This window comes from Puma concolor, chromosome B1 (genome assembly GCF_028749965.1).
Source record: "Puma concolor isolate L17-30 chromosome B1, mPumCon1.1.hap2, whole genome shotgun sequence".
NCBI lineage: Eukaryota > Metazoa > Chordata > Mammalia > Carnivora > Felidae > Puma > Puma concolor.
Genome location: NC_141670.1, coordinates 130,678,150 through 130,822,328, shown reverse-complemented (window position 1 = coordinate 130,822,328; position 144,179 = coordinate 130,678,150). Strand labels below are relative to the sequence as shown.

At 34.2% G+C, this 144,179-nt stretch overlaps 2 pseudogenes; one reads left to right on the top strand and one right to left on the bottom strand.

The window, feature by feature from the left end:
* Positions 1 to 79,643: 79,643 nt before the first annotated feature.
* Positions 79,644 to 142,557, bottom strand: LOC112858775 (protein SET-like; annotated as a pseudogene).
* Positions 133,417 to 133,545, top strand: LOC112859100 (U4 spliceosomal RNA; annotated as a pseudogene).
* Positions 142,558 to 144,179: the final 1,622 nt, after the last annotated feature.

Below are 144,179 nucleotides of genomic sequence, written 5' to 3'. Positions count from 1 at the left end.
CTTTTCAAGTGAATTTATTTAATTTGTAGTCTTATATTTTCCTGAAGAATCACTATTTAATATTGTGACTCTCCTTAGAGTAAATGAGATAAAACTCTTTCTCAGCATTTGCTCATTTAAATTTATCTCAAGGAGAAGAGAGATAGAGTCTGCAGGTTCTTGTCAACAGTCAGTTGAGCTTGTTGACGTGTTTGTGTTTGAAGTGCACCTAAATTCTGTGACTGACTTGCATGTTGTAAGTTTATACCTATTATATGTTAAACTTGACATATTTAATGGAAATAACTGAGGTGATCCCAGAAGTGAGTAGCTTTCATTCTTTGAGGTTAATTTATAAAATGAGAAATATCTGAACCAATGCATTTTGGCCACACTCTTCTATACCAAAACATGTGAATTGTCTCAGAACTCATAAAATATAAAACTTAATATAGAGTTTTTTTCTGGACTTGAAAAATACAAAATTTTCTCTCTCATCTCTTCTTCTTGTTACAAAGTTTGAATTCAAAGTTTGAATTTGCTTACATTAAGGAGCAAGTTTGAATTCAAAGTATGAATCCGCTTACATTAAGGAGCAAGTTACCCTAAGAAAAAAGAGAAAGAAGAATTCAAATGCTCCCACTACCCAACCACCACAACACAAAAATATAAATAATTCCTCTTAAAATTCATTCACTTGAATGGACCACAATTCAGTTCCAGGCAAAGACTGCCTAGCAATGCAAAAGATAAGCATAAAGTATTCATTTCCTAATTCAATATTTTGTTATATATAGTTTTTCTTTTTATTATTAATAAGAAAATCATTGTAGTACTCTGACAATTACTAGGTCCTTGCAAACAGTCATACTGACAATTTAATTAAATGTTTTATAAACTGTTTGGGTTCACAAATAGGATTATTTTCCACATGTTATAAGAAAGGTTTGGCACATAATGCTCATGGACAATAAAATGACTTTGATGACTAATTTCCTTTGCTACTACCAGACTGGAAAATTTCCCATAAATTTTGTGTTCCTCTGTTTGTGACAACCATCTGCTTAGCCTTCACACCATTTTGTGTTTCAGCCAGGATGAAATTAAAATTGACAGAAGTATCCACTTTAAAAAAAAGTAACGCAGATAATTGGTGAGTGGAATGTAGTGTACAACATTGCTTTGTATCCAGCACCTTCATTCTAACAGTGTTCTGAATTCAAACATTTCGAGAATTACTGAGGAAAACTGGTTTATAAAGGAGTGTTTAAATATAATGAAATCGAATGTTGAGCATATATAAATATTTATTTCATTAAGTTAAAAGGTTAGCAATTTAATTTAAATCTTTATTTATAAAGCATTCCTTTGGGTTGAGGAAAGCAAGATTGGCCCTCATATTTATTTACTCCTTAGTTACAGGCATAATATTGTGAAATGATATTATAATTTAATGATAAATAAATTGTGAACTACACAAGACTGGCAGAAAAAGAGCCATGTAAGTCAATGGAACAGAATAGAAAACCCAGAAATGAACCCACAACTATATGGTCAATTTATCTTCAACAAAGCAGGAAAGAGTATCCAACAGGAAAAAGACAGTGTCTTCAACAAACAGTGTTGAGAAAACTGGACAACAACATACCAAAGAATGAAACTGAACCGCTTTCATACACCACACACAAAAATAAAGTCAAAGTGAATTAAAGACCTAAATGTGAGACAGGAAACCATAAAAATCCTAGAAGAGAGCAAGGCAGTAACCCCTTTGACATTGGGCATAGCGACTTCTTACTAGATATGTCTCCTAAGGCAAGGGAAACAACAGGAAAAATAAACTATTGGGATTTCATCAGAATAAGAAGCTTCTGTACAGTGAAGAAAACAATAAAAAAAATATAAAAGCCAACCTATGGAATGGGAGAAGATATCTGCAAATGTCATAATGGATAACAGGTTAGTATCCAAACTATATAAAGAAGTTATAAAACTCATCACCCCAGAAATGAAAAATCCAATTTAAAATGGACAGAAGACACGAATAGATATTTTTTCCAAAGAGGACAAACAGATGCCCCACAGACACATGAAAAGATGCCCAACATCACTGATCATCAGGGAAATACAAATCAAAACTACAATGAAATGTCACTTCACACCTGTCAGAATGGCTAAAGTCAACAAAAAAAGAAACAACAGGTGTTGGCAGGGATGTGGAGAAAGGGGAACCTCACACTGTTGGTGTGAATGCAAACTGGTGCAGCCACTCCAGAAAACAGTATGGAGGTTCCTCAAAAAGTTAAAAATAGAACTACTCAGCAATTGCACTACTAGGTATTTACTCAGAAAATACAAAATCACTAATTCAAAGGGATACATGGACCTCAATGTTTGTAGCAGCAATACCTACAATAGCCAAATTACGCAAAGAGCCAAAATGTCCATTCACTAATGAATGGATAAAGAAGATGTGGTATATATATATATATATATATATATATATATATATATATATATATATATATATATAATGGGATATTAGTCATAAAAAGAATGAAATCTTGACATTTGCAATACAATGGATGGATCTAGAGAGTATCATGCTAAGCGAATAAGTCAGTCAGAGAAAAACAAATAGCGTATGATTTCACTCATATGTGGAATGTAAGAAACAAAACAAATGAGCTTAGGGAAAAAAAAAGAAGAGAAAAGGAGGCAAACCAAGAAATAGGTTCTTTTAACCACAGAGAACAAACTGGTGGTTACCAGACGGGAAGTGGGTAGGAGGATGGATGAAATAGGTGATGGGGAGTAAGGAGTGCAGTTGTTGTGATGAGCATTGGGTGTTGTATGAAAGTGTTGAATCACTAAATTGTACACCTGAAACTAACATTACACTCTATGTTAGCTAACTGAAATTTAATTAAAAACTTTAAAAAAGGTTTAAATATCTGAATAGATTGCAGCTTTAGTTCATGATCTTAGGAAAAACTGTGAGCTTATCAGTTTGTTATCATAAGGGAGGAAAACAGCAAGAGAATGACAATGTGTACGCCACTAATAACATGTTATATCAAACCATTTGAAGATAGAAGAAACATATTCTATGAAGTCCATTGGAACATATTCAAGTAGAATTGAAATTGATTGTATCAATCACTAAAATGAAATTTATTTTTTTCCCTTTCTAGTCATCTGGTTTTAATGTAGGTAATGAAAGACACACAAAACAAGATTAGTCTTAACTCTGGCACCATTATTTAAAGAAAGAGGCAATACTCACCTAAGATCAGGCATTGAATATAGCTGTCACCTTTTTTTGTTTTTTTAGACTGCTTAAGTAATTCTCTCAACTACCATTAAATAGGAAATTTTCTTTACTTTTATTGATATAAAACTACATCCCCCCAAAATCCCACATAATAATTGATAAGAGTAGGACCCATTAAAACCAGAGACTTTATATACGAGGGGCAGCAACCTCTAAATTTAGTGAAAATAAGTTATTTTATTGTTTGTGATCAAAACAAAAAAAAATAACTGGGTCAGAGGATTTAACTGAGATTTGACTCTTTATGGCAGTTACATGGAAAATTATGTGACAGAATTTTTTTCTCTTCAGTAAAAGCAATCTGCAATTATCCATTTACATTTTATTCTCTGAAAATGTCTAGTTTTGGGTAGGGGCAGGTGAGCTTTCATTTTAAATATTTTTCTTAGCCATAGTAATATTAAACACTCTCACACACACACACACACACACACACACACACACACACACATTACCACTTCTGGTAGTTGGTGGACCAACAGCCCTGACTATCAATAAATATAATTAAATTTTTAAATCAAATATGGATAACACTAAAAATATTAATTGAACTTATTTTTTAGAGAAGTTTAGGCTTATAGAAAATTGAGCAGATAACACATAATTTTCCTTTATATCTTCCCTGTTCCTCCTACCATAAGTTTCCCTTATTATTAATATCTTGCGTTAGTGTGGTACATATGTTCCTATTGGCGAAATAACACTGATACATTATTATTATTATTATTATTATCTAAAGTCCATATTTTAACTTGGGTTCACTGTGTGTTGTACACTGTATGTTTTTTTTTTAAGTTTGTTTTGAGTAAGAGAGAGAAAGCATGCATGAGAGCACATAAAGAGGGAAAGAGAGAATTCCAAGCAGGCTCCTTGCTGTCAGCTAGGCGCCTGATGAAGGGCTCAGTCTCATGAACCATGAGATCATGACCTCAGCTGAGATCAAGAATGAGTTTCTTAACTGACTGACCCAACCAGGCACCCCTGTGTGTTCACAGATATATGATGACATGTATCTATCATGACAGTGTCATACAGAAAAGACTTATTATTTTGAACATCCCCTGTGTTCCTCCTTTTCATCCTCACTCTTCTCCCTGAAACCCTGGAAGCTGCTATTGTTTTTCACTGTCTCTATAATTTTGCCTTTTTTAGACTGTCATATAGTTGGAATCATACAGCATGTAGTCTCTTCAGATTCATGTCTTTCACTAAGCAACATACATTTAAGGTTACTCCATGTCTTTTTGTGGCTTTATAGCACATATCTTATTTATACTGAATAATATTCCACTGTATGGATGTATCATAGTTTATCCATTCACATTTTGAAGGACATCTTGGTGACTTGCATTTTTTGACAATTATGAAGAAAGCTGCTATACACAGTCTTGTTCATATTTTCATGTGTACATAAATTTTCAACTCATTTGAGTACATGAAGCATGATTACTGTATCATATAGTAATATTATGATTCGCTTTGTAAGAAACTGCCAAGTTATCTTCCAAAGTTGTGGTACGTGTTTGCATCCCACCGCCAATGAAGAATTCCTATTGCTGTACATCCTCACCATCATTTGGCATTGTCTGGTAGTTTGTTTGTTTGTTTGTTTGTTTTCAATTTTAGCTGTTTTAATAGGTATGTAGTGGCCCCATTACTGTTTTAATTTGTAATTCTCTAATGTCATATGATGATGAGCACCTTCTAAGTTTACTTGCTATTGTTTATCTCCTGAGCAATGTGTCTGTTCATATATTTAACTATTAAGTTTATTTATTTATTTTGAGACAGAGAGAGAAAGAGAGTAGGAGGGAGTCAGGGAGGGGCAGAGAGAGCAGGACATAGAAACTCCCAAGCAGGGCTCAGTCTCACAAACCATGAGATCATGACCTAAGCCAAAATAGTCAGACACTTAACTGACTAAGCCACCTATATGCCCCTATCTATTTTTAATTGGATTTTTTTTTTATTGTTGAGTTTTAAATACTTTTTTATATATATCATATATATATACATATATGTATATATATACATATATGTATATATATATGATATGTATTTAGCAGATATCTGTTTTATAAATATTTTCTCCTAGTTTGTGGCTTGTCTTTTCATTTTCTTAACAGTATCTCATACATAATATAAGATCATGTTGACATGTTGACATGTTGACATGACAATAGAATGGTAACATTCTATTCAGCTATATTTTTACTGAATTTCCCCCTGCTTTGTCTATCTATTACTAGTATAGAGGGGTGTTGAAGTCTTCATTTCTGATAATAGATTAGTCTGTTTCTCTTTGCAGTTCTATTAGGTTTTGTGTCACATGTATTGAAAATCTATTTTCAGACATATAGGATTTTTATAGACATTAAGGATTTTTAGGTTTTCTTGGAGAATGAACCCCTTAATCATTTTATAATACATTTTTTATTCCTGATTATCTTCCTTCTTTGTTGGACAAGTATGCTTTGTCTGAAATTAATAAAGCTACTCCTACTTTCTTTTTATTTGTGTCACAATGATATATCTTTCTCTATTCCTTTATTTGTTTTTATTTATTTAAATTTGCATCCAAGTTAGTTAGTGTATAGTGCAATAATGATTTCAGGAGTAGATTCCAATGATTCATCCCCTATGTATAACACCCAGGGCTCATCCCAACAAATGTCTTCCTTAATGCCGCTTACCTATTTAACCCCTCCACCCACCCACAACCCCTCCAGTAAACTTTGCTCTCTGTATTTAAGAGTCACTTAGGTTTTGTCCCCTTCCTTGTTTTTATATTATTTTTTCCTTCCTTCCCTTATGTTCATCTTAAATTACTTAAATTCCTCATATGAGTGAAGTCATATGATATTTGTCTTTCTCTGACTAATTTCACTTAGCATAATACCGTTGAGTTCTATCCACGTAGTTGCAAACGGCAAGATTTCATTCTTTTTGATTGCCGAGTAATTCTCCATTGTATATATATACCGCATCTTTTTCCATTCATTCATCCCTTTATTTTTAATCTACATGTATATTTATATTGATTCTAGGTTTTCTAGACAAAATAGTGTTTAGTTTTTTTTATTTATTCACTTTCTCTCTTTTGATTGGTATATTAAATCATTTACATTTATTGTTATTACCGATACATTTAGATTAATAGCCATAGTATTTGTAACTATTTTCTATTAGTGTCCCATGTTCTTTTTTCTTTTTTTGTTTTCCACTCTTTTTCTACCTTGTGTGATTTTAACTGAGTACTTTATACAGTTCCATTTTCTCTCTTAACATATGAATTATACTCATTTTTAAATATTTTGGGTGTCTCAATCACTTGTGCCTCCAACTTCAGCTCAGGTCATGATCTCACGGTTCTCAAGTGGGAGCTCCATATCGTGCTCACTGTTGTCAGCCTTTCAGCACAGAGTTGGCCTAAGATCTTCTGTCCCCTCTCTCTCTGCCCCTCTTTGCACTCTCCCCAAAATAAATAATTATTAAAAAATAAATAAGCAAATGTATGTTTTATTGGGATTGTCCAGAGTTTGCAATACACATTTACAACTATATAAGTTAACATTCAAATGGTACTACACTATTTCATGGATAACACCAATACATTTTAATGGATTATCCCCAATTCCTACTTCCTGTTTCTTAAAGCATTTCCATCATTTTATTTCATTTATCTATAAGCTATATCACATAATACATTGTTATTATTTTGAACAATTATCAAGTAGAGAAATTAAGAAAAAGAAAAATAAGTGTTTATTTCATCTTCATTTATCCCTTTTCTAATGTTCTTCTCTTTATGTAGATTTGAGTTGCTACATTATTTTCCCTCTCTCTATAGAACTTTCAACCTTTCTTGCAAGTCATGTATGCTGGTGAAAACTTCCCTCAGTTTTCGTTTTCTGAGAAGTTCTTTACTTTTCCTTCATTTTTTAATAATATTTTCACTGGATACAGAATTCTAGGTTGGTGGGTTTTTTTTCTTTCAATGATTTAAACAATTCACTGCATCTTTTTCTAGATTTACTGGTTTGTAAAGAGAAGTCCAACATAATTCTTACCCTTGTCCTTTGTTCCTCTGTAGATCAGGAGTCCCTGAACCTTCTACCCCATCTCCCCACCCAATCATGACCTCTTTCGAGATTTTTTTGTTGTCTTTCATTTTCTGAAGTTTGAATACAGTATGCCAGTTTTATATTTGTGTTGGAATTTAACTTGCTTGGGTTTTTCTGATATTCCTATGTCTGTGCTTTGATGTCTGGCATTAATTTGAGGGACTTCTCAGTCATTATTTCTTCAAATATTTCTTTTCCTCTTTGTTTTTTCTTATCTTCTTTATTTTCATATTACATCTTTTGTAATTTCCCACAGTTCTTAGATATGTCTTTTTTTTTTTCTTTTCCATTCTTTTTTTTTTTTTCTTTTTAAATTAAAGCTTGGAAATTTTCTATTAGCATATGCAAAAGCTCACTGATTCTTTCCTCATCTGTGTCAAGTCCACTGATTGGCCCATCAAGATATTCTCCATTACTGTTACAGAGTTTGTAATATCTAGCATTTCCTTATGCTACTTTCTTAGAGTTTCCATAGCTCTGCTTACATTACTTGTCTGTTCCTGCATGTTTTCTGTTTTTTCCATTGAACCTCTTAGTGTATTAATCATAGTTATTTCACCTTCCCTATCTTGCAATTCCAAACTTCTGTTATTTGCAAGTCTGGTCCTCTTGTTTGCTTTGTTGTTTAGACTGTCTTTTCTCTTTTTGTTTAGCATGTCTTAAAATTCTTTGTTGAAAGGGACATTATATACTGGGTAATAGGAACTAAGACAAATAGGCCTTTAGTGTGAGGCTTTAGTTTTATCTTATAGGAGATATGTTGAGTTTATTGTCTTAACCATATGTATCTAATCTTTCAGTTTTCTCTAGTGTCCTTGTTTTTTGTCTCCCCTGTGTTATTCATGTTTCCTTACCAAATTATTCTTAAATGGAATCTAAAATTTTCAGCTTTTTAATCTGTAATTTTCTGTTATTTTACAGGAGTCCTTTAGATGTGATCATAAGTTATGGCGAGGAGGAGACATTATGATATAATTCTATGACTAGGTCTAGGAATTTTACTGGGTTTGTGTCCCAGAGCTATAATTTTCACAAATGCTTCTCAGATTTTATTCCCTCTCAAGGGAGATAGGAAGGTAAAAATGTGCTGAAATTAGGTGTTTCCTAACACCTTAGGTGGGTCTAGCTCTGGCATCTGGCAAAGAAACTTCCTTTTGGGGAGGGAGGAGAGCAAAATTCTCTGGATGTTTTTCAAATGATTACTTGTCCCCTGAGCTTACATCAAATGGTTATTTTCCCACTCCCCTGCTTTTGAAAGGACAAGAGTACTTTTTTTCTTATTTTCACCATGGTGAAGACTACTAGTGTTGACTCCTAGAGATAAAACTCACAAAAATGTGTGGTCCCCCTAAGACTGGGCACCCAGGAGTTTCTAACTTTCAAGCTAGTCCACATTCAAACTCCAGAGGCCTCTGTTCCTGATAAGCTATGATTCTGTGAGGACATCGGTGTCTTCAATTCTCTGATGTACCTAAAAAGAGTTGTTGACTTTCTGTGTGTTCAGATATTTTCTCATTATAAGGTTTGGAATAACAACTTCTTTTTTTTATTTTTTTAACATTTATTTATTTTTGAGGGACAGAGAGAGACAGAGCACAAGCAGGGGACAGGCAGAGAGAGAAGGAGAAACCAAACCTGAAGGAGGCTCCAGGCTCTGAGTTGTCAGCATAGACCACAACATGGGGACCAAACTCGTGGACAGTGAGATAATGACCTGAACCAAAGTTGGATGTTTAACTGACTGAGCCACCCAGGTGTCCCTGGAGTCACAACTTCTAAGCTCTTTACATATCAGATCAAAAGCTGGAAGCCTAGATAGCAGTTGAAACAATCTATCAATGTCTTACCAAGTTAATTAGTAAAATAGGAATATAAATATATATGAAAAGTTGTGAAAATTGCTTTTAAATTAAAAAATCATATAGGGTGCCTTAGTGGCTCAGTTGGTTGAGCAGCCAACTGAGGTCATGGTTTCAAAGTTCGGAAGATCAAGCCCCACTGTCAGTGCAGAGCCTGTTTTGGATTTCCTCTGTCTCTGCCTCCTCCCTGCTTATTCTCTCTCTCTCTCTCTCAAAATGAATAAGTAAACATTTTTGAAAGGCATAAACATTGATTGTAATAGTAGCAGAGAAAAATCAAACAGAAAATTAAATGGAACAAAAATTACTGACCGGCTTTCTAAAAGAAACAATGAAAGTCAGAAAGTAGTGGCATGATATTTTACCCTAAACTGACAAATATCCTTTGTAAGGTTGAGGTGAAAAAAGACATTTGCCAAAAGCAAAAATAGAGATTTTATTACAAATGAATTGCTACCAAAGGAAATTTTTAAGTAAGTAGTGGGCAGAAGAAAATAATATTGAAGGAAAATTCTGAGATGCAAAAATAATAAAGAACATAGAATGCTATACTATTAATGAATAAATCTAGAGATATCTATAAAAACAATATAATTGACTCTTCTGTGGGTCTCAAAAATAAAGAAATAACCTACATAATAAAACCAGTATAAAATGTTGAGGTGTGTGTTTGACATTAAGGTTCTTGTGTTAAGGGACATTAGTAAGGATATTGACTAATTTTAGATTTTGATAACCTAAAATTAATTATAGAATATCTAATACAACTACAAAGATTACAAATACAATGTACAGCATTCTAATTAGTAAAAAATATAGATTAAAAATTACTCTGGGGGTGCCTTGCTTGCTCAGTCAGTTAAGTGTCTGACTTGGTTTCCAGTCATGATGTTACAGTTCGTGAATTCATGCCCTCCATCGGGCTTGGTGCCCACAGCTAAGAGCATGGAGCCTGCTTTGGACTGTATTTGCCTCTCTGTCTGCCCTCCCCTGCTTGCCCACCCTCTCAAAAATAAACATAAAAAATTACTCTGACAATCAAAAGGAGGATATTGCTATGGTGGCTGGACATAGAACTATGTTGAAACAACTGTTGGTAGACTGCACAGTGGTGCAGCCACTCTGGAGAACATTATGAAGGTTCCACAAAAAGTCAAAAATAGAACTACCCTATGATCCAGCAATTGAACTTCTAGGTATTTGCCTAAAGGATAAAAAATACAGATTCAAAGGGGTACATGTATCCTGATGTTTACAGCAGCATTATGAACAATACCCAAAATATGGAGAGAGCCCAAATTTCCACCAACTGATGAATGGATAAAGAAGAAGTAGTGTGTGTGTATGTGTGTGTGTGTGTGTGTGTGTCCGCGTGCGCACAATGGAATATTACTCAACCATCAAAAGGAATGAAATCTTGCCATCTGTAACCACACGAATGGATCTAGAGTGTATATTGTTAAGTGAAATAAGTCAGGCAGAGAAAGACAAATACCATATGATTTCATTCATAATGTGGAATTTAACAAAGCATGAACATATGGGAGGGGGAAAAATGAGAGAAAGAGGGAAACAAACCGAAAGAGACACTTAATGATAGGGAACAAACTATTAAAGATAGAGGGTTAATGGAGGGAGTGGGTGGGAAATGAGCTACATGGGTGATGGGTATTAAGGAGGGCATTTGTCATGATGAGCACTGGGTATTGTATGTAAGTTATGAATGACTGAATTCTATTCCTAAAACCAATGTTGCATTGTATGTTAACTAACTAGAATTTAAATATTATTTGAAAAGAAATAAAATAGAAATATGTTGCATTAGAAGATGTAAGCTAAGAATGTAAAATAATAAAATGAAGTATATCAGTGATTGCAATGAATCTACATAAACCATTTTTTTAAAAGCCAGGCTATGGTTTATTTATAGAACACTCATAAAGTTTGGATCAAACTTCATGCACACAGAAATATTGAGTAAAAGGAAAAAAATGATGAATAAAGAAATAAAAGACAAAAACTCAAGCAAATAATAAAAACTAACTTTAAAAAGAAAATTAGTTATAGTATTTTGTGATATTTTGTATATATCCATGTGCAGTTGTAAAGTACTGAGAGAGATGTCTGTGCTAGAGATGCATATTGGGGAGTTGTTTGCGAACAGACAATATTTAAAGTTTTAAGACTTAAGACACCAAAGAGTGAATTTTATAAGAAGAAAAGACAATCAAGATTGAATGCCAGAAACCGCCAACTTTAAGATGTCAGTATGATGAGGAAGAAGCAGTAAAGTAGATTAAGAACAAGTCACCAACGTGAAAGGAAGAAAACCAGGCAATGAATCCTCAAACAAAGGGATCTTAAAAATATGGAACTTTTCCCCTGATAAATAAGGGGTCCACCATACCAAGTGCCTCAACCTATAGGTCCCGCACAGGAGAGATGAGCAACCAAAATGCCTGGCTTTGGAAATAAACAGGAATTATACGAACTGTAGGAAACAGAGAACCTGCTCTTAAAAGGCTCACACACAAATTCACTTGCACTGGACCCTTGGACAGAAATACCAGTTTGAAATCACTTAGACTATATGTGAAGGAGACCCACTTATTAAACTTAAAACGTCTATCAGAAAGGCAAGAAATCCTTTAGGTTCTCTCTGAGGCAGAGACACTCACTCTAGCTTCTAATACTGGCAATGGTGGGAGCCATTTGGAACTCTACCTCTAACCTGTTAGCACTTGAGAGTGTACCCACTGAATGCCTTGCCTACACCCCTACTATAGCTTTGTGTCATAGTTGGGTCAAGCAAGATCCCCAATTTATACTTGTACTACAACTGCATGTCACACCCAGGTCAGGCAAGAGCTTTGTTTCACAGTGTGAACTTCAACAAGGAGAAAGAAAATACATATAAACAAACAAACAAATAAATAAACAGAAGTTACAGCACTGAAGAACACAATAAATTAATTGACAAATACACTAGAGGGGTCCAACAGAACACTGGATGAAGCAGAAGAACAGATTGGTGAAGTGGAACACAAAAATGGAATGCACACAGATTGACAAAAAAAAAACATTAAAAAATAAAGTATTTTAAGGGAACTTTAGGACAACATCACATATAATAACATTCACATTATAGGGGTCCCAGAAGGAGAAGAGGGAGAGAAGACTAGAAAGCTTATTTGAAGAATTAATGGCTAAAAATTTCCCTAATCTGGTGAATAAAACAGGCATCTATGTTCAGGAACCCCAGAGAGTGCGAAATAAGAAGAATTCAAGGAGAGCTACAGCAAGACATATTAAAATTAAAATGGTAAAAATTAGGGGCACTTGAGTGGCTCAGTCAGTTAAGTGTCCAACTTTGGCTAAGGTCATATCTCAAGGTTCACAAGTTCAAGCCTTGCATCAAGTTTTGTCCTGATAGCTTAGAACCTGGAACCTGTTTCAGATTCTGTGTCTCCCTTTCTCTCTCTGACCCTCCCCCACTCACGCTCTGTCTCTCTAAAAAATAAATATTTTCTAAAAATTAAATAGTAAAAATTAAAGATAAAGAAAGAATCTTAAAAGCAGCAAGGGAAGAAAAATTTGTTACATACAAGGGCAACCCCATAAAACTATCAGCTAATTTTTCAGCAAAAAAAATTTGCAGGCTAAAATGGAGTAGCATGACATATTCAATGTGTTGAAAAGAAGAAACTTCCAAGCAAGAATTATCTTGCAATATTATGATTCAGATTGAAACAGAGATTAAGGATTTTTCAGATAAGCAAATCTTAAAGGAGTTCATTGCCACTAAATTAGCCTTACAAAAAATGTTAAAAAGACTTCTCTAAGCTGAAAAGTAGTGCACAGATAAATGATTTTACAAAAGTAAAAATCTCAACTGAAAAAGTAAATATATAGTAAAGATAGTAGATCAATCATTTATAAAGCAAATATGAAGGTTAAGAGACAAAAGCAGTAAAATACCTAAAACTACAATAATTAATGGATCCATAAAAAACATGCAAAATGTGACATCAAAACATAAAATTGGAGGAGGAGTAGTAAAAATATAAGTTTGAAAAGTTTTCAAATTTAACTTACTATCAACTTAAAACCAATGTTTTATATGCAAATCTCATAATAACCACAAAGCAAAAACAAAAACAAATGAGAAAGGAATTCAAATATAACAATAAAGACATTCATGAACCTACAAGGGAAAGAGAAAAAGAAGAAAGAAACAGAAACTACAAAAAAAAAAACCAGAAAATAATTATCAAAATGATAATCAGTATGTACCTATCAATAATTACTTTAAATATACATGCACTATATTCTTCAATCAAAAGACATAAAGTGACTGAGTAAAAGTTTCAAAAAGGATCCATCTATATATCCCCTATAACAGACTTACTAAGAATTAAAGACACACACAGACCAAAAGTAAAGAGATAGAAAAAGATATTCCATGCAAATGGAAACAGAAAGAAAGTTGGTGTAGCTATACTCAGACCAGACAAAAGAGACATTGAAGCAGACTGTAATAAAAGACAAAGAAGGGAATTACATAACAATAAAGAGTTCACCCACTAAGGATACATAATATTTATAAATATATATGCACCCAATTTAGAAGAACCAAATGTGTAATGCAAATACTAACGAGCCTAAAGAGAGAAATTGACAGGAATATGATAATAGCAGGGGACTTTAACAGCCAACTTAAAGCATTGGATCCAGACAAAATCAAGAGGATACATCATCCTTAAATGACACATTAGACCAGATGGACTTAATAAATATAAAGAGAACACTCCATCAAAAAAAAAAAATAGCCTATACATTCTTCTCAAGGACACATGGGACATTATCCAGGATAGATTATATGTTAGCCCACAAAACAAGTCTCAGTAAATTCAAGATGACTGAAATCATAGCAAGAATCTTTTCTGACTATAGTGCTATGAGAGTAGAAATCAGTCACAGGAAGAAAACTGGGGGAAAAAAAACAACAACACAAAAATGTGGGAATTAAAGAACATGCTACTGAACACCAGTGGGTCATCAAAGAAACCAAGGGACAAATCTTAGATAGAAATAAAAACAGAAATATGACATATCAAATTTATGGAATATAACATAAATGATCCTAAGAAGGAAGTTGATAGCAATACAGGCCTACCTCGAGAAACAAGAGAAATCTCAAATTAACAATTTAACTTTACACTTAAAGAACTAGAAAAACAAAAAGCCCAAATTTAGTAGAAACAATAAAAATCAGAGCACAAATAAATTAAATAGAGATTTAAAAGACAATAGAAAACATCAATGAAACTAAGAGTTGATTCCTTGAAAAGATAAACAAAATTGATACAGCAGGAACCATTCTATTAGGGAGGTTGAATCAGTAAGGCAAAAATTCCCAACAAACAAAAGTCCAGAATCAGATGACTTCACTGGTGAATTCTCCAAACATTCAAAGATTTAATAACTATCCTTCTGTAGCTCTTCTAAAAAACAGAAAAGTAGAAAATGTTTCCAAACTCATTATATGAGGCCAACATTACCTTAATACCAAAACCAGGCAAACATTCCACAAAAAAATATTTATAGGCCAATATTCTTGATGAATATAACTGCAAAAATCCTCAATAAAATATTGGCAAACCAAATTCAACAACACATTGAGAAGATCATACACCATGATCAACTGGGATTATTCCAGGGATCCAAAGGATAGTTCAATATCCACAAATCAATCAATGCAATATACCACATTAACAAAATTAAAAATAAAAGTCATATAATCATCTCAATAGTTGTTGAAAATACATTTGACAAAAGTCAGCATTTATAGTAAAAACTTTCAAGGGGCACCTGGATGGCTCAGTCGGATAAGTGTCTGACTTCCACTCAGGTCATGATCTCACAGTTCATGAGTTTGAGCCCTGCATTAGGCTCCGTGCTGACACCTGAGAGCCTGAAGCCTGCTTCGGTTTCTGTGTCTCCCAGTCTTTCCCTGTCCCTCCCCCATTTACATTCTCTCTCTCTCTCTCTCTCTCTCCTCTCTCTCTCTCTCTCTCTCTTTCAAAAATAAATAAACATTAAAAACTTTCAACAAAGTGGGTACAGAGAAACTATACCTCAACATAATAAAGGCCATATATGAAAAACCCACAATCATCATCCTTAATGGTGAAAAACTAAAAGTTCTTCCTTTAAGATCCAGGAACAAGGCAATGATGCCCACTTTTGCCACTTTTATTCAACATAGTATTGGAAGTCCTAACTGCAACAGTTATACAAGAAAAATAAATAAAATGCAACCAAATCAGAAAGGAAGAAGTAAACCTGTCTCTATCTGCAGATGACATGATACTATATATAGAAAATCCTGAAATCCACACACACACAAAAAAAAAAAAAAACCTGTTAGAACTAATAAACAAATTCAGTAAAGTTGCAGGAAACAGCCAATATACAGATATTTGTGGCATCCCTATATAGTAATAAAGAGCTACCATAAAAAGTAATTAATAAAACAATATCATTTGCAATTACATAAAACATATTAAAATACATAGTAACAAATTTAACTCAGGAGGTGAAAGACCTGTACTCTGAAAACTGTAACACACTGATGAAAGAAACTGAAGACACAAATAAATAGAAATATATTCAGTGCTAATGTTTTGGAAGAATTCATATTATTAAAATATCCATACTACCCAAAGCAATATATGGATTCAGTGCACCCTCTATCACTTTCCAGTGACATTTTTCACAAAACTAGGGCAAATTATTCGAAAATTTGTATGGAATCACAAATGATTCTGAATAACCAAAGCAATCATGAGGAAGAAAAACAAAGTTGGAGGTATCACACTTACTGATTTCAAACTATACTACAAAGCTACAGTAATGAAAAGAGCATGGTATTGGTTTAAAAACAGACACATACTCAATGGAACAGAATAGCGACGCCAGAAATAAATCCACTCATATATGGATAATTAATTTGTAACAAAGAAACCAAGAACACACAATACAGAAATGATATATATATCTTCAATAAATGGTGGGAAAACTAGATAGTTGCATGCAAAAGAATGAAACTAGAACTCTATCTTACACTATACTCAATAATTTGCCCAAAACTGATTAAATATTTGAATGTAATACCTGAAACCATAAAAATTCCTAATAGAAAATACAGGCAAGAAGCCTTGACATTGATCTTAGTGATGTATTTGTGCATCTGATGTCAATGGCAAGGGTAATAGGAGCAAAAATAAATAAATGGAACCATATCAAATTAAAAAAAAAATTCTTCACAGCAAGAGAAACCATCATTAAAACAAAAAGACAGCCCACTGATAATGAGAAGGTATTTGCAAATCATATATCTAGTAAGGGGTTATACAAAATATGTAAAGAACTTGTACAACTCAACAATAAAAAAAAAAAAAAAAACACAAGCAAGCTGATTAAAACGGCAGAATATGGAGTATGGAAAATAGTATAGAGATTCCTCAAAAAGTTAAAAATAAAACTACACTATGATCCAGCAATTTCACTACGAAATATTTATCCAAAGAATACAAAAATACTAATTCAAAGAGATAGACATATCCTGATGATTATAGCAGCAATATCTACAATAGCCAAATTATGGAAACAGCCCAAGTGTCCATCATTGTTGAATGGATACAGAAGATGTGGTATATATTTTAAATGGAATATTCCTTAGCCATAGAAATGAATGAAATCTTGCCATTTGCAACAACATGGACAGAGCTGAAGAATACTATGATAAATGAAATCAGTCAAAGAAAGACAAATGCCATATGATTTCACTCATGTGAAATTTAAGAGACGAACAAATGAGTAAAGGGGAAAAAAGAGAAAGGGAAGCAAAGCAAGGAACAGATTCTTAACTATAAAAAACAAACTGACAGTTACCAGTGGGGAGGTGGGTGGCAGAATGGGTTAAATAGGTGATGGGGATTAAGGAGTACAGTTGTGCTGAGCTGAGTACTGAATTACTATAAGTGTTGAATTACTATATTGTACACCTGAAACTATTATTACACTGTTTGTTAACTAACTGGGATTTAAATAAAAACTTTAAAAACAAAACAAAAGGGCAGTGTATATAATAGACACTTTTTCCAAAGAAGACATAGAGATGGCCAACAGGCACATGAAAAGATGTTCAACATCACTAAGTATTAGAAAAATATAAATTAGGGGCGCCTGGGTGGCGCAGTCGGTTAAGCGTCCGACTTCAGCCAGGTCACGATCTCGCGGTCCGTGAGTTCGAGCCCCGCGTCGGGCTCTGGGCTGATGGCTCGGAGCCTGGAGCCTGTTTCCGATTCTGTGTCTCCCTCTCTCTCTGCCCCTCCCCCGTTCATGCTCTGTCTCTCTCTGTCCCAAAAATAAATAAACATTGAAAAAAAAATTTTTTAAAAAGAAAAATATAAATTAAATTTAAAATGAGATATCACCACATACTCATATCTATTAGAATTGCCATTATCAATAAGACGAGAAATAATAAATGTGAGAGAATGTGAGGAAAAGGGAATCCTCACACATTGTTGGTGGAAATATAAATTGGTGTAACTAATTGGTGTATAAATTGGTGTAACTATAACAAAAAACATGGCTATTCGTAAAAAAAAAAAAAAAAAAAAAAAAAAAAAGAATAGATCTACCAAGGGTGCTTGGATGGCTCAGTTGGTTACCATCTGACTCTTGATTTTGGCTCAGGACATGAATCTCAGTCATCAGATCGAACCCCACATAGGGCTCTGTGCTGGGCATGAAGCCTGCTTAAGATTCTTTCTGTCTCCCACGTTCCTCCCCTCCCTTTTGCTCTCTCTCTCTTGCTCTCTCTCTCTCTCAAACAACAACAACAAAAATCTACTATATGATCCAGCAATTCAACTTCTTGGTATTTATCTACAGATTATGAAAACACTAATTTGAAATATATATATAGCCCTATTTTCATTGCAGCATGATTTTTAATACCCAAAATACGGAAACAGCCTACATGCACATTGATAAATGAATTGAATGGATAAAAAGGATGTGGTTTACATATACAATGGAATACTCCTCAGTCATAAAGAAAAGTGAAATCTTCCTATTTGTGACAATATGGATGAAACTTAAGGAGATTACGCTAGGTGAAATAGGCAGAAAGAGAAAAATATTTATCATATAATTACACTCATGTGGAATCTAAACAAACAAACAAATAAACAAATATAAAAACAAACTCATAGATGCAGAGAACAAATTGATGGTTAGCAGAAAAGAATAGGATTGAGATGTGGGCAAAATGGGTGCAGGGGGTCAACTGAATGTTTATGTTTGGTAACTAGACTATGTGATCATTTTGGTGATCATTTTGTACTGTATATAGATGTTGAATTATAATGAAGTATACCTAAACTTAAAATTATATATACACACCAATTTTACCTCAAAAACTCAATGCCAATTACTTTTTGAAAGCACAAATATAAAATTATAGAAACTGATGAGCAATAGTGCTCAAATTCAAAGCATAAATGATAAAATTTGGCACTATTTAAATATCTTTCTTAACCCAGTATAAGTACACATTATCATTTCAATATATAATGTGATTAGGTGAGAGAAATTTCAAAAAAGGGAGGAGGTAAATTTAAAAAATCTCTTCAATAAGAACTGAGGACAATTTCATTATATATAAAATCTAAGATACTGAAGTAGATATTTTCCATGGCTCCTTTCATAACTAAAGTTCTATGAGTTTTTTTCAAAATGTGGTTCTGAGTGGCTCTTCCATATTATGAAAACGATCACTTTACAAAGCACACTTTATGGATAAAAAAGCTGGTTATAATTAGGTAGAAGGAAAGACTCTATAAAGTTTCTTTATAAAAAGGGGCATTTAACCAACCCAATGAACTATGGTTCTGCTGATTTTTTTGCAGTAGGGTAATTTTAATGCATACTGGAAAAGGTCACAATTAAATGTTTGATCTCCTTAACTCAATGTTAATTTCTGTAAATTCAGAACAAGCCAGAAAATGGAATATTCTTTCTCTGTACTTTGTATGTTAACCAGAACTACTAGAATTTCATTGAGGAATTATAAGTATCTCAGAAATTCTTTCCAGGTAGTACAATTTTAGTGAATAAATAGATCAAATCTATTTCCTCTTCTTGCTGACAAGAGTTGTTAGCAGAATTTGCACTGAATGAACATTATTGCTATGCTATCTGGAATTAGTACAATTTCTAGGAAGCTCTAAAAATTCTGGGCAGCATGTATGAATCTAAGGATAATTTTAATTTCTTATTGTTGGTGAACTCTTGCTCAGCTTTTTCTATAATCTCTAATCTATAAATTACCAAGTCCAAATGATTAGATAAAGGGAAATTGGGTATTTCTTTTAGTACCTCTGTTATATTGGAATTTCTTCTCCACTAATATTGATTTATACCCAAAATATGGAAGATTTAGGCATCCTCATGAGAATCATAAATGAACATACATTCTAAATTCAAACTGTATATCATTGTTATTTAAATATCAAATGATTCCAAGACAGAATATGTACTTAGTGATTATTTATTCATCACTGAATTATACCAAAATATTTTTGATACAGCATTTTTATTATTGATTTAAATTCCATTTTAGTTAAATATGCATCTGAGTATAAGTGGATATTAGAACACTTGTAGTTCATACATTTCAATATATTATTTTTTATTGCATTTGTCACCAAAAATGACTGAGAGAAAGAGTTGTGTGTGTATGTGTGTGTGTGTGTGTCTATATGTGTATGTGAGTCTGTGAATAAATATATATGAATAAGAGAATAAAAGATTAGACCTATGGCATAGCAGTCATAGGTTTCTCCATGATATGGCATTAATAGAATATTAATTTTTAATGCAGGACACTTATTATTTCTATGCAGCCTCCTTAAAAATATAATTAACATTTACATTTTAAAAATGCATAGGAATGATTTATTTACTTTAAAAATTAGTTTTTTGTGTGCGTGCTAATGAATTCTGTTTTCCTCCTATAATGGTTGGAACAGTATGTTGATATACCAGGGTATGGTATGTCATGGGGGTCAATGTACCATTTTCAAGGTAGCATGATCAATACCATGCTCCTGGTCACTTAGACAAAAGTTCTTGGATTCAGATTTTGGGTGCTACACAGTGCCACATAGAATTCAGAAGAATTCAGAACGTCTGGATGTTTTAAGGAAGGAGTGTATGATGGAAAGTGGAGACCACTGTTTATTAGGAAGATGTATAATCTCTGAGGACAGAGAATGTGAAGTTGCAAAAGGAGTTCAGCTGTATTCACTTCACAAAAGCAAAATAAATGTTAAGATATATATATCGTGAGAGCCATGTTTAAGCCAATGCTTAAATTTGGGGCGCCTGGGTGGCGCAGTCGGTTAAGCGTCCGACTTCAGCCAGGTCACGATCTCGCGGTCCGTGGGTTCGAGCCCCGTGTCAGGCTCTGGGCTGATGGCTCAGAGCCTGGAGCCTGTTTCCGATTCTGTGTCTCCCTCTCTCTCTGCCCCTCCCCCGTTCATGCTCTGTCTCTCTCTGTCCCAAAAATAAATAAAAGTTGAAAAAAAAAATAAATGCTTAAATTTAATGTTTAAATTAAGATTTATTTAATATAAAAACTAAGAAAATAATTGGCTTAATCACTCCACCATGTACACCAGCACAGACTATACTTTGAATAAGTATTTTGATCTTGGTCTGAGCCCTTGTTAACATAAAGTGATAGCTAAAAGATTTACTCTTTTTTGGGTTATTTCTATGGGTTCAACTTAGATGTTATGTTCTACTATCAATACCTGTGATAACATGACTGATAATTAAGGCAGTGATACATTTCTAAATAAATTTGTTAGCACAATAATTAAAACAGAAAAAAAATAAATTCTTAATGTTGGGCCATATCCAACAGTTAATAAGCAATCCTGCTTTTGGCCAGGATAGGCTAATAGAAACCATGTTATCCTTACCAATAAAAACCTGGACAAAATAGGTAAGACAATAGTTTTCAAATTTGGGGTAACAGACATTAATTTATGAAAGAACAAAAACATATGAGGTAAGTCATACTTTGTTGTCTAGAGAGAGTTTCCAGGCAGCAGTATAGAAAAGAAAAACCGAAACAGATTTTCACAATCTAAGTGAAGAAACAGAGGTCAGAGTTGGGGAGGCCAAGGCAGGTAAAATGTGGAGGGCAGAGTACTGAAGAGGAAAGAGGAAAAGAGCTGAATGAACACACACACAAACAAACACATACACACACACACACACACACACACACACACACACACACTCACAACACAACACACATATTCAAGAACTTCAGAGGTTCTCCCTCAAGTCTTTAGCTGAATGTTGAACAGTGATATTTTGTGGAAAATTTCTCACATGTAATTGTTAAAGCCAATAAGTAACTTTCTAACTTAAGAAACAAGAAAGCAAAGAAAGGCAAATTAAGACCAAAATAAGTAGAAGTGAATTATAAAGATAAGAGTAAGAATTATTAAAAGAGACAACACAGGAGCACCTGGGTGGCTCAGTTGGTTGAGTGTCTGACTCCTGATTTTGGCTCAGGTCATGATTTCACAGTTCGTGAGTTCGAGCCCCTCATTGTGCTCTGTGCTGACAGTGCAGAGCCTTCTTGGGATTTTCTCTCTCTCTCTTACCTTCCTGCACACTCTGTCTCAAAATAAATAAATAAACTAAAAATAAGGGAGAGTGACAAGACAAAAATAAGAAAAAATGAATGTGAGCAACATTATTTCTTAAAATGATCATAATGATAGTTCTCTAGCCACACTGACTAAAAAAAAGAGAGAGGAGAGAAGATAAAACTTACCAAATAATGAGAATAAGAGATAGGACATCAAAAATCAGTCTACATTATTAAAGGCTACATTATTAAAGGCTTAAAGTCAAAAATGTAGATGAAATAGACATTCATTACCAAAGCACTTAGAAGAAGTGACATAAACTGAATAGCTTCATATCTACTAAAGAAATTGGATTTGTAGTTCAACATTTTCTTTGAAGAAAATGCCAACTCCCGATGTTTTCACTATGAACTTATTCAAAATTTACTGAAGAAATATTATCAATTCTGCACATAACTTTATTTTGTGAGGGTCAAAATTCCCTAAAATTAAACTAGGAAAAGAAATTCCAAGAGAACTGTAGATCATCAGTATGTCTCATAAAAACAGACACAAAAATTCTTGACAAAATTTTAATAAGTTATATTTAACAACATAAAAAAAGATTAAGACCTCAAAGCCACGTGATATATTTCCCCCAGGAAGGCAAAAGTTGACATAACATTTGAAAATCAATATAATTCATCGTATTATATATCTTTAAAAGTTTGATTATCCTAACCAGTGCAATGGGGAGAGGGAGAGGCAGCTGGCAAAATGCAATTAGATGGCAAAGGAAGAAGTACCAGCGCTTTATGCACAAAATCCAGAAATAGGATTGTCTATGGAGGAAATCCTAAAGAACCAGAAAAAAAATTCTAGTAGGGTACAAAGCCAACATATAACAATTGATTCTATTTATTGTTAGTAGTCATGAGCAACTGGAAATAATTTTTTAAGTAATATTAACAATAGAATTAAAGACATAATATATTAAAAATACATTCGATAAAATAAGTCTAATAAGTTGAAAACTGCAATATATTCCTGAGAAAAATTAATGAAGCTCTAAATAAATGGAAAAATACACTTTTCCCATTGTTTGGAATACTCATATTTCCTTAAAATGTTAATTCTCTTTGTAATGCTCTAAGATTCAACACAATCCCTATAAAACTCTTAGCAGGCTATACTGTAGGCATTGATGAGTCCATTCTACAGTTTACATGGAAATGTAAAGGACTAAAATTAGCCAAAATAATTTTGAAAAAAAACTGAAGAACTTATGCTATATGATATCAAAATTTACTACAAATCTGCAGCAAAGAAGATTGTATGATATTGGCATTTAAAAAGACACCTAGATGAGTAGGAAAGAATAGTGTCATGAAATTGGCCTATACAGATGTTGTCATTGACTTTTGTCAAAGATGCCAGGCAAAGCAGTGAAATAGACAATATTTTTCAAAAAATAATTCTGAAACAATTGGATGGCCATATGCACAAATAAATAAATGAGTAAATAAATAAACACATGTATACGTGCTTAAATAAAAGAACATCTGCTATTTCCTCACATTATTTATGAAAGTTAAATCAAAATGGATCATTGACGTAAATATTAAAGCTAAAACTCTCTTGAGGAAAAATGTTAACTAAGGAGTTTTAAAATAGCACACATAAAACATTGAAAAAGGTACTCAATGAAAGACAGAAAAGCATGAGGAGCAGATTGAAAAGAGCCTGTGGTATAAATGAAGGAGATTTATGACTAATCTTAGAATGTGTGCCGGGGGTAGGGATCTGCAAGAGAGTTATCTAGGCACAAAAGTGCTAAGGGCAATATTTCTGTACCCCTCCCTTAGGCCCCAGACTAGTTGGATGCTTGCAGGAGCCAGCGCTAACTTTTCCCATTTACCTTGCTAGCACCATGTGCCCTGCTCAGAATTGCCCTGCAGACCCACTCCATCAACCAGCCCACTTCACCAGGCCTCCTGCCAAAGTGGCTCTTGCTCCATTACACTCAGCAGGCAGCCCAAGCCAGGACATGTGCCACTCCAAAGTAACTCTTGCCCTGATGAGGTGGGCAGAGAGAGCAAGCCCCATCCTTTAAGGTGCCTACAGTTGTGGTAGAGAGGCTAATTACAGACAGCTAGGCTGAGTGCCAGCACCACCCACCAGGGAACCTGCTGTGGCCATAGCCAGGCCTCTCAATACAACCAAACCCAGGGACCAAACCCTGCCCAGTGCACCCACAGCAGGCAAATCAGGTCACTGCATCTGGCTGCACACAATTGTAGCTCAGTCACAACAGGAAGGCACACAAAGCCCACACAGGGGACACTTCTGGAGCACTTGGTTCTGGTGGCTGGGGTGTTTGCCCTATAGGACACCACAGGACCTCTTTTGCATAAGGCTACTACTTTCAAGATAAGATGATGCACCTGACATAACTAATACATAGAAACAAACACAGAAAATTAGATAAATGAGCACACAAAGGATATACCTCAGAGGAAAGAATAAGACAAAATAAAAGTAAAAGAGCTAAATGAAATGGAGATAGGCAATATACCTTATAAAGTATTCAAAGTTATAATCATAAAGTTACTTGTTGGGCTTGAAGAAAGGGGATAAACTCAGTGAGGACATAAACAAAAGATATAAAATATAAAAAAGAACCTTTGAGAATTGAAGAATACAACATCTGAAATGAAAATACACTAAAGGAATCTACAACAGACTATAGGCTGCAGAAAAATAGATCAGTGATCTGGAAGACAGGGTAATAGAAAGCCATCAAGCTGAACAGAAAGATGAAAAAAAGAAGAATAAAAATAATAGATTAGTGGAACTCTCTGACATCATCAACATGAATAACATTTATATTATAGATCTCCCAAAAGACAAAGAAAGGGAGAAAGCAGAAGAAAACTTATTTGAAAAAGTAATAGCTGAAAACTTCCCTAATTTAAGGAAGAGGTATCCAGGAATTACAGAGAGCCCCAAAAAAGATGAACCCACAGAAGTCTAGACTAAGACAATATAATAATTAAAATGACAGGGGCGCCTGGGTGGCGCAGTCGGTTAAGCGTCCGACTTCAGCCAGGTCACGATCTCGCGGTCCGTGAGTTCGAGCCCCGCGTCGGGCTCTGGGCTGATGGCTCAGGGCCTGGAGCCTGTTTCCGATTCTGTGTCTCCCTCTCTCTCTGCCCCTCCCCCGTTCATGCTCTGTCTCTCTCTGTCCCAAAAATAAATAAACGTTGAAAAAAAAAAAATTAAAAAAAAAAAAAAATTAAAATGACAAAAAGTAATGATAAACAGAAAATCTTAAAAGCAACAAGTGAAAATAAAACAGTTACATACAAATGAAACCCCATAAGGTTCTTAGCTGATTTTTCAGCAGAAATTGTAATCCAAAATGGAGTAGCATGATGTTTTCAAAGTGCTGAAACAAACAAACAAACAAACAAACAGATAAACAAGAAAAAACCCTATAACAAAGAATAATCTACCCTGTAAGGTTATTGTTCAGAATTGAAGGAGAAACAGTTTATCAGACAATAAAGTGAAGGGAATTCATCACCATTAAACCATTTTTTCAAGAAATGTTAAAAGGAATTCATTAAGTGGAAAGGAAAGGCAATAAATTATGAAAAGCAAAAATTGTGCAGGCAAAAGCAAAATATACTAGAGGTAGGAGATTAAAGTGTAGAAGTTAAAACACAAAAGTAGTAAAATCAATTATATCTATAAAAATTAGTCAAGCGATACACACATATACAAAAAAAGATGTAAAATATAACATATCCATAAAGTGAGGAGAAGAAGTAAAAATTTAGTGCTTTTAGGATGTGTTTGAACTTAAGCAACCATTAACCTCTAGACTACTATACACATTAGTAACCATATATGCTACTATGCATAGGATATTTATTACGAACCCAACAGTAATAACAAATCAAAACCTGTAATAGGTAAGAGAAAGGAATCCAAGCATAATACTACAGAAAGCTGTGAAACCACAAGGGGAGAGAGTTGGAAAACAAGTAAAGAACAGGAAAAAACCTACAAAAACAACTCCATAAAACAATTCATGTATTGACAATAATTACATACCTATCAATAATTACTTTAAATATAACCGGATTAAATGCTCCAGTGAAGGGGCGCCTGGGTGGCTCAGTTGGTTAAACGTCCGACTTCAGCTCAGGTCATGATCTCACGGTCGTGAGTTCGAGCCCGGCGTTGGGCTCTGGGCTGATGATGGCCCAGAGCCTGGAGCCTGCTTCCGATTCTGTGTCTCCCTCTCTCTCTGACCCTCCCCCGTCCATGCTCTGCCTCTCTCTGTCTCAAAAATAAAAATAAACGTTAAAAAAAAAAAAGTTAAAAAAAAAAGTGCTCCAGTGAAAAACATAGGATGACTGAATAGATAAAAAGTAAAATCAATCTATATGTTGCCTACCAGAGACTCACTTCAGACCTAAAGACACATGCAGACTGAAAGTAAAGGGATGTAAAATGATATTCAAGGCAAATGAAACATAAATAAATAAATAAATAAATAAATAAATAAATAAATAAATAAATATTTTTTTTAAAAAAGTCCAGGATAGCAATACTCGTATCAGACAAAATGGACTTTAAAACAAGCACTGTTAGGGGCGCCTGGGTGGCGCAGTCAGTTAAGCGTCCGACTTCAGCCAGGTCACGATCTCGCGGTCCGTGAGTTCGAGCCCCGCGTCAGGCTCTGGGCTGATGGCTCGGAGCCTGGAGCCTGTTTCCGATTCTGTGTCTCCCTCTCTCTCTGACCCTCCCCCGTTCATGCTCTGTCTCTCTCTGTCCCAAAAAAAAATAAATAAACGTTGAAAAAAAAAATAAATAAAAAACAAGCACTGTTAGAAGAGACAAAGAAAGGCATTACACAATGATAAAGGGATCAATCTAACCAGAAAGTATAACAATTGCAAATATCTGTGCACTTAATATTGGAGCATATAACTCATAAAGCAAATATTAACATAAAGAAGAAATAAAGAGAAAATGGACAGTAATGCAGTCATGGTAGGGAACTTTAATACCCCCACTTAAATCAATGGATAGATCATCCACACAGAAAACTAACAATAAACAGTGACTTTGAACAACCCAGTAGACCAAATGGATCTAACATATACAGATATATAGAACATTCCATTCACAAACAGCAGAATACACATTTTTTTAATCAAATTCACATTAAATTTTTCCAGAACACATCACATGTTAGAATGCAAAATAAGTGTTCATAAATTTAAAAGATTAAAATAATGGCAAGCATATTTTCTGACCACAAAAGTAGGAAATTAGAAATCAATTACAAGTAAAAAAAAATAGAAGAAACTCAAACAGAGGGAAGCTAAAAAAAAAAAAAAAAAAAAAAAAAAAACACATGCTACTAAACAACCAATGGGTCAATGAAGAAACCAAGGGGAATTTTTTTAAATACATGGAGATAAGGGGCACCTGGGTGGCTCAGTCGGTTGGGGGTCTGACTTCAGCTCAGGTCATGATTTCATAGTTTGTGAGTCAAGCCCCAAATCGGGCTCTGTGAGGACACCTCAAAGCCTGGAGCCTACTTCAGATTCTGTCTCTCCCTCTCTCTCTACCTTTCCCCCACTGTGCACTCTCTCTCTCTCTCTCTCTCTCTCAACAATAAATAAACATTTAAAAATACATAGAGACAAATGAAAGTGAAAAGAGAGTAGCTCATAATCTTTAAGATGCAGTAAAAGCAGTTCTAAGAGGGAACTTTAGGGGCATCTGGCAGGCTCAGTTGGTTAAGGATCTGACTTCAGTTCAGGTCATGATCTCACAGTCTGTGAGTTTAAGCCCCGCATCAGGCCCTGTGCTGACAGCTCAGAGCCTGGAGCCTGCTTTGGATTCTGTGTCTCCCTCTCTCTCTGCCCCTCCCCCGCTCATGTTCTGTCTCTCTCACTCTCAAAAATGAATAAATGTTAAAAAAAAAATTAAAAAAGAGGGAACTTTATAGCAGTACAACTCTGCCTCAAGAAACAGGAAATGTCTCAAATAAACAACCTAAACTTACACCTAAAGAAACTAGAAAAAAAAATTAGCTCAAAGCTAGTAAAAAGAAGGAAATGTTAAAGATTAAAGCAGAAATAAATGGACATGTAAAAAATTTTTAAAAATCAATAAAAGCATGAGCTTGCTGCCTGAAAAGATGAACAAAATTTGTAAATCTTTAACCAGACTTATCAAGAAACAAAAGAGAGAAGTCAAATAAATATAATCAGAAATGAAAGCAAAAAAAATATCACAGGAATATAAGAAAATTTATAAAAAAGTCCAATTTAACCACTAGGAAGAAATGGATAAGTTTCTAGAAACATACAATCTTTGAAAACTAATTCACATAGAAATAGAACATTTGAACAGATTGGCTACTAGTAACAAAGTCGAATCGGTAATCAAAAAACTCCCAACAAACAAAAGTCCAGGACCAGATGGATTCACAGGTGAATTCTCCTAAATATTTAAATAAGAATGAATACCTGTACATCTCAAATTATTCCAAAAAGTAGAAGTGGAAGGAAAACTTCCCAATTCATTCTTTGAGGTCAGTGTTACCTTGATACCAAAACCAGACAAAGATACCACAAAACATAAAACTACAAGCCAATATCTCTGACAAGCAAAAATCCTTAAAATATTGGCAAACCAAATTCAATAATGCATTAAAAGAAAAATTCACCATTATCAACTGGTATTTATTACAAGCATGCAAGAGAGTTTCAATATTTCAAATCAATCAGTGTGATACATTACATTAAAAAAAGGAAAGTATAAAAACCATATGATCATCTCAATAGATGCATAAAAAGTATTTGACAACACACAACATCAGCTCATGATAAAAATTCTTAACAAAGTGGGCTTAAAGCGAACATACCTCAACATAAAGAAGGCCATATATAAAAACCCACAGCTAATATCATCCTTACTGGGGAAAGACTGAGACATTTTCCTTTAAGATCAGGAACAAGTCAGGGATGTCCACAGTCATCACTTTTATTCAACAGAATAGTGAGAGTCCAAGCCATAGCAATCAGACAAGAAAAAGAAATAAAAGTTGTCCAAATCTGCAAGAAAGAAGTAAAACTTTATTTCCAGATGATATGAAACTATACATAGAAAACTCAAAGACTCCACCCTAAAACTGCTAGAACTGATATACAAATTCAATAAAGTTGCAGATTACAATATCAGTCTACAGAAATCTGTAGCATTTCTTTACACCAATACTGAAGCAGCAAAAAGAGAAATTAAGAGATCAATCACATTTACAACTGCACCAAAATGAATAAGATACCTAGGAATAAACCTAACTAAAGATGTGAAAGACCTGTACTCTGAAAACTAGAAAACATTGATGAAAGAAGTTAATGATGACTCAAAGAAATGGAAAAATATTGCATGCTCATGGACTAGAATAACAAATATCATTAAAATGTCTATACTACCCAAAGCAACCTACATATTTAATGCAGTCCCTATCAAAATACCACCACCATTTTTCACAAATCTGGAAAAAACAATCCTAAAATTTGTATGGAATCACACACACACACACACACACACACACACACACACACACACACAAATCTTAACAGTTAAAGCACCTTGAAGAAGAAAAGTAAAGTTGGAAGCATCAAAATTCTGAACTGAAAGCTATATTACAAAGCTGTAGTAATTAAGACAGTATGGTACTCGCATAACACCAGACTAATTTATCAATGGAACAGAATAAAAATGCCAAAAATAATCCCATGACTATATGGTGAATTAATCTTCAACAGAACTGGAATTAATATCCAATGGCAAATAGTCTCTTCAACAAATGATGTTGGGAAAACTGGACAGCAACATGCAGAAAAATGAAACTGAACCACTTTCTTACACCATACATACAAAAAAAATCAAAATAGATTAAATACCTAAATGTGAGATAGGAAACCATAAAAATTCTAGAAGAGAACACAGGCAGTAGCCCCTTTTACATTGGCCATAGCAACTTCTTACTAGAGATATCCCCCAAGGCAAGGGAATCAAAAGCAAAAATGAACTATTGGGATTTCATCAACATAAAAATTTCTGTACAGTGAAAGAAACAATCAACAAAACTAAAAGCCAACCTATGAAATTGGAGATATTTGCAAATGACATATCTGATCAAGGGTTAGTATCCAAACTATATAAGACTTTATCAAACTCCACACCCAAAAACAATACAGTTAAAAAATGGGAAGAAGACATGAATAGACCCTTTTCCAAAGAAGACATTCAGATGGCTAACAGACACATGAAAAGCAGCTCAACATCACTCATCATAAGGGAAATACAAATCAAAACTACAATGAGATATGACAAGTGTGACACTTGTCATAATGGCTAAAATTAACAACTCAGGAAACAACAGATGTTTACAAAGATGCAGAGAAAGGGGAACCCTCTTGCACTGTTGGTGGGAATGCAAACTGGTGCAGTCACTCTGGAGCACAGTATGGAAGTTTGTCAAAAAGTTAAAAATAGCTCCAGCAGTTGCACTATTAGGCATTTACCCAAAGAAGACAAAAACACTAATTCAAAATGATACACGCATTTTGTTGATAGCAGCATTATTTACAATAGACAAATTATGGAAACAGCTTAAGTATGCATCAACTGTTGAATGGATAAAGAAGATGTGGTATATATATGCAATAGAATATTGCTCAGGCATAAAAATGAATGAAATCTTGCCATTTGCAACAACATGGATAGAGCTAGAGAGTATTATGCTTAGTGAAATAAGTCAGTCAGAGAAAAAAAATACTATGTGATTTCACAAATGTGCAATTTAATAAACAAAACAAATGAACACAGAGGGGGAGAAACAGTGAGTCAAAACAAGAAAGACTTTTAACTATAGAGAACATACTAATGGTTACCAGAGGGGAAGTGGGTGGGAAGATGGGTTAACCAGGTGATGGGGATTGAGGAGTGCACTTGTGATGAGTACCGGATGTTGCATGGAAGTGCTGAATCACTACATTGTAAACCTGAAAGTAATATACTGTATGTTAACTAACTGGAATTTAAATAAAAACTTAAAAATTAAGCTGAAACTGTAAAAAAAAGTATAATCTTGATGAAAGAAATTAAAAATGACACAGATAAATGGACAAACATACAATGTTCATGGATGGAAATAATTAATATTGTTACAATGTCCATCCTACCCAAAATAATCTAAAGACTTAATACAACACCTATCAAAATGTCAATAGTGTTTTTAACAAAACTACAACAAATAATCCTAAAATTTGTATGAAACCCCAAAAGACTTTGAATAGCCAAAGATTTTGAAAAAGAAAAAAAAAGCTGAGGTATCACAATCCCAGATTCAAGATATACTACAAAGCTCAGTAACCAAAACAGTATGCTACTGACACAAAAATAGACACAAAGATCAATCTAAAAGATAGAGACCCCAGAAATTAACCCATGCCTATACAGTCAATTAGCTTATGACCAAAAATGGAATAAAATACAATGGAAAAAATACAGTCTTTTCGTTGATGTTACTGGGAAAACTGGACAGCTACTTGCGAAAGAATGAAACTGAACCACTTTCTTACACCATACACCAAATTAAACTAAAAATAGATTAAAGACCTGCATGTGAGACCTGAAACTATAAAACACATAAAAGACAACATAGGCAGTGATCTCTAGAACATCAACCTCAGCAATATATTTATGGATATGACTCTTTAGGCAAGGGAAGCAAAAGCAAAATAAACTGTTGGGACTACACCAAAGTAAAATGCTTTTGCACAATAAGGGAAAACATCAAAAAATAAAAAGCTAACCTAGTGAATCAGAGAAGGTATTTCTAAATGATATATTTCATGAGGGTTAATATCAAAAATATATAAAGAACTTACACAACTCAACACCAAAGAAACAAACATTCAGATTAAAAACTGGGTAGAGGACTTCGACAGTCATTTTTACAGATGTGAACATACTTATGAAAAGATGTCCAACTTCACTAATCATCAGGGAAATTCAAATCAAAACCATAGTGAGACATCACTTCACACTAGTCAGAATAGTTAGTATCAAAAAGACAAGAAATAATAATTGTTAGTCAAGATGTGAAGAAAAGGGAACCACTGTGTATTGTTCACAGGAATATATATTGGTGCAACCACTTTGGAAAATAGTATGGAGTGCCCTCAATAAATTAAAATAGAAATACCATATGATCCAATAATTGTATTTACACAAAGAGAAGGAAAACATTAATTTGAAAAGGTTTATGCACTCCAATGTTTATTACAGCATTACTTACAACAGCCAAGATATGGAAGCAACCCAAGTGTCTACTGATAGATGAATGGATAAAGAGGAAGTGGTATGTATACAATGAAATAATACTCAGCAATAAAAAGAATGATATCTTGCCATTTGCAAAAATATGGGTGTAGCTAGAGGATATCTTACTAAGTGAAATAAGTCAAAAGAGAAAGACAAACACCGTATGATTTCACTTATATGTGAAATCTAAAAGTCAAAACAAACAAGCCAAAAAGCAGAATCTCAAGTACAGAGAAAAAAACTGGTGGTTGCCAGAGGGGAGGTTGGTGGCATGATGGGTGAAATAGATGTAGGGGATTAAGAAGTACAAGCTTCTAGTTATATAAATAAATCATGGAAATGAAAAGTACAGCATAGGGAAAACAGTCAATAATATTGTGGTAACATTGCATGGCAACAGATGGTGACTACACTTACTATGGTGAGTACTTAGCAATGTATAGAATTGCTGAAATCAATATGTTGTACACCTGAAACTAATATAACATTGCATGTCAATTATACTTTAATATAAAAAAAAACAGGTGGAAGCAAAAAGTCAAAAAAGAAAGAGTTCAAAAAAAGCATTAAAAAAAAAGAATCACTAAATTAAACTTCACAAAATTTAAAAACTTTACTCCTAAGATTTTATAAAGAAAATAAAAAGACCAACTAAAGACTGCATAAAATATTATCTTATACTAACAAAGAACTTGTGTATAGGATATATTAATAATTTTTATAATCTTTATATAAATCTATATGTAAAAAATAACATAAAATAAAATAATACATGGGTTCAATAGACCCTTCACCAAAGAAGATATATTGATGACAATAACTATATAAAAAGAAGCTAAATATCATTAGTTGCTGTGACTTTTTAAAATTAGTATTTGTTAATGAGAGCCCACAGAGTGTTGGATGGCGAGACTTGTTTCAACAAAAGACCAGAGAGAATTGAAATACAAACATTTACCACTCACAAGTCCTGGAGAAATTACACAGCATGACCACACAGGGAAGTCAAGGCAGTGTGCAGGCAGAAAGTGTGCCACAAGCTGGGGCACCTGCCTATATTAGGGACCATAGGTAGCATACCTTGGGGCTCTTGGACTAAAGTGGTCCCACTCCACATGGGTCTTATCTAAGGGAAAGGCCCTAGGTGGCAGAGGAGACTGTTTACCACAAGGGCCTGTTAAGTAGATCATGTTGGGAACCTACATTTACTTGTGACTCTATGGAATGACATCTAGTGCACATAGTTGCATGAGAAGCTACTGTCATTGCCAGGATCCTGCTGGCCTCTTGACAGAATAAGTGGATGCTGAGACAGCAATACCATGAAGTAGCTTAACTAAACTCTCAACATTAGTTTTTAGGAAAATGCAAATTAAATATTATTTTATACCCACTGGAATGGCTAAACTAAAAAGACTGATCATTCAAAGTGTTGGTAATAATGTGGAGTATCTATTACTCTCATCCTTCCCTCCTGGTGCGAATGTGAAATTGTACAACCACTATGGCATTTTCTGAAAAAGTTAAACATATACTCAAGATGTATTTCAGTTATTCCACTCCTGAGTATTTACCCAAGATAAATAAACACATATATCCTACAAGTATTTGTTCATGAGTGTTCACAGCAACATTGTTTGTAACAGTGTAAAAACTGGAAACACCACAAAATTTTATCATAGGAGAATGGAAAAATAAATGTGTCAAATTCATGTAATAGAATACTTTTCAGAAATAACAACAATTGAAATATGCAACATGGACTAATATAAAAATAATTATTCTGTGTGAAAAAGTCAAACAAAATTAAGTACGTGTTGTTTGATTCTTTTTATATATAATTTGAGAATATGTAAATTAATCTTTGGTGACAGAAAGTGTACCAGTGATTGCTGAGGTTGGAGGGGATGGATCAAAGGAAGGGGCTTGACCTTGATGGTGGAAATGTTAATTATAATTGTTATGATATGAAATACATTTCTTTATATACAATAAATATTTTATAGTTATATAATTATGCATATTATTATATATGTTATATAATATATATTGTACATAAAGAAATGTATTTCATATCATCACAATGTAAACACCAAACTGCAAACTTTAAATAGTTTCATTTTATTGTACTATAATTATACTTCAATAAAGCTGTAAATATAAGAAGGTACTAATAACACAATCTCATATTAACTGGTAAAAAGTTTTAAACCACTGCTTTTCTCAATCTAATACTAGCCTAAAAAAGATAATTAAGCAAATTAAAATGAAAGATGAACCCAAGGTAGCAGGTAGACTCTCCAGATATATCTATTTGCTCCCTGCCTTAGATTGATATAAAATATTATTATAATCCCTATTTCATAATGTAGACAACAGAGGCCAAAAGAGCCAAGTAACTGGCTTCAGTCATTCATTCAATTCTACATAAGTAGAGATTGAAGGTAAGACTTTAACCCATTTTCATTCATGCCCATGAGGTACACTTTTCAAAAACCATATCCCCAGTGACATCAAAATATCATATTATCAAACTAACATATCATATGCAAAAGTATAAAACATTAAGCCATTTTTGAATAAATATGCAAATAATAGTAACCAAAAAAACCCAAAAAACAAAAATCAATTCACAACTCTGATGTATGGAATGACACTTCCATCTGTTCTTTTAAAGTTTCAATAAGAAAAAGAAGTCATTTGTTGGATTCAATAAAGATATTCCCATTTAATAAAGGGAAGGTCTCTTTTATTAGGTAATATTTTCATAACAAGGCACAGAGAACACAACAAGGAGTATCTTACACTAAGTAGTCCAGGTAAAGGCAGTCACAGTTATGAAAAAAAGTAAGACAGAGATGAATACTTGCATGGCATATTCTAGGCACAAGGAGGCTGGTGTGATCAGAATGAATAAAGTGGAGAATAGGAGTTGTAAAGCGGTAGGTTGTGAAGTCTGAAAGAGAGAAGATCATAAAAAGTTTGGTAAAGAATTTGGATTTTTATATAAAAATAAATGCAATTTGCATTCAAAGAATCTCTGGTCTAAATGTCACTAGAAAATAAATGTCACTAGAAACATGACTAACATTAAAAGACAACTAATAGTTGCTTAAATGGAGCAATGAGCTATCTTCCTGAGATGTAACTCCTGAGACTGTTCTGCTCATGTCTTAACTACCTCCTATTCCCAATACGTTATCCTTCAAATTGATTGATGGTAGAAAATGATATGGGTTTTCATCTTCTGACTATAATAATAATAATTATTATTTAGTAGGAGATGATACTTGAAATTCCAAGGGGGCATATATTAATTAGCAGGATTAGAGATTTAAGCTCTTGATCACAAATGACAACACATGCCATTTGGAGAGATGTACACTTCTGTTTAAAAAGCTTTGTGTAGTAAACCAAATTTACTTAATGTCTTCATTAATAATAGTTACAAGGTTACTGAAGCAAAGAGTATCAGATAGTTTGCTAAAAGGGACAGGTGGAAGCAACTTGAGAATGATATAGAGGTACATGAATAGGAACTCATGAATCTTTAAAAACTTAATGCATACTTGTTACTATATATGTGAAACTAATGGATAACTTAATGAATTGGTTTTTTTTTAGTATATTCGAAATTACTAGCAAATTTGCTCATGTAATTCTAGGGTGACTAACCCTCTTAGCTTGCCTGTGACTGTCCTGATTTTATCACTGAAATATAGCGTTCTGGGAAACACTTCAGGGCCAACAGGAATGGCTGATCACCCCATTTCTAGTAATACTAAAGTGTATGTGCTATACATGGCTATGAATCATCTTTTTCAATTTTGTTCAAATAGTGTGCGTTACAAAATAATACGTAACCTATCAGTAGTATATAGTGAATGAATGACACTGGGACCCCCACCAATTAAAATATTTGAAATAAATGCTCCCTTTAAAGTCTCCTGTATGTTGCCTGCCACTTTCCCATCTTCCAGCCTTGCTCTGAGGTTATTGCTTTGATGAAACACATAATTGCCTTTCTGCTTTATTTTTAGTTTTACCGTAAATTTTAGTATACTCAAACACTATCTTATTTGAATTATCACTGTTTTTGCAACTTTATATTAATGGTGTCATAATGTGTATATTTTTTCTGGCACATGTTTTTATTATTTAACATTATATTAAAGAATGTCATTCATTTTTACCATGTGACCACCCATGAAACATGTTTATTTATTATCATCAGTGCACAAAAGCAATATGAAAATAACTAGTGCTACTATAAGACTTCTTATCTTCCAGAAACTGTTCTAAATTCTTTGCATATACAAATTAATTCATTTCTACAAGAACTGTAATTGCTGGAAATTCTCATTATCAATATTTTACGTATGAGCAAACTGAAATATAGAGAAGTGAAATAATTATAGAAAAATTGGTAGGATACCTGGGTTTCAAATCTATGAATTCTGACTCCAGAGGGCTCATTCTTAGTCACTAAAATAAGACATCACATTTTACTGTATAAATATGTGATAGATATATCCATTATATTATCATTGGATGTTTGGGTGCTTTTCACAATTTTTTTTCCTCCAATTACAAACAATAACTTTGTGAACATTCTTGTAACAGGTCTCCTCATTCAGACAAGTAAGATAAAGTATATTCCAAGAGTCACAAACTATACATGTTCTCAAATATGTCTGTATTTCAACCAAAACCAAATAAAAATGTTTCTTATCCCATATCTTTAACAACCTACTCTGTAGTCACGCATTTTAAGATTTTTGCCAAATTAGTTTTTGGCTCAATTTGCATTTCCAGATTACAAATGAGATTGAGCATATTTTAATTTTATTCATCAATTATGTGTAAGTAAAATTCTTACTTGGCCCCTAGATATTTTTCCACTTGTTTTCATTTTACTGATTTTTAAAAACTTTAAAAATAATTTTAAATAACATAAAACCATATATTTTTGTTTCATCTGTTACATTTTATGTTTTATATACATGTCATATTTCACATAATATATAAGTATATATGTTCTTGTTATATGTGTTGCAAAAACACCTTTCAGTTTTCCCGCATTTTCATTTCATAGATTTATGATAATGCAATTTAGTAACTTTCCAATATTGCCCTTTCTTTAAATCTCATTTAAGAAGTCTTTTCCCAAACTATACTCATATTTGAGTCTTTAATCCTTCTAGAATTAAGTTTTTAATTTTGGTAAGAGAAGACCATTAAATTTCTTTGTTTTGTCCCCATATGGATAATAGTTTTTTCAACAGTGCTATGGATCATTGTTGCCTGTTGTGTCATATATTATATTTTCATAAATGTGTGGATTTCTTGGATCTATTTGTCTAAATAGACATCAACACCAATTTCTTTTCTACAGTTTTACGTGATAGAACAAGACTCTACCCAATGTTCAATTTTTTTTTCTTAGTTAAGCACTTGCAGAAATGTGAGGATAGAAAGAACTCTCTGAGTAGGAAGGCATGGCAGCAGTGATTGAAGGAGGCAGGTGGGGAGACCCAGTATACACTGGGTCAACTGGCTCAGAAATTAAGAGCTGACTGCAAATGGTAAGGGTGACAAAATTAGATTTGAACAGTAATAGGTGGTGTTTATCATAATGAAATAATAATAAACCAGTAATGAAAGATACTAAACCTTAAATATTTTAAACCTCCTCAGAGGCTCTTTTCTTATATGTTGATTATTAATCATGATGCCTAATTTTCAAAATACATGCCCCTTGAGGAAGCTCTGAAATAAGGTTCTCTTCTTCATAACTCTTAAAAATTTCATGTGGTTTATTCTTTGAGATTAATTTTGGTACTTATTTGGCATTTTTTGAATCATTATAAAGAGTTGAAAACTTAGTGTGAAAAAGCTGTTTGGTTGTTGTAACTAGCCATGCTTTTAATTCTCAACTATATATTTCTATAAACTAAACTTGTAACCATTACTACTTGGTAAAACAATTGCATGGGGCCCTCTTTCCACTCCTGACATGTTTGGATGATATTATGACAGAAATGAGTAAAAAATTTATGTCATAATTTATGTCCTGATCACTGCCATCTTTCACACTTTCATCATTCTTCATGGGTAGGTCTTTCTAACTAGTCCAGATTGCTTATGATCTGATTACAATCAAATTTGTGAGTAAGATAAAGTATTCTCTCTTAGTTCTTAAACATTAAAATCTGAAGCTCATAACTCTTAGATTATTTTCCCATATCCTGTAATCTTCAGGTTTGTAATTAAATGCTTTACTAATATATTGCACAATAGTAGACTCCTCTGGTAATCTAAATAAATAGGAGCTTCAGGAAATGGCTCAAACTCTCTGATTTATGTTGAAAGCAAAAGTCAAATTTGTTGTGATATTTCTTTGACTTTTACCTCAATGTGGAAGTAAATAAAGAGTTTCAAAAATAAAATAATAATTTGCTACAATTTTATTGTAATACAAATGAATGTAGAAAATTTCTAAGTGTATGATTATATAAAATTAAATGCCTGTTTTTTAATAAAATGCTACTTTATAAATTATACGTTTATAAATTTTGGATGAAGTGTTAAGAGTGCCTACAATTCCAAGAAGAAGAATGCTTTTGTAACCTCAATTATTTTATAGACTTTTTTTCTAGCTTTACCAGGAAAATATACTTGTTCTGAGAAGTAAAACTGCTAAAGAGAAAATATCATGTTTCAGTTAATTTTCAATTATTATTTTACTCTAATCAAAATGTTAGACTTCAGGGGCACCTGGGTGGCTCAGTTGGTTGAGCATCTGACTTTGACTGAGGTCATGATCTCACAGTTCATGGGTTCAAGCCCCACATCCAGCTTTGTGCTAATAGTTTGGAGCCTTTAATTTGTCATTAAAAGTATAAATACAGATAATAAATGGTTTTAAGATGACTACAAAGGAACAATTTCTATGGAAGATGGTTTATTCTAGATGTGAAATAACTTATGTGATGCTGGAAAGAAATAAAAACAGCTAAGAACATCTTTGTTTGAATTGTTTTATTATTTTCGTTAGGATTTTCTAGAGTACTTAATAGTATTACAAGGATTAATTTTTCCATTTCTAAAATTGACCTTAGCTGATACGAATATTTAACATACACATATATCTGTCTCTTGTGGAAAACATCTTGCAACCTTGCATAAATGAACCGAGTTCAATACAGTTTGATTATTACACAAACTAGCCCAAAGTCTTCTCTATTGGCTGAAATGTACTCACAGCTATAGGAATCACTTATGAATGGCAAATTGGCAACTGCAAGATTAAACTATTGTGCTAATCTCTGTTTTTAATTTTTTTTTTAGTTTATGTATTTTGAGAGAGAGAGCACATAAGAGACAGTGGGGGACGGGCAGAGAGAGAAGGAGACACAATCCCAAGCAAGTTCCACACTGTCAGCACAGAGCTCAATGCAGGGCTCAATCCCACAAACAGTGAGATCATGACCTAAGCTGAAACCAAGAGTCAGATGTTTAACCAACTGAGCCACCCAGGCAAGCCATGCAATTTTGTTTTGCATATTCCTTGGATGATGATGGTGATAATTAATGGGAATGAAAAAAAAAAGTCTATGACACACTCAGAACCTAAATAACACAAGTATTTCAGATATTAAGTGTACCTGATATTATTTATTTTTTACAATAATTCTACTTAAGATACTATCTGGATTCTGCACGTGAGAACTATGGGATCATTAAATGACATAATGTAAAGAAAGTATATGTGCTTTCAGATTTCCTCTTGCCTGTAGGGTCTCCTTAGGAAACGAATACCTACTCTTTATTAAATAACCACTAATTACCAACTGTGTTTTATATATTATTATAATCATTTTATAAACAAGATATGAGGCTCAGTGGAATAAATTATTAATTGGTTAGTAACACAGTTAAGAACTGGCATAAACAAGTTTGAAACTGAGATCAGTCTGTCTTTAGAATACAACATATAATCCATTCTGACATCAGAACAATCAAGATATACTATCTTGAAAACATAATGTCACAGGGAGAGGCATGTGGGTAGCTCAGTGTGTTAAGTATCTGACTTGATTTCAGCTCAGGTCATCATCTCACAGTCATGAGATGGAGCCCAACTTTGGCTCTGTGTTGGGCAGGGAGCCTACTTAATAGTCTCTCTCCCTCTCCCTCTATCCATTCCTCTCTCTCTCTCTCTCTCTCTCTCTCAAAAAAAATAATTCACAGGGAAAAGTAAAAGGCATATGAAAACAAACAAGCAAAAAAGGCTTATTTATTTTCTACATAGAGAAGACAGGGTAATGAAAAACACCCAAGCTAAATACCAAATAAGCAAACAAACAAATAAATAATGATGATAGGTTAAAGGATCTCTGGGAGAACATCAAGTATAGTAACATTCACATAACAGAAGGAGAAGAGAGAAGGGGTCAGAAAACTTATATGAAGAAATAATAGTTGAGTAAATTGTTAATCCTGGGAAGGAAATAAATATCCAGATTCAAATAGTATAAAAAGCCTCAAACAAGATAACTCCAAGGAGGTCCACATCAAGCCACATAATTAAAATGCAAAAGTAGTGATAAAGAATCTTAAAAGCAGCCAGAGAAAAGAAAATAGTTACATACATGAAAATCTCATAAAACTGTCAGCTGACTTTTCAGCAGAAACTTTACAGACCAGAGAAAGTGGCATGATATATTCAAAGTGCTGAAAGAAAAAATAAATAAATAAATAAATAACCTGTAGCAAAAAATATTCTACCCAGCAAGGTTGTCATTCAGAATTGAAGGAGAGGTAGTTTCCCAGACAAATAGAACTTAAAGGAACTCATAATCACTGTCTTACAAGAAATATTAAAGAAACTTCTTTAAGTGGAAAAAAAAGGCTATAATTAGAAATAAGAAAATTAACAAAGGAATAAATTTCATGACTAAAAGCAAGCATATAGTAAAAGTAGTAGAGCAATCACTTATAAAACTAGTATGAAGGTTAGAAGACAAAAGTTGTAAAATCAATTATATCTAAAAAATTAGTTAAGGGGACTCACACAATTTTTAAAAATGTAAAAATATGACAACATATCCATAAAACATGGGGGGAGGAGCATAATAATAAAGTTCTGTAGAATGTGTTCGAACTTAAGTGACCATCAACTTAATATAGACTGCTATATACTTAGGATGTTATATACGAACCCTACGGTAACCACAAATCCAATAATAGATACACAAAAAAATCATAGACAGGAGGCCAAGCATAACACTAGAGAAAATAAATAACAAAGAAAGAGAGCAAAAGGAAGATTAAAAGAGAGCAAAAGAGATTAAAGGAAGAGAAAAAACCATGAATCGAACCAGAAAACACTTAACAAAATGGCAAATAGTAAATACCTACCAATAATTACTTCAAATTTAAGTGGCCTAAATGCAGCAATCAAAAGATAGTGTTGAGAAATAGATTTAAAGAAAACAAAACAAAAACCTAAGATTCATACTTATGCTACTTACAAGAGACTCACTTCAGACCTAAAGACACATACAGACTGAAAATTAAGGGATGGAAAAAGATATTTCATGCAAGGGAACCAAAAAAAAAAAAAAAAAAGGCAAGAAAGTAATACTTATATCAGACAAAATAGATATTTAAAACAAAGACTAGGGGCTCCTGGGTAGCTCAGTTGGTTAAGTGTTCGACTCTTGATTTGGGCTCGGGTCATGATCTCACAGTTCGTGAGTTTGAGCCCTACACCGGGCTCTGTGCAGACAGTGGAGAGCCTGCTTGGGATTCCCTCTCTGTCTCTGCCTCTCTCTCTCTCTGCCCCTCCTACCTCTCTCTCTCTCTCTCTCAAAATAAATTAATAAACTTAAAGAAATACTTTAAAATGAAAAAAAAAACAACAAAATATACATACATACATGAGTAAAACAAAAACTATAGAGGGGAAAAAAGGCATTACATAATGATAAAAGGATCAATCTAACCAGAGAATGAGAGAATATAACAATTGTAAATATCTATGTACTCAATATTGGAGCATCTAAATACATAAAGGAAATATTAACAGACATAAAGGGAGAAATGGACAGTAATACAACCATAGTAGGGAACTTTAGCCAACCGCTTACATCAATGGATAGATGATCCACACAGAAAACCAACAAGAGTGGCTGTGAACAAAACATTAGAACAGATGGACTAAACAGATGTACAGAACATCCCATCCAAAGCCAGTAGAACACACGTTCTTTTTAAGAGCACATGGAACATTCTCCAGGAGAGATCACATGTTAGGCCAGAAACAAATCTCCATGAATTTAAGAAGTTTGAAGTCATATTAAGCATCGTTTCTGACCACAACAGCATGAAAATAGAAATTAATCACAAAAAAGGTGGAAATAACACAAAAAGAGGACGTGAAACAATATACTACTAAACAACTAATGGGTCAATGAAGACATCAAGGAGGAAATAAAAAAAATACTTGGAGACAAATGAAAGTGAGAACCCAATGATTCAAAATCATTGGAATGCAACAAAAGCAGCTCTAAGAGGGAAGTTTATAGTGATATGGGCCTACATCAAGAAACCAAAAGAATATCAAGTAAACAATCTTACACTTAAAGAAACTAGAAAAAGAAAAAAAACAAACTAAAAGAAATCCCAAAGCTAATAGAAGGAAAGAAATAATAAAGATACAAACAGGAATAAATGAAATAAAGACTTAAAAGATCAGCGAAACCAAGATCTGGTTCTTTCAAAAAATAAATAAAATTCATAAAAGTTTAGCTAGACTAGTCAAAAAAAAAGAGAACTTCAAATAAAATCAGAAATAAAAGAGAACTGACTACTGACACCACAGAAATACAAATGTTTATGAGATTACTACGAAAAGTTATATGCCAAAAATTAGACAACTTAGAAGAAATGAATAAATTCCTACAAATATACAACCTTCCAAAACTGAATCAGGATGAATTAGAAAAGCTAAACAGACCAACTGCTAGTAATAAAATGGAATTGGTAATCAAAAACGTGCCAATAAACAAGTCTGGGAACAGATGGATTCACAGGTGAATTCTACTAAATATTTTTTTAATTTAAATTTTTTTCATTTATTTATTTTTGAGAGACAGAGCACAAGTGGGGGAGGAGCAGAGAGAGAGGAGACACAGAACCCAAAGGAGGCTCCAGGTTCCGAGCTGTCAGGACAGAGCCCGACGCGGGGCTTGAATCCACGAATCATAAGATTATGACCTGAGCCGAAGTCAGACGCTTAACCAACTGAACCACCCAGGCACCCCAATGCTACCAAATATTTAAGGAAGAATTAATACCTATTCTTCTCAAACAACTCCAGAAAATAGAAGAGGAAGGAAAATTTCCAAAGTCATTCTATGAGGTCAGCATTACCCTGATGCAAAAACCAAAGACACAAAAGAAGGAAGGAAGGAAGGAAGGAAGGAAGGAAGGAAGGAAGGAAGGAAGGAAGAAAGAGAAAGAAAGAAAGAAAGAAAGAAAGAAAGAAAGAAAGAAAGAAAGAAAGAAAGAAAGAAAGAAAGAAAGAGAAAAAATGCCAAAGGTCAATAGGCCTAATACATAGATGCAAAAATCCTCAACAAAATATTAACAAACAAAATCAACAATACTTTATTTATTTTTTATTTTTTTTTAATGTTTTTATTTGTTTTTGAAGGAGAAAGAGAGACAGAGCATGAGCGGGGGAGGAACAGAGAGAGAGGGAGACAGAATTTGAAGCAGGCTCCAGGCTCTAAGCTGTCAGCACAGAGCCCGATGCGAGGCTCGAACTCACGAACTATGAGATCATGACCTGAGCTGAAGTCGGACGCTTAACCGACTGAGCCACTCAGGTGCCCCTCAACAATACTTTAAAAGAATCATTCACCACAACCAAGTGGGATTTATTCCAGGGTTCAAGGAAGGTTAAATATCCACAAATCTATCAACATGATACATTGCATTTATAAAAGGAAGGATAAAAAATATATGATAATGTCAAAAAATGTAGAAACAGCATTTGATGGAGGAGTTAAGTTGGCAGAGAAATAGGGGGACTGGGATTCCCCCTCATCCCTCACACACAGCTGTATTGAGGTCAGAACACTTGGAACACCCAGGAATACAGTCTGCAGAGCAACAAAACAATCTCCACAGGTAGACAGATACAGCTTGGTGGGACAGAGGTGCGTGTTTCGGAAATGGGAGAGATAAAACATGTGGCATAGGCACATGTTTGTGGAGAAACAAAAGGGAGAGAAAGAGAGGCTATGGAAGTGTGGTATTATATTTGGACAAGAGACAAACCTTTCTAGACCATGGATTGGGGAATGAAAATATGAGCACCAGTTTCTACTTTGCAAACGACCTTAGGAGATAAAGATCAGAGTTTTCAGGGGTGCACAACTTTCTCCTGACCAGAGATGCTTCAATGTGCACATGCCTGGGGTGGGGAGGGGAGCCAGCTCTGGGGCCCGGTAGGGATCTCAGGGACACAGTGAGAGACAATAGTTCCTTCCTTCTAATACTGTGGGGAAAGGTTTATTACTTCCCCACCCCAAGGACAAAAGGCACCAGCCAGAGCCAGGTCAGTGGGGAGGAGTGGTGCCACCCAACAAAAGGTCCTTGTCGTGCAGGATCCTTTAAAACATCAGGTTTTGAATCCCAGTCAAGCAGGTAGGAGGCATGAGAGACTGTGGAGCATGACAGGCTGACCTCCTGCACTACTCGGTGAGGTCTACCTGAACAGCATGGTTTGAGACACCTGGTCCCAGGGAGGAAAGATTGCGGTGTCACCATTTTTCTCCCTAACACAAACAGGGTGGGACTTCAGGGAGCAGGACAGCAGCCCTCAGTGGAGGCAGGACCTGCTTACACCAAACCCTACCCCTCAATGCCTGGCAACTGCTTATCCACTGGAGTAAAATTGACACTGATCCAACCAGAGGGCCTCTCCTCCAGACCAGCACAGCCACCACCCGTCCCAGGTACCAACAGACAACTGTCCTGATGTTTTGTATGTTAGCCTGCTTTTTTTTTTTTCCTCTTCTCCTTTCTTTCCCTTTGTTGTTTCCCTTCTTTTTCTTTTACCCTCCTCTTTCTTTTCTTTCCTTAGGAATCAGGCTCATAGTTTCTGATTTGATTTTTGGTCAATTCTTAGTGTGTGTGTAAATATATGTATATATTTACACACACACATATATAGATATACACATATTTTTTTTTCTGTTCTCATTTATTGTTTGTTTAATCAGGCATTTTTATTCTATTCCTTTTACACCTTTTTGGTATTTCCTTATTCTTTATTTTCCTCTCTCTCTTCTCTCTCTCTCTCTCTCTCTCTCTGTCTGTCTCTAGATCAAGCCTATTAATTTCCTTGATGTGTCTGTGTGTGTGTGTGGTTTTTGTGTGTGTGTGTCCCTTTCATTTCCCTCTTCATAAGGGATAAGGTACCCCCCCTTTTTTCCTTTATTCCAGGGTTACTTCAATGAACAAATCAAAGGACACCTGGTGAAAGGTCCAAATAGTCCACCACTACGAGCAGTGGGATAGAACAGCCAAAGACACAACAACAGAGTGCATGCAATATACTCCAAAAACACTTCCTGAAGTGCCAGGCCCTGGCAGTGTATGACCCTTTTTTACTACAGTAGCACTCACAGGTGCAGGACACATCTATTAAAACATGTAAAAGACAGAGACCTAACCAAAAAGACAAAATGGAAGAATTCTCCTCAAAAGAAATTCCAGGAAAAAATGATATCCAGAGAATAGTTCAAAACAGACATAAACAATATATCTGAACAAGAATTTCAAATATTAGTCTTAAGACTAATGGCAGGGATTGAAAAAAGCATAGAAGACAGCAGAGAATCTACTTCTACAGAGATCAAAGACCTAAGAAATAGTCTCAATGAATTAAGAAATGCCGTAATGAGATGCAAAAAAACCACTGACGGCAAAGATGGGAGATGCAGAGGAGAGAAGAGGTGAAATAAAAGATAAAATTATGGAAAGTGATGAAGCTGAAAAAAGGGAAAAGAAATTACTAGCCCACCAGGGAGAACTAGAGACCTAAGTGATAAAGATCAGAGTTTTCAAGGGTGCACAACTTTCTTTCTTCAGAAGAAGAGAGAAAGAAAGGGGTGGCAAGTTTATCTGAACAACTTATAGCTGAGAACTTCCCTAAATTGGGGAAGGAAACAGACATCCAAGTCCAGAAGGTGCAGAGAACTCCTTTCAAAGTGAACAAAAACAGGTCAACACCATGACATATCATAGTGAAACTGGCAAAATACAAAGATAAAGAGAGAATTCTGAAAGCAGCTAGGGACAAATGGGACTTAACCTCCAAGGGTAGACACATAAGGGTAGTAGCTGACCTGCCCACTGAAAGTTGACAGTCCAGAGGGAGTGGCAGGAATATTCAATGTGCTGAACAGGAAAATATGCAGCCAAGAATTCTTTATCCAGCAAGGCTGTCATTCAGAATAGGAGAGATAAGGACTTACTCGGACAAAAAAACCTTAAGGAATCCATGACCATTAAACCCTTTGGGATGCAGCAAAGGCAGTCCCTAAGAGGAAAATATATTGCAATTCAGGCCTATATCAAGAAGCAAGAAAGGTCCCAAATACAGAACCTAACCTCACACTTAAAGGAACTAGAGAGGGGCGCCTGGGTGGCGCAGTCGGTTAAGCGTCCGACTTCAGCCAAGTCACGATCTCGCGCTCCGTGAGTTCGAGCCCCGCGTCAGGCTCTGGGCTGATGGCTCAGAGTCTGGAGCCTGTTTCCGATTCTGTGTCTCCCTCTCTCTCTGCCCCTCCCCCGTTCATGCTCTGTCTCTCTCTGTCCCAAAAATAAATAAACGTTGAAAAAAAAATTTTTTTTAATTAAAAAAAAACAAAAGGAACTAGAGAGACAGTAGCAGAGAAAGCCCAAAGCCAGTAGAAAAAGAAAAATAATAAAGATTAGAGCAGAAATAAATAATATGTAATTAAAAAAAACTAGAACACATCAGTGAATCTAAGAGGTGCTTTTTTTAAAGAATAAACAAGACTGCCTAGCCAGACTTATCAAAATGAAGAGAGGACCCAAATAGATGAAGTCACAAATGAGAGGAGAGATCACAACCAACACCCGAGCAATACAATTATTAGAGAAAAATATGAAAAATATATGGCAGCAAACTGGACAATTTGGAATAAATGAGCCAATTCCTAGATACCCACATACTCCTAAAACTCAAAAGGGAAGAAATAGAAAATTTGAACAGACCCATCACCAGCAAAGAAATTAAACCAGTTATCTAAAATCTCCCCAAAAAATAAGAGTCCTGGGTCAGATTATTACCCAGAGGAATTCTATCAGATATTTAAAGTAGGGTTAATACCTAGTCTTCTCAAGCTGTTCCAAAAAATAGAAGGAAAACTTCCAGACTCATTTTATGAAGCCAGCATTACCTTGATTCCCAAACCAGATAAAGACCCCACTAAAAAAGGAGAATTACAGGACAATATCCCTGATGAACATGGATGCAAAAATTCCCAACAAGATACTAGCAAATCAAATGTATATTAAAAGAGTTATTCACCATGATCAAGAGGGATTCATTCCTGGGCTGTAGGGCTGGTTCAATATTTGCGAATCAATCAATGTGATACATCACATTAATAGAAGAAAGGATAAGAATCGTATGATCCTGTCAATAGATGCAGAAAAAGCATTTGATAAAATAACATCCTTTCTTTGAAAACCCTCAAGAAAATGGATAGAAGGAACATACCTTGGGGAACCTGAGTAGCTCAGTCAGTTGAGCATCTGACTTCAGCTCAGGTCATGATCTCTCGGCTTTTGGGTTCAAGCCCTGCATCGGATTCTGTGCTGACAGCTCAGAGCCTGGAGTCTGCTTTGGATTCTGTGTGTGTACCTCTCTCTGCCCCTCCTATGATCACTCTCTCTCTCTCCCTCAAAAATTAATAAACATTAAAAAAATTTAGAAGGAACATACATTAATATTATAAAAGCTATATATGAAAGGCCCACTGCTATATCATCCTCAATGGGGAAAAACTAAGACCTTTTCCCCTGAGATCAGGAACATGACAGGGATGTCCACTCTCATCACTGTTGTTTAACATAGTGTTGAATTCAGACAACAAAATGAAATAAAAGGCATCCAAATTGGCAAAGAAGAAGTCAAGCAATCACTTCTCTCAGATGACATGATATTATACATGGAAAACCCGAATGACTCCACCAACTGCTAAAACAGATACATGAATTCAGAAAAGCAGAATATAAAATCAATGTACAGAAATTGGTTGCATTTCTACACACAAATAATGAAACAACAGAAAGAGAAATCAAGGAACTGATCCTATTTACAATTGCAGCAAGCTCCATGAAATACCTAGGAATAAACCTAACTAAAAAGGTAAAAGATCTGTATACTGAAAACTATAGAAAGTTTATGAAAGAAATTGAAGACAAAAAGAAATGGAAACATCCTATGCTCATAGATTGGAAGAAAAAATATTGTTAAAATGTCAATACTACCCAAAGCAATCTACACATTTAATGCAATCCCAATCAAAATAGCACTAGCATTCTTCACAGAGCTGGAACAAACAACCTTAACATTTGTATGGAATCACAAAAGACAGTGAATAACCAAAGTAATGTTGGAAAAGAAACCAAAGCTGGAGTCTTCATTGTACTGGACTTTAGCCTGTATTACAAAGCTGTAATCATCAAGACAGTATGATATTGGCACAGAAACAGACACATAGACCAATGGAATAAAATAGAGAACCCAGAAATGGACCCACAAATATATGGCCAACTACTCTTCAACAAAGTAGGAACAAATATCCAATGGAAAAAAAAAACAGTCTCTTTAGCAAATGGTGCTGGGAAAACTGGACAGCAACATATAGAAGAATGAACCTGGACCATTTTCTTACACCATACACAAACATAAATTCAAAATGGATGAAAGACCTACATGTGAGACAGGAAACCATCAAATCCTCGAGGAGAAAGCAGGAAAAAACCCCTTTGACTTCGGTGACAACAGCTTTTAATTGATATGTCTCCAAAGGCAAGGGAAATAAAAGCAAAAATGAATTATTGGGAACTCTTCAAGATAAAAAGTTTCTGCACAGCAAAGGAAACAATTGACAAAACTAAAAGACAACTGATAGAATGTGAAAAATATTTCCAAATGTCATATTGGATAGAGGGTTAGTATCCAAAATCTATAAATAATTTACCAAATCAACATCCAAAAAAACAAATAATCCAGTGAAGAAATGAGCAGAAGACATGAATAGACACTTCACCAAAGAAGACATCCAGATGGCAAACAGACACATGAAAAGATGCTCAACATCACTCATCATCAGATAAATACAAATCAAAACCACATTAAGATACCACCTCACACTGGTCAGAGTGGCTAAAATTAACAACTCAGGAAACATCAGATATTAGTGAGGATATGGAGAAAAATAACCCCTTATTCCCTGTTGGTGGGAATGCAAACTGGTGCAGCCACTCTGGAAAAGAATATGGAGGGTCCTAAAAAAAAATTAAAAGTAGTGACCCTGTGACCCATCAATAACACTACTAGGAATTTACCCAAGGATACAGAAGTGCTGATTCATAGGGGCACATGTACCTCAATGTTTATAGCAGTGCTCTCAACAATAGCCAAATTATGGAAAGAATCTAAATGTCCATTAACTGAATAATGGATGGATGGATGAAGATGTGGGTGTGTGCATGTGTGTGTGTGTGTGTGTGTGTGTGTGTGTATACATACATACATACATATATATATGTATATATATATATATATACATATATATATGTATATATATACACACATATATATAATGGAATACTACTTGGCAATGAAAAAGAATGAGATCTTGCCATTTGCAACAATGTGGAAGGAATTGGAGGGTATTATGCTAAGTGAAATAAGTCAGAGAAATACAGATATCATATGTTTTCACTCATATGATGAATTTGAGAAACTTAATAGAAGACCATAGGGGAAGGGAAGGAAATATATGTTGCAAACAGAGAGTCAAACCATAAGAGACTCTTAAATACAGAGAACACAATGGGGTTTGATGGGGGTTGGGAGTTAGGGAAGGTGGGGAAAGTGGGTGATGTACATTAAGGAAGGCACTTGGAATGAGCACTGGGTGTTGTATGTAAGTGAGGAATCACTAGAATCTACTCCTGAAGACAAGACTACACTGTATGTTAGCTAACTTGACAGTAAATTAAAAAAAATCAAATAGATATAGATCTGAATTTTGTAAATAGTTTGGTTGTATCAAATAAAGTTTTATATCATACTGTTATATGAAGGCTTTAAATGGTTTTAGAAGAAATGAAATAAACTATCATTATTTTTATATTGCAATAAAAAGAAAGAAAAAGCATTTCACAAAGTTTAACATCTGTTCATGATAACCCTAAACAAACTGGGTATAGAGGGAACAAATCTCAACACAATAAAGGCTACATATAAAAATTCCCCAGCTAATATCATACTCAATGATGAAAAACTGGGAGCCTTCACGAACTAGATAAGGATGTCCACTTTCACCACTTTTATTTAACATGGCACAGCATGTACTAGGCATGGCAATCAGACAAGAAAAAGAAATAAAAGGCATCAAAAATGGTAAGGAATATGTAAAACTGTTTCTATTTTTAGCTGACATGATGAAATATATAGAAAGCCATAAAGATTCCACCAAAAAAGTGCTACAAATCATAAATTAATTTGTTAAATTTGTAGGATACAAAATGAATGTCTAGTAATCTGTTGCAACTTCCATACACAAATAGCAAAGTAGTGGAAAGAGAAATTAAGAAAATAATCTCATTTACAACTTCACTAAAAAGAATAAATATAGGAGTGAAAGACCTATACTCTGAAAACTATATAACATTGATAAAAAAATTGAAGATGACACAAACAATGGAAAGATATACTATGTTAATGGATTATAAATAATTAATATTTTTAAATTTATTTACTACCCAAAGAAATCTACAGATTCAATGTAATCCCTATCAAAATGTCAATAATATTTTTCACAGAACTACAACAAATAATCTTACAATTTGTATGGAAACACAAAGACCTTATGTAGTCAAAGCAATCTTGACAAGGAAAAAAAGTTGGAGGTATCACAATCCCAGATTTCCAGATACACTACACAGATACAGTAATCAAAACAGTATGGTACCACACAAAAGTGCAGATATAGATGAACTGAATAGGATAGAAAGGCTAGAAATAAACCCATGCTTATATGATCAATTAACCTACTACAAAGAATGCAAGAATATACAATAGGGAAAGGACAGTCTTCAAAAAATGCTGCTGGGAAAACTGGGCAGCCCAAGCCACCCTCTTACAGCACACTCACACACACACACACACACACACACACACACACACACACACACAAATTCAAGATGGATTAAAGACCTAAATGTGAAATATAAAGCCATAAACCTCCTAAAATAAAACATAAGCAGTAATTTCTTGGATATCAACTTTTAGTGATGTGTTTATGGATATATTTCCTCAGGCAAGGGAAACCAAAACAAAATAAAGTATTTTGGGACCATGACAAAATAAAAAAAACTTTTGCACAGTGAAAGAAATAATCACCAAAATAAAAAGGCAATCTACTGAATTGGAGAAGATATTTGAAAATTTTATGCCCAATAAGTGGTTAACATAAAAACATACAGAGAACTTATACAACTCAACATCAAAAAAAAAAACAAAAAACAAAAAACAAAAACAGAAAACACACAATAATCCAACTAAAAATGTGCAGAGGACCTGACTATACACTTTCTAAAGAAAACACACAAGTAGCCAACATGCACATGACATGATGTTTAACAACATTAATCATCAGGGAAATGCAAATCAAAACCATAATGAGGTATCACTTTATACATGTCTGAGTGGCTAGTATCAATAATAGAAGGAACAAGTGTTTGCAATGATATGGAGAAAAGGTAACCCTTTTAGTCTTTCAGTTTGAATCTAATTTGGTGCAACCACTGTAGAAAATGGTATGGAGTTTCCTGAATAAATTAAAAATAGAAATACCATACAAACTAGTCATTCCACTACTGCACATTTACAATCACCAAGGTATGGAAACAACCTTAGTGTTCACTGATTATATATATATAATATATATATATATATATATATATATTATATATATATATTATATATATTATATATATTATATATATTATATATATATATATTATATATATATAATATATATTATATATATTATATATATATATAAATAAAATACATGTATACATACATACAATATATACATACAACGGGATATTATTCACCCATTAAAAGAGAATGAGATTTTGCTATTTGTGACAACATGGATGGACCTAGAGGGTATAATGCTAAGCAAAATTAGTCAGATAAAGAAAGACAAATAGCATATTATTTCACAAAACAAAACACATTTACAAACAAACAAGAAAATAGGAACAAACTCATAAAAACAGAGACAAACTGGTAGTTTCCAGAGGGGAGGGAGGGGTTGGGCAAAATGGGCAAAGAGGATTGGGAGATACAGGCTTCCAATTATGGAATGAATGAGTCACGGGGATGAAATGTATAGCATAGGGAATATAGTCAATGGTACTATAGTAGCACTGTATGGTGACAGATGGTAGCTACAACTGTGATGAGTAATGCATAACATATAGAGTTGTTGAATCACTATGTTGTACACCTAAAATTAATGTGACATTGTGTGTCACCTATAGTTCAATAAAAATGAAATAAAATATGCACATGGGTGGGTCAGTTGGTTAAGCGTCGGACTTCATCTCAGGTCATGATCTCGAGATTCCTGAGTTCAAGCCCCACATTGGGCTCTGTGCTGACAGCTACCCTGCCCCTATGCCATCCGTGTTCTGTTTCTCTCTCTCAAAAATAAACATTAAATAAAAATGAAATTTAAAAAAATATTATTTTTAGGTTGTCAAAACTTATTTTTAGAAATATCCATATTTTCCTTTATACAATGTAAAAATAACTTCAATAATATTTTTATCAATTTATATGTTTTCATAGCTCAAAATATTGAAATGTATTTATTGGCTATAAAGCATATATTTACAATGGTATCTGATCAGCTTGAGTGTTATAAGGCATCCTTTGCTGCAATATGAAATACCTCAGCCTTCAGTCATTATCATTGATGAATACTAAATTACCTTATTAAAAAATACAGTATCTTGATATTCTGTACTGTGTGATCTTTATTTTTTATTTTTATGTTATTTTATTATTTTATTATGTTTAAAGATTTGTATTTATTGTGGTAAGAACACTTAGCATGAGACATCCTCTTAACAGGGTTTTATGTGAAAAATACAGTATTGTTAACTATAAAGAACCACAATGATCCACAATAGGTCTCTAGAACTTCTTTGTCTTGCTTTAATGGAAACGTTATTCCTATTGATTAGCAAATTCCATTTCACTCCAACTCCAGCTTCTGGCCACCATCATTCTACTCCTGAGTCTGAGAATTTTACTATTTTAGGTACATCAGAAAATGGAATCAAATAGTAGTCGTCCTTCTGTGAATGGCTTATTTCACTTAGTATGTCTTTCAGATTCATCCAGATTGCCACATATTGCAGAGTTTCTTTCTTTCTTTTTAATACTAAATAATATTCCATCATATATATGCCAAATTGTCTTTATCCATTTATCTGTCAGTGGACATTTAGTTTGCTTCCGTATCTTGGCTGTTGTGAATAGTGCTGAAATAATTATGGAAGTGTTAATACCTCTTTGAGATACTGATATCAGTTCTTTTAGATAAATATCTAGAAGTGTGATTACTGGACCATATGGTAGTTCTATTTTTATTTTTAAATTTTTTCTGATGGGAGATTTCTAAAAGGTTCAAAATAGTTAACATTTACTGTATGATCTTTAGTTCATTCGAGAATGAAGTTTTACTTAGGGAATATTTTACACATTTTCTATAAATGAATCTTATTTTTTATAAACAAAGTGAAAACATATAGTGTCTCGTGTGCATTTCAGATAATTTTTTCCAGTGGTCCTGTAGATATGCAAATAGGTGGAAAATAGGATGTGAACAAAGAGATATTTTAAGTTGTAGATTTCCTTAAAAGAGAACAAGAAATATGAGTTCAGGAAATAAATAATAAATGACAATTTATGGAGTACTCTAGATACCAATTTAATTAGAGATAAATGTGTTGTCCAAATAATGAGACTGGCATGTGCCAAAAACTTTTTTTTCCCTTAATTGCTTACTTTCCCTTTTAATTGGATTTTGAAATTGTTTAATAATACAAGCAAGACCTTTCAAATACTGATCACTTGAGACCAAATCCAGACTGCATTTTGTACACTCAATGAGCACAGCAGGGATTTCAGTTTGTCAAAGTACATATCAAGTTAATCAAATGCTGAAATAAAGTGAATTATCTCTTAAATTTATGCCTGGCTATTGTGAAGATTAAATGAGATAAAGTATAAAAAGTGCTTGATAGTGTAGCTGGCACATAGTAGGGGCTTAGTAAGAAAAATATTACCATACACCAAATATTATTCAATAATAATATGCCATTTTAACACATATAATCATATCTGTGAGGAAAATATATAATCCAAGATTTTCTCATCTTATCTTTAGTAATTTTTTGAGTTGGCTGCTGAAACATTAGGCACACATACATTGTCCTATTTCTTTACCTGAACATTCATATCTCCACAATCCACCCTAGCTCATCAATTCAAACTAATCTCATTTTCTCTTTGCTTCTTAATGCTCCCCCATGTGCACTATGCTTTATTACCAGCAATTTCTTCTTAATCTTGCTCAATTTTTATCTTATCTTCAATTTTTTGCCATGACCAAATTTGGCTCTTCCCCAATTATATCACAGTCAATGCTGCCTTTTCTTTCTATTTCTGTTATTCTATACTTTGCAAAGTCAGCTTAATCACTAATTTAACCACTTTCCTCTAAACTCCTCAAAGTGAATTCATTTATTTGATTTATGAATATAATTTATTAAGTGCTTTCTGTGTACCACGTAGTATTCTAGGCCCTTGAGATACACATCAGTAAACATAATAGAGAAAAATCTTCGCACAGGGGTAGCTTTCATTCTAGTTGGGGGGCGATATAGACCACAAACAATAAATATAAAAACAATAACATTATAATGTTATTATAAATTATTATAAATTATAAAATAAAAGTTAAAATTTTATGATTTATAATAAATTTAAAAAGAACAGAATAAAGGGGATATGCATGAGCAAGTAGGTTCACAGCTGGAGAGGAATTTTACCTGGGGATGAATTGCACGTTGAGTCTCACTCATTTCTGATTTAGATGATATTTAGATGAGACTTTGGACTTTCGACTTCAAGTTTGATACTGGAATGAGTTCAGACTTTTGGGAGTGTTAGGATATATTCTGCATGTGAGGAGGATAGGAATTGGGGTGGGAGGGTAGGGGCAGAATTGACTGGTTGTGTCCCCTTCATATTCTTATGCTGAAATCTAACCCCCCAAAATTATGTGGGGGTTTTAGGAGGTAAGCAGGTCATGAGAGAGGAACCCTCATGAATGGGATTAGTGCCCTCCTTCTAAAAGGTACCCCTGGGAACTCTCATCCTCTTTCCACCATGTGAGGATGCAGTAAGAAGTCTGTGGTTTGGAATAGGGCTCTTGCCAGAAACCAACCATGCTGGCACCTTCATCTCAGACTTCCAGCCTCCCAAACTATGAGAAAAATAAGGCTGTTCTGCATAAGCCATTCTCTATGATACTTTGGTATAGCAGCCTTAACAAAGACAAGAGGGTGAATTTCAGTTTGAAATGGAATGGTCAGAGCAAGGCTTATTGAACAAAGGGAGGTGGAGAAGATAAAGGCTTTAGCCTCATGGATATTTGGGGGAAGGGTGTTTCATGTAAAGGAGAGAGCTAATTTAAAAGCTAGGTGTTTATGAGAATCGAAGAGGGAATTGTATCTCGAATAGAGAATAGAGTGAGTAGAAGGTAGAGTAGTTAGTTGGAAGGGAATTCAGGAACATAAACAGGGGCCAGATCTTATATAGTGGACAAGGCCATGAGGCCATATCCCATGTTGTTCCTACAAAGATGAAAAGAGAGGTATTGGAGGGTTTTCAGGAGAACAGTGTTAAGATCTGTATTACATTTTGGATATTTACTTTGTTTACTTTGGTGAGAACAGAAAATACTGAGGATGGGGTGGGATCGGAAAGATGAAAAAGGACCAAAGCTTCTATTTCATTTATTCCCATTTGATGTCCACATCATCAATGTCATAATCTATTTATTATAAAGTTCACTTTTTCTACTTTCTAGGTAAGTCTTAGGTTATATTTTTCTTTTACTGCATTTCCTGTTGTCAGTATCAGTAACTACAACATCCATTTCTATCATCTATTAAATAGCTGAACATCAAAGGTCCCTTACTCATTTTACTCCATTGATATTTAAATCACTTTGCACCCTGCCCACATCGTAAATCCTGGAAACACAAAACATATCCCACCTCTGAGAGAGTGAATTTGTTCCAAACTTTTCCCCGTAAAAGTTCATATCTCATCTTCCAAAATCATTACAACTTTTGGATTAAGTTATCAGAACAGACCTTGATATATGTTACCTAATTTCACCAAGATTGTTGATATTCCCCAGCAGCAAGAAATTATATCTTAATATAAATTTCAGAGTCATCTCTAACAAACACACTCTTAGTACTGGATCCTTGTCAACTTATTAATGTCATTTCCGTGCTTCAAATCCTTTCCATTATATTTGACCTCTCATTTCCTCAAGGTCTATTACATGTTTTACCTGCTTTATGAAGATTCCTCTCAAACTTCCAGCCAGCATAGATCTTTCTTCTCCCATCAAAAATTAGTTGAGCAACATATATTTACCAGCTAGGTTTCTGGCACTGTACCAAAATATGAGGGGTCACTAATCACTAATGAATTTGTGATTACAAACGAAGGGCTCATAAGGAAAAATGACAATAATAAAATAAAAACATATAATCAAAGAATTTGAGATAACCAAGGAAGCAAGAAGCTGACAAATGATGTGAGATGGACAAATGAATTGGACTTATTTAGATAAATGAGGTCGGAGATGGACAGGGCATCTCTATCTGGTGTTAATCAGCAATATGTTAATGATACATCAGGCTTGTGCTTACATTCAGTGACTTATCTTATTTTCCATCACGTTCTTTCCTTACATTTCTGGGTATTGATTTTTTTTTTCTCCTCTAAGGCCTTCTTTTTTTTTTTTTAATTTTTTTCAACGTTTATTTATTTTTGGGACAGAGAGAGACAGAGCATGAACGGGGGAGGGGCAGAGAGAGAGGGAGACACAGAATCGGAAACAGGCTCCAGGCTCTGAGCCATCAGCCCAGAGCCTGACGCGGGGCTCAAACTCACGGACAGTGCGATCGTGACCTGGCTGAAGTCGGACGCCCCTCTAAGGCCTTCTTTATGGTAAAGTCCATGTATCACTTAGTTTGACTTTCCTATTTTATCACCAATTCCAATTCCTTATTTATTTATTTATGGTAATCTCTGTGCTGAGTGTGGGACTGGAACTCATGATCTAGAAATCAAATGTCACCTGCTCTACCTGTTGAGTTAGCCAGGTGCCCCTCCACAATAATTTAAGGAGAGTTAGGTATAGATTGAGTATTTGGTAAATAACTTTTAGAATCAAATTAAGACACCTGTCTTTTGAGCATTTGTTTGATGTTATTTAAGTGTTGTCTACCATCAAGTTATGGTTCAGATAAAAACCCGTCAATACTAATTAAAGCATGGAGTGAGATAATGGGTTTGATTCAAAATAGAGGATCATATTTTTTTAATGCATTGCTTCATTTATTCTTCTTCTATATTTCCAGTACCAAAGTCAAAATTATATTTTCAGAATGTTTTGTATCCTGAGGAGATAATACAAGAGAAGTATAAAAACAGGCGCACATGAATTTCATTGCACTGTTATTTATGAGATATAATAGAAATGAACTAAATATGAAGCAGTAGGGAAAGAGCAATTATATTATGCTGCATCAACTTAATGAACTATTATATAGCCACTAAAATTAATAGTTATAAAACTCTCTGCATAATCTTAAAAATACATTTAATAAAGAACATCTAAAAACTTAATACTCTATCTTTTCAATGATTGATAATATTTAAAAAGTATGCATGTGGCCAAAAACAAGAATTAGGAATAGAAAAGACAAACATGATGTATTAAAGTGCTCAGTTTACTAGTGATATTTTTGATAGTTTTATTTTTATAATATATCGGTAACAATATTTAACAGTACTAAGGAAGTGTTTTAAATTTAGATAGTTAATACGTTACTGGTTAATCAAGGGGTGTATATGTACACTTGAATATACAGAAAAGACTAGCTCCAGCATGTATTTCTCCTTGACCATAAAAATATTTAAAATTAAAAAAAAATTTTAAGGTTTATTTATTTTTGAGTGAAAGAGAGAGACAGAGTGCCAGTGGGGGATGGGCAGAGAGAGAGAGGAAGACACAGAATCCAAAGCAGGCTCCAGGCTTTGAGTTGTCAGCACAGAGCCTGACATGGGGCTCAAACCCGTGAACCCTGAGATCATGACCTGAGCCGATGTTTGATGTTCAACCGACTGAGCTACACAGGTGCCCCCAAAATACTTAAAATTTTAACCATCATATATATGTCCAAATCCCATCCTCCAATATTTTCTCTTTTGTTTTTATTATAAATGATGCTTTTATCTCCAGATTATCTACTGCATTTCAACTACTCATAGCCTTCAAATCAGTTTTGTCATCTTTCCCATATCATACGCAGGTTAACAAAACGTTTTATACATTATTGGTAAATCTATTTGTTTTGTTACTTCTAACAGGTGTGAAAAAATTCCTAACACTATTTTTACTTTAACTGATTAAAATTACTGTTATTTTGACAATTTTGTATACTTTTTGAATCAACAATGCTAGATTTTGTTTACAGATTATTTATGAAGAATAGTATGAAATCTCCATACCAGTTGCAATATATTGTTGAGCTCTGCAAAGAACATTTGCTATTATTTTTCTCTCTGTGCTTTTGTCTTCCTTTTTCTCTCTGGTTTGACAACAGGCTACACTATTTTTCTGGAGTGAAAATGATGATCATAACTGTTGTAATTCTGAAGTTTCTTCAAGAGGAAAAGGATTTATAACTCTTACATTATCTATAGTCCCATCTGTATTTGGAAAAAAATGTTAGTAGATTAGCATTGAAAAATGATTTTTTTAAATGTTTCTATTTATTTTTGAGACAGAGAGAGACAGAGCGTGAGCAGGGGAGGGGCAGAGAGAGAGGGAGACACAGAATCCAAAGCGGGTTCCAGGCTCTGAGACCGATGCGGGGCTCGAACCCACAAACCGTGAGATCATGACCTGAGCTGAAGTCAGATGCTCAACTGACTGAGCCACCCAGGCACCCTGAAAAATGATTTTTAAAAAGTGTTTCCTATGCTCCAGAATTCGTTTTTATTTATTTTTTAGGAGATTTAAAAACATTTTTATTTTATTTTATTTTATTTTATTTTATTTTATTTTATTTTATTCTATTGTATTTTATTGTATTTTTTTAAGTTAGTTAACTACAGTATAGTCTTGGCTTCAGGAGTAGACACAATGATTAATCTCTTACATATGACACACAGTGCTCATCTGAAAAAGTGCCCTCCTTAGTGCCCATGAGCAATTTAACACCCCACCCCCACCAACCTATCCATCCAGAAACCCTCAGTTTGTTCTCTTTATTTAAGAATCTCTTATGGTTCGCCTCCTGTTTTTATCTTATTTTTTCTTCCTTCTTTTCCCCTATGTTCATCTGTTGATTTTCTCAAATTCCACATATGAGTGAAATCATAGATCCCTGTATTCTCTGACTAACTTATTTAGCTTAGCATAATACCCTCCAGTTCTATCCATGTTGTTACAAATGGCAAGATTTCATTCTTTTCATCACCACATAGTATTCTATTGTGTGTGTGTGTGTGTGTGTGTGTGTGTGTGTGTGTGTGTGTGTACACACACACCTTCTTAATCCATTCATCAGTTGATGGACATTTGGGCTCTTTCCATACTTTGGCTATTGTTGATAGTGCTGCTATAAACATTGGGGTACATGTGCCCCTTCAAAACAGCATACCTGTATCCCTTGGATAAATGCCTAGTAGTGCAATTGCTGGGTCATAGGTAGTCCTATTTTTAACTTTTTGAGGAACCTCCACACTGTTTTCCAGAGTGGCTGTACCAGTGTGCATTCCCACCAACAGTGCAAAATTGTTCCCCTCTCTCCACATTCTCGCCAACATCTGTTGTTTCCTGAGTTGTTAATTTTAGCCATGCTGACCATTGTGAGGTGGTATTTCATTGTGGTTTTGAGTATACAAAATCTATAAAAAACATTTTTATTGTCAAAATATACTTCTTTAATATAAACCTACATCTCCTAATATATTTTTGCAGCAAATACCCAATCTTTACAAAATTTAACTTGAACATATTTTTATACTATTTCACATCCTTAGTATTTCTTCTCCGACTATTAAAGACACTGAAACATAATCTTTTTTGCACATGTATTTTCTATGAAATTTCCAGATTGCTTTATACACTGCATTTTAAGTTAATCAAAGAGTTTTTCTGATACTGGTCCAAAAACTTCAACAGAAAGTGATATTGCATGCTATTTATATCTTTTCAGATATTAATAAACATTCAGGTTTGTTGGCTTACATTTTTGTAATCATGTTATCACTTCAATATATAAATTGTACCCACCACTTAATAGCTTAACATACAATTTTAATAAAATCATATTGGATTATTGAGTTTCAGTATGGTAGAAACCCAAGTAGGAATATATAACATCTAGATAACAATATTAAGAATAATTTTAAAAGTCTACTCCAAATTTATCCTTTAAAGACTGGCTTTAAAAAATAAGCATAAAATTTTAACCATATTTTAACTATACTTTATCTGTCAAAAATGTAGTTTTGAATTTCCATCATGTGTAAAATTTTTTCAGTTTTGGTTGCAATATATCAGAATTCTCTATAAGCATAATTTAATATTTGAGGATTTTCATTAGTATTTTCAGAACTATTAAATGTCAAGCAAAAAGATATATACCATGGTGTCTATATTATAAAATCTGGACTGGAGGAATGTCCCCCATTTCTAAAACCCTTTCAAGGACATTGTTCCATAGTTTCCTATGGCTCTAGTAATTTCTTAATACATTGATGGCCCATGCTGCCTAACACATGACTTTGCTCCTGGGACCACAGCCAATTCGGCCAAAGGAAGATCAGCCACATATTGGGCAGTGGACTTTATAAAATTTCTTAGTAAGGAATGTTGTAGTTGGCAGGAGAGGTGACCAAATTAAACCTATAAGATTCTTTTGGTGAGGAACTTGAAAGTGTTATGGTATGCAAAGCAAGTCTTTACTAGCAGCTGCTGAACATGAAAGACACAGGAGAAAAGGTTATCAGAGATACATGGAGAAAGAGAGAAAAAAAAATTACTACTACTGCCTCTACTACTCCTACTGTATAGAGATAACTGGAGAGCAGCAATAGAAAGGTTGACGGAATGTATAAATCAAATATATATATATATATATATAGTAGGGAAGGATTTTGCAATCTACTACAATTTATGATAGTGACATTATTGGAATGATTGAAGATATTTTAGATATATTAACACATATTTCAGATTTGAATAAATATTACAGCTTTTGATTTTTTAAATAAAAATAGAATATTTACCCACAAAAAAAATCATATAAATGATATAGTACTAAAATGAGGAAGGAATTCTTACTGCCGATTCCAAAGCAAGATACTATTACCACAGGGTATTCTGGTTCCTAGAGCAACTCTGGATCCTGAATTACCTCCTGGTTCCTGTCATCTAGTTTAAAAGAAGCCTGATGGTATTACAGTACTGAATTCTATTTGCATGGCCTGGTCTATCTACTATGTTTGGATTCCTGTGAGGCATGTCTAAAGCAAGGAATTTTACTCTCTCTTTATTTCCTTATTCATTTCCTTGTCTATTTCCTTGTTTTTTCAACCAACCCCCCTTTTCTAATCTAAATAACTTGAAATCTAAGGAAGCTTAATACAGGTCCAGCTAATCTAAAGGGGAGCGTCTACATCTTTAAGTGTTTCTTGGTCCCTTACTAAAAGTTTCATGACCTTAAACTTATTTCAAGTAGAAGTGAAACCATTAAAGAGAACATAACAGCAAGGTGAAATACAATCTACTGCATATAACTATATAAATATTACTAACCCAACCATTTGCTCAATAAATCAGCTTTTTAAAATGTAATTGCCCAATAACAGAGTTCAAGCGCATATATGATCTAATTTTTCATTCTGTAGAAAGTGATTGTACTTGTAACTAACTAAACACTTTGAGAACGATTCATAAACATCTATGACCTCACTTTAAGAAGTCCTCCAAGGGGCTCCTGGGTGGCTCAGTCGGTTAAGCCTCCGACTTCGGCTCATGTCATCGTCTCGCGGTCCGTGAATTCGAGCCCCGCGTCGGGCTCTGTGCTGACAGCTCAGAGCCTGGAGCCTGTTTCAGATTCTGTGTCTCCCTCTCTCTCTCTGACCCTCCCCCATTCATGCTCTGTCTGTCTCTGTCTCAAAAAATAAATAAACGTTAAAAAAATAAATTAAAAAAAGAAGTCCTCCAAGAAAGAATTCTGTGCATAAATGAAATTCTTTCGTATAAGGAATTGCCATCAGCAGTGCAAAGAAATATGCCAATATAAGAACAAGGAAACTTATAGTGACTCTATAGTCATATTTCAATTAGTTATTTCCATATCTTTATTGTCCTTCCTAAAAAACAAGAGGGAGTTTCCTCTTTTCCTATAAATATTCATTTTTAGCTTTATCTTAAAGAATATGTATCTTTGGGAAATCAGTGGGAATGAACAGTTACTCTTCATCTGGTGTTAATAAAAATGAAAGAACATGATACATATATTTGGAAATAAATTTAAATAATAGTGTGAAATGAAAGCCAATAATAATAGGAAAGTTTTAAAGGTAATGAAAGGCAAGAGAGAAATAAATTGTAAGAGGAATTAAAACAAAGGAAAGAAAAAAGTAAATGGAAACCATATTGTAAAAGCTTGCAAAACTAGAGTATTTAGAATTCAAGTAGAACAGTAAGGGGAAAACAGTACGTGTGTGTGTGTATATATATATATATATAGAGAGAGAGAGAGAGAGAGAGAGAGACAGAGAGAGACAGAGAGAGAGAGAGAGAGACAGAGCCTGAGATATAATCAATAACACTGAGTATCTATAATTCAAGCATCTTCTCAAGCCTTAATAAAGTATTTGTGGGAGGGATCTCTTATAGTTACACAGGGTTTTGATTGTATTGTTTTGATTTATGTTATTATTTTTAAAACAAAAAAAAATACAGTCTCTCAGCTTGATAAACTGCACTGAAAGCCTAATATCTTAATCACTATGCTGGCCTATTTTTTAAAGCAAATCCCTTTATCACCTTCTCAAGATTTTGTAAGTACTTACTTGTTCTATTTAGACTGATAACGTTTTCTACCTGATTTGTGGAGTTCTTTGTTCCTGCTATCTGGATTGCTTGGAATTTAGGCTTGCTGTACAGTTATCATTCTCAAATGAAACAATACATGTCTCCCAGGTTCAGTGGAGTCTTTCCTGCATCTTACATTTTTCTTATACATTATTTACCCTCATATTTTTTATTGGATAGATCTTCAAAGAACTTCTTAATTTTCCAAGTCTTTGCTAGTCTGAACATATCTTTTTTGGGCTTTCACGCCTGACTGATAGTTTTGGAATCAAATTCTCATTTGAGTTTTCCTTTACCATACTAAAGATATTGTTCCTTTTTCTTTTTTCCAGCTGTATTGAAATATAAGTGACAAACAAAATTGTGTAAATTCAAATTGTAAAATATGACAGTTCTATATACATATATAGTGAAATATTTATGACAATCATGCTAAGTAATACATTCATCACCTTCCAGTTATATTTTTGTGTACATGTGCACTAAAAATGCTTAAGATATACTCTCTTAGCAAATGTAAAGTATACACTATAGTACTATTACGTATAGACACCATCCTGTACATTAGATCCTCAGAACTTACTCATCATAACTGAAAGTTTGTACTGTTTTACCAACATTCCCCATTTCTGCCACCACCACCCCCAACACCAGGCCTTGGCAACAATTATTCTACATTCTGTTTCTATGAGTTCAACTTTTTTTTTTTTTTTTTTTTAAGATTTCACATATAAGTCATATAACACAATATTTCGGTGTTTGTCTTTTTCTGTTTGGCTTATTTCACTTAGGATAATGCCCTCCAGATTCATCCATGTTGTCTCAGATGACAGGATTTCCTTTTTTTAAAGGCTGATTAATATTCCATTTTCTTCCACATACCCTATTGCTGATGACAAATATCCTTCTAGTCTAAGTGTAGCCCTTTTATGGATGACCTTATTCTCTCTTTGCTGCCCCATTCTTCAAGCTTGTGGGGAATTTTCATTATCCTCATTGTTCTGAAATTTTAACCTGGTATGTTGTGTCCATTTGTGTTTATGAGATCTTGATAGGATTTCCAAATCATTCAGCTCTGAGAAATTCCCTTGTATCATTTTAATTACTTTTTTCTATTTTCTCATTATTTTTTTAATGTTCATTTTTTATTTTGAGAGAGAGAGAGTGGGGGCGGGGGGATGAGAGAGAGAATGAGTAGGGCAGGGGCAGAGAGAGAGGGAGAGAGAATCCCAAGCAGGCTCCACGATATCAGCCCAGAGCCTGACAACAGGGCTCGAATTCATGAACTGTGAAATCACGATTTGAGCCAAAACTAAGAGTCTGACACTCAACTGACTGAGTCACCTAGGCACCCCTCCATTATTTCTTTTTGAAATTTCAGTAGATGGATGGTGAGACCGCTGAAAAGAACCTCTATGATTCTTCTTTTTCTATGTTATTTTTCATCTGTTTTTTTTTTGTTCTGCACTATTTCTAATATTCTAATATTTTTATTTCTTGCTTAGTAATTTCTGCAGTTGCGTTTTTCATTTGCTCGGTTATCTATTCTTAAATTGTTCTTTCATTGTGAATGGCACTAATTAGCTAGAACAAGTGAACATTCAATTATCCATTTTTGTTTTTTTAGGCTATGACACTTTAAAAAAAATAATGCTTCTATTAACATGGACATTCTGGCATATGTCCCCATGTGATGATGAGGTAGAAAATCTCAAGGTTCTAAGTATTAAGAGGTAGAAATGAGGAATTATGGATCATGCATATTCTCAATTTAGACATTATTCTCCAGAGTGGCTGCATTTCCCCTTCACCTCCAGCAGCCTGTAAAAATTCCCTTTCTCTACATACTTATTTTCACACTTTCAATTATTTGATAATCTAAGAGATCTGAAATACAATGTGGCTTTAATTTACATTCCCTTGAATGTTAGAAAAGTTGAGTCTCTTTGTATGTATTATTTATCTGTATTTCTTCTTCCATGGATTGGCATTTTTACTCAGTTGGTTTTGCTTATTTGCTTGTCAGAACACTTGTCCCAATCAAGGAATAATCTATTTTAGTTTCTCAATTTGAGGTGTCCTGGATCATGCTGTTAGCAAAAATTTGAACCTCATACCAATGTGTATTAAGACATACGTTTATAATTTTTTAGGGAAGTCTCTTTATTTCTCTAAAAGAAAAAAGACTAGGTAAATTATGGAATGGAACCTGAGACACGTAAGCATTTTTGTCATCTCTGCTTCCTGGCAGGTTGATTTGTCTTTGTTCACCCTAAACTTTGACAGTCCCAGCTTGCTGCCAGGCATCAAAGTTCCAGCTATACAATTTGTGTGCCCCAAGAACTTATCTTCTTTTCCTCACATGGAAGCGAAAGCAATAATCTATGTCACAGAATTTGGCAAACGCCTGAATGTCCTTTTAACTTCAGTGGCAGTTTATTAATATGATGTCTGCTCATTTAAGAAATACCCCCCTCCCCCCTGAAAAAAAATAACAGGTAAAAGAGAAAAAAGGAAACCATGAAGAAAAATAAAATATAAAAGCTAATTAGAGCTCTGGCTAAATGGGTGGTACCTAAGGTAAAGCACGCACAGAATGAGAAAGTCTTTATTCTGGCTTTAACACCCAGAGTGTCTACCTTAGGTGTCTTCCAGACATTTTGTTTAGTCAATATTAAGAAAAACCTTCCCACTTTTGACTGGGATATAAAAAAACTGGCCTCTGAGTGTTCCATACATGGAATAAAAGCAGATTACTTACAGTTGCAAATAAACATCTGCACATAATGTTCTGTTGTCATGATCAGGTTTCATCTTACATGGCTTTTATCATTTTATTTTTTTTAATGTTTATATATATATATATATAGAGAGAGAGAGAGAGAGAGAGACAGAGAGAGAGAGAGAGAGACAGAGAGAGAGACAGAGAGAGAGAGAGACAGAGAGAGAGAGAGAGAGAGAGAGAGAGAGAGAGAGAGAGAGAATCTCAAGCAGGCTGCATGCTTCTGCACAGAGCCCAACACAGGGCTCAATCTAATAAACTGTGAGATCATGACCTGAGCCAAAATCAGGAGTCAGATGCTTAACCAACTGAACCACCCAGGTGGCTCCTGGCATGTAATTTTAAAAACCCAATCTTCAAAGATTCTACAAAGCATGCCAGGTCTTCCCCAGCTGTAGCTCCTTCATGTATACTCTTAAATTCCTTGTGTTCTGTTTTTCATGAACAGTCACTATTTACCTAATCTTGTTCAGTTTTCCAGAAATTTCTAGAAAGATGTTTTATTCTGTTGCTTGCTCAATTTTCTCATTCATTTCATGTTTGTGTGGTTTCATTTCTTTTTCATAATTATTTCTTGCTATTTTTTACTGCCAATTACATGGATTTTGTTGGGGGTGGGGTGCGCTGTAGATAAACCTATGTACTATGGCCAGTAGCTAAAAAAGATTCTACTAACTAGTTATCTACAATTCTTAATATTTCCTTGAAGGTAAAAGTATTAATAAAGTAGTGATCCAGGAATAGGCTATGGTGACTTAAAAATTAATTCCTCTTCCAATGGATAGCTACTTTTTTAGATCTATGCAGGAATGAAGATTTTGTGATTTTTAAGAATACATCCACCGTCAGAATTTTTATATAAGATTTCCTAATTTCTCAATGTTAGCATATTATTCTCCTATATTTTTGTTAGCACTATGTCAGTTGAATATGTCTGCAACAAGTATCCAGAGGGCATGATCCTATTTTATGGTCTTTTTTAGACCCTCTATTTTCTCAAGTATTAAAAAATCCTGAGAAGTAGTTACTATTCCCCATATTTCCAGATGCTACTTGACTCTTCCTTCAAGTCCAGGTTGCCGGACACCAAAGCCCCATTGTAGCCTGAAGAACAATCTATGTTGTTGCCATATAGATGATAACTAAAATAAACCATATAGCTATCTCACTAAATAGAAGTATTATTGTATATATTTTATGCAAATGTTACATATGTTGTTAAAGTTTATGTTGATTTCTGGGAGTTTGAAGATTATATTCTCTTCTTCATCGAATAACTTGAAAGAGGAGCCAATAGTAAATGCCTTCAGTCTTAGACTCTGACTCATTTCTCAGGGTCTGGCTATCTGATCTCACCCACTCTACTCCAAAGAAGACAAGGGTAACATTTTAAGGGGCGCTTTAATTCTATATGCAGTGAGTGGGAATTATTTCTCATTAGACATTTCATGAACATGTTTAATAACGAATACACTAGTTGGTGAGTGAAATTGTGTTAGTGTATGTGTCACCTATTTCTACACATGAGGTTTTAATGAGTTAGGCTCAACAAATCCAGAATAATTTGAAATACTCAGTTGCAGATATTCTGTATGACTCCCCAGAAGTGTCAATTGTCAGCAAATTTTTGCTACTTAAGTGCTGTGATATAAATATTTTCTTTGATGATTGTATAAATGTAAATGTTATGCTTCTATTTTTCTTTAAAACATTTGAAGTTTGGATGAATAAATATTGCATGTATTCATTTTGAATGTTTCAAAATGAATAAACCCTGTTTATTTTATATGTTCTAAATGCTTCAAGCAATTATTTGACCAAATAATTAGAAATTAGTTTATTTTGTGGCAAATATGCTTATATTTATGTTTATGTGTATATGTATGCATATATTATATATACATATATACAGAAATAATTTAAAATATGTGCTTTCTTACTAAATACAAAGTGGCCACCTGATTAAATAGACTCGGTTTAATTAACACCTACACTGGTAACCCCGAAGTCCAAGCCTCTATCATCTCTCTTCAGGTCTAAATAATATCTCTCATCCAATTTTACCCTTTTCCCCCACTCACATTTCATTGTTCAGACAGATATATTTTTCAAACATAACTCACATCTTGTCACTCCTATGCTTTACACTCTTTGAATACTTCTCCATCAAGCTTAACATAAAAATACAAAGACCTACCTACATCCACCTAATTGGCCCTACCTAAATATTGCACTTATTTTTTTCTCCAACTCATCTTGGTACATTCTCCCTCTCCTCATTACATTCCAGACACAGTGATGGTATTGTCATTCATCCAAAAACCTACCTTAGAGCTGTGGCAATTTCCACTCTCTGTGGAGTAATTACCACCAGGATATTTGACTCAAGTCCTTGCCACTTTTCTAATGTAGCACCCTATTTTGTTTGTATCTTAGCACACAACTTATTTTTCTTTAAGACTTATTTATTTATTTATTTATTTATTTATTTATTTTAGTAATCTTTACACTCAGTGTGGGACTTGAACTCACAACCCTGAGATCAAGAGTCGCATGCTCTGTCAACTGAGCCAGCCAGGGGCCCTCTAATCTGATTTTTTGGCTGTTGTTCATAATATAGTCTAACGTTTCATCTCTACATTGGTTTTATTTTTATTTATTATAGAGTGTAATATACTATAGAAAAGTACATAAATCATAGTGCATATATTTCACTTACAAAGTGAACACATCTATCTAACCACCACTTAGCTCAAGATAATGGACATTATCCTCACTCCACAAATCTCCATTACTTGTACTCCCAGGCATATCCTCCTAAAGATAAACATGGTTTCGCCTTTTATCTCCTCAGATTAGATTTCACTATTTTAACTTCAAATCAGTGAATTATACTTTATGTATTATTTTGTGGCTGATATATTTCTTATACTCTGTTTTAGGTATTATTGTGTCTGATATTTTTTTTAATGTTCATTTATTTTTGAAAGAGACAGACAGACCGCAGTCAGGGGAGGGGCAGAGAGAGAGGGAGGCACAGAATCTGAAACAGGCTTCAGGCTCTGAACTGTCAGCACAGAGCCCGACACAAGGCTCAAACCTGTGAAAGTGAGATCATGACCTGAGCCCAAGTCGGACATTTAACTGACTGAACCACCCAGGCACCCCGATCTCTTTTTTATTGTAGAAAAAAAAGTAATGTGAAATCTACCTCTTAATAAAATTTGAAGTATGTAGTACAGTACTGTTAACTGTGCATATGTTAACCATATGCACAGTGTTGTAGAACAGATCCCTAGACATCCTTCCCTCACACGACTGAAGTTCTATACTATTGAACAGTAACTCTTCATTTCCCTCTCTCACAGACTCTGGAAACAACCGTTTTATTTTCTGTTTCTAGGAGTTTGGTTATTTTAGATAGCTCATATAAACTGTATCTTGCAATATTTGTCCTTTTGTGAATGCCCTGTTTCACTTAGCAAAACAACCTCAAGATTCATCAGTGCTGTCATACATGTAAAATTCCCTTTTTTTAAAGGTTGAATAATATTGTATTGTATGTATATAACACATTTCTTTTATCCAGTCATCAGTTGATAGAAATTTGGGTTGTTTCCACCTATTAGCTATTGAGTAATGCAGAAATGTACATGACAGTGTGAGTATCTCTTCCAGGTTCTGATTTCAATTATTTTGGATAAATATTCACAAGTGGGATTGGTGGATCTTATAGTAGCTCTATTTTTATTATCTTTTTGATGGACTTCCATATGGTTTTCCATAGTTAATAGCACTGTTTTACCTTCCTGTCAAAGTATCACAGGGGTTCCAATTTCTTCCTATATTCATCAGCACTTATTTCCTAGTTTTAGGAGATGTTATTTATTTGTTTATTTATTTATTTATTTGATGGCCATTCTAACAGATAGGAGGTTATATTTCACCATGACTTACATTTCTTTGATGATCACTGATGTTGAGCATCTTTTCATATACCTGTTGGCTATTTGTAATATCTTCTTTGGAGAAATGCTTATTCAGATTCTTAGCCCATTTTTATACCATTGTACAAGTTTCTTATATGTTTTGGCTATTAACTTCTCATTTGAAGAATATTTTGCAACTATTTTCCTCATCTCCTAGGTTGTCTTCCACTCTATTAATTGTTTCCTTTGCTGTGCAGAAGCTTTCTATTTTGATGCAGTCAATGTAGGCAATAATTATTTTTTTGGATATGATACCAAATGTACATGCTATAAAAGCAAAAACAGACAAGTGGGACTACATCAATTCCAAGTTTATTTGGATTTGAGTGACTATATCTGCATACTGTCAGTATTCTCAGTGCTCCACTGACTGAAGGCAGAAATTAAATTTCAAAAGAGATGTGTATGTGTGTGTATGATTTGTGTTTATTTGTGAGTGGAGTTAGTGTGCCCATATTTGGTTACATGGCTGCCTGTAGTAGATAGAAGGAATGGAAATCTATGGGGAGAGAACCATTCCATGAGTAAAAACAATCTGGCTTTTTATGAAAAATTATATGCAAAACATTGGAGTTATAAACAGAGGTGCTTTGGGAAGGAAAAAAGTTTTTATCATCTCTGTCACTGGAGCTAAGGAGTAAGCATAGTGTTGGAAATTCAAGATATCTAACTTTGCCAGCAGAGATCGTCATCCTCCTTCTCCAATATTTTTGATCCAGACAGAAAACTGTGGATACACTAAGTGACTAAGGGTAGATGAGTCAATAAAATAGCCTCAAAGAAAGGGCAAATATTTTTTTAAAAAGTGAAGCAGAGAAAACATGAATGATTATGCATTCAGAGCATAATGTATTAAACTGATGGAGATTATAACATAAAATAGTCTTCAACTGGCTGCATGGGTCATGAAGGAAAATAAAAAATGCAGAAAGAAACTGGTGCACTGTGGAGCTTTCATACAAGGTTTGGTTGTAACTGTAGTATTTTCTGACTTGAGATATTGGGAAAATTAAATGATCTGAACTTCATTTTCATCATTTGTAACATGGAAATGCCAACTTCATTTATAGTTGTTATATTGATGATAAAATTATATATATGTATACATACATATATATATATAATTTTAGGGATAGAGGTCACAAGCAGGGAAGGGGACAGAGGGAGAGAGAGAGAGAGAGAGAGAGAGAGAGAGAGAATGTTAAGCAGGCTCCATGCTCAGCACAGAGCTGGATGTGGGGCTTGATCCCATGACCCTGGAATAATTACATTAGCTGCAATCAAGAGTTGGACACTCAATTAACTGAGACCCAAGGTGTCCCTATATTTTAAAAATGTTAAATATCACAAGGCACACAACAATAATGAAAATAATGTAAATAAGAAAACTCAATTTGGACCATTGTAATCAGAAAGTTTTGCCAGCTCCTTCATGCCATCAATATTCTTATGTATTCCATGTATTGAATCTAACTGCATTAACACATATATTTGGTATAATGAAAATATTCTTGTTGCCAATATCCTTGGTTAATCTTTACTAATATAATGTAGAGTGCCAAATATAAGCTCTAGTCTGATGACAATAGGAAAATCTTTGATTATTCTGAAATCTTTCCTCATTTATAAAATGAAAGGATTTGAGCTAAGTAATCCAGTCAAAACATTGTAAGACTTCATAATATTTAACAACTTCAAAGCACTTCAGAGTTTAATTCAACTTTTGGAATAAAGCAGGATAAATTAATGTGAAATATTTAATGTAAGACCTAATATTATCCATGTTTTGTCATGTCAATGTTAGACTAATAATTTTTGTTATCAAATTTCACCATAAATTTAAAAAAGAAGTTTGTATTACTAAGTTGTTTTTAACCTAATCTATTCTACAGACATTCTCTGCATTTAAAGTCTCCTTTTTGGGGCGCCTGGGTGGCGCAGTCGGTTAAGCGTCCGACTTCAGCCAGGTCACGATCTCGCGGTCCGTGAGTTCGAGCCCCGCGTCAGGCTCTGGGCTGATGGCTCAGAGCCTGGAGCCTGTTTCCGATTCTGTGTCTCCCTCTCTCTCTGCCCCTCCCCCGTTCATGCTCTGTCTCTCTCTGTCCCAAAAATAAATAAACGTTGAAAAAAAAATTAAAAAAAAAATAAAGTCTCCTTTTTTTGGTAGAAATATTGCTATTATGGCATGTGTGATGATAATCATTATCATGCTTTAAAAAATAGTATAAGGGGAGTGATATCACCAAGATGGTGACATAGGTTGTTTCTGACTTCACTCCCTTCACAAGAACAATTAACAACTATTCAAGAATACCTCTCTCTCTACCACCAAGTGAATCCTAGAACACGAGATGAGGCTGAAGCACATACCTCTGCACTTCAGAGACCAAGACAGACTGTAGTAGAAGGGTAAGAGAAGTGCCTTCGCACTGACTGCATTGCCCCTCTCCCAGGCCAGTGCAGCATGATGAAAGGTCTCTCCTGAGCCTTTGGATCCTCCAGTGGAAGAGGAGAATCCAGGGGGACAAGTGAGCAACCCCTAGCATTGGGTCACTTCATCAGATCCCCTGATCTAATCCCGTACCATGGGAATTGCATTGGAATTTGTGGGACTCAACCATGAGGAAGTCTGAATGTGAAGAGAAGGGAGAGGTATTTGCAACAACCAGCACATAGATCTTAGTAGTCCCAGTTCATACCTGTAGTGCCCAAGTAGTAACCCCAACCAGCAGTTTTGCTCATTTGCAGAACTAAGTCAAGATGCACTCTGACCAGGGAACTTAATGGGGGAGATACGTGCCTAATTCAGATCCTTAAATAAGAAGATTTACTGGCCCTGGAGTTTAGTGTGCCCATGCCGAGGCAAGGAACAGAGTTACTGTCCCAGCTGAGAGGCATTGGGAAGATTAAAATTACACCAACTATCTTCTCTGACAATAATAACATGAAACTAGAAATCAACAATGAGAGGAAGAATGGAAAATTTATGAACACATGGAAATTAAATAACATTCTCCTGAAAATCAATAGATCAATAAATAAATTAAGGGAAAATAAAAATGTCTCTTCATAACATACCAGAACTTATGGGATGCACTAAACACAATTCTAAGAGGGAAGTTCACAATAAACTCATAGGTTACAAAGCAAGAAAGATCCCAAATAAGCTGCATAACTCTACACCTTATGGAACTAGAAATAGAACAAATTGAGCCTAGAATTAGTAGAAGAAAGGAAAGGATAAATATTAGAGCAGAAATAAAATAAATAACAGAAAACGATAGAAATAAAGAACCAAAAAACAAATAGCTAAACTAAGAGTCAGTTCTTTGAAAAGATTTTTAAAAATTAACACAACCTTGACTAAGATTAAAAAGAGAAAGTACCCAAATTAACAAAATTATAAACAAAGAAGGAGACATAACTGATACCACAGAAATTCAAAGGATCATAAGAGGCTACTCTAAACAACTGTACACCAAGAAACTGGACAACCTAGATGAAATGGAAAAATTCTTAGAAACATACAACTTACCAAGACTAAATCAGAAAGAAATAGAAAATCTGAATAGGTCAATCACTAACAAGTTGAATCAGTAATAAAAAAATTCCCAACAATAACAACAGTCTCCCAACAAAGGAAAGCCCAGGACTAGATGGTATCACTGGTGATTTTTTTTTGTCACTAGTGAATTACAAAAAACAGTCAAGAAGAATTAACACCAATCTTATTAAAATTCTTCCACAAAATCGAAGAGACCCGAACACTCCCTAACTCACTTCACGAGGCCAGCACTATCCTGATACCAAAACTAGTAAAGGACACTATTAGAAAAAGAAACTATAAACCAATTATTTGGATAAATATGTATGTAAATACTCTCAATAAAATTCCAACCAATTTCACTGGCACATTAAAGGGATCATTCGCCCTGATCACGTGTAAGTTGTCCCTTGAATACAAGGATGGTTCAACATATGCAAATTAATGTTCAAAATCACATTGATAAAATGAAAGAAAAAGAATCATGTAATCATTTCAACAGACACAGGAAAAAAATTTGGAAAAATACAACATCCATTCATGAGAAAAACTCTTTAAAAATTAGGCATAGAAGGAACATATCTCAATGTAATAAAAGTCATTTATGACAAGTCCACAGCTAAAATCATATGGTGAAAGATTGAAAGCTTTTTTGCTAAGACTAGGAACAAGGGTTCCCACTCTCAACACTTCTATTTCAACATAGTACTGGAAGTCTGGGCTAGTTCAACAAAGCAAGAAAAATAAAAGTATCAGAATTAGAAAGAAAGAAGTAAAATTGTCTATATTTGTAGATGATATGATTTCATATATAAAAAATCCTTAAAAGGCAGCCAAAAAACTGTTAGATCTAATCAATGACTTTAAGAGTAAGTTGCAGGATACAATACTAACATAAAAATCAACAGCATTTCTTTATACTAACAATGAATTTAATATAAAAATATTTAATGAAATATAAAGAAATCAGTGTCATTTACTATAGCATAAAAAACAATAAAATACTTAGGAATAAATAAAGATCTCTACTCAGAAAGCTACAAGACATTGATGAAAGAGATCAAGGAAGACACAAATTAATGGAAAGTTATCCCATTTACGGTTTGGAAGAATTAATATTGTTACAACTTCAATACTACTACCAAAAGCCTTCTATGGATTCAATCCAATCATTTTCAAGAGTCCAATGGCATTTATTCTAGAACTAGAGAAAACACGCATTTACATGGGTTCCAGAATTTACATGGAACCACAAGGACCACAAAGAGCCAAAGAACCCTGAGAAAGAAGAACAAAGCAAGAGGCATCACACTTCCTAATTTCAAGCTATACTATAAAACGACAGTAATCAAAACAGTATGGTACTGGCATAAAAACAGGCCAATAGATCAATGGAACAAAACTGAGAACCAAGAAAAAACCCAGGCCTATATCATCAACTACCATAACAAATATTTGACAAGGAAGCCAAGAATACTCAATGGAGAAAAGAAAATCTCTTCAATAAATGGTGCTAGGATGTTACGATATTCACATGAAAAAAGAATGAAATTGGATCCCTATTTGTATCACTCACAAAAATTAACTTGTCATGGATTAATGTATGACCTGAAAACATAGAAGAAAACATGGGAATAAAGCTCCTTGACATGGGTCTTGATAATGGTTTTTTGGATATAACACCTAACACACAAATTACAAAATTAAAAACAAATAAGTGGGACTATACCAAACTAAAAGCCTTCTGCACAACACAGAAAACATCAACAAGGAAACAAGATAGCTTGCAGAATAGGAAAAATATTTACAAACCATATATCTGATAAGGGGTTAATATCCAAAATTTTAAAGAACTCCTATAACTCAATGGTAAAAAACAAAACAAAACAAAAAATAAAACAAACAGGAACAAAAAAACAATTTTAAAAATGGACAAAGGACCTGAATAGACCTCCAAAGAAGATATACAAAAGACAAACAGGTATATGAAAAGATGTGCAACATCACTAGTCATTAGGGAAATGCAAATCAAAACCACGAGATATAATCACATACCTGTTACAATGGCCATTATCCAAAAGACAAAAGATAACAAATCCTGGTGTGGATGTGGAGAAATGGGAGCCCTTGAGCATCGCTGGTGAGATTGCAAATTGATACAGCCACCATGGAGAACAGTAAAGAGGATTCTCAAAAAATTAAAAATAGAACTACCATATGATCCAGCAATTCTACTTCTGGGAATAAATCCAAAAGAAATGAAAACACTAACTCAAAAAGATATCTGCACCCTCATGTTTATAGTAGCATTATTTACAGTAGCCAAGACAGACACAACAGAAGTGTCCATCAACAGATGAATGAATGAAAAAGTTGTGATTGATATATATATATACATACATACACACACACACACACACACACATATATATATGCATATATGGGCAAAAATAAGGAACTCCTACTCTTTGCTACAACATGGATGGATATTGAAGGCAGTTAACTAAGTGAAATAGGACAGAGAAAGACAAATACAGTATAATCCCACTTGCGCATGGAATCTAAAAACAAAAACAAAACCTTATAGAAAAGTAGATCACACTTGTTACTAGCAGTGGAGGGCAGGAAGGAGGGGAATTAGGGGAAGACAATCAAAAGGCACAAATTTCTACTTATAAGATAAATAAGTACCAGGGATGTAATGTACCACATGATGACTAAGTTTAATATTAGTTAAATATGTACTTAAAAGAATAATAAGTATATGTCATTGAGAACAATGTCTCAATAACAATGAAATGAGAATATTATGTTGTTTAAAATATGTCACTTAAACAAACAAAATCTTCTATATGGAACAGCATTATCCTTGTCTTAATTTTTTAGAAGTATTTCCTAATGTGAGATTAATAGGAAAAATGCTTGGGATTTTTAATATTAGATTTATATTAGTTTTCTAAGGTTGCCATAACAAATAAGCATAATGGGCAGCTTAAACAATAGAAATTTATTCTCTCACAGCTGTGAGGCGGGAAGTCTGAAATCAAGGGTTGGCAGGATTGATACATTCTGGAGCTTATGAAGGAGAATCTGTTCCATACCTCTTTCCTCTTTTCTGATTGTTGCTGGGAATTCTAAGCACTCCGTGGCTTGTCAGTGCTTCACTCTAATCTGCCACCATTATCATATGGTGTTCTCCCTGTGTGTTCTCTAATTATTCATGTGGCCTCCTTTTAAGGACACCAGTCATTTGATTTAGGGCCCATCCTAATCCAGTATGACCTCATTTTAACTATTTACATGTACAAGACTCTATTTCCAAACAAGGTCACATTCCAAAGTTCCTTTAAACATGAACTTTTTTTTTTGGGGGGGGGGAGGTACTACTCAACCTAGTACACAGATAGAATTTAAAGGAAGGTATAACCATAATTTAAGTATAAAATAGTTGATTCATAAAATGAACTATTAGTTTCCTATGAGATGAATAATATAATTCAATAAGTTGTTTGTTTTCTAAAAACATTTAATGTATTTATAAGCCAACTTGTACTGTTTTCACTTATAAGGGATATAGTCTCTGACTTATAGTCTCATATGTTTAGAAAATAACATTTGAAACTATGTATATTCACTGTCTTTCTAAAAATCTGCTTGTTTTCTGAGGAACACAAATATTCATGTCCAGATTTTGGCATTGCCTGTAGCAAACACTGAAATAGAAAGAGTTTGCATATATTACAAGAGTTTTTAAATGAGCTGCTATTATATGCCCACCATGTTATTGAAGAAATTCCTACCTCATTCCTAATCTCACATTAACAAGTACCTCTATATAGTTGTTAATATTTTACCCTTAGTGATATTGAGATTAGGGTGTGTTACTGAAATATAAACTCCAGGAGTTACTAGAACAGGTTAAGCCTATCCTGTTTACTACTACATCCCTGGTATTTGGAGTATCACTAGCCCATATTGAGCTCAATAAATATTAACTTAATGAAAGAATGACTATTTTAGTAAGATAGCTCCTTATTCCTTAAATAAGCAAGTCTAAAATTTAGTGTTTTGTTCATCATTTATTAAGGAAATCCTCATTAAAGTTGATTATAAACATCCTAATTCTATTTATTTATTTAATTACTTATTATTTATTTATTTAGTGTGTGCACATTTAGTTTTATTGTAACAAAGCAATGTGTACACTTTTAATGTTTAAAACTGAGCCTCCTTCCTTTCCAGTGAAACTAAATTTAAAAATAAACAGGAACAAAATTACAAGAGAATGTCAATTCCAAATAAGATCCTACAGGTTCTGCTGATCCTCCCATCGAGTGGCAGGGCTCAAGTCATCATTAGGAGAGAATGTTATTTTAAAAGTGCCATCTTCAGCTGCAAGGATGTCCATTAAACATCACAATTAAACATGCCAAAGGAGAAGCCATGTTGTCAAAATGCCCAGTTAACCCACCCTCAAACCCAACCCTTTGCTGACCTTCTATAAACCCATTTTTTTTTCGTTTTTTTTCTTTTTTTTTTTTTTCAGCAAGAGAAATCAGACAGATAGATACATGTTGGTAAATGTTAACTGTCCATATTCACATAGAGACACAGTGTAATTTCTGAGCCCAATATACAAAGAAGGGGAGGAAAAAGCTAGAATTCTATGCCCTACTACACAGGGGCCTAGCACCCTCCAGCTTCCAGCAGAGCTAGGGAAGCAGAAGGTTTTTCTTTTTTCCCACAGAGCACAGTGGTGTTGATTCCATAAAGTTTTTGTTGAGACAGGAAGGGATTAACATGAATTTGGAACAGAAAGGGGTAGAGATTCTTTTCCCACTATATCCTGCTCAAGATTATTTCCCCCCAAAATAAATTGAGAACCATGGTATAAAGGGAGAGAAAAGAGACTTCAAAAACAGGGTGAATGAGCACAAGAGGAGGAGGGGAAAAAAAAAAGATTGCAAGTTGCTCCCAGGAACTGGAGAAAATTTAGAAAGGAAGCTTGGAATCCACCAGTGTTCCATTAGTCATCTTCTCCTTCATCCTCTTCTCCTTCCTCCCCCTCATCATCATCTTCAGCTTCATCCTCATCTCCTTCTTCATCAGTATCTTCCAATCCTTCTTCTTCTTCATCATCATCATCTTCTTCTTCTCGTTCCCCTTCATCATCCATATTGGGAACCAGGTAGTACTGTAACGGATTTGGCCAAATATCACCTTTGATGACCTCTCCTAACTCATCTGCACCCACATCAGAATGGTCAGTAAACCAGGTGAAGAAGCTCTCTGGTTCCTCACGCTGTCTCTTCCTGCTGGCCTTATTCTATGTTTGACTTGACCGTTTGTCAGATCCTTTCCAGATTTCCATTTGATTTCAGTGGACTTTGAAGATAGATCATCACTCTCATTCCTACGATATTCTTTGGAGAGAACTTTATTTTCGAAGTGAGGGTTTTCATCAAAATAAAAATCTATTCTGTAACCTGATTTAACATCTTCAAATTCTGTCACTTCAACTCTTGTCAAATAATGCAGTGCCTCTTCATCCTCCTCCCACGCAGTAAAAGCACTTGTGGATGGTTCACAAATGTCGTTACCCCAAAATTTGGGATTTGGGTGATCAATTTTGACCTCTTCTGAAAAAATGGTTGGCAGAGTTGGTTATATTCCTGTTCTACCTTCAAAATCTCCCCACTGGCTTGTTCATTAAGTCTGTCTATTTCATTTTGTACTTCATCAATATGTTCAATTGCTTCCTTCTGTTCTTTTTCTCCTTTTGTCAAGTGCTGAGAGGTGGATGTCTCTTCTGGCTTGGGGGCAGCAGGCGGTCTCGGCTTCTTCGTTTGAGGTGGAAGCGAAGACTGGCGTTTGGGTACATGCCATGAGGGAAGTCCACAAAACCCGGGCAGACGCCGTTCTGGAAGAAGCTCTGATTACTCTATTTTTATTTATTCTTAAAGCTTTTATTTTTTTAAGTTATCTCTTACTCACTGTGGTGCTCAAATTCACAACCCCAAGATCAAGAGGCACATGCTGTACCTACTGAGCCACCCAGGCATCCCTAAACATCCTAATTTTAAACCTATAGTTTTTTGCTAATAAATTACTTTTTTCTTTAGATGCCAAAGTGTTTTTTTAAGGATAGATGTATAGTTTTAATGGATACATCTAAATCAATTGGTGATATTTTCATTTTCAAGTAAATATGTTTTTTCCTGGTTTCAAGAACTCTTTTCTTATCAAAGCTGGTACAATCTCTGTTCCAGCATAATCAAGTCTTTAAAATACCAATCTGGGCTTTTCCTGAATTCTATGGCACATAAAAATAGAGGAAAAATCTAGAAATGTTTCTGGGGATATTTTAATACTCAAATGCCTTTATCTTTTTATTAAAAAGCACATAAATATTCAATAAGCAATCTCAAAAAAGTGGAATTAAAATATATCTAACGTTATAGGGCACTTGGGTGGCTCAGTCATTAAGTGTCGGACTTCAGCTCAGGTCATGATCTCACAGTTCATGAGTCTGAGCCCTGAGTAGGCCTCTGTGTTGACAGTGTAAAGCCTGGAGACTGGTTCAGATCCTTTTTTCTCTCTCTCTCTCAAAAATAAATAAACGTTAAAAAAACATTTTAATGTATCCAATGTTAGATTGTTCTAACAAGAATTATTAGAATTCTTGTTAAGAAGGATCTTAGAATTTAAACAATTAACTCCAAATTCACTGATACTCTTTGTGTAACAAAATATGTCTTTATAAATTAATACTTAGGAGAGAGGAGTACACAATTTTGTTTTATTATGCATAAGCAATATTGAAAGTATGAATTATAATCTAACAGGAATTGATATCTCCAAAGTCTTTTTGTCAACCTACCATGAATAAATTTCATTAAGTGAGTATCATTGTGTGTTTGGTAGAGCATTGGGCCCTGAGATAATACTTAATGATTTATTTATAACTGAGATTTTCCTTAAGTTAAATTTTCATTAAGGAAGTGATATATTTTAATAAATTTAAATACAGTGTTTATTTACTAAGCACTGAAAGAAGAACAAAAAATATGGATTTGTTTTGGTGAGATATTTACCTTAACAGAAATAACTTATATTTTCCAGATGGTAGAAAAATAAATCTGATGTATAAAATATTATTTATAAATCTATATATTCAAATATAAACAATGGTATCAAAATTATTAAAATGATAAATATATAGGTCTTTAAAATATTTAATATTTAATTTGTTAAAAATATAGATTTAAAATTGCAAACTAAATTGTATAGGAGTAAACAATCTTAAGTATTAAATCAGTCATTTATTAACCACTGGTTGAAACTATAATTAGAAGCATTCTTATGTGTAATTTAGCTGTGTTTTGAGATAACACAGTACAACAACTAGATATCACTTTCATCAAAATATTTTTCAATTTTCTTTTAGGAGAGAAAAAATAAATTATTGCTAATAGAAAATTAATACTGAGATTGATAATAGGTGAATTATGTAGCAGAAAAAAACATTTCAAATGCCTTAATAAAAATGTTTCTTATCTGAAGTGACTGGAAACCTAGGCAATCAACCAACAGAGCTATCGAACACCTGTTTCTTTCATCTGTGCTGTTCTATTTTCCCTGTTATCCCAAGGCTGGTAACCCACATGGTAGAGAGAGGACTACCTGTGAAAGTGTTTTTGTTTTGCTGTGTTGTTTTTTCTTTTTGTGTCTAATGGGAATGATGAAGAGAAATAAGAGAAAACATGTTCTCTAAAGTAAACTCTAAATTCTTCCTTTCAAGTTTATGAGACTAAGTTCAGTCACATGACCATTTCTGGACTAATATCAGCTGCTAGAGGCAGGACATATATGGTTACTTTAGCGTTTCTTTTACTGCTGTTACTATGGCATACTTCTAAGTTTTTTACCGTCTCCCCTCCTTACAATGCATTTATTCCTTGACTCTATGTTTACATAGAATGTAACAGGGTTTTGCTTTCAAATCCAATCTGACAGTCTCTACCTTTTAATAGCTGGTGTTAAAAATTGTACATTTAAGTGGTTATTGATACATCTGGACTAAAATGCATCAATTTCCCATGTGTTTCCAATTTGTTTCTTATGTTTTTTTTCTTTTATTTTTCCTCTTTCATCTTTTTTCTTCTTTTTTTGTTTCCCATTTTATCAGTGCTGTTCACTCAAGCTATAATTGTTTTTTTTTCTTTTCGTGGTTTATAGTTTATAAAATCCATACTTATCACAATTGTTTTTTTTATATCACTTCATGTATACTACATGAACTTTCCAACAATGTACTTAAATTTTTCTCCCCATGGTATTTATGCTATTATTTGTCATACATTTTGGGACATAGGTACACTATGTTCCTTCAAAGAATTTTAAAGTTTTAGCACTTACATTTAGGACATTTAACCATTTAAAGTTTTTGTTTTGTTTTGTTTTGTTTTGTTTTTATGTGGTAGGAGGTAGGTATCCAAATTCATTTTTGTTGATGTCGCTATCCAATCCTCCCAACACCATTTCCCTTATGAAATGACTTCCAACCCTTGTCAGTAATCAATTGACCATAATATATAAGCTTATTTCTGGACTCTCAATTCCATCCCATTGATCTATATGGCTATTTTTATTATTTATTGGGAAGTGTGGCTCTTCCAACTCTGTTCTTCTTTATCAAGATTATTTTAGGATGATTTCTCTGCATTTCCATCTGAACTTTATTTTTTTTTAAACTTTTTTTTTTTTTTTCCAACGTTTATTTATTTTTGGGACAGAGAGAGACAGAGCATGAACGGGGGAGGGGCAGAGAGAGAGGGAGACACAGAATTGGAAACAGGCTCCAGGGTCTGAGCCATCAGCCCAGAGCCTGACGCGGGGCTCGAACTCACGGACCGCGAGATCGTGACCTGGCTGAAGCCGGACGCTTAACCGACTGCGCCACCCAGGCGCCCCTCCATCTGAACTTTAGAATCAGCATGTCAATTTCTGAGAAAGGGTAGTTTTAATTTTTTATAGAATTGAAGAAAGTCTGTAGACAGATTTGGGGGGTATTACCATCTTAACAATATTAAAACTCCCAATCCAAGAACATGGATGTTTTCCCCACTTATTTATTATTTATCTTTTTAACAATGCTTTGTAGATTTCAATACACTTGCAATTATTTTTGCAAATCAATTTCTGGTATTTTGTTCCTTTTGATCTGTTATAAATGGGATTTTTTAATTTAATTCTCAGATTTTTCATTACATCTCTAGAGAAATATAAATGATTTTTGGCTATTAATCTTGTATTCTTCAGCATTGCTGGGATCCTTTAATAGTTCTCATAAAGTCTTTATTCCCTTTATACTTTTAAGATTTTGTTTTTGACTTTCAGTATTTTCACCGTGATGTCTATAGTTGTGAATCTGTTTAATTTAGTCTACTTGGGGTTAATTAAGCTTTTTTGAATGTATAGATTAGTATTATTCATCCTATTTGGGAAGTTTTTAGCCATTATTTCTTCAAATATTTTTCTGGTCCATTTTCTCTCCCTTCTCATTATGAGTATTCCACTCATGCTTATAATGGTGTGTTTAATGGTGTCTTATAATTCTCTGAGGCTCTGTACAGTTTTCCTTATTCTTTTTTTTTTTTTTTCCTGTTCTTTTGACTACATAATCTCTAATTACTTCTCTTCAATTTTGCTGATTTTTTTCTTCTGCCACTTCAAATCTACCATTCAGCTCCTCTAGTATATGTTTCATTTCAATAATTTTGTATTAACCTCTAGAATTTCCATTTGGCACCTTTTTTTTAAATAATTCCCATCTCTTTATTGATATCCTGTATTTGATTCTTTCAGCACAGCTGCTTTAGTTTCTAACACATGGTTAAGGTGGTTGTTTTGAAGTGATTTTCCTTCACCTGATCTAGGTACACCTATCAATATTACATGCGATTCCATAACATCTCCAGCCTGCTTATATGGAAAGCCTGATTTGTGACATTAAAAATCATGTTACATCCAGAAAATATCTCACATCAATTTTCTTCAGTAGTTAAGATACTTCCTTTCAACATTTGCACAATGGTTCAAACTTTCTTTGAATCTGAAGTACAGGCTGATTTCTTCTTCTGCCCAATTCTGTGTCCTTCCCTTCCTTTGAAAGCATTAATCCTCAGAGCATCTTCTAATAAATATCTTGCAGACCAATCTCTGCTCAAAGTCTGTTCCTGAGAAACACAACCTGCAAATATTTGTCTGTTGTATAAAATTTTCAAAAACATAAAGTTGTAGAGAAGAAAGTAAAAATAATCCATATAATTGACCATTCAGTTATTAAGTATACATTACATGTACCTTTAATAATTTTTCTGAGGTGCTTTTATAGTTACCTATACCACAAAAATATGATGGTACTATATATTTTGTTTTGTAACCTGCATTTTTATTTAACATATTGTGATTATCTCCTCGAACTTTAATTAATTTGAACTCCTACGAGCTGTTTCTGAAAATACTTCATTTACTTTATCAACATTAACACTGTGCATTACCAATAAAAATATTTACAATCTTGGCAAGAAAATAATATTTATTATTTTTATTATATTTTTAACATGCATGTTTTGATAGTGTACCCAAAAAGGAATACATCTTATTTCCAGAGTTTTCTTTATCATTTATATTGTCACTATTTCTTTCCCTTGTATAAAACTCTAGTAACGACTGAGCTGCATAAAAAGTTCAACTCATTACCTCATTCAATGTCCTATAAATATAGCCCACGTGATTCAGTAGATCCCCCTACTGAGAACATGACTGTGACATTAAAAAGCATGTTGGATATTTGGAGAAAATACCTTGCTGCAATATTAATTGGCATTGCATTTAACAAAATACAACATTCATTCTAATGAAAACTCTCCGATACATGGGCACATCCTCATCTCATAAAGGGAAGCTAGGGAAAAGCTACAGGGTTCTTTCTTTAATATCCTTCATTGTGAAAAAGTGAATGGTTTCCCTCCTAAATTCAGGAACAAAGAAGGAATAACTGCTCTCAACACTTTACTAACATTGTATTTATACTTCCGAGCAGTGCGGTAAATAAGAAAACATTAAGCACATCGATTTTGGAAACGAAGAAGTAAATTTTACTTGTTTGAAAATGGAATGATCATCTATGGAAAGAATTCTATGGAACATGTTAAAAACTATTAGAAATACTGTTACTAATTTCGCATACAATGTAATATACAGTAACAATTGCATTTCTATGTACTAACAAAAAAGTCAAAAATGAAAAATAATATATTTTAAAAGAGCGTTAACATTTTGGAATAATTAAAGGTAAAAAATGACCAAAGTTGTAAAAAATGTATACAGTAAAATCTATAAATCAAATCTAAAGAAATTGAAGACAGGGACCTAAACACATTGAGACATAGGCAGCTTTAATGCAACAACATAGATAAAAGGTCAGTTCTGCCTAAATTGACTTATAGGTTTAGTGTAATCCCAGTCAGAATCCCAGTAGGCTTTGTAGATACTGACAAGCTGACTTATTACAAAGGTAAAGTCATCAAGAGAGTGAATACTGTGTTAAAAATGGACAAATAGAGCAGTGGAACACAACATTAAATCAACCAACAGACCCATACATTATTTTTGACAAAGCTCAAAGGCAATTCTTTGCAGAAAAGTAACAATTTCAGCAAATATATACAAACAAATTTTGATCATACTTCTCCCTGTATAGAAGTCTTAACTCAAATTGGATCATAGATCTATGTGTAAAACTAAAAACATAAAATTTTGAGAAAAATACATGGGAGAAAAATCTCTTGAGTTGGACAATATTTTTTAGACACCAAAAGTATGATCCATGAAATAAATAAATAAATAAATAAATAAATAAATAAATAAATAAATAGATTTCATCAAAATTAAGCTGCACTAAGAAAATGAAAACAAGTTCAAGTCACACACTGGACAAGCTATAAGCCATTTAAATATGTACAAAAGATCTGAAGGCACACATAATGAAAGAAGATACATGGATTACAAACAAGCAAATAAAATATGTTCAACACCATTATTCATTAGAAAAATACCATTTAAGGGGTTCCTGGGTGGCTCAGTCAGTTAAATGTCCAACTCTTGGTTTTAGTTCAGGTCAGGATCTCATGACTTCACGGGTTCATGGGTTTGAGCACCTGCTCTGACAGTGTGGAGCCTGCTTGTGATTCTCTCTCTCCCTCTCTCTCTTCCCCTCCCCCACTCATGCTGTCTGTCTTTCAAAATAAATAAATAAACTTAAAATAAAAAGAAAGATACCATTTAAAATGACAATGAAATACCACTACGTACCTAGTGGAATGATTCTATAATAGAACCACTCCACTGCTAGGAAGAATGTAAAATGGCACAATATTTTGCAAACAGTTTGAGAGTTCCCCAAACTTTATAGGTACTAATCATTTTACTTCAAGGCATTTTACAAAATAAGTGAAAGCATATGTCCATAGAAAGATTTTTTACATGAAGCAGCTTTATTTTTAATAATTTCAAATTGCTAACAACAGCCAAAATATCCATGAACAGGCAAATAGACAAGCAAGTGATGGTATATTCGTACAATGGACTACTGCTCAGCAATAAAATGGAGTGGCCTATTAATATATTCAGCAGCATAAATGACTCTCCAAATAATTATGCTGAGTAAAAGTAGCCAGACAATAAGGAGTAGGTATTTTGTTCCATTTATATAAAATGTTATATATTTTATTCAAACTAATATTCAGTATTCAAATATTCAATAATATTCAAACTAATCAATATTAAGAGAAAGCAGGTCAATGGTTGTCTGGTGAAGGGTATGGGTTATAGAAGGATGAGAGGAAGAGATTCGAAAAGAGGACTTTTGGATGTAGTAGTTATGTTCATGATCTTAATCGTGGTGATGGCTTCAAGGCACGTATGTATATAAGAACTAATCAAATTGTGTAATTTAAACATTTACAGTGATTTTATAGCAATTATACTTCAAATTTTGCTTTAACTTTGCGTAATACAATCCATGAATTAAATGTTACCTATATTACTTATATACTATAGTTATTTTAAATATATAGGTTTTATATTATTATAGAATAAAGAAATTAATCTGTACAAATACAGAATAAACCATTAATTATCTCTCTTTAATAGCATAATGAACCAGTAGGAAAAAATTAAGACAATAGTGATAGATAGGAGTTAAAGCACTTGAAATAGCATGTCATTTGCAGAGAAACACGCATATCAAGCACTAATATATATTACTGTGTGCTGATACATGAATGAAGCATTAGTGTATTTTAACTACATATGGTGTTGGAGGTCACCAATGAAGTCACCAATGGCCTTCATTAAAAATCAATATTTCATGCACCTGTGTGATATTCTGAGTATATATTAATAAGCCTAGAAAAGTGCCTGGCACAATGTAGACACTCAGTAAATATTTGTTGCAGAAGTACTGCTTGAAGCCTTTAAAAATCACCTTGAAATGTATTAATTCTTAAAATGGAATACTTTAACACCAATTAGAAGTAACATTTTTACATAGGTGAACTATTTAAAAGATGCATCTTGAGTTACCTATAATAGATTATTTCTTCCTTGTCTAAAAACATAAGATTTCTCATTCTCCCAACCAGAGCTTGTCTCATTAATTTTCCCTTGAGTCTGAATAGTGTTTAGTGATGCTATCTTGACTACCTCCCTGGGTACCCTATTACTGCTTCATTGACCTCATGACTAAGAATTTCTTCATCTTATCTAGTTTAAGTATTCTCTCTTCATGTTTCGGACCATTACTTCTTGTCTTACCATCTTTAACTATCTTGAGTAATTCATCCCCTCGGGAATTTTAGCTACCCATAAATATAATAAAAAGAAAAGCCATATCTCATTGGATGACAGTTTGTGAAAATTGAGACAACTCTATTCTAGTGAAAGCAGTACTCTAGGGCATGCAGAGAGCACTGGTGAAGGAAAAAAATATCCCTGGTGTGCTGACTTGAGGCAAGGTCACTAAATTTTATATGCATAGATCCCTGAAGCTACTCTTCATTTACCAAACAGATAATTTTTAATTATGGCTTTTATGATATCTATTTTCCCTTTGAACTATGCCCATAGGTAGTACCGCTTCTTTCTAAATGATGATTAAAAAAAGAAGAGAGGTTGAGGGATGTCAGAATGAATTTTATTGTAAATAACTAAATATTATCATTTTGTGGCAACTTCTCTATAGATCTTATTTTTGATTTTTCAAAGGATTCCTTTTGTTTTGTTTTGTTTTGTTTTTTGTAGATCTTAGTAAATGCAAGTCCATATGATTTAAAATAATGACCCACTGGAAAATATTTTGGCTTGGGAAGTAGAATTTAAGAAACAAAATAAACGAGTAAAGGGGAAAAAAAAAGAGAGAGACAGAGGCAAATCAAGAAATGGATCTTAACTATTGAGAACAAACTAATGTTTACCACAGGGGAAGTAGGTCAGGGGATGGTTTAAATCGGTGATGGGGATTAAGGAGTGCACTTGTAATGAGCACTGGGTGTTGTATGGAAGGATTGAATCACTATCTTGTACACCTGAAGCTAATATTATACTGCTTGCTAACTAGCTTGAATTTAGATAAAAACTTTTTAAAAAGTTTCAGTTGGCTGAGAGGGACGATGGTGGCGTAGGAGGACGCTGGGCTCACCGCGCGTCCTGCTGATCACTTAGATTCCACCTACACCTGCCTAAATAACCCAGAAAACCGCCAGAGGATTAGCAGAACGGAGTCGCCGGAGCCAAGCGCAGACCAGAGGCCCACGGAAGAGGGTAGGAAGGGCGGCGAGGCAGTGCGCGCTCCACGGACTGGCGGGAGGGAGCCGGGGCGGAGGGGCGGCTCGCCGGCCAAGCAGAGCCCCCGAGTCTGGCTGGCAAAAAGCGGAGGGGCCTAACGGACTGTGTTCCGACAGCAAACGCGACTTAGCGTCTGGGAGGTCATAAGTTAACAGCTCTGCTCAGAAAGCGGGAAGGCTGGAGGACAAAGGGAAGGAGAGCTGCTGAGCCCCCGGACGACAGAGCTCAGTTTGGTGGGGAACAAAGGCGCTCGCCAGCGCCATCTTCCCCGCCCATCCCCCAGCCAAAATCCCAAAGAGAACCAGTTCCTGCCAGGGAACTTGCTCGCTCCGCGCAAACACCCAACTCTGCGCTTCTGCGGAGCCAAACCTCCGGCAGCGGATCTGACTCCCTCCTGCGGCCACAGGGCCCCTCCTGAAGTGGACCACCTAAGGAGAAGCAAGCTAAGCCTGCCCCTCCTGCCCCCGTGCACCTTGCCTACCCACCCCAGCTAAGACACCAGATCCCCAGCATCACAAGCCTGGCAGTGTGCAAGTAGCCCAGACAGGCCACCCCACCCCACAGTGAATCCCGCCCATAGGAGAGGGGAAGAGAAGGCACGCACCAGTCTGACTGTGGCCCCAGCGGTGGGCTGGGGGCAGACATCAGGTCTGACTGCGGCTCCGCCCACCAACTCCAGTTATACACCACAGCACAGGGGAAGTGTCCTGCAGGTCCTCACCACGCCAGGGACTATCCAAAATGACCAAGCGGAAGAATTCCCCTCAGAAGAATCTCCAGGAAATAACAACAGCTAATGAGCTGATCAAAAAGGATTTAAATAATAGAACAGAAAGTGAATTTAGAATAATAGTCATCAAATTAATCGCTGGGCTTGAAAACAGTATAGCGGACAGCAGAGAATCTCTTGCTACAGAGATCAAGGGACTAAGGAACAGTCACGAGGAGCTGAAAAACGCTTTAAACGAAATGCATAACAAAATGGAAACCACCACGGCTCGGATTGAAGAGGCAGAGGAGAGAATAGGTGAACTAGAAGATAAAGTTATGGAAAAAGAGGAAGCTGAGAAAAAGAGAGATAAAAAAATCCAGGAGTATGAGGGGAAAATTAGATAACTAAGTGATACACTAAAAAGAAATAATATACGCATAATTGGTATCCCAGAGGAGGAAGAGAGAGGGAAAGGTGCTGAAGGGGTACTTGAAGAAATTATAGCTGAGAACTTCCCTGAAGTGGGGAAGGAAAAAGGCATTGAAATCCAAGAGGCACAGAGAACTCCCTTCAGACGTAACTTGAATCGATCTTCGGCACGACATATCATAGTGAAACTGGCAAAATACAAGGATAAGGAGAAAATTCTGAAAGCAGCAAGGGGTAAACGTGCCCTCACATATAAAGGGAGACCTATAAGACTCGTGACTGATCTCTCTTTTGAAACTTGGCAGGCCAGAAAGAATTGGCACGAGATTTTCAGTGTGCTAGACAGAAAAAATATGCAGCCGAGAATCCTTTATCCAGCAAGTCTGTCATTTAGAATAGAAGGAGAGATAAAGGTCTCCCCAAACAAACAAAAACTGAAGGAATTTGTCACCACTAAACCAGCCCTCCAAGAGATCCTAAGGGGGACCCTGTGAGACAAAGTACCAGAGACATCACTACAAGCATAAAACATACAGACATCACAATGACTCTAAACCCATATCTTTCTATAATAACACTGAATGTAAATGGATTAAATGCTCCAACCAAAAGACATAGGGTATCAGAATGGATAAAAACAAGACCCATCTATTTGCTGTCTACAAGAGACTCATTTTAGACCTGAGGACACCTTTAGATTGAGAGTGAGGGGATGGAGAACTATTTATCATGCTACTGGAAGCCAAAAGAAAGCTGGAGTAGCCATCCTTATATCAGACAAACTAGACTTTAAATTAAAGGCTGTAACAAGAGATGAAGAAGGACATTATATAATAGTGACAGGGTCTATCCATCAGGAAGAGCTAACAATTATAAATGTCTATGCGCCGAATACCGGAGCGCCCAAATATATAAAACAATTACTCATAAACATAAGCAACCTTATTGAGAAGAATGTGGTCATTGCAGGGGACTTTAACACCCCACTTACAGAAATGGATAGATCATCTAGACACATGGTCAATAAAGAAACAAGGGCCCTGAATGAGACATTGGATCAGATGGACTTGACAGACATATTTAGAACTCTGCATCCCAAAGCAACAGAATATACTTTCTTCTCGAGGGCACATGGAACATTCTCCAAGATAGATCATATACTGGGTCACAAAACAGCCCTTCATAAGTTTACAAGAATTGAAATCATACCATGCATACTTTCAGACCACAATGCTATGAAGCTTGAAATCAACCACAGAAAAAAGTCTGGAAAACCTCCAAAAGCATGGAGGTTAAAGAACACCCTACTAACGAATGAGTGGGGCAACCAGGCAATTAGAGAAGAAATTAAAAAATATATGGAAACAAACGAAAATGAAAATACAACAATCCAAACGCTTTGGGACGCAGCGAAGGCAGTCCTGAGAGGAAAATACATTGCAATCCAGGCCTATCTCAAGAAACAAGAAAAATCCCAAATACAAAATCTAAAAGCACACCTAAAGAAAATAGAAGCAGAACAGCAAAGGCAGCCTAAACCCAGCAGAAGAAGAGAAATAATAAAGATCAGAGCAGAAATAAACAATATAGAATCTAAAAAAACTGTAGAGCAGATCAACGAAACCAAGAGTTGGTTTTTTGAAAAAATAAACAAAATTGACAAACCTCTAGCCAGGCTTCTCAAAAAGAAAAGGGAGATGACCCAAATAGATAAAATCATGAATGAAAATGGAATGATTACAACCAATCCCTCAGAGATACAAACAATTATCAGGGAATACTATGAAAAATTATATGCCAACAAATTGGACAACCTGGAAGAAATGGACAAATTCCTGAACACCCACACTCTTCCAAAACTCAATCAGGAGGAAATAGAAAGCTTGAACAGACCCATAACCAGCGAAGAAACTGAATCGGTTATTAAAAATCTCCCAACAAATAAGAGTCCAGGACCAGATGGCTTCCCAGGGGAGTTCTACCAGACGTTTAAAGCAAAGATAATACCTATCCTTCTCAAGCTATTCCAAGAAATAGAAAGGGAAGGAAAACTTCCAGACTCATTCTATGAAGCCAGTATTACTTTGATTCCCAAACCAGACAGAGACCCAGTAAAAAAAGAGAACTACAGGCCAATATCCCTGATGAATATGGATGCAAAAATTCTCAATAAGATACTAGCAAATCGAATTCAACGGCATATAAAAAGAATTATTCACCATGATCAAGTGGGATTCATTCCTGGGATGCAGGGCTGGTTCAACATTCGCAAATCAATCAACGTGATACATCACATTAACAAAAAAAAAAGAGAAGAACCATATGATCCTGTCAATCGATGCAGAAAAGGCCTTTGACAAAATCCAGCACCCTTTCTTAATAAAAACCCTTGAGAAAGTCGGGATAGAAGGAACATACTTAAAGATCATAAAAGCCATTTATGAAAAGCCCACAGCTAACATCATCCTCAACGGGGAAAAACTGAGAGCTTTTTCCCTGAGATCAGGAACACGACAGGGATGCCCACTCTCACCGCTGTTGTTTAACATAGTGCTGGAAGTTCTAGCAACAGCAATCAGACAACAAAAGGAAATCAAAGGCGTCAAAATTGGCAAAGATGAAGTCAAGCTTTCGCTTTTTGCAGATGACATGATATTTTACATGGAAAATCCGATAGACTCCACCAAAAGTCTGCTAGAACTGATACATGAATTCAGCAAAGTTGCAGAATACAAAATCAATGTACAGAAATCAGTTGCATTCTTATACACTAACAATGAAGCAACAGAAAGACAAATAAAGAAACGGATCCCATTCACAATTGCACCAAGAAACATAAAATACCTAGGAATAAATCTAACCAAAGATGTAAAGGATCTGTATGCTGAAAACTATAGAAAGCTTATGAAGGTAATTGAAGAAGATTTAAAGAAATGGAAAGACATTCCCTGCTCATGGATTGGAAGAATAAATATTGTCAAAATGTCAATACTACCCAAAGCTATCTACACATTCAATGCAATCCCAATCAAAATTGCACCAGCATTCTTCTCGAAACTAGAACAAGCAATCCTAAAATTCATATGGAACCACAAAAGGCCCCGAATAGCCAAAGGAATTTTGAAGAAGAAGACCAAAGCAGGAGGCATCACAATCCCAGACTTTAGCCTCTACTACAAAGCTGTCATCATCAAGACAGCATGGTATTGGCACAAAAACAGACACATAGACCAATGGAATAGAATAGAAACCCCAGAACTAGACCCACAAACGTGTGGCCAACTCATCTTTGACAAAGCAGGAAAGAACATCCAATGGAAAAAAGACAGTCGCTTTAATAAATGGTGCTGGGAGAACTGGACAGCAACATGCAGAAGGTTGAAACTAGACCACTTTCTCACACCATTCACAAAAATAAACTCAAAATGGATAAAGGACCTGAATGTGAGAAAGGAAACCATCAAAACCTTAGAGGAGAAAGCAGGAAAAGACCTCTCTGACCTCAGCCGTAGCAATCTCTTACTCAACACATCCCCAAAGGCAAGGGAATTAAAAGCAAAAGTGAATTACTGGGACCTTATGAAGATAAAAAGCTTCTGCACAGCAAAGGAAACAACCAACAAAACTAAAAGGCAACCAACGGAATGGGAAAAGATATCTGCAAATGACATATCGGACAAAGGGCTAGTATCCAAAATCTCTAAAGAGCTCACCAAACTCCACACCCGAAAAGCAAATAACCCAGTGAAGAAATGGGCAGAAAACATGAATAGACACTTCTTTAAAGAAGACATCCGGATGGCCAACAGGCACATGAAAAGATGTTCAGCGTCGCTCCTTATCAGGGAAATACAAATCAAAACCACACTCAGGTATCACCTCACGCCAGTCAGAGTGGCCAAAATGAACAAATCAGGAGACTATAGATGCTGGAGAGGATGTGGAGAAATGGGAACCCTCTTGCACTGTTGGTGGGAATGCAAATTGGTGCAGCCGCTCTGGAAAGCAGTGTGGAGGTTCCTCAGAAAATTAAAAATAGACCTACCCTATGACCCAGCAATAGCACTGCTAGGAATTTATCCAAGGGACACAGGAGTACTGATACATAGGGGCACTTGTACCCCAATGTTCATAGCAGCACTCTCAACAATAGCCAAATTATGGAAAGAGCCTAAATGTCCATCAACTGATGAATGGATAAAGAAATTGTGGTTTATATACACTATGGAATACTACGTGGCAATGAGAAAAAATGAAATATGGCCTTTTGTAGCAACGTGGATGGAACTGGAGAGTGTGATGCTAAGTGAAATAAGCCATACAGAGAAAGACAGATACCATATGGTTTCACTCTTATGTGGATCCTGAGAAACTTAACAGGAACCCATGGGGGAGGGGAAGGAAAAAAAAAAAAAAAAGAGGTTAGAGTGGGAGAGAGCCAAAGCATAAGAGACTGTTGAGAACTGAGAACAAACTGAGGGTTGATGGGGGGTGGGAGGGAGGAGAGGGTGGGTGATGGGTATTGAGGAGGGCACGTTTTGGGATGAGCACTGGGTGTTGTATGGAAACCAATTTGACAATAAATTTCATATATAAATTAAAAAAAAAGTTTCAGTTGGCTGTAAACTCTTTTGAAAATTTCTCAAATATGAAAGCTTACAAATATACTATGTGTGCTGAAACCAACATACATATATTTCCTAGCATACATTATTTGTCCCTGGCACAGTAGACTTTATCTAAACTATCTTGCTCATCAAGTTTCACTTCAAGATTCTTTCCACATGGTATAAAGCAATCTAAACTATAGTGTCAGAAATTCTACACAATTTTGATCTGTTCCCTGCCTTTTAAGACCCACTTTCAAATCTCCCAGTACAGGTCCTCATTCTATAAACACTTTTCTCTAATTTCTTGTTACATATTTATTTAGTTAGCTTTTATAAATCATGACATTTAAAATATATTTGTGGGAGAGAGAGAAAGCACAGCGGTAAAAGGGCGGAGAGAGAGGGAGACAGGATCCCAAGTGGGCTCCATGCTAACAGCAGACAGCCAATGCAGGGCTGGAACTCACCAAATGCGAGATCATGACTTGAGCCAAAGTTGGATGCTAAGCCGACTGAGCCACCCAGATGCCCCTCTGATCTCTTCTTTCTGAGACTCTTTTAAGATCATCAAAACAATATTTTTCATTAATACAGTAAGTCCACTACACTTAGTTTTGCTTGATTACCAGGTTTCTCTTTTTTTATTATTAAAAAAAATTATCATTTTTTTTTTTTTTGAGAGAGAGACAGAATGTGAGCAGGAGATGGACAGAGAGACAGCAGGGAGACACAGAATCTGAAGCAGGCTCCAGGCTCCGAGCTTTCAGCACAGAGCCTGACACGGGGCTCAAACCCATGGACCACAAATTCATGACCTGAACCAAAGTCAGTGGCTTAACCAACTGAGCCACCCAGGTGCCCCCTTTACCAGGTTTTTCTCATGGTTTTTCTGATTTTTAGATATGGAAACAATGTAAAATACTTTATGACAGTTTCAACAGAAGATTACACACTTTCACTGGAAATAGTTTTTTTGATGTTCATGATACAATTTTGTGTCCTGTTGTAGGTTGAGTTATGTCCCCACCAAAGATATGTCCAAATCCTAATCATTGGTACCTGTGAATGTGACCTCACTTATAAATAGGAACTTTGTAGATATAATAAAATTAAGATGAAATTACACTGCAACAGAATGGGCTCTCATCTAATAACTGGTATCCGCATGAGAAGATATTCTGCCTCAAGACTGACGTATGAACTCCTACATGAGTTTCTGGTCTGTCAACATGCCCTAAAGATCTAGCACTTACCAATTGCTACAATCACAAAGGCCTGTTGCTTAAAGTCTCTTCATGGATGGATGGACAAATGAATGGATGGATGGATGGATGGATGGATGGATGGATGGAGATAAATGATACAGAACTATATACAGACATAAGTAAAGATATAGCTATAGACACGGGGGCAAATATAGATAGATATATAGATACAGATATATTGATACAGATATAATCTCCTATTGGTTCTGTTTCTCTGGAGAACCTTAATACATATTTTGTCACTGGGAAGTGGAATACTACTCGAACAGATACTTCAAAATGTGTAATTGGATTTGGAATTGGGTAATTGGTAGAAGCTGGTAGAGTTTTGAGGCACATTACAGAAAAAGCATAGCTTGCCTTAAAAGGATTGCTGGTAAAAATATGGACATTAAAGTAGATTCTGGTGAAGAACCAGAAAGTGAGGAGAGCTATAGAGAAGCTTTTATCTTAAAGAATATATATGTATGTATGTGTGTATATTTATATTATATATAAAATAAAGAACAGAATGGTGCTAGGAATATTGAAGATGTTTCTTGTGAGTCTCAGATGAAAACAAAGGACAGGTAATGGGCACTGAAGGAATAGGGATCCTTTTGATAAAGTTGCAGAAGCTGGCAGAATTGTGTTCTACTGTTCAATAAAATTGAACATTTACCTTAGGAGATTTCCAAGTAAAGTGTGAAAAGTGCCACCTGGTTTGTCTTTGAGGCTCCTTAGGGCTTCCAGAAGGAAATAGCAACCCCCAACAACATCATGATTTTGGATTTATAGCATCCAAAATTGAAAGAGTAAATTACCATTCCCCTTTTGTGGTAATTTGTTACAACAGCCCTAGGAAGTTAATACATGGTCCATATAGTAAGTTTTAGAGATAGTCTCCTTGTAAATCATGAATCTTAAAGGAAGAGTTAGAAGAGAGAGATGACAGAGAGTAGAGCATGGGTATAGTCCATTGAAAGAAAAAAAATGATAAATTAGACTTTATTAAAATGAACAATTTCTGCTCTGTAAAAGTACACTGTTAAAAATATCGACAAGTCACATACTTGGAGAAAAATACTGTACTTGCTAAACACATATCTGATAAAGAACTTGTGTCCAAAATATACAGAGGACTTTTAAACTCAATAGTAAGAAAATAAATACGTCAATTAATAAATAGCAAGAGATCCTGACACCTAACTGAAGAATATATGCAGGTGGCAAATAAATATCTGAAACACCTCAACATATGTTATTTGGCAATTGCACATCAAACAATGAGGTATCAATACACACGTTAGAATGGCTAAAAGTTTTTTTTATATGTACAAACTCTACTAAATGTTGGTGGGGATGTAAAGCAACAGGGAACTTTCATTAATAGCTGTTGAGAATGCTAAATTGTTTAGCCACGTTAAAGGGCAGTTCAGTAGTTTCTTACAAAGCTAAGCATAGCCTTATATATGATTCAGCAACTGTGCTCAAAGGTATTTCCCTAAATTAATGAAAATGCACACACACACACACACACACACCCCAGACATTATTTCATAGTTGCCACAAACTGAAAGCAGCCAAGTTTTCCTTCCATAGATTAATGGGAGACAAAAATTTGGGTACATCTCAACAATAGAATACTTCTCAGCACTAAAAATAAGTGAGTCTCAAGCCACAAAACACATGGAGAAAAGTTATATGCAAACATTAAATGAAAGAAGTCAGTCTGAAAAGACTATTTCTAAATGATTCAAACTACATTAGAAAAGGCAAATGCTATGTAGAAAGTATAAAAACCAGTATTTTCCAGGGATATCAGGGGACAGGAGATGGGGTAAATAGATGGAGTACTGGAGGTTTTAGAGCAGTGAAAATACTGTTTGATACTATAATATGAATACATAACATTACACATATGTTAGAGCTCAGAACTTTATAACACAAAGAATGAACCTTAACAAAAATTATGAATTTTAGTTAACACTAATGAATCAATACTGGTCCATTAATTATAACGAATAATGCCCCATGTTAATAGTAGGGGAAACTGCAGGAGAGAGGGGAGAGCCTATGGGAACTATACTCTCAATTTTTCTATAAATCTAAAATTCATCTAAAATATTGATTACTTTAGGGTTGGAGCTTGGGAAGATGGTGGAGTAGGAGGACCCCGAGCTCACTTATATACCAGCATATCTAAGTCAATAAACTGGAGAATGATTCAATGAGTGATAGAACAAACTCTACCACTAAATATAGAGTAGAAGTGTCAGGTTCTGGTGAACAGGGGACACCGCACTGTAGTGCACTCCAGGACCTCTTTGTCATAAAGCCACTACATTCAAGAGTAACAAACACAGCTGTCACAGAAACAGACACAGAGAGGCAGAGAAAATGAGGAGTCAGACAAATCTGTCCCAAATGAAAGAACAGGATAGGACCACAGCCAGAGATCTAAACAAAATGTTATAAGTAACATGCCTGGTTGAGAATTTAAAGCAATGATCCTAAGGATACTCATTGCGCTTGAGAAAAGAATAGAAGACATGAATGAGACACAACACAGATGTAAGGAATAACAGGAGAGATAAAGGGCTCAATAAATGAAACATGCTTGATAAAATGAACAGCAGGGTGGAAGAAGTACAGGGATACATTAGTGACATAGAAGACAGAGTAATGGAGAGTAGTCAAGCTGAACAAGACAGAGAGAGAGAGAGAGAGAAAAGAGTTATACAAAATGAGAATAGACTTAGGGAACTCAGTGACTCCATCAAACATGATAACATTTCTATTACAGGAATCCCAGAAGAAGGAGAGAGAGAAAAGAGGGCAGAAAATTTATCTGAAGAAATAACAGCTGAAAACTTCCCTAATGTGGGGAAAGACACAGATTTCAAATACAGGAGGCATAGAGAACTCCCATCAAAATCAACAAAAGCAGATCCACACCAGGATATATTATAATACTGGAAAAATATAGTGATAAAAAAGTCTTAAAAGCAGAAAGACAAAAGTCAGTAACTTACAAGGGAAAATCTATAAGGCTAGCAGATTTTTCAACATACACTTTGCAAGCCGGAAGGGAGTGGCATGATATACTCTAAGTGCTGAATGGGAAAATTCTGCAGCCAAGAATACTCTATACACCAAGGCTATCATTCAGAATAAGAAAGATAAAGAGTTTCCAGACAAACAAAAACTAGGAGTTCATGACCACTGAATCAGCCTAGTATGACATACTAAAGAGGACTCTTTGAGTGGAAAGGAGAGACCAAAGGTGACAGTTTAGAAGTAGGAAAAACAAAAGTAGTCAAGCGAGTATTCCTGTAAAAAAATCAGCTAAGGAAATTACCAAAAAAAAGGATATAAAATATGATAACATATACCTAAAACATGGGGAGAAGAGGAGAAAACAATGGGTTCACACTTAAAAGACAATCAATATATATAGACTCCTATTTGCAGAAGAGGTTATATACCAACATGATGGTAACCATATATCAGAAACCACTGTAAATAGGCAAAGAATAAAAACAAATCCAAATATATCACTAAAAAAGCAAAAAAAAAAAAACATAAAAGGGAGAAAGAGAAGGATGATATCAGAGGAAATCTTCAGTAACAACCACAAAACAAGTAATACAATGGCAATAAAAACCTATCTATTAATAATTACTTTGAATGTAAATGGACTAAATGCTCTGATCAATAGACATAGGTGACAGAATATATTCAAAAAAATCTATATGCTGCCTATAAAATCCTCTTTTTAGACCTAGAAACACCTGCAGATTGAAAATGAGAGGATGGAGAAACATCTTTCAGGTAAATGGACGTAAAAGAAAACCAGAGGAGCAATACTTATATTGGAAAAATACACTTTAGGGGCGCCTGGGTGGCGCAGTCGGTTAAGCGTCCGACTTCAGCCAGGTCACGATCTCGTGTTCTGTGAGTTCGAGCCCCGCGTCAGGCTCTGGGCTGATGGCTCAGAGCCTGGAGCCTGTTTCCGATTCTGTGTCTCCCTCTCTCTCTGCCTCTCCCCCGTTCATGCTCTGTCTCTCTCTGTCCCAAAAATAAATAAAAACGTTGAAAAAAAAATTTTTTAAAAAAAGAAAAATACACTTTAAAACAAAAACTGTAACAAGAGACAAAGAAAGACACTATATAGTAATAAGGAGATAATCCAACAGGAAGATATAATAATTGTAAATATTTATTGGCACAAGAACAGACACTCAGATCAATGGAACAGAGTAGAGAACCCAGAAATGGACCCACAAATGTATGGCCAACTAATCTTTGACAAAGCAGGAAAGAATATCCAATGGAATAAAGACAGTCTCTTCGGCAAATGGTGCTGGGAAAACTGGACAGTGACATGCAGAAAAATGAACCTGGACCACTTTCTAACACCATACACAAAAATAAACTCAAAATGGATGAAAGACCTAAATATAAGACAGAAAGCCATCAAAATCCTCAAGGAGAAAGCAGGCAAAAACCTCTTTGATCTTGCCCGCAGCAACTTCTTACTCAACATGTTTCCAGAGACAAGGGAAACCAAAGCAAAAATGTACTGGGAACTTATCAAAATAAAAAGCTTCTGCACAGCAAAGGAAACAATCAGCAAAACTAAAAGGCAACCGACAGAATGGGAGAAGATATTTGCAAATGACATATTAGATAAAGGGTTAGTATCTAAAATCTATAAAGAACTTATCAAACTCAACATCCAAAAAACAAATAATCCAGTGAAGAAATGGGCAAAAGACACGAATAGACACTTCTCCAAGGAAGATATTCAGATGGCCAACTGACACATGAAAAAATGCTCAACATCACTCATCATCAGGGAAATACAAATCAAAACCACAATGAGATATCACCTTACACCTGTCAGAATGGCTAACATTAACAACTCAGGCAACAACAGATGTTGGCTAGGATGTGGAGAAAGAGGATCTCGTTTGCATTGTTGGTGGCAATGCAAGCTGGTGCAGCCACTCTGGAAAACAGTATGGAGGTTCTTCAAAAAAGTAAAAATAGAACCACCCTATGACCCAGCAGTTGCACTACTAGGCATTTACCCATGGGATACAGGTGTGCTGTTTCGAAGGGACACATGCACCCCCATGTTTATAGCAGAACTATCAACAATAGCCAAAGTATGGAAAGAGCCCAAATGTCCATCAATGGATGAATGGATAAAGAAGATGTGGTATACATATACACAATGGAGTATTACTTGGCAATCAAAAAGAATGAAATCTTGCCATTTGCAACTACGTGCATGGAACTGGAGGGTATTATGCTAAGTGAAATTAGTCAGAGAAAGACAAAAATCACATGACTTCACTCATATGAGTACTCTAAGAGACAAAACAGATGAACATAAGGGAAGGGAAACAAAAATAATATAAAAACAGGGAGGGGGACAAAACAGAAGAGACTCATAAATATGGAGAACAAACTGAGGGTTACGGGAGGGGTTGTGGGGGGGGATGGGCTAAATTGGTAAGGAGCATTAAGGAATCTATTCCTAAAATCATTGTTTCACTATATGCTAACTCATTTGCATGTAAATTTTTAAAAATGAAAAATAAAATTAAAATAATAATAATAATTGTAATATTTATGCACCCAACATAGAAGCACTCAAACTAATAAAATTGTCCATAACAAACATAAATGAACTAACTGAAAGTAATACAATAATAGTAGGGGACTTAACACCCACTCACATCAATGGATACATTATCTAAACAGAAAATAAACAAGGAAACAATGGCTTTGAATGACACACTGGAACAGATTGATTTAACAGGTATATGCAGAATATTCCACCCTAAAAGAGCAGAATGCACATTTATTTCAAGTGCACATGGAACATTCTCCAGAATAGATCATGTATTAGGCCACAAAACAGGTCTCAACAAATTCAAGATGGTCAAAATCATACCATGTGTATTTTTTACCACAATGCTAAGAAACTAGAAGTCATCAACAACAACGGCAACAACAACAACAAATCTTGAAACTAGAAGTCACACACACACACACACACACACACACACACACACACACACCTGGAAATACCACACATACATAGGGGCTAAATAACATGTTAACAAACAGTGGATCAGTCATTCAGGAAATAAAAGAAGGAACAAAAGCATACATGGAAACAAATGAAAACACAATGGTCAAAACCTCTGGGATGCAGCAAAAGTGGTTCTAAGAGGTAGGTTTATATCAACACAAGTCTACCTCAAAAAGCAAGAAAAATCTCAAATAAACCACCTAACCTTACACCTACAGGAGCTAGAATAAGAACAACAAACAAAACCTTAAAAACTAGTATAAAGAAGGAAATAATAAAGATTAGAGCAAAAATAAAAGATATAGAAAATTTTAAAAAAGAATAAAACAGATCAATGAAACCAGGAATGGCTTCTCTGACAAATATCAATTAAACTGATAAGCCTCAAGAAAAAAAGAGAAAGGACTCAAATAAAATCACAGTGAGAGAGCAGAAATAACAACCAACCTCACAGAAATACAAATAATCATAAAAGAATATTAGGAAAAACTGTATGCCAATAAATTTTACAACTTGGAAGAAATGGATAAATTCCTAGAAACGTATAAATTAACAAAACTGAAACAGGAAGAAATAGAAAATTTGAACACACTGATAGCCAGCACAGGAATTAAATCAGTAATCAAAAAGTCCAGGAGCAGATGGTTTGACAGGGAAACTCTACCAAAGATGTAAAGAAGAGTTAGTACCTATTCTTCTCAAACTGTTACAAAAATAGAAATGTAAGGAAAACTTCCAAATTCATTCTGAGGCCAGCATTACCCTGATACCAAAACCAGATAAGGAGAGAACAAATGCCCAAGATCCCTGAAGGATATGGATGCAAAAATTCTCAACAAACTACTAGCAAACCAAATCCAACAATACATTTAAAGAATCATTCACCATGATCAAGTGGGATTTATTCCTATGTAGCAAGGAAGGTCAACATTCATAAATCAATCAACATGATACATCATACTAATAAGAAAGAATAAGAACCATATGATCATTTCAACAGACAGAAAAAGTATTTGAAAAACTACAACATCCATTCATGATGCAAACGCAAAGCAAAGTAGTTTTAGAGGGAATATACCTGAACATAATAAAGGCAGTATATGAAAAGTAAATAAATAAAACACAGCTAACATCATTCATAATGGGGAAAAACAGAGTATTTCCCCTAAGGTCAGGAATAAGACAAGGATGTTCACTCTGACAACCTTTTTTCAACATGGCCCTTGAAGTCCTAGCCACAGCATGACGGCAAAAAGAAATAGAAGGAATCCAAATCAATAAGGAAGAAGTATAACTTTCACTATTTGCAGGTGACATGGCACTATATATAGAAAACCTGAAAGACTCCACCAAAACAGCCAGAACTGATAACTTCAGTAAAGTCACAGGATACAAAATCAATCTACAGAAATCTGCATTTCTATACACCAATAGTAAATAAGTAGAAAAAAAATAAACAATCTCCTGCACAATTTCACACAAAAGAGTAAGATACCTAGGAATAAGCCCAACCAAAGAGGTGAAAGAACTATACTCTGGAAACCATAAAGCACTAATGAAAGAAATTGAAGAATACACAAAGAAATGGAAAGACATTCCATGCTTATGGGTTGGAAGAAGAAATATTGTTAAAATGTCTATATTACCCAAAGCAATCTATACTTTTATTGCAGTCCCTATCAAAGTATCACCAGAATTTTTTACAGAACTAGAACAAATAATCCTAAAAATTGTATGGAACCACAAGAGAACCCAAGTATCCAAATCAATTTTGAAAAATAAAAGTCGAAGACAGTTACATTACAACGCTATAGTAATCAAAAAAGTATAATACTGAAAAACAAATAGACATAGATCAGTGAAATAGGATGGAAAACCCAGAAATAAGCCCACAACTATATGGTCAATTAATCTTCAACAAAGCAGGAAAAAAGATCCAATGGGAGAGAGACAGTTTTTTTGACAAATGGTGCTGGGAAAACTAGACAACAACATGCAAAAAATGAAACTGGACCAAATTTACACCATACACAAAAATAAAGTAAGAATGGATGAAAGACCTAAATGTGAGACCTGTACCATAAAAATTCTAGAAGAGAGAACAGGCAATAGTGTCTCAGATATCAGCTGTAGCCACTTGTTTCTAGATATGTCTCCTGAGACAAGGGAAATGGAAGCAAACATTAGCTATTGGGATTCCATCAAAATAAAATCTGTAGAGTGAAGGAAACAATTCACAAAACTAAAAGGCAACCTACAGAATGGGAGAAGATATTTGCAAATGACATGTCTAATAAAGGGTTAGTGTCCAACCTATATAAAGAACTTATCAAACTCAACACCCTAAAACAAATAATCAATTAAAAAATGGGCAGAGGACAGAAAAAGACATTTTTCCAAAGACATGCAGATGGCCAACAGACACATGAAAATGTAGTCACTATCACTTATCATCAGGGAAATACAAATCAAAACTACAATGAGATATCACCTCACACCTATCAGAATGGTTAAAATAAAAAACGCAAGAAACAACACGTCTTGGCAAGGATGTGGAGAAAAAGGAATCCTCTTGTACTGTTTGTGGGAATAGTAGCCACTATGATGTAGTGGCAGATGTAGCCACTCTGGAAAACATTATGGAGGTTCCTCAAAAAAAAGTTGTAAATGTAAGTACCTTATGACCCAGCAATCCTACTACTGGGTATTTACCCAATGAATACAAAAACACTAATCAAAGAGATACACGGACTGCTATGTTTTATAGCAGCATTATTTACAATAGCCAAGATATGGAGCAGCCCAAGTGTCCATCAACTGATGAATGGATAAAGATGTGTGTGTGTGTATGTAGGTGTGTATATATATATATATATATACACACACACACACACAAAGGAATATTATTAAGCCATAAAAAAGAATGAAATCCTGTCATTTACAATGACATGGATGGAGCTAGAGAGTATTATGCTAAGCAAAATAAGTCAGTCTGAGAAAGACAAATGGCATACAGTTTCATTCATATATGGAATTTAAGAAACAAAACAAATTAACAAATGGAAAAATAAGAAGGAGAGAGACAAATCAAGAAATAGATTCTTAATTATAGAGAACAATCTGATAGTCACCAGAGAGGAGGGGGATAAGGGGAGGGGCTAAATAGGTAATGGCAATTAAACAGTACATTTGTCCTGATGAGAACAGGGTGATATATCGAAGTACTGAATCACTATGTTGTACAACTGAAAGTAATATAATACTTTATGATATCTAACTGGAATTAAAATAAAAACTAAACTAAACTAAAATGTAAAATATTTATTAATTTTAAAAAATCTGTAAGTGCTTACATAAAATGACAGAATTATAGTGACTCAGTTTCTATCCCTTGTTTTTATAATCACTTTATTTTGAATTTCCCACTTACACATACACACACACACACACACACACACACACACACACACAAATCTAGGTCTGGGAATAGGGGTCAGGGAGGATTACATAACTGATTCCTCAGAGTAATTCTTTACGTAGAATACAATGTTTATCAAAAGATAAGTAATACAGCTGTATTTGTTTGAAATATACATGCACAAACCAATATATATATAATAGACATGTATATATATAATATTTATATATGTATAAAAGATATATATATATATGCATACATAAAACTCAGAGATAAGTACAGCATTTGTTTTAATTAGACCTTAGAACACAAATGATTTTGGTTTTTTTGTGAATGAGTATTTTATTACTGAAAATGTTTAGAATGGCTGGTGGTAATAAAAAGCAGACATACTTTTAATTGGGTTTTTATTGTTTTCAAATTCTCTACAGACAATACTACAACCCCTTCCCTTTGTTTTCCACTACTTTAGTTGAATCTCTCTAATAGCTGCAAATTGTTCTTAGACTGACCAAAAAAGTAAATAAATAAATGAAGGAAAACATCAATTTCAGCACTTTTAAATAATCTCTTAAGAAAGTCAAAGGAATTTCAACTAAGATTTTCCTCTTTCACATAGCTTTCCACTTTTAAGAACTGATTGGCTAGGAGCTAGAACTAATTGATAGATTTAGCAGTGTAAATTTCATTGCTAGAGGCAGCTCTCGGGGAATATGCGACTGTGTAAATAGAGTACTTGATTAAGTTGTAGAGCCCCAGGGAGCAGCCTGGACTCTGGTTATGTAAATATAACAGATGGCTAAGCAAATGCTCTGCTGTACTAAGACTAGGTTTATTGTAGTAATCTATGTTTATATAGAAGATTTAAGAGGCAGGCTATGCAACTTTTTGAGACCAAACCAGTATCGTTCTGTCATGAAAATTATTTTAGAATGGGTTGTAATTTTTTCAAGTTAACATCCTCTAGATAAAATTACACTGTTTAACTGTTCCCAATCATTTTGTTATGCTTTTTGTGTTTTAAAAAGTGTTATTTCGTGAAGAATAGTGCAAAATAATGGCTCAGACCCAATTTGCTGAGGGTTATGCCACTTAATCAATTACAGAATTGATAAACAATTTCCATTGATAAAGAAGTTTGTGAATGAATACTCTTTGAAACTCAGCCACTATTTGTCAACCAGAGCACTGTGCACTGGTTACCAGTCCCAGGGAAGATTACAAACCCTTCTGCCCACTGCACAGGTATCGGAGTGGCCAAGGAAAACACAATGCAGTCAAGAACTGGATGTAATAAAGTTTCACTCACATAAGAAAGAAAAAGAGTAAGATCATCTCCAAGGGTGTGAGTCAATCTCTCATGATTAGCCCCCATATGGAGTCTGGAATCTAAGGGTGTGCCTGTGGGCCAGTGATTTACATGCAGAATAAAGGAATATTTTATGAGCTTGCAACAGGGAAAGATCTTTGCACACAAGGTAAGAAGCCTGGCAATGACTGTAAGAGCTCTTTATCTCTTGGTAAGGAAGTGACTCAGGCCCAAGACATATTCAGATACAGTCAAATGGGGGTCAAAAACTGCACAACTGCTTTTCTCAATGCTATGTGTGCTCTTATTTAACCTTACCCTCAATGTTCAAGTTAGGTGCAGATATTTCCCACTTGAACTGAGGAAAGCGAAGATAGGAAAAAGTGATTTTAAAAAATCATTGGGGGAATTCTGTACACTAAATAGACAACAGAGGAATAAGGACGTACTGGAGGAGCCATGATAAAGACTAGAGATTGGTGTACACGTAAATGCTCCTTATGAGGAGGTATATCAAGTGCCCCTTTTAAAAACAGAGGTTGTTAAATTGTCTCCTGGAATTTCAATTCAATGTGTTAGAAAAATCTCAGGAAACCACATTTTTATTCAGCACTTCATGTTACTATTACCAGATGTGTGGAAACCCCGTCTAAGTAACTTACAGATAAAACAAAAAGCATCATTACTTTAACCAGAGGAATCACATTGTGATTATCTGAAAGAAAGCAAGTTAAAAGCAGTATTTTTTAATGTTCTCCTATTGTATTGTCTATAGACAATTACATTGTTTGTTTTTAAATAACCAATTCATTTTAAGATCTTGCAAATTATATTATTCTCCATCTAATCTACTTAAGAGATTCCTGCTGAAACTACTCAGTTAAATTTGCCACCTGGTGCTAACATTTAAGAATGTAACCAAAATCCCAGAATGCTACCCAAGATCATGCCTAAGAGGGCATATAACCTAGAACCTCCTCATAAAAGTTCCAATTCCTACCAAATAACACTATTTTGTATTCTTGGATAGATATAAAGAGAATCTACCTAAAAAGAAGTTTTCAAGGGCCTTATGCTTTGGGGAGGGAGGGAAGACAGCATCTCCACGATTTGCTTCTATAAATAGTGGTTATGCTAGCACAGTTGACGTGGGTGATATACATGTTTGTGCACTCATCTACATATACACACATATATTTGGCACAATTTATTTTCAGTGCTAGCTGCCTGGTCATGAAAAATATGATCTTTTTTTTTTTCACTGAAAATTTGGTAAATAATTATTTTACCATGCAGAAAACTTGAGTTTGTGGACATTTTTTCTCTATGACCTTAGAGAAAAGAGAAAAGAAAAATAACTAATGATATCTTTAACTATTTTCTAATTTCTGGACAGATCTTTAAGAGACACTTAACATCTTATATGAAGGACATGGCCTAAGGCAATAGATCATGTCTAGTTTTATACTGCATGGTCAGCAACTAATAGTGCGGTCTAGAAATAATTCTTTTAATAGATGAAAGATATTGCCTCATATTTAGTCTTATAATCCAGACTCATAGTGATATTGGAATTCCAATCCTCTACTATAGTTTAATATTATAGTTTAAAGGGAGTTTAATTTCTTCAGGAAATATATGCTAACCCAGCTCTCTATTTGATCTACTGTACCAAAATATGTTCTAGCATTTCTAGTTCATTGAAAATATGCAAGTGTATTAATTGTAGGCAAAATGATGCATCAGTAGAGTTTAATGTTTTATATATTTGTTTGTCAGTACAGGAGCCTTCAAATTCCTTACCAACATAGTTATAAAGGAAAGTAAAATTCATTTTGAAACTAGGCAAGGTCAACAATTTTACTTTATTGTTATGCAGGCTAACAGAGTACAAAGGAAGTGATTTCCTACTCATAACAAAAAAAAACTGGTAAAATTTGCTAGACGAACTCTCTACAATTTAAATAAAATAAAATATAAATACAATATTTCATTCCTAGAAGAGTTACAACTGAATTCCTAAATTGCAGTTCCTCAAGGGAGTGATAATTAGATTCAGTAAATACAGTAAAACCTTGGATCTCGAGTGACTTGTTCTGCGAGTGTTCCACAAGATGAGCACACATTTCTAATAAATTTTAACTTGATAAATGAAGGATGTTTTGCAATACGAGTAGTATGTGATGCCAAATGTCACATGATCACAATGGTTCTTGAAATGCACTTTGATACACAAGTGCTTTGGATTACAAGTATGTTTCCAGAATGAATTTTGCTCACAAACCAAGGTTTTACTGTAATTTTAAATCTATTTTTACTAGTCTTTGTTGATTATTAGAGTGATCCAAAACAACGTTGTCTTTCATCTTCTTATACATATCTAAGGGCCTAAGTTTCTTTTTAATAATTATTTCTTCTAAAATAATTTCAACTCTTTTCCTTGAAATTTATTTTAGAAAGAACTAGCACCTAGTAAGTCTACCAAGTAGATATTATTTAACTCTAAAATTATTAATTTACATTTCTGTTCATTGAAAATTTACTGCCAAAAACATCTAAAAATTTGAACATTTGATATTTTATTCTGTGATTAAACAATGTGCTCTAGGTAATGAAAGAAATGGGTAAAAGCTAACAGCAGTGAAAGCTCAGGGCTACTGCTACTACTATGATCTGGCCTAAATAAAAATGTTGGTAGCCACAATAATAGTGAAATCACCAAGAAAATACAATAGATTACTTTTGGGGGGAAAATAACACTATGTAATACCATGATGGTAACTGAGATAACTGGAAAAGTGGGAACCAAACATGAAAACTGTGGCCAGAAAAAGGGGACCAACACATAGGATCAGTGATCAGGAGGATTTCTAAATACATGAGCCATACTGACCTTTCTTTTCCTCCTTTCCCTTCCCAAAAGCACTTGGAAAATGATTATTTAAATTTCCACCTGATCCTCCTTACAATTTGGAAACAATGTTGCTTTGATTACTATGTGAAATTGCTGTTAACAGCATATTTGCCTTGTTGAAAAGTCATTATGGATTTTTCGATGACTTTTCTGTCATCGAAGATGACAGAAAAACGTTTTCCTGTTTGCTGTGACTAAATAGATTCTTATTGGCCGGGCCATGGCAGAGAGTCTGGAAGCACCAGAAGTCCGAAGATGCTGAAAGAATTGCAGCATTGAGTATGCAACAATCTGGGAAAGTAAAGTTTACTTGGATTTGAGTTATTTTTTAAAGAGAAGCCTTGATTCATTGAAGCTGTCTTAATACATGAAGAGAGAGATATCTTATAAAGCTATTTGATGTTGCTATGAATCTTTTTAAATGCCTAAATAGAATACATAAAACTCCAAAAAACAGAAATTTCAGAGTGGATATTAATTCAATTTGAATAGACCCTGGCATTTGCATTGCAGAAGGAGCAGCTTTTTAAAATTAATATTGGTATCTTTTCCAAATGATTAGAAGAAAGCTTATCCTTTACGTGGCCCCGGTCCCTAGTCGTATTTTAAGGGACATCAAAACTGTTGTCACAAATTATCTGAATGCTATTTTCCAGATTATTGTTCCTTTGGACTTCAATCTTATAGGATTAGATTGCATAACCCTTCATTAATTACATAATTTCATCCAGAATCCATGTGCAGCAATGTGTGGACACCTCACCCATATGCTCTTAACAATTACCAGTCCAGTTCTTATTAATGACCTCTCTCCGAAGCACCAGTTTACTCGCTGCATGATGGCTTTTCCTAGCTGCAGGAAGAGCATACAACTAACAGAGTTGGTACTGGAAATAGGGTTCCAGGAAGTAGACCCCTAGGATAGAATTATAGAATTGTATCATTTCTTAGCCATATTCAACAAGCATACTTTTACTGGGGATGACTGCAGTGATAATAACTTCCAATGTGCTGTATCTTCACCATTATTAAGACTTTCAAGTGTGTTGGGACTAAGGATAGTGGTGGAAGGGAATTTCCTAAATTATGCAAAAAAAATTATTCAAAAAAAACCTGTAGCACTTGAGAAAATATGGAGGCAATACTATTTATCTATTTAAATTTGTTTATTTATTTGAGAAAGAGAGAACATTAACAGGGGAGGGGCAGAGAGAGAGGGAAAGAGAGTATCCCAAGGAAGCTCCATACTGTTAGTGCAGAGCAGGCCCGGGGCTTGAACTCATAAACAGTGAGATCATGATCTGAGCCAAAATCAAGAGACAGAGGCTTAACTTACTGAGCCATCCAGGTGCCCTGGAGGCAGTAGTATTTAGAAGGATCAAGTATGGGCTGACTATTGTTCCTCTGTAGGAAGAAAATAATAGGTTCATGTACTCAAAGCATAGTGTTAAAGTCAAAAGGCCTCCATTACAACATTTTAAAATAATCTTTTTTCCTGCAGTGCAAGGGCAGAGTGTGATGAAAATCAGACCCAAGATCTTGCTGTAATAGCGGTATAGTAAAAAGAAACTAAATTCACAGCCCCGGAAAGTCTACTATGCTAAAGTTCAGACCCCCAGTAAGAAAGGAATAGTATCCTGAGACCAGGAATGGACAATAGGGCACAAACAAATGATCATCTTAAGCATCTAGATTCTGTTATAGGGAATTTGGGCTAGAGAAGGAGGTCTCCTAACCCATGCAATTGAGCAGCTCATTCTCATTGCTTAAAATTGGAATAGTTTTCATCAGAGGTGATTTCCTCATATAATAATGCTTGTTCTTCTTAAGATCTGCTACCTCCTCCACTCATTGCTTCTAGACCAATAGTTAGGGTCAATTATCAACATAGTCTTGTGAAGGGAAGAAACAGGCTATTCCCCAAGAAGAACCAAAACCTAACTGATATGTAACCAGAGGAGAACAGATATTGAAGGGACTGGAATGCAGTGGCAGGACATATGATTGGATTCACAATGGTTTAATGATGTGGAGTTACTCTTGTGACCTAGTGTGTAACATTCCAGTGAAGGTTCCTGGAACTGTCCTAGTATACTGTAAGAATAATCCATGAAAACTGGGAACAGTGATTTATGTTAAATTAATGTAACTAGGCAGCATATTGAAGAAGAGGTCAAATAGTTCTGAAGGTAGGACATCAAAATGGATTTATTATATAAGATCAAAGAATTTACCAGCTGATAATCATCTCTAGGAGGATCAAAGAAACATTCCCTTCGCTAAAATGATAAGAAATATTCTAGTGTGGGGTTCTAGCATCATTTATATATTCAGTAATGACTGTCCTTTAAAAGCCAAGGTTGACATTGAGTTGCTGCTATCATATTGGGCTCTCCAGTGACAATTGTGGATTATGGGATTCCAAAATAGCAGAGGCCTTGTGGCAATATTTAAATATCATAAGCAAGGTCTATATAATGACTGCATGGCAAATAGATCAATGAAACAGTTAGCCCAGAAACAGATTTACATAAATATAGTCAACTGATCTTTGACTAAGGAGCAAAGACAATGCAATGGAGCAAAGACACTCATTTAAACAAATGGTGCTGGAACAATAGGATATCCACATGTAAAAGAAAAGGTCGGGGAAATCCATAGACTTCATACCTGTCATGAAAATTACGTTGGTGGATCAAGACTTAACTGTAAAAAATAACACCATAAACTCCCTAGAAGATAGTGAAGGAGAAAACCTAGATGATGTGGGGTATAGTGATGCCTAAAACACCAAAGACATGGTCTGTGAAAGAAATTAATGATAACCTTGACTTCATTAAAATTAAAAACTTCTCTTTGAAAGACAATACCAAGGGAATTACAGGCCAAGCCATAGATTAGAAAAAGATATTTGCAAAAGACACATTTGATAAGGTACTGGTGTGTGAAATATACAAAGAACTCTTAAAACTCAACAGCAAAAATAATAAATAGCCAAATTAAAAAATGGCTGAAAGACTTATTAGGCACCTCACCAAAGAAGGCATGTAGATAGAAAATAAGTATATTAAAAGATGCTCCATACCATATATCATCGGGAAATATAAACCAAAATGATGAGATAACACTACACAGCTATCAGAATGGTCAAAATCTGGAACACTGACATCACCAAATGCTGGTGAGGATATGGAACAACAGGAAATCTCAAACACTGCTGCTGGTAATGTAAAATGGTACAGCCAATTTGAAAGACAGTTTTGCAGTTCTAAACATGCTCTTACCATATGATCCAGTAACCATCCTCCTTGGTATTTACCTAAGAGAACTTAAAACTGATATCCACACAAAATCTGAACACAGATGTTTATAGCATCTTTATTAATGATTTCCAAAACTTGGAAACAACCAAAATGTCCTTCAGCAGGTGGATGGATAAATAAACTGGTATGTCCACACAACAGAATATTATTCAGCAATAAAAGTAATAATCTATCAAGCCAGGAAAAACATGAAAGAAATTTAAATGCATACCTCTAAGTGAAAGAAGACAATCGAAAAATGGTATATATTGTATTATTCCAACTATTTGGCATTCTGTAAAAGGCAAAACTGTGGTAAGAATAAAAAGATCAATGGTTGTCAGGGATGGAGGAAGTTAGAGGATTTTTAGGGCAGTGAAAATACTAGGCACTATAATGATGGATACACATCCTTATACTATTGTCTAAACTCATAGAATATACAAGCCCTTGTAAGACTGAACCCCAAACTATGGATGCTAGGTAATTGTGATGTAGGTTTATCTTTGATTTTAAAAAAAAATGTGACATTCTGGTGTGTAATTTTGAAAATAAAGGAGACTATGCATGTATGGGGACAGGGAATATATGGGAAATGTCTATACTTTAATCTCTATTTGTTGTAAACCTAAAACTGCTCTAAAAACAAAGTGATTGCAAATAGAAAAATCCCATTCTTTTGAATGACTGAGTAATATTTCATTATGTGTGTATGTGTGTGTGTGTGTGTGTGTGTGTGTGTGTACACATACTACATTTTCTTTGCCCTTCGTCTATGGATGGGCTCTATTGTAAATAATTGTAAATAATGTTGTAATAAACATAGGAGTGCATATATGTTTTCAAATTAGTAGATTTTTTTCTTTGGGTAAATACTGGTAGTGGAATTACTGGATGGATGGACCTTAGTTTATAATGCTAAGTGAAATAAGTCAGATAAAGAAAGACAAATACCGTAAAATTTCACTCATTTGTGGAATTTAAGAAACCAACCAACCAAACAAACAAGAGACAAACAAAATAGACTCTTAAGTACAAAGAACAAACTGGTGTTTGCCAGAGGTGGTGGGGGTGGTAAAATAGATAAAAGGGATTAAGAGTACACTTAGTGTGATAAGCACCAAGTAATGTATATAATTGTTGAATCATTATATTGTACACGAGAAACTAATATAACACTGTTTATTAATTATCGTTCAATAAAAATGAAGTCTAAAAAATAAAAACACTGATCTAAACCAAAAGAGAAAGAGAGAAGCTGAAATATTAATAAAAACAGTGGTCAATGTAAGAAATCAGTTGAAATAACAGATATTAGAAAGTTGGGACAATAAAAATCAATGTGCAAATCAATAAAACAAGGACAAATAAGATGAACAAAGTCAAAAATTTGTTTTTTTTTTTTTGAAGTGTTAACCAAACAATCCATTTGAAAGACTGATCAAGAATAAAAAGGAATATGGAAAAAGGTGTTATGATTCAAAACATAGAAAAATCAGAGGTAACAAACATTAGAGAAATTAATGAAGCTATCACAAGAAACCTAAAAAGTGTTTTGTTTAGCTTTTCTGAATTATTTACTAGAACCTACTAAAAAAAGAAAAAGTCCAAGTATCAATAAAGAGGAATGGATAAATTTTGACAAATGTCCTATCAGAATCTGTAGAGATTATCATAACCTTTATTTATTAAAACTATCAATATGATAAAGTTCATAATAGCTCTTCTAAATCTGAATGATCTTTGCATTCCTGAAATTAACCCAAGTTGGGACATAGTATATTTTTTAATATTCTAATATTTTCCAGCTTTTTTATTTAAGATCTTTGCATTAACATTAATAAAATGTTTATCTGTGTGTAGGGTTTATTTGTTTGAATTCTTATCTTTTTGATAAGGGAAGAGGCAGAACAATGGTATATTCACTTCATACAAATGATTTAGAAGTTGTCCTTTCTCTATACTGCAGAATACTTTAGGTAATGTTGTAGACATCTGACATCATAGACTTGGCAGAATGGCCCCTCAGAAGGCATCTGGGCTTTGTCTAACATCTCTTTTTTAATAGTATGTAAATCTTTTATAGAAGTCCACTGAAAATCTCTCCTCATGTGTCCTATAGTTTCCATAAAACAAACATAATAACAAGGAATGTGGTCACTATGACCTATTCGACTTTTACAGAAGTTAGCACAAAAGAACATGGACTCTTGCAACAGGGTTAAAATATATCAGGGTTCTGTTTTCCAAAAGGAGACAGAATGGAGGACAGATATTGGTCAATTAGAAGACCACAGAATAACTGTGGTCTAATACCACAGAAGAACTGTGAATTTTTCTCTCTTTAAACTTATTTTATTTCAACTTCCATAGAAATTTTATTCTCTTTAACTCGCAGCACACTCGATTTATTAGCTCAAACTTTCTGCATTTTTTAGTGTCACATAGGAGTAAGATTTCAGATGATTATAGAAGTATGTCTAAGCCATGAAGACAATCTAGTCTGAAAGCTCAGTTAGGGAGAAATAAGAAGATTAACTGGTGGAATATAATATGCACTATGAGAGAGCTGCATCATTAGCAAAGGTTGTTAGTGAGGCAGGAATAAAAAATGTGATGAAAATAGAAAGTAGAGTGAAAAGAAGAAATCCAGGTAGAGGGCATGTAGATGAATACAGAGACCACACAAATTTGAAGGCATACTTTTTAAGTAGGACTGAAATATTTGTCTTACGGTCTTCACCGTGTCATCTTCAAAAGCTAGGAGTGGGAGGCGCTATTACAGACCTACTATCCCTTATCAGAAACCCATGGGGGCAGATGTACTCTAAATTTCAAATGTTTTCAGGTTTTTAAAAATATATATCTTGTATAGAGTAACACTTTCAGCTTAGTTCAGCAGTATCTCTTAGTGAAACACATTCAAAATACTCCAGCAAAATAAAAGCACATCCACACTGTTGAGCTCTATAAAAACTATAAATGGATTTACTCCTGTTTGGTTTGGTTTTACCATCACCTGAGTTCAAGTCACCCCAGTGCGAGTTCAAATCCCAAAATAGTTAAGTAAAAAAAAATCAATTTTTAGAACATTTGGGTTTTGGCTTAATGAATACAGTGATAATGCAAATTCCTTTAGTAGAGAAAAAACTAAGATCACTTTTTAAATTTCTTTTTATTGAAATTTAGGAACAATACAATTCTAACATTTGAACTATATAAAAATTTGAGTTTCAGTCAACTTACTTTCAGAAATAAATAAGGAGTATTACACACACCATTTCTGTCTTTCATTCCCCATCAATCGAATGAAGAACAGAAATGAGCCCTACCTTGTCCTTAGAAAGATATCACTTAAAAATAAATGGCTTGCCTAAAAATGAGTAAATTGCTTCATGAAATCTAAAATCTAATCCCTTATTAATATTATCTAATTTTAAATGTTATGTGGACCATAATTAGACAACTAAGTGAAATTATTATGAATGAATTACAAATCTATGTAGTTTTACTCCTTTGAAAGTCTCACACAGCTTTGATAAGGAAACATATTTGTTCAGGGAGTTTACATTGCCAGCATTCATTTCATCACTATAAACTTACTTTGGAGTTTTTGAATATACTTAATAATTATTAGATATTTAAAAAGTGATTTTTAGAAAGCCCACTCTGATAACCAATTTTTAGCTATGAAGCCTGAATTTGGTTTTCTTGTGCAAATATAGGTTTAAACTTATACCAAGTTAGAAAATAAAACACAATAAATTGCCCAGTCCAGACTTTCTGAGGTTTATAATTTCTTCAAATTATCTTAATTGTCCTATTTATTCAATTGTCCCAAACATTAAAAAAGACTTATATAGTATGTAATATATTTATACTAGAACATAGAGAAAGGATAGTAAGTGGAAAAGAATAAAATGGGAATGTATTTTAATTTCATCATTTAAGTAAAAAGTATTTGTAGTAAGGTTATAGGTATTAACCTAATAATTCATTCCTCCACCAGGGCTGGCATGTTTTTCTTAAGCTAAATACCAATGCTACCAAAAAGCTTTTTCTTGGAGTCAAATAAATGTATTATCTTTTCTGGGGGTAGATAGATAGATGATAAATGGATGGATGGATGGGTGGATAGATAGATAGATAGATAGATAGATAGATAGATAGATAGATAGAGATAGATAGATAGATAGATGATAGGATTGCCATAGCTGCATTCCAAGCATCAACTGATCTATATGTGATCAGTTCTTCAAATTAAAATGTTTCATATATTTGTATAGGTGCAATGATATATTTATATTAATTATATTTATATTAATTATATTAATTATAATTATATATTAATTATATTTATATTATTATATTTTATATATTTGTATAGGTGCATTAAAGTCATTCTTAAAAGCCTGCACGTTTATCCTTTTAATCTTTCTTGATTATTCAATACATGCATAATTCTATTAAGGAGGAAAAAAAGGAAAATTTTTTTTAAAAAGTGAAATAATTGAATGGTTCATGCTATGATGCGATAATTACAAATAACAATGCTTACTTTAGTTATTGAATTTTACTTAATCAAAATGCTTAACCATCAGGATCAATTGGTAAAATAGTATTTGAAACACAGCTTAGGACTTACACAGAATTTGGACTTTCTTCTACTTCTGCCTGTATTTAACATGTGCACTTAGTCACAGAGATGCATATGTCTGTGCTACTGCTGTATCTTATTCTGAAAAGGGAGGAGCAAATACGATGTGGAAGGAATAAAGTACATGTTAATTCTTCACAGAGAGGTTGAATTTTCCCATTTGGGGGAGAAAGACAGGAAATTGGAAATCCTGCACTGCACCAATGTTGATTCAAAACCTCAGGAGATTCCCAGGTAAATCCAAAACTGGCCCCCATACATGGAGGGCAAGGAGAGACTGAAGAATGAGGCAAGCCACTCCAGATGGCAGGTTTAGCAAGCAAGGGAACTTACATATGAGGCTTGTCTTGGGAAGGCACAAGACAAGTAAATCTCCACACCTGCCTGACAGAACCTAAAAGTTTATACAGAGGCTTTAACTGGATTCAGTATCAGTATACCATCCAGATGGTCTCAGCAACACACTGCTTTCTCCAGGTTGTGATCTTCAAAATGGTTCCCACTATGGGAAGGTTGGATGGAGAGTGCCTTCCAAGGAAGAGATAGGGGTGATGAGTCTCTGATTGCCAGGCTCCAGCTTTCAGGTCAGCTGTAGGCCATGTCTTCTCAATGACCCCTTCAGCAACTAAGTCACCACACAGGTTTAGAATGTTTATATTATCTCAAAGGTTTGTGTCTAATTTTAACAGGAAACTATCAATATAATTTTAAGATGTTCTGAGCTTCACTAAAGCCTTGTTCCCTAAAGGAATGGACTCTGTTAATGACCACTCTGACACCAGCAACTGAAGGCAAGGAACAGGCAACACAAGAGAATAGCTAGGTCCAGGGTCTAGAATAAGAATGATTTGTTCTACAACTAAGTTCTTTATTTTCTAGCTATGTGGTCACGCATGTCTAACCTTAATATTATTATCTTTATAACAGGGATACTAATAGTATAAAGTTCCCTTTAGGATTAAGTAACCAATATGAAAGCAATTAGATGACTTCCTGATATATAAATGTTAGTTGTTGAAAGTTCTATTAGTGTTACTCTTTTCCATAAGTTCAATATATATTTGTTAATTTATATTTACTGCCAGTATAGAAATCTATGTGCACGTAAATGTGTCATATACCTATACATGCTTATGGATATATATTATATTATATTATAGTCTGAAATATATTATATATATATGTTATATTTTATATATATTATATATTTTATATATAAATCTATTATATATATAATATACACTAAGATATATTATCTTCTATATAAACAATATCTCCTAAGTGTCTGCTGTTAGCTTTTTCTTCTGGAACATGGAAAGAAACAACATTGTAAAATAAAAATGTTGGTAGTGATGGCAGAGAAATATGGGACCAAATAATGTTACTTATCTGTCATCTTATAAATCATACTCACATTGCTTTTCTATAAAATATAATCTAGTGCCAAACTCATTGACTAGTTATGAAGATTGGGATTATAAATCTAAAATGATTATCTGAAAATATGAAACAAAGTATGTCTCAATATTGTTTCTTTTCCTCCTCTTATCTCTAATATTATATTCTTTACATCTAACATTGTTTTATTTATAGATGATTTCATATATCTCAACACTATTTATATCCTTATGTATTCATAACCCACACTAATGTGTGTGGGGGGGGGGTATGGGGGGGGTGTGTTTCATTGATTGGCTACAAAAGTCTATGGAAGATTTCTCCAGCCTCAAAGTTTCTGAACAATATAGATAGATAGATAGATAGATAGATAGATAGATAGATAGATACATAGATATAGAAATAATGTTTCCTGTCATTTCAATTTTTTAGTAAGATTATATTTTAATTCAGTATCATATTGAAAGTTTTACTAACTCTATATAACTAATTGTATTATTTTCCAATAACTAAAAGAGCACTTTGTGGTGGTGCTTCCTTTTTTCATAATCAATGTCTTCTGAGAAAGAAATTCTTCAATAGCAGCTGTTGCTTTTTTGTATTAAACACTACATATTATGTATGAACATGCAGGATTCACAAAGAGATTGTTCTACAAACATTATATTAACTTTTTATATCTTGACCATTATTTCTAATCCTACTGTAGTTGCTGCTTTACAAATAAAGTATTTGAACTAGTATAAAAGATGTAACACTTACTGTGGACAGTGGTACTTCCTGAGGAAATGGTCAATATCAGTAATAATAGTTGAGAATTATAGTTATTAAATCATTTTATTTAATGTGTGCTTAATTGTGTTTAAAATCTTGTGTGATCTTTGAATAATTTGAGACCCAAAAGGACTAAGGAATTAGCTGAAAGTAACTTCTGAAAATGAAAAAAAAATAATAGCTTGAAGAAAAATTGAAATGTAAGGGACGTTTTAGTGAGTTTAATTTGACTTGGAACATATTTTTCCACAAATTTTAAAACTCTCTTAAATTAACATTTTATGTGCTAATTTTATACTGAAATTTATATAAACACAGGAAATTAAAGTTCATTACATTGTATTTAATGGGTGAGTACAATTATATGCCTTAAAAAAGAAAATCCCTAATGATTTTTGGTGTTTATAATTTCAAAAGACTTAGCTCTTTTAACTTCACCAATAGGTATATTGAGTTTTTTGTTAATTGTTCCAGTTTTGAGACTTTGTAGGAGTCCTTGTTATTATTTCTACTACTTTCTACACTTCACATAAATGCATAAATATATAATCTTATTAATATGGAAAGTAATATATCTCCATATTTCAAACCTCTACTACTTTATGTCCTGGACACTTTGTTTCTTCTTGTTTTTAGCTGAATACATTTCTACTATATTCCAAAGAAAAACTTTGAGATTGTGGGAAAGGAGAAAAAAAGCAGTGGACCACAATAGTTTTATTATTTATATTATTCTTTGCAGCAGTATTTTCAATCATTCTCAATCCACTTGAAAGACTACAAACTACAACGTGATAGCAAAGAATAAGTACTTCCTCTAAAACTTTAGTCACCAAATCAGTTTGTCCTGGAGCACATTTGGGGAAATCCCTGTTTTGTGGTTATTAAGGGAAACTTTCGTTGTGATTATTTTGTTCAAGTGTTGACTGCTATCCTGAAAATGTAACTGTTGCTGTAGCTTCTGCTGCTATTTCCTGTCCATTGTTAACAATGGCTTTATGATATCATTCATTATTATAGCACTTTTAACACCACACATTTTCCTTCCCAAAAGAACATATTTTTTTGATGGTGTAGCTACATAGATATACAGCTGCTTCTAAATCTGATTATATAGAAGAAATCTTGATTCTGCCATTTTATGTAACTTTGGCTACATTATTTAATGCTTCTAAGTTTTATCATCTCTATTTTAAAATTGAGGTATCAATAAAAAAAACTCATAAAGAGTTTTTGAGATTGTAAATGAAAATGCTTATTAATTATTTGTATAGATCCTGCCACATCGGATGCATTAAACCATGTTAATTATATAATATGCTTATAATATATCATATATGAGTTATATATAGATATATGTAACATCTAATGTAAAATGTTATTTTCAACCTCATCATCATTATTCATGTTAGTCTTTTTATAATGCAGAAATCATATACTTAGATCTTTGACTTTTGACTAATCCCTTGTGAGCTAACCTGATCTTTCCCAGTAACTTTCTAAGAAAAGTTACATGAGTTACATGACAAAGTTACAAAGTGTTTCTCCTATTCAGCAGTAATCCACAAAAAGAAACTCCTTCTAACAGAAACTACTTATAACTAACACAAAGGGGACAAGTTCTTTCTGAAATTTGTACTTCTGCCCCTGCTAGTAAGGGATCCTCATAGTAAATAAAAACCTCCTAGATGTTTACACATTAAAAGTAATTCTAAGTGAATCTCCCATTCCTTATAATTGCACTTTTTTTAAGCTTATTTATTTATTTTGAGAGACAGTGTGAATGCAAGCAGGGGAGGGGAAGAAAGAGAGAGAGAGAGAGAGAGAGAGAGAGAGCGAGCTCACCAGCTGTGAGATCATGACTTGAGCCTAAATTTCAGATGCTTAACTGACTGAGCCACCCAGGCAGGCCCCCCTATAATTGCTCTCTTTATTTTCACTTTAGGCTAGTGGAAATCAGATTGAAAGAAGGTATCTGAAGAAAATGAGAGATAACTTGGATTATTTATGTTGTGTGCTTTACTTCTAGTTTGTAATTTTGTGGTTAATATCATAAGAACAAAATCTAGAGAAGAGCAAAAACTTGATTTGAAAAACCTTAGCATCATTATATTACATTTTATAGACATTTATATACCATTTTGCAATCTCTATATTGTTATATCTTTCTTCTATGACTACCACACATACTAGGTAATGTGTTCTGAGGAAATAATGGTTGCGAAAATATTGATATACCACACTTTATTCTACCTGAAGCATACTATTGATTAGATTCTAGGCCACAATATTTTAGCTCCCCAGAAGTATGACAGCCACAATCATGAATTTTAGTATGGGTTATAAAGGGATACTATATAAACTTCTCACTCAAAAATTGTTCCTCAGCAATATATATCTTTGGTGTAAGCACCTAAGTAACACTTTTCTATGTCAGTTGTAACACTCTCTTCAAGGTTCTGGGTCAAGTACTAAAAGCTATGGTGATAAAAGCTTAATTCCTATTACTCTGAAAGGCTATTGTCATCACTTATATTTTTAACTGTGAATAAACTGAGTTGTACACCAAAAAAAAATATGTAGTTCAATGTCAATTTTTTTTTTTTTTTTTTTTTTTTTGGTTTAACCTACTCAAACTCTTAAGAACATTTATAGCTTCGGCTTTATAAAACCTAGATAAAGGAAAGCACTATCAATAGTAGGTTATAAAATTATTTTGCTTAGATCAAACAAGACCATAAAGCTTTAGACAAATTATATTTGGGAATAAAGCAATTCAGACTGACTATACTTCAGTGCTGTGAAATTTTAACACATTTTCTTGGAACTAATGGTAGGATTTCTTTTTTTTATTATTTTATTTCGACTAGTTTGGTATTATATTTGTTCCTAGTTCTCTCAAGTGCCAGTCTTAAAAGTCAGGTGCCTAGGGGCGCCTGGGTGGCTCAGTCAGTTGAGTGTCCGATTTCGGCCAGGTCACGATCTCGCGGTCCGTGAGTTCGAGCCCCGCGTCAGGCTCTGGGCTGATGGCTCAGAGCCTGGAGCCTGTTTTGGATTCTGTGTCTCCCTCTCTCTCTGACCCTCCCCTGTTCATGCTCTGTCTCTCTCTGTCTGAAAAAATAAATAAACGTTAAAAAAAAAAAAAGTTGGGTGCCTAATGTAAGTTATGGACCTTTTACTTCTCAGGCAGAAGCTCCAGGTTTTTAGCTCCCTTCAGAATGTGGGTTCCTGTGCTGGGGGTAGGATTTATGACAGGACTGTGTCTTAGCCTTTCCTACCCACTTTCAGACCGTTTCCCTCTCATTTGTAGGATATGAAACGGTTCGTTCACCAATTTCCACATTTTGTCAGAGGAAATTGTCCTACATACAGCTTTCGATTTTTTATGTCTATAGAAGGAGGTTAGCTCATCATCTTGAACAGGAACCCTGTATGTTCCCAGTTCTAACACCAACTTCAACATTGTCTGGGGTCACATGGTTACACACACAGCATCTGCTATTCAAAGTACTGAAAACTTGGAAGACTTCTTTCCTACTGTTAAACTCACTGCAGAGACTAGGAGCCTCGCTAGGTTATTTTACCAGTAGGAGAAACCATTTTACAGGTTTGTAGCTCATTATAAGCAAGTATTTGAGAGTTTTAAATAGATTTTATGTTACAAATTCTAAAGACAGTTACCAGGTAACATATAGCAAATTCAATTTCGTCCTCTCTAGTACTTTTAATCTACTCTTGTTCTGATGTCATTGTTATGCAAAAGCCTCTGTTTCTTAACACTGGACATGCCCATTCCTTCATTGGCATGTCTCCATGTTGTGTAGTCTGCATCATTTCTTTTTCATCACTGTTAGTAACAGCTCTTGCAAAATGGAAAAAAAAAAGGCACATCATTTTTATACATATATACTTAAAAGATTTACATTTATTTCATTAATGTAGATTGATAACTTAGTTCATAAATTACTAACAGGTTATTCATTTAACATAAATTTTATACTTCCCCACATATCACTAAGTTGTAGAAACAGAATATCTGTATTCTAGCTTACTTACAAAATATTTCATCCTGTAGAAAACCTTCAAAAGAAGTACACTTTTCTTGCTAATCAATTTGCTAATAAGGCTACCTGGGGTTTTGTGGTTGGCCAATTTTCTGAAAATAATCTATCAAGAGTACAATAGCATCTAAAATTCTAAATTTATTCTTCATTTCTTGAAAGCTTTCATCTATTTGTAAATGAACCCATAAGACCACCCCTTAAAAGAAAGATAATGAATAAATGGAGACTCTTTTATTGTATAATTTTGGGCATTTTACTCAACTCTTTCTATAAAGACTCCATGATGCCAGATACAATATTGAAAATGAGAAAAGCACAGCTGAGAGTCCATATCTAGACATTAGTTCTCAATCAGTATGACATCTAGTTAAATTAAAAACAAATTTTTTTTCTACAGTGAATATGCATAGTTATAATGATATCTATCCACTAGAACATAAGGTAGGTAGTATACTACTTGTGGCTCACAGTGAGAAAATTGGTTCAGTATCAAGTTGGCACTCAAAACATGATCTTGTGATTGCCGGCACACATAAGCATCCAGGGCAAGAGTTCTATTCAAATGGTAAGGGAATGCTTAGGTAGACAAAAAGAAGAAGGCAATTAATACAATGGCTTTTATAAGTAATGCACAACATTAGATCATTGTATTATTGTTAGATTTTCATTATTCTTCTTACATTTAGTGGGTTTAAAATATTTGTCAAGTATATTATCAAAATTTTGGTAATCAGAAGTGTAGCAGAAACATACAAAAGGTTGAAAACTGTTATCCTAAAGCTACAAGTGAGGATATTTCACATGTATTTATTGACTTCTATAAAGCTTTAGAACTAATAATAAATGTATATCCCTAAGTGTAATTTGAAGATTGTGTGATAGTAATAATTTAGTGTAAGAACACTAAAAAGTGGGATTGGAAGGGCACTAGGGTGGCTCGATCGGTTCAGCTTCCAACTCTTTGTTTCGGCTCAGGTCATGATCTCATAGTTCTAGCCCTGCATCGGGCTCTTTGCTGACAGCACAGAGCCTGCTTGGGATTCTCTCTCCTTCTCTCTTTTCCCATCCCCTGCTCACACTGTCTCTATCTCTCTCAAAATTAATTTTAAAAAAAACCTAAAAAAAAAAAAACAGTTTTGGAGTTGTTAATTTTACTTGCTTATTCCTATGCTATAAAATTAGAAAAAATATTTCAAATACATGTACCAGGTTTGTTCTTGTTATTTGAATTTTTAATAAAAATCAGTACTTTGGGGCACTGGGATGGCTCAGTCGGTTAAGTGTCCGGCTCTTTATTTCAGCTCAGGTTACGATCTTGTGGTTCATGGGGTCAAGCCCCACATCATGCTCCACAATGACAGTGTGGAGCCTGCTTGGGATTCACTCTGTCCTCTCTATCTACTCCTATCCCTCTCTTTTTCTCTTTCTCCCTCACAATAAACTTTTTAAAAATTAAGAAAAGCAATCAATACATTGAAACAATGTACCTTTACATTATTTTACAGATTAGTCATACTTTTGTAATTTTCACTCTTCTAACCTATTCCCCAAATTCACCCCCTGGCAGTTACAATTAAGGTGATTTTAATAAAGGGGCACTTGGGTGGCTCAGTTGGTTAAGTGTCCAACTTCAGCTCAGGTCATTATCTCATGATTTGTGAGTTCAAGCCCCACAACGGGCTCTGTGATGTCAGCACAGAGCCCAGTTGGGATCGTCTGTCCCCCTTTCTCTCTGCCCCTTCCCACTCATTCTCTCTCTCTCTCTCTCTCTCTCTCTCACTATTTCTCTATTTCTCAACAAATAAACTTTAAAATTATTTTAATAAAGAAATAATTTTTGTCCAACTGCATATAAGTCTATCTTAACATTTCAGATACTTATACACATGTATTAATAAAGAATATGGTGTCACGAACCACTGAGGCAGGGAGAAATTAATTGTGATATTAGTTTTTTACTGGGATATACATTTATAATAATGGAAAAACTGCAGATTATTTCTATCATTTATAAATAGTATAGATCATTTCTTAAGTTTCTTAAAACCTAAGTGACTTCAAAATTAAACACTTTTAGCCAGCCACAAAAATTACATATGACTTTGAAAAGAAGAGCTTTTGCTTACATATTTTGTCTGCTTTTATTGTAAATAATTTATCTCATGAAATTTGGTATTTTACACATTCTGTTGATGATCATGTTTACTTTCACAGGAAATATTATTGGTATTAGTAACTTTTTATATGCTTTTTATATGAATTTGAATTTATGTTGAATTTATTTGAATTTCCTCTTGGAAATCCAAAGCAATTACCATTTTAAAATCCTTTAAAGTTGCTATATTAAGTGCAGGACATCAAAAATCACATGTTATTTAGAACCAATCACATAGGTGGGGTGCCTGGGTGGCTCATTAGGTTGAGCCTCCGATTTCATTTCAAGTCATAATCTCACCATTGGTGAGTTCGAGCCCCTGTCAGGCTCTGTGCCGACATCTCAGAGCCTGGAGCCTTCTTCAGATTCTGTGTCTCCCTCTTCTACCCTGCTCGTGCTATCTCTCTCTCTCTCAAAAATGAACATTTTTGGGGGCGCCTGGGTGGCTCAGTCGGTTAAGCGTCTGACTTCGGCTCAGGTCACGATCTCACGATCTGTGAGTTTGAGCCCTGCGTGGGGCTCTGTGCTGACAGCTCAGAGCCTGGAGCCTGCTTCAGATTCTGTGTCTCCCTCTCTCTGACCCTCCCCCGTTCATGCTCTGTCTCTCTCTGTCTTAAAAATAAATAAACATTAAAAAATAAAAATAAAAAAAAAATTTTTAAATAATAAAAATAAAAATAATTTAAAAAAAAAGAACCAATCATATAGAAATCCATGCTAAATTCTAAACATAGACTCAGGTACAATATGCCTTTTAGTAGTCTACTTCTGTTAGAAATATCTTTTTTTTTTCCTATTAGAAATGTCTTAAAGTATATGTCACTAATGCATCAAGATGATTAGTAGATTTCTAAAACTCATATTTATTATCTACTTTTTTAAAGTTTGTTAAGCTTATGAAAGAAATATTTGTTGTAAGGAACTATCTCTGAAGAGTGACATAATAATTAAAATTTGTTTAGCACCTCTGTTTCAGAACAGTTACATTTATATTTTCTCACTTGATATTTTCATTAACCTTAAAAATATGGACTTAAGTTATCTCATTATTTAGAGAAGAAAACTGACATAATAGAAAGGCAAAGTAAAACAGAAGACATTGGTAACATTTCAATCATGGCAGCCACAAAAGTGCACTGCTCAGATTTCATTTCAGGAGAGATCTCCTGCAAGAAGCATAAGTGAGCTCATAGCCTCCGCCTGCTCTACCTTCTGGATTCACTCTATCTTCTTGGCTAGGCCAAAGCCATTCTCTCCCTGAATGTTCCCAGCCAGTGACCGAGCGCAGTAGGATTCCTAGAGCTAAGCCATCCCTGCCCAGTATGGGACTATTCTCAAGGTAATCTTTGTCCTGGGACTCCCTGTTGGCCTGGCTGAGACTTTCTCAGAACTGCACCACTGTCTGAGGCTCTTTCCACTCAATGTTCCTTTATTTTCTTCTTTAACAGCTGTCAAACTTGCATTGTAGTCTTCAGGCTCTTCCTGCCCACTCCCTACTCCCTGCTCTTCCTCCACTCCATCCTACACAGGAATTGCCCCAAGAATTTCCTTTGCAAATCCAATCCTGTGCTGATGTCTGCTACATGGAGAACCTCAGATGATACAATGGCTAAATCTTCATGGAGAGTAGATATAAGCTAACATTGGTAGGACCTGTGGTAATTGAGAAATTGGCTGAAATATTCAATGCTTCTCTTGTTATGTGATTAGAGTTCTTGATAAGGATTGCTGCTTCTAGGAATGGTAAAGAAACATTTTGCAGGCTAACCAAAGTACAGGGAACATCTAGAAAAATTAGACAAAATTTAAAGAAAAAAATATTTGAAGAAATCAGAAAACTAGCAAAATATCAACAACTTTAAGACCAGATCTAGAAAGAAATGAAAAATGAGATAAGCCCAACATGCTGAGTAATTTTACAATAGAAGCATTTGAGAAAGGAAAAAATGGACCAAAGTTGGGGATATAATCCCACAAAAAAGCTATTCAATTTCTAGATAAATACTGCTTATTATCAAGAGAGCAAAGATGAGATTTTGTATTTCAATGTGTAACAATTTTGTGTGAATTTGGGCAAGCTACTTAACCTGTCAGATTTTCCTCACTTTAAAATAGTTGTAACACAGTAAAACCTTGGATTGCAAATAACTTTGTTCTGGAAGTGTTCCACATTTCTAATAAATTTTAATTTGATAAGCAAGCAGTGTCTTGCAATATGAGTAGTACGTGACCCAGAACACCACATGATCACAACTGAGCCAATGGTTCTTCTCTCTCACTGTGGGATTGTGGGTGATTTTCTCCTACGTGCAGATGCTCGGTCTCAGACCGTGGTGTTTGGCAGCAGTCAGTAATTTTTCAGAACATTGAAAGGTTCCTAAACTGGCACTAGTGTATATTTTGTCACTTCAAAGCACCTATGAACACCTTTGCTTTTCCATAAAAGAGTAAGCTTAGGAATGCTTTGATTGCTTCTAGGTCAGGCTACCTGCAGATATAGACCCTTTCCTCTGCTGCCTTATTGCCAGTTACATTAAATACAGTATATGACAAAGAGTTTATTAATACTATACTGTAGTCAGCATCTATGTGAGAATATACAGTGGCCCCCAAGCAGAAAAAAATTCCATTGAGCCAATAGATAGCAGTAATTTCATTAGTCATAGTAAAAGGCATTCTACACAACAACCCTCCTCTCTCTTATCGCCCTCACACCAGCCACAAAGGTTTTCAAAGGTAAGTGCAGGTTAATTTATTTTTCTTTATATTTTATATATATATATATATATATATATATATATATTATATTGTTTGATTATTTTGTATTATATTACAGTATTATAATCATTTTTATATGAATATTTTTGGGTTGTGGAACAAATCATCTGAGCTTCCATTATTTCTTACCGGGAAATTCGCTTTGACATACAAGTGCTTTGGATTACAAGCATGTTTCCGGAACAAATTATGTTCACAAACCTAGGTTTTACTGTACTACCTTTTAAGTGTATTGTGAGGCTATATTAACATTTACTGTGCTCTTGAAAGACTGTCCAATACACATTAAACACTAAGATTTTGTTACAGATCTGAAGTAAGAAGTACAATTTACACAGACACACACGTTTTCCAGAAGACACTAGTTTATTTAAACTGATTATATTCAAAAAGTGATTCTCTCAAGTGACATTTGAGGTTAACCCACAAAATTTTATCAATATCCATTCTTGGCTGAAAGTACAAGATGAAGATACTCTCATAATGTTCTCTGCTATATGTACGGAAACAGTATATTCTCTAAAGTAGTATTTCAGAAATTTTACTTAGTGGCATGTCATTAAAAAAATTTTTCAAGTGGTTGCTTATTAATTTGTATATTTGAATATATAGTTTTTATAATGCAAATTTAACTATAAAGTCATCAATTAATTATGGGATATGACTTGATCATACTAAACACCATTGTTGTTATTCAATTTGAGGCTAGAATCTTTTGGATATCCTGCTCTATTTTGGAGAAAACGCTGTGCACATAAACATAAACATACTAACTTGGAGTGGCTTGCCATATTCTTTAACAAAGGAATGGGTTAAAAATTCTATAATGCTTAAATGCCTTTTTTCTACTAAAACAATTTATTTTGTAATATTGATTTGATAACGGATGGTTTCTTAAGAATGCACCTGATTGCAATGGAACAGAAGGTATATAGTGTTTTTCAGTTTTAAAATGTCAAAATTATTCATTAAGTAGTTCCTGCAATTATCCCATTAAGTCAGCATTAATATTTCCATTATGCAAATGATGCATTGAATCATGTAAATTAAATCATATAAATAAATGGAAAAAAGTATGAATAATAAAACAAAAATGAATGACTGTAGTGTGTGGTGGATGGTTTACCCTTCTAAAGTTTAACTGTTTCCTGGGTAATGATGGTGGAGTAGACTAAAACTTTCCTCACAAAAAAAAAAAGGTAATGATTTATGACATTATTAATTGTCTAAATGCCATCTGGACAGATGCATTTCATTCTGAAATTAATTTCCAGAAAGTTTGCAGGAGTTTCAGAAATCATAATTTATTTCTATCTGCATACCCTATTTGGTCAGCTGGCTATTATTTTCTAGCCTGTTGGCACTGATAATTTGGATCAGTTTATATTTCAAACCACTCAGGCACTTAATAGCTTATAAATGTTTATACTGGGACCAAAATAGAGAAGCAAACAATTTTTGAAGGAAAACATCAGTTTGTATACCAGCCATGGACAATACCCAGTAATGTTGGCTTCATTTTTTATTATTAGTTTCACTCTCTCCGTTGTTGAAGCCAAATCCTCATAAGGACTCCCTTTCCATCCCAGCCCAGTCTTTGGCAAAATAAACTTTCACGTAATGTATCTTTGTGGGAAAAATCAAAACTACTGAAAGGTGTAAAATTTCTCATAGATTGTTACATTTATTCATGTGTCCCAATATCTCTGCCCTCAGATAGTTGCCTCTCATAATGATTCTGAGCATTGCCATGCAAATTACTTTGGCTAATGGATAAGTTTGAGGCTATCCTAAATCAACCAGTTCTAGATGATCTGCCAGCTGACATGAATGTTGAGGCAGAAGGCTGTCCAATCAACACAGAGATTCATAGGAAATAATATAATGATGGTTGTTTAAGAAACTAGATTTTGGAGTGATTGATTTTGCAGCTAAAGTTAATTGTTACAATATAGTTTGTATGGTCAGTCATGAAAAAGTTTCACTCATTGGGCCTGTTTCCAAAGTCCCAAAGCAAATATTCATTAAAAAATGTTTTAAATAGTGACATCCAGGCTTTTTTTTTTCTTTTTACAAGGAAATACATTGGAACTCTATGTAGAGTATTTTGCTCAGAATTATGGTAGCCAGGAGATCATTCTGAAATCTTGCTTTTAATGGATATCAATGGCCAGTATCGTTAAACACTTGCAATACACTAATGATGCTTATATTCACATCATATGTGTTTGTTTAGATGCAATTTTGTATTTCTTTAGATATTAAGTAATTTTTAGTTTTGCTGAAATTTTTCAGCGATTTAAAATCTTTCTTCCACTTCTACATCTGACCATTTCATTTAATATGCAATGCTACTAAAAGTTACATTAGGTAAAAAAAAGAAACAGCATATTTTCCTTTATTAGGTGGATCATAGGTAGCTATTAGTAAATTTTCCATTACAGTTTTCCATTACAAATTTCCCTGGGTCTGAGGGGAGAGGGGAAAGATATTCACCGGAAAAGTTCCATGTGGTGTATTGGTTGGAATTTGCTTTATAGTTTTATTTACTTTTTGTGATAAATTTATCAGTTTATTTTCTAATAGCAAGAAAAAGACCAAGCTATACTTAATGATGAGTACATAATTACATTTGAAGATTTTACTGAACATTTGTAGATTTCAATGATATTTTATGACAAGTAGAGGTATTATGTGATGATATAAGATAGTTTATAAATATAAAACACTACTGGTAAACACAAACAATGTTATTATATATTAATAGGAAATTTCCCGAATTTAAAAAATAAAAAGTCTATTGGAAGATTTAATAAGTCAAATACGCTAATGGAAGGGATGAAAGTTGTAATGTAAATAGGCTTTTCGGCCAAGCATACATCCTAAGAACATGTATCAAATATACACATAAAGTTATTAAGCCCTCGTTGTAAGACCTCACGAGGGTAAAGTTTTTTATATAATTATTATGATGTGTTCATGTAAACTTCAACTTGTCGTTCACTTTGTAGGCAAGTAGGCAATAAACATAGGAACTTATGCCAGAAGACCAAAAAAAAGTGATAAACTGACTTGGCTAAAACAATTTTAATCTGTGAATTATATTAAAGTTGAAACTATAATCAGGGTATTTTGACCACCATCAAATTGCCGTCTCCATTTTTCTCCACTTTCCATATATTTTAAAAAGACAACTCTCAGAATGAAAGTATTCGCAAATTATATATTTGATAAGGGGTTAATATCCAAAATATATAAGAAAATCGTACAGTTTGATACAAAAAAAGACAAGACGAGAAAAGAAAAGAAAAGAAAAGAAAAGAAAAGAAAAGAAAAGAAAAGAAAAGAAAAGAAAAGAAAAGAAAAGAAAAGAAAAAAGTGTTGCCAAGGATATGGAGAAATTGGAACAGGTCTATACTGCTGGTGGGAAGGTAAAATGGTACAGCCACTATGGAAAACAGCATGGAGGTTTCTCAAAAAATTAAAAATACAGCTCCCATATGACCCACAAATGAATACCACCTCTGGATAAATGTCCAAAATAATTGAAATCAGGAGGATTTCAAGGAGAAATCCTGTTTATATAAGTCCAAACTCATCAAAATGTGTACATTAAATATGTGCAGTTTTTGTGAATCAAATGTATCTCAACAAAGCTGTTTACTTTTTTTAAAGAAAAAACTCTATAGACAAACGTGCACATTTTCCCAACTCTTCCTTCATATATTTTTGAGATTATGTTCTTTTTAAAAAAATTTTTTAAGTTTATTCATTTTTGAGAGAGAGAGAGAGACAGAGTATGAGTAGGGTAGGGGCAGAGAGAGAGGGGGAGACACAGAATCCAAAGCAGGCTCCAGGCTCCGCATTGTCAGCACAGAGCCCAATGCCGGACTCAAACCCACCATCCATGAGATCGTGACCTGAGCCAAAGTTGGGTGCTTAACTGACTGAGCCACCCAGGCACCCCGAGATTCTGTTCTTAACACAATCACTCTATACGGTCTGAAAGTGGCTCTAGCTTTATGCAATGGCAGTATCATAGACAATGAGGTTTATCTGAAGCGTGATTATTGCTAACTGAAAATTTTCCCAATTACCCCACTGTGACGACTTGGAAAGTGGTTCTAGGGGAAAAATAATGAATTTAGAAACCAAGTCTTTTTATATCATGTACATATGCCTACAAGACAATTATGTGAGCCTTTGGAAGGCAAATATTTTTCAACAAATTCATGTAATAATCAATCATCCAATAATTTATAATAAACTTAAGACTAGTTTTAAATTGTTAGAATATCTCACTTAAAGTCAGAAATGCGTTAAAATGTCAACAAAAGTGTTGAGATAAGAAATGAAATAGATCTAACATTTAAGTTTGTCACTGATGGTACAGATACAAATATATATGAGCAAAGTATATAATGTGTATGGAAAATTAATATTTAGAAATGTCATAATCCATGTAATCCAATATTCTATTACTTGTCTTAAAATTTCTTGTGATTAATTTCTCCTTTTAAACTCTCACAGTGTCTGGTAATTATATCTATTATATACTTTGGCATAATAATGCAATAATTTAATATTTACCTTTTCTCTGACTGTGACCTTTTGAAGATCATACTTGGTTCTGGTTTATCTTCTTATCCCTAGTATCTGGCCCAGGAACTCATAATCAGTTGATGCTTTAAAAATGACTGCTCAGTGAACTAACATCCCCTTGTCAACGTTCGCATTTTTTAAAGAAATATTCCACTATATTTCCATCTTAATTCCATAACACATTTCCCATCTCTATCTGAGAGTCTCCATTTAAACTACTCTGTTAAGGAGGAAGGTAGGAATCTAATAAGAAAGACCAGAAAGAGATTAAAAAACAAAGAAGTAGATGACAATAAAAGAAATAGAAAGACAATCCAAAGACAGAATTATGTAATAGCACCAGGATATCACCATATAATATGTAGGGGGAGAAAATCTAAAGTTTTGGATTTTATGAATCTATCAACTGCATGGTCCATACAGTAAGATAAGCAGGCTTTCATAGTGTTTGACTCTGTTAACTAAAATTATAAAAACAGTTGATGAAAGAAAACAATATTTTAGACAGGCTAATAGAATGCAATTAGAATGGAGACTTCATCTAAATAACTGTAATATCACTACATTGATTCTAAAATATTTCCAACATAAAGTTCTCAAAAGTTGATACTAACCCAAGTGAAATTCTCATAAATCATTAGTGAATTTTCATGAAATAGTCATTGACCTGAGTTTATAAGCATTAATTAAAATTCACAGATGTGTGCTTATGGACAAGCTATCAAATCTGAAAACATATTAGGCCACATTTCAGGTACACGTGAGTTCATGTACCTTATTGGTAAGTTATTTTTTATGAAAATTAATGCCTTAGCCATCCAAAATAAACACATTCTTGCTATGCTACGTTCCTGAATCTTTGTGAATAATTTGGATGACGCTTTATTTGTGCCAAGTCATATGCAATTTAATGAAAAAAAAAATGGTCAATGGCTGTCTATAGAATTACTCAGTTTATATGCACTAAGCCAAAAGATTTAAGGTACTATTAATGGAAAGGACATCTTCAATGCTAAAAAATAAAAAACAAATGAGACATAGTTGGGCCAAGAAAATTTTGTGACCCAGGTTTTTTTGTTGTTTACTATTTGTTTTTATTTATGTAGTTGGTGATGACCCTTAATTGGTAATTACTTCCCCAAATCTATACAATAGTGCTTCCCTTTACTTTGTGATTTATTCCTGTCCTAGGAAAAACATTTAGAACCTCTTTACATTTCCTTTCCCAGTTTTACATACTAGCATGAATAAAGACCATGCAAAATATCACATCTCTAATCTTTGTTCCTAGCTTATATTTGATCACATAAATTTAATATCCCTTTTGAAATTTATAATCAGGATAATCTAATTTACTGTTAATAAAACAGGTAAATCAGTTCAGTTCAGTGAGCATTTATAAAGGACCTACTGTGGGTAAAGCCCTACATCAGGTTCTGATTATACAAACATTCTATGATTTTTTGAAAGTCAACTGCTTATTGGAAAAATAATTTACATTTAGTGGGAAATGTGAAGTTGAAAGTCTAAATATTACATAATGAGTTGTATCTCAATAAATCTTTCAGAGTGCTTCTTCCTTCAGAAGAGGCTGAGCCAAAAGACTTGTAATGGCAACAAGTCTTCCCTCAAAAGTAAAGGAGACAGTGTACTCTGATGTCAATGTCAGTTAAAATGCCCTCGACTATCAGTGCAGGACCACCTAGGTTAGAGAGAAAGCCTCTATAGTTTCTGAATTTTGACATGTACACTATAATGTACACATCTTATACTTATGTCCTTTCAGCTGGAACCAATTGTTTTCCTGTCAAAATGCTTCAAAAAGATTCATTGTTTACTTTTCAGAGAAGACTGAAGCTTGGCTCTGGGCTATCAGTTCCTAGACAGTTCTGCTTATAAGGATCACAAAATAAATGTCTCTGCCATATCCAAGTTTCAATATCTAACAGGAATCACCTGCTTTTCAGTCTTCCAAAAAGATGAGATCCTGATAGCATGTATTCCCCCACAGCTGATTCAAACTCCAGAAAATAAGAGTTGTAGAATTATCCTATTGTATTTGGGGAAATCTGCTTTCTAGGACATAGGAGAAGAAACTGTATGCATGGTGCTCTGTCTAATATGATGTTGGGAAATATATTAGCAATGTCTGGTGGGGAGGGGGAGATGCTTCCCCAATAGAAAGAATAGGTATGGAAGAGGCTTGGGAAAAGAAAACGGAGGCTAAAGATGCTAGAGGCTAATCAGGGCCTATGAATATCAGTATCAGGTGTAACTATTATTCTAAAATAACTTGTAGATAAGTGAACACCAGTACAAAATAATCAGGTCAATGGCCCATAATAGTCATACTCCAATAAAGGGTTACAGGAACTTGAGGACAGGCCATGGATCTACAAATATCCCCTGTGCCTTGCTTACAGCTCTACCCCCTGCCCTCCTACAGCCACTGCAACCGGTTTCTTATACATGTTTCTAGAAATATTCTAAGTTGAAATAGGTTTTGTGTGTATAGGCATTTTTAAAAATAATTACCTCTATTTTAAAACTACATTTAAATGACCATATTTTGGATCCAAGAAAATGAAAATACTAATTCAAAAATATATATGCAATCCTATGTTTATTGCAACATTATTTGTAATAATAAATAGTCAAGATATGGAAGCAACCCAAGTGTCCATCCATAGATAAATGGATAAGGAAAATGTGGTACACACACACACACACACACACACACACACATTCACACACACACACACACACACACACACACACACACATACACACATAGAATAATATGCAGCCATGAAAAAGGATGAAATCATGCCATTTGTGACAGCATGGATGGACCTACAGGGAATTATACTAAGTGACCTAAATCAGACAGAGAAAGAAAAACACAATATGATTTCACTTACATGTGGAAAAAAACAAATGAGTAAACAAACAAAAACAGAATCAGATCTATAAGTACAAAGACCAAACTGATGGTAGTCAGAGAGGAGGGGAAAGGGGGATGGGGAAAATAGTTGAAGGGGAGTGGGTGATACAGGCTTACAGTTGTGGAATGAATAAGTCATGAGAATAAAATACACAGCCTAAGGAATTTAGTCAATCACGTTGCAATAGGGTTGGGTGGTGACAGATGGCAGCTCCACCTGTGGTGAGCACTGCATAATGTATAAACTTGCTGAATCACTATATGGTACATCTGAAATCAGTGTAACATTGTGTGTCAACTAAACTCAAATAAAAAAATAAATACATATTTATTTTCTATTCTGTATTACACATTTGTCTGCATCACACTTATTTACATATCTGGTAAATTAGTTCCTATTAATGCAAATAGAACTGCCTCATTTAGTTTTGAGGATTACAGCTTTCCATAGTATCAATGCTCCATGACTCACTTAAATCTCCTTTATCAAAGGCTTTTAGTTTTTATACAACATGAATTTTTCTATTACAATGATCAAATTAATTATTTTTGCACATACATTATTCTACATATCTATATGTAGAGAGAATACCATTATTAGTGCAATTTTTGATAGAATCCAATTTGCTTCTACAAACATCTTTGTAATTGCTCCTTGAATCATTGAATAATTCCAGGAATCTAGAAGCTTATCAAATTATTTTTAATGGACAGATAGTAATATGATCTCCTTAATTTCTCTTATAAAGGAATTCAAACTTGTATTTTGAACATATATAAGCTTTATCATCTTCTCTTACTAATAATGTGAACTATCTAATTTAAAACTATAATTAATCCATTTTTAATTTGTGTGTGTGATGTAAGAAAGTGGTCCAGTTTTATTTCTTGCATGGTGCTGTCCAGTTTTCCAGACACTATTTGTTGAAAAGATTGTCTTTTCCCCCATTGGATATTTTACTGTGATTTGTGAAAGATTAATTGACCCCATACATACATTTCTGGGTTTTCTATTCTGTTCCATTGATCTATATGTCTATTTTTGTGCCAATACCATACTATTTTGACCATTACAGCTTTGTAATATAACTTGAAGTCTAGAATTGTGATACCTCCAGCTTTGCTTTTCTTTTTCAAGGTTGCTTTGGCCATTCAGGGTCTTTTGTGGTTCCATACAAATTTTAGGATTACTTGTTCTAGTTCTGTGAAAAATGCCATTGGTATTTTGATAGGGGTTGCATTAAATGTGTAGATTGCTTTGGGTAGTATAGACATTTTATAATATTAGTTCTTCCAATCCATGAGCATGGTTTGTCTTTCCATTCTTTGTGTCAACTTCAATTTCTTTTATCAGTGTTTTATAGTTTTCAGAGTACAGGTCTTTTACCTCTTTGGTTAAGTTTATTCCTAAGTATCATCGTTTTTGGTGCAATTGTAAATGGGATCAATTCCTTAATTTTTCTTCCTGATGTTTCATAAAAAATAAATTCAAATGGATTAAACATCTAAATGTGAAACCTGAAAGCATAAAAATCCTAGAGGAGAACATGGGCTGTAACGTCTTTGACAATGGTCATAGCATCTTCTTTATAGATATGTCTTCTGAGGCAAGGGACACTAGGCAAATATAAACTGTTGAGGCTTCATCAAAATAAAATCTGCACAGGCAAGGAAACACAATACTAAAAGGCAACCTACAGAATATGAAAAGATATTTGAAAATGACATATCTGATAAAGTATTAGTATCCAAAATACATAAATAGCTTATAAAACTACATCCAAAAAATGAATAATCCAATTAAAACATGGGCAAAAGACATGAACAGGCATTTTTCCAAAGAAGACATACAGATGGCAAACAAACACATGAAAAGATGCTCAACATCACTCATCATCAGGGAAATGCAAATCAAAACCACAATGAGATATCACCTCACACCTGTCAGAATGGCTTAAATTAACAACACAAGAAATAACACGTGTTGGTGGGGATGTGGAGAAAGAGAAACCCTCTTGCACTGTTGCTGGTGCAGCTACTTTGGAAAACAGTATTGACATTCCTCAAAAAGTTAAAAACAGAACTACTCAGGGAGCCTGGGTGGCTCAGTGGGTTAAGCCTCCAGCTTCAGCCCAGGTCATGATCTCACGGTTTGCATGAGTTTGAGCCCTGCTTTGGGCTCTCTGCTGTCAGCACAGAGCCCGCTTCAGAACTCCTCTGCCCCTTCCCTGCTCAGTGCTTTCTCTCTCACTCTCCCTCAAAAATAAAACATATTTAAATTTTTTTTAAAAATAGAACTACTCTATGATCCAGCAATTGAACTACTGGGTATTTACCCAAAGAATAAAAAAATACTAATTTGAAGGGTTACATGCACTCCAATGTTTATAGCAGCAGTATCTATAATAGCCAAATTGTCGAAATAGCCCAAGTGTGTCCATTGATTGGTGAGCGGATAAGGAAGATGTCCTACACACCACACACACACACACAAACACACACACACACACACACACACACACACACACACGTATACATATACAAACTATGGACTGTTACTCAGCCATAGAAAAGAATGAAATATTGTCATTTGCAACTACATGGATGGAGCTAGAGAGTATTATGCTAAGTGAAATAAGTCAGAGAAAGACAAATACATATGATTTAACTCATATGTGGAGTTTAAGAAACAAAACAATCAAGCAAAGGGGGCTAAAAAAGAGAGAGAGACAAACCAAGAAAGAGACTCTTAACTATAGAGAATGAACTCATGGATACCAGAGGGGAAATGGATGTGGGGATGGGTTAAACAGGTGATAGGATTAAGGAGTGCACTTGTGAAGAGCACTGGGTACTGTATGGAAGTGTTGAATCACTATATTGTACACCTGAAACTAATATTCCATTGTATGTAACTCACCAGAATTTAAATAAAAACTTTTAAAAAATTTAAAAACATTACAAATTTTACTAAAAAGATATGTGGAATGAATGAGAAGACCTTTGTATTAATGTTACCATGTCCCTAAATTAGTCTGTTTTTTTTTCTTTTACCTTGGACTAACTCTTTAAAAAAATCTTGGGGTGCTTGGATGGCTCAATCAGTTAAGCATCTGACTTTGTCTCAGGTCATGTTCTCACAGTTCGTGGATTCAAGCCCTGGGTTGGGCTCTGTGCTGACAGCTCAGAACCTGCAGCCTGATTGAGATTCTCTGGCATACTCTCTCTTGCTCACTCTCTCTCTCTCTCTCTCTCTCTCTCTCTCCTTCTCTCTGTCTGTCTCTCTCTCTCTCCCCTGCCCTCTCTCTCAAAAATAAATAAACATGAAACAAAATTTATTTTAATCTTTATTGGGGTAAATTGGTATACCAAAAAACTCGAAACACACACACACACACACACACACACACACACACACACTCACAAGAAACCGAAAAGCTACTGTATATTCCCTCTGTAAAAATGAAAGTCTTTTTGCCCACACAATAAATATTTATAAGCACAAATTTTCAAGATGTTTTCTAACTCTAAATTATAACTTTCTATAAAGAACTAAATCACACTCTTTGATATTAGCCATAATAAATATGCTCTAAATCAACCTAAAATAATATAAATTTCTGTAAGCGTTTATTTATAGCAATTTCTCTCTTCAGAACATAGTCCCAGCTTTCAAGTATATTCATGATATGGACTCTCAGAAGACAGAAAGATTACAAACATTTTGTTTCAAGAAATAAATTAATATGATATTGAGACTGATATTTGAAAATTATGATTAAACATATTGTGAAAGTGTAAATAGAGGCGCAAAGCAATTAAGTCATATCTCTAACACATTCCGTTCATGGGGCAACATTAGTTACCAACTGTATTATCAGAACATAACACATTTACAGCAATACCATTGCGCTGTTTATGATGAAAGTGTGACTGATAGTGCCCAACAATATTAGAAACAGAAATGATTTTTTACTGAACATTTATTTGGCGTAACAAAGGTATTTGTTTTGTTGCCATGATCAAGGTATGTTTTCTTTCTTCTTTTGTGTTTTTTGTTAATGTGTCTTACTTTAGTGATTACCTTAAGTATTTTGCACTATGTTGCCTTGTTAAGCATTTTTAATTAACTGTCTAAAAACCTTGCTAGAACAGTATATTAACAGCTCAAGTCATAAGAAATTAATATATTCAGTGCCTCTGTAATACCTATAATACTTTAACAAGTGCTCCTGGGAAGTTCATTGAAAACTAATTAAGTCTTGCCAAAGTAACACAAAAAAAGTCAACCAGAGGACTAAAAGAAATCACTGTAACCTTTTTATGTAAATATATATATTATTGGATAAGAAGAACATCTTGTAAATTTGATTAATTATCAGATCAATGATTCCTAACGTTTATATTTGAAATATCAAATAAGACATCACTGCTAGTTGTTATGCCTAATCTAGTTTTCTGAGTACCTGAAATCATATTCCTTGATATATTTCTCAGTTAACTTTGTTTAGGCACTCAAAAATTCTATTAATATCACTGTTGTTGTTAAAAAGTTTGAATTAAGTGGAATTCTTTTACAGTGACCTAACATTTCTGCCTTTTCTGTAATCCTCTCTCTCATTATATGTTCTCACTCCTTTTTGTTCCATTCAAAATATACATGCCTGCATGGTTGTAGTTTCCTATAAAGTGGATATCACATCCTTTGACACTTATAGAAGTTTAATGGATGCATTTGTTATAACTTAATGCCTAAATGAAATTTAAGTGCACATCTCCTTGAGATAACCTTTATAGATGAATGTTAAAATTGTTGATTAGAACAACTAACAAGACTATGGGAATATGTTTGAAATAAGAGATGCCTCAGTAATTTTAAAAGCTGGCCTTTAATTTGTGATAAGCACTAAACCACGTGCTTTAGGAGAAACAAAAATTAATCTTTATGTAACTCCTATGGGGCATATCATCCTAAAACTATTTTAAAAATATAAATAGATGAAGAATAATGGATAGGTAATTAATAGGTACAGAAATTCAGCCTCCAAGAAGTTATTTAAGCTACTCAGGGTTATTTGGCTAGTAAGTAATAGATTTAGGATTTGAACCAATGTAGTCAGAACACAAAGATAAAGGGCTTAAACACCATGCATAACTCCTCAAATAAAATTAGGATGAATGCTACTTACTCTGCTTAAGTATAAGGACAGTCCTGCTTCCTGACGGCTAATGGACTGATAGATGTTAAGCAGAAGTTTAATAATGACTATCTGTGGATAACATTTCAAATTTTGTCTTTATGGGTTCTTCTTTTCCTTCCAACAATTGTCCACATTAAGTTGAAGAATACCTTTCAAACTAAACCAGAAATGGTCAATAAAAAAGCTTAGGGCTAGAAATTCTTTGCAAGCTTATAAGAAAATTTATTTAGAAACAATAGATAAACAGAGGCACTTATGCCTGTATTCATCAATTTATTCACCGCCAGAAGGGTATTGTGACATCATGTAAACCTGTCATTAAACAATGTATATCCTGTGTAGCACTTACCTTCTTCAAAGGAATGTCTGAATACATTTGGCACTTTAAATGCCAGGAGTTCACCTTTCATATTTCCCGATAAAACTTTCACAATGAATGTTTAACATACTTCTTTGTCGCTACTTTTATACTCTAACAGAAGGGAATATTTTGAAATAAAATTATTGACACAAATATGATACTAGATTATATACAATTTTATCTTTATTTATATATCTATATAAAACTATGAATTACCATATGGCTAGCACTTTGTTAGATACTAGAGAAAAAAAGTTGTTGCAATAAAACATATAATTAATGCATAAATGTACGTAATAATGATAAATTAATTATAGTTTTGGTATTTTTCAGGATTAAGTAAAACAAAATTCTAATCTAGGTAGTTTAAGAAAGAGGGAATTTATTGAAGGATATTAAAAGGTATTAATTAGATATTATTATAACATACTAAAAGGCTTAAGAAATCGGTGTGAGGGCTGAAGAAGGAAATGCAGGTTGAATTTCAAGAACAACTATTCAAATCACTCCAGGAAACACAATGCCAAGGAAATTTCTTTTAAGATCATAAATTTATAAACCCAGAACCACATTTACACTGTCACAACCAGGAACTACCAAAATCGAAATCCACCATGATTAGGAAATCACACACTCATACACCTACTATATATATATATATATATATATATATATATATATATATATATATATATATAACTATATATATATATATAACTATATATATTACTATATATATAACTATATATATTACTATATATATATATATAACTATATATATTACTATATATATATGTATATAGTTTTTGCTCTTGTTCCCAGAACCATACCTCCTGCAACCTGCACCAGCAAAATTGGTGTTTGTCCCTGTCTTTCTGCTTTCACATAGCCTGTTACTGAACTATGGTACAACTGTTGATGTGTTGTGTAAAACAGCAAATTGCCTTAATATACATGTTTGCCAGGTGAAATAGCAAAAGAAGCTGCCATATGGCCTCCATTTCACTTCTGTCTTCCAATGTCTTATGTATGCATGTGATCGGCCAAATCTAAATCACATCTAGAAACCTGAATCCAAATAAGTTTGGAAAATGTAGTTTTTATTTCTCCAGCCTCTGCATTACACAAAGGCGAACTAGAAACGGGTGGAACGGAAGGTGAGTGGATAACATAAGACATACAATCAGTGTTACTAAAAATGAATTATACATAATAATGACTTTATCACTTAGATTCTGATATGTCTCAAACGTGTTTTCTCATCTACTTTGTTTTCTCAAGCTCCTCATCTTTGCCTCTACATTCAGTGGGTTTCTCTGTATTAGAGTGTTGCAAAGAAACAAAATACCACATTAAAAGTGACTTAAATAAGAGTAGATGAGTATTACCTCACAGATAAAGAAGCTCAAAGCCAGAACAAAGTCGATGTTGACGAAGTACCTAAAACATGTTATCAGAAACCTGAGCTCTTCCTTCTTTACGTTCTGCCATCTCAAAGCATTCAGCATGTCAGGCTTACCTCTCATAACTTAAAGATCTAAGATGCATGTTGACAGGGCTTGTTGCAAAGGCAGAAGTTGGGGTCAGCTTCATCTCTTTTCCTGTGAAACCCTGCAACTCCCATTTGCTAGAGGGGAGTGAAATGCCAGGGCACACAGGGAAACATTTGGA